We start from the raw sequence: 126617 nt of genomic DNA, 5'->3' as shown, positions 1-126617 counted from the left end.
ATATAGTAAAACCTGGAGTCGGTAGGGTGTTTTGCACTTGTCTTCAATTACGAGTTAAATACCTTGATCTCAGTTTTGTGGCTATGATAAGAACACCAGCAGTTAGTTCTGAAGACACATTAACTTTTGTGATTTCATAGAATACTTTACAAACCCACAACCTTCCATAAATAAAAATGTGCATTTTTATGCACAGGGCTGTGTTACTTTACTCTTGAAAAACACCAAACAAGGTGGCAGAAAGATCTGTTCTGGTTTTATTCTCTGCTCATTATGTGATGCTGCAAATGGGAATATTTTTATTGGGGTTCTGGATCCAATCTAGATTAATGTTGCTTAAGGTCATTATTACTTTATATCCTTTATATCCTCCTCATCACTAGCATATGAGTAATGCCTGCTCAGTCCTGTTCCAGCTCCGTATTTCAGCCATACAAGACCATGCAAGTTTGAAATAACATTGCTTCTAGCCTCCAGTGCTCCCTGGCAAACCCTGCTCCCATCCCATTTTCAGAAACACCCGATCCAAAGGCAGGTTGCCACATTTTCATGGGCAAATGCTCGTGGACTATGTCACATGCCCTCCTTGGCAGTGCCTAAAGCCCTTGGAGTTGCACCAAAATCCTGCCTAATGCACTTAGACCTTTATCTGTGAGGCAAAGAAGGAGGGAAGGGACAATTGAGGCAGGTAGGGTTTGTACTGACTTTCAACAACATGAGTCAAAGACTGTAAGTCTGAACAGAAAAGCTGCCCGTTGCAGTGAGCAATGTGTGTAGCTGAACCTCTGCTCACATGGGTGTGCAGCTCGTCCATGGAAAATACAAGTCTGAACAGAAGTGGTTACCGAAAGGAGTCAGAATAACAAAGTGACTGTCTTAGTATGGCTGTTGTACAGGTGCTGAGGAATTAAAATCATTTATGTGGAGGGAAAAAAACCCTAAGTATAATCTGCTTCCCTCTCCTGTTCCTCTAAACTCCTGAAGTTAGTGCCCTGGAACTCAGAGGGGCCTTGGGGTTTCAAAGGATGTACAAACAGGGCAGTGCAACTTGAGCTGTTGGTCCTTTGCTTTGAAGAGTTCTGCAAAAGTACTGACCAAGAAGCATCGTCAGAGACACAGCCTGAGAAGATGCATGGTGATGAAAGACACCTCTGGTGTTGACCAAAAGCTGAATGTCCTTGAAGTCAAAGTGGGAAAGAACAATCAGCAATTCCCAAACCAACTTCCAAGTTATCTTTTTTTTCTGCATGTTTCTCATTCTGTGTATTTTAGAGCTCTGTATGAGGAAGCTAAATACAAATGCCTAGGAACCAAAACTGTCAGAAAGAAAATCAAACATGGTTACACATGAAATCAACTCTGGCATTTGTTTCAGTTCCATACATGGATGCTTTAATCTGCAGTCTGACATTAAAATGTCATGAAGTGTAGCAGTCTTCATCATTCTGTATTTTGGTGTCCAAGTGCTCGACTTTGCAAAGTAACTGCTTTGTCAGCAGGGGTTTAATTTTAATTTACTGTAATTAACCAAAAAACACAAAACCTGTACGCTCCATGGAAGCCACATCTGCCTTATGGATGGATCATCACCTTCTCAATGCAGAAAACCAAACTAACCACTTCAGTGAATGTCCTAATTATTAGCAATGAGTGTCTGTGTGCTGCGCATGGCATTTTCTGCAGGTTACCAAGTCAAAGGTGGCTGCTGCAGAACTACTTGCAGCACACTTTTATTAACATCAAAACAGGTGTAGCAGACCAATGATGCTTGACAGGAATACATCACTAAAGTTAACTAGTTTTCTTAAGAGGCCCAGAGTACCTGTCCTAAAACCAACCTGCATTCTCTTGTACCAGTCTCACCCTTTCTAAAATGTGGATGATCATGAGCTAGTCTGAGGGATGAGACTAGATTTTCTTCTTTTGCATCCTGAAGATCAGAACTTCCCCAGTATGAGAATGATCTGCTAATTACTCTTAAAGCTTCATAGTGAACTTGGGTATCCTGCTCTCTTTCCAATGAAACTGGATTGGTATCACAGAAGAGGATGTTATGAAGACCGCCCTACTGAAATTGTATCACACCTTCAGTGTAATAAACCAGCCTGGGTTTGGACTAAATGATTACCCACAGAGAGCTGCAGAAAGCAGCCATGCAGGTCAAACCCCATAAAAATAATGAGATTATAAAGCTTGTGGAGAAAACCTAGTCCAGGGTTTATTTAGTCATCAACCTGGCCTATTTGACCAAAATAGGTACTTCTAGTTGTCATATTTAAATCTGTTACCATGCTTTGTGTGACTGTGAAGAGAAATGATCTCTGACTCCAAACCCCACTGTTCTGTGAGTCCTGGCTTCCTAATTTCCCAGTGGTTGATGGCAAGATGACTGCTCTGCTGAAATGGCCAGAATATACTCAGTAGGCATATAACACTGTGAGGAGTGAAAACAAAACCCTGCAGGTACTAGTGGTTATTTTGGAAATAGCTGATGAATGCACATTTGAAGTTTTAGTTTCTCAAAAGTTCTGTGTCTTATGATTTGGCCCCCATCTGGTTACAACTGTGAAAGCTGGCAGAGAGATGTCTGCAATCACACTGAGTTAAGAGTTTTTTTGAGATGCGGTGGAACGAGTGTTGGAAATAATCGTGTGTGGGTGTTGAGCAGCCGGGAGTACATGGAATGCTCTTTAGACAGGTCCAGGATGCTGGAGTATTTTCCTCATGTAAAGTGGCTCACTATCTGGAAAACACATTATTTTACTGGCTGGAAGTCAAGAAGGGGCCTCTTCATATGCAGAGGAAACAAGCATACTAAAGAAGACTGCAGACTTATTTGTGCTACCTGTAATGATCAGCCAGTCTTTCAGGGAGATTAATAATGTGGTATCTGAGCAGATTGATTCCAGCCTTCACAAACAGCCTTCAGATGTTGTTGTCCTTTTTGTGTTGCAATCACTTAAAATTCCTATTCATATCTGTTGGTGCATTCAGGTTTTTTTTTTCTTTTGACTATAGAACTGAGCTGCAAAATTCCTAACTACTCAAGAATGGTTGATGTACCACTGTATTGCTATGTGCTTGCCTGGGTGATTTTGTTTGTTGGGTTTTGTTGGTTTTGTTTCCATGTGGTCACTTCCCAGACCAATTCTTTCTCAAAGTGTTAAAAGTTATTGTTAAAATTGGATTGATTGTTTAAGATAGTCCTCTCTGGGTCAAAAATACTAGAGAATCAACTGAGAGCTATGAAGATGCTGAGAGGACAGAAGCATCTCTTTTACAAGGAGAGGCTGAGAGACCTGGGGCTATTTAGCCTTCAGAAAAGAAGACTGAAAGGGAATCTTATCAGTGCTTATGTACAGTACTTACGTACAATACTTACGTATCAATATTTAAGTATGGGTGTCAAGAGGATGAGGCCAGCCTCTTTTCAGTGGTGCCCAGTGACAGGACAAGGGGCAGTGGGCACAAACAGGAAGTTCTGTCTAAACATAAGAATAAACTACTTTACTTTGAGAGTGAGAGCACTGGAACAGGCTGCCCAGAGAGGCTGTAGAGTCTCTATCCCTGCAGATATTCAAAATAGGCCTGGATGTGTTCCTGCACAATCTGCCGTAGGTGCATTTGCTTTAGCAGGAGGTTTGGACTAGATGATTTCCAAAGGTCCTTTCTAGATCTTCTGTGAGAAGTTATGAGCAGTAAGTGAATATTCTCCTTTTCTACTCAGTACCTCTGTCCTTCGACATGTGTCTAAAAGCACTGAAACCTCTCAACCCAAAGGTTCAGCTATTTGTTGCCTCGAATTCCTTCCTTTGTAAAGCAGGATAAAGTGGCTTTGTGAGGTCAGGATCTGATCTCTTTACTCCAAGGAGCTTTCTTGTAGCCTCACAAAAAGCTGAAGAATTGTTAGAAAGGAGCTCAAAACTGTGATGAAAAGCCTGCTGTTCTCATCACCTACTATTAAACATTGTCTTTCATTATACTGAAGGCTACAGCTTAGTATCTGCAATTCCAAATTCTAATCTGCCCTGTATTAAAGTAGCTGCATTACTTTGCTGTAATTTGAAGAAATCTGTAAACCTAAATCAGCAGTTCTGGAGGGCTGTAATGAGCAAAAGTATCAAATGGTTTTTCCCCCATCATTGTAACAAAACGGTATCTGAATGTGTGTTGTCAGATAGCTGAGCCTGATTGGACAAAAAATCGTAGGTGCATGTTGTGGTGTGTAGACTTACTCAAAGATGCTCCAAAATTTCTCTCTGCAAGAGATTTCCTCAGTGGAGAAACTATAGGACATGTACAGAGCATCCACCCTAACCATGTTTGACAAGGGTTTTTACACTGCTGAGTCTGAAACAGGAGTTGTGAGGCAGCAGAGAGAGGTAGGACTCGTTTTTCTGAGTTGAGGCTAATGATTTTGCTTGGCATTAAGCAACTCACTGAGTTTTAATAGCAACAACATACCCCGTGCACATAGCTCCTAAGTGAGTGTTGGTCACACTGGCACACTGAAGTGAGCAGAACACTTCAAAACATCCTGGTCAAGTAGAAGTTTCCAGCTGTGTTATGTTAAAGTACTTCTATAGGAATGTGTTTGTTCTTGTGTGAATGTGTGTGGGTCTGGTTGGCTGAAAACAGACTTAAACTCAACTCTTCTTATTGAGCACATAGGACGACGTCACACAATGTTTTGTCACAGAAACTGCATGTATCCATTCTCTGAGCTTTTTTTTTCAGGAAATGTGAAGTCTCAGAATTAAAACAAAACTTTGAGTTCCAAGAAGTAATTAAGTGGTGGCATAGCTGTCTGCATTCTTACCTCTGATATTAACGGTTTCATTGTAGTACAGCAAGCAAGAAGGAGCCTCACTTGAAGCCTCTGGGCTTGAAGAGCTACATTTATTCATAAAAATGTGAGCTACATTTATTCATAAAAATGTTAAAGTAGCAGATAAGCTATCAAATCAGGAAGAAAAAATAGTAGAGTCTGCTTCAAAACAAAGTGCAGTAAGAAATCTATGATAATCAATGGAAAATAAAGCAAATCCAAACTAGGCACTAAAACACATCTGGAAACTTTGTAGAAGGAATTAAGGAGGCCTTTCACTTCAAACCTGTGTGTTGAGGAATGATTTACAGAATGAGATCACCTTTTTTATTGGAGTAGCACCACATATGTACAGAAGAGCAAGGACCAGAAAACAGGAAAGCCCAAGAAATATTTGGCAAGTTTAGAAACTGTCACCAGCAGCAAGGGACAAGTTAAGTAAAAGCTTCAAAAAATCAAGTGAAAACAGACATTTGGATTTGAAATCTAGTTCTCCTGGAGAACACTGTAGGGCCAAACACTGACAATGGTTTTAGTTTCCCCTGCTAAAGAAAGCAGTGCTCTGTGATCACTGTCCATCCATCAGTCTGCCAACCTGCCTTCATAATTTGAACCTTCTGGCCAACTTGAAGAAGATTTGACAGACGGGTTGAGTCAAAATATGTGTAGCTCAGGTCAGGCACATGTTGTGCTGCCTCTTTCTTAGTCAACAGACATGAGAGGTGGACAGAAAAGGGGAAAATGGAGCTGAGGGCAGAAAGTGTGTGAGCCCATATAGAAGACACACAGACGAATGCACTAAGTCAAACCAAAGCTGCTCTGCTAGTAGTCAACATGGTGCGTCAAAGAAAGGCTGCGACTAGAAGTCGTGTATGTTGCAACAGTTCAACACAACACTCTCCCTTTCCTCAAAAATCTGATTTTCCTAGCTCAAAATGTAACTCTTGCCATTCAAAAGAAAAGCAAACAAACAACCCCACACCCACAGTATTTTACAGGAATCTCCTTGGTTCACTGCAGCATCGTCAAGAGTAACAAGGACTTTAAAAAAAAATTGGCAACAGAGCAACTTGCAACTGGGGTTTGGACCTCACATTGAAACCTATGAAAGGATGCCAACATTTTTCTAAGGGTTTGTGGACTTCACATTATTTCCTTGCAATTTTATCCAACAGAAGAGGAAGCACCTGGTAACATGGAAGACAAAAACAATCTCCATAAGCCACATTTTTGTGTGCCAAAAATGTATGTTGAAACAAGCAGAATTGCATTTGCTCTTGATTTTTTTTGCATAATTAAAAAAAAACTAAGGCTGGCCTTCAAAAGAAAAAAGTCAGCAATATGAAAATTAATGGAAGCATTTTTATTTATTGGGACAAAAAAAAAAAAAGCCATAAAAGGGGGTTCTGTGATTATAAGGCTGGTCAGGAAGGAAACTCAAATGCCATGGGAAGATCCTATGTCAGAAGATCAGGACACAGTGGAGATAGAATAAAGTCTGGATGTAGAAAAGTTAGTCTGCAGACTTTTTGATTCTGGACAGTTCAATGCTCAAGTTTCTGTTAATGTTTAACATAACATATAACACAGGGCCTACAGGCATTCACTACATATGCTAAGAGATTAAATTACATTTGTCTTGTGTGGCAATGATGCTAAGCAGTATAAAAAAACTATTACTAGTTACTTGTTTTGAAAGGTATTTTGGCTAGTGGATCAAATTGGTGTCAGACAAAAGTACTGTACAAACTTGATTTGCAAAAATTCCCTCTGTAGTTTGGCTGAAATAGGTGATTTCCCAGCAGCTGGTCTGCAGAGATCATTACTGTCCACTGTGGACAGGAATACCCTTACCAGCTACAATCTGTGCTCACTTTTAGGAAAAGAAAAGCGGGGAAGATAATCTAGAGGGGTCAGGACAATGTTCTATATAACATATATCCCAATGCTTCTCACGCTGGAGCATGAGGGGGACCTGGGACAGGTCTTTAGTCAATTCTACAGAAAGAACAACCATCTTGATCTTACAAAAAATTTACATTTTCAACTAGAAAAAGCTGACCTTTACAAATTGTGCTAGTTTGAAGCTAGCTAGAATGTTTTAGTGAGAAGAATTAAATTACAGGCTGCAGAAGGAAAACTATGGTGATGTCTACTTCCTTCATAGGCTTGCTGAGATGTATAGAAACAAGAATCAAAACATAGATAAGGTGCTTCTGCTGCTGGTGAGTTTGGAGCTGCATCTCTTTTCTAACCTCACCCTCCATTTCTTTAATTAATCCACTTTGCTTCCTAACACCCCTGGCCGAACCTCCATTCTTCCTTGGGACTGGGGTAATGTTGAGAGGGGTAGGGGGAAGCTGAAGGGGTGGTTGGAAGCCCCTCCTGGGGACTCAGGTTTCTGGGAGGGCTGTTATGCTTCTGTATTACCTTTTATCTTGCATATTTCTGTAAAGTAATGTATATACTATAAATATCTGCTTGTATATTGTGCTAGCTGTAAATAATAAGCTTCATTCAATTTCTAGAGCTGGCTGAGTCTGGTCTGGGTGATTTCCAAAGGGGGGGGGGGGGGGGGGGGGGGCAGGGAACACCCAAACGAAAATTTGAGGCATCAGCTAAGAGAAATGTACTCTACAATACAAGGAAGTCTCTTTTCAGCTCTACAGAGGAGGAGTGACAACATGTTAAGTGTGAAGACACTTCAGGAACTGTAGACAATGCAGACTTAGATAATGAAGTGGTACACAGCTGGCTCCCCAGACTGAGTTATAACCATCTGAGCTGGTATCAAGGCTCTGGAAGCTAGATATGACTGCACTTATTCTTGGGAAGGTTACAAAATGACATCAAGTCTTGCCAACAAAGCAGGTAGAAACAGAAAATTCCTATTTATTTAACAGTACACAGGTCTCTCAACTCCTATTGAAGTAGGGAGATGCAAAATAGCTGAAGTGCTTTTTTTTCTGACAGCACTATTACCAAAAATATTTGTAATGAGTAAATTCGGCTTGGCTCTGCGCACGTAGCATTCTTCTGTCAGAAGCAAGGTAACACAACCAGACGCCGTTACACAACTCCTCACACAAAACACACCTCACAGGCTGCGCTCGGCTTTTATCAGGATTTTGCTCGGTGAAAACCGCCGTTTGTGAGAAAACGATCGAAAAGCAGAAAAACCGAGGCGGCTCAAAGGTCCGTCAGTCTAGGAAAGGGCAGGTACAGTGCCCACCGCCCAGCTCCACTCCCCACAGTCACGGGCCTGGGTCGCCCAGCCGGCAAGGTGCCTTCAGGGCGCTCCTCCCTTGCGGAGCCCACGACCGCCATTTCCCCTACTCCGCGGGGAAACCGCTGGCCGTTACCCCGCAGACGACCCTTTGAGTCACGTCGACCAGTGGCATCGGCCCCATAAGGCTTTCCCAGCCTGACTGCGAACACCCGCCGCCCGTCTCTCCCACAGCCTCAGAGTTGAGCACCCCTCCCCCCGCGCCGCGACTGACCCTCCCCCGGAAATTGGCGCGGCCTGCCTCTTACGAATGGCCAATCGGCGTCACGCCGCTTCCGGCCGCCTGGCTCGCTTCTCCCAATCGCTGGGAGCCGCTGGGCGGACGCCTCAGCCTCACCGAGGCAACGGGCGCCCGCGCGTTTCCGGGTGTGCGCCAGGCTGACGGCAGTGGAGGGTGAGTGTTCCGTGCCTGGTTCCGCCCTGCCCCGCCTTAGCCCTCCGGTCGCCGCCTATCCCTGCTCCGTCCTCTCCCATTTCCCCGCATTTGCTTAGTTTCCCCATCGGGGCTCCGTGGGCTGCCGCGGGGCGTAACGGTCTCGCGGCGAGGCGGCCACGCGGGCTCTGGCGCTCCGCGCACCGCCCGTGGGGGGGCTCCCCGGAGTGACGTCACCCCCGCCGCTGCGGCGCCTCTGGACGGGAGGGAGGCTCTGCTCCCGCTCGTTGTCGGGGCTGTGCCGGGGCCCGGGGGTAGCCTCCTGGGCAGCGACCGCCGCCGTGGTTTCTCTGAGGGGGTGCCGGGGCTGAGAGTGTGCCGGCCTGTGCCTCTCTGCCGCCGTGCAGCGGCTCTGGTTTCCTCCGCGGGACAGGCGTGCGCGCCTGCCCCCACGTGGGGTAGTCGCGGCAGGTCTCGCCGAGGGTCTTTTCTACAAATAAAAGTTTCTTTTCCACTTGTTTTGTGGCTGCTGGTTGCTCATTTCCTCGTTAGCTTCTCGGTTGCTGCTGTTCCCTTTTCGTTATGGAAGCGTTCACTTGTTGGGGCTCAGCTACTCGCTTTGGGGGGGTTAAGTGCTTTCCTCTCTCCCTAGTGTTCCTCGTCTTTGCTCCCCATCAGGCCTTTCACTGCAGATCTCAAAGGCTCTTAGATCTTTCCACGTTGCTACTGTCGAGACGTAGACTTAGGCGTGTACTTCCCTCCATCTCTCCGCCGCGTGTGTAAAAGCGTTTGCTTTACAAGGCTGCTTTCTGTCTAGCAGCAACTCGGAGAGGGGCTTGTGGGTGCTGGTTGGCAGTAAATATGAGTCAGCAGTATGCTTAGGTGGTCAAGAAAGCCAGTAGTAGCCTGCCTTGTATTAAAAGCTCAGCGGCCGGCAGGACCCGGGAGGCATTCTCCTGTACTCAGCGCTGGTGAGGCTGCATGTCGACTACTGTGTTCAGTTCCGGGAACCTCGTTACAAGAGGGATATTGAGATGCTGGTGTGTGTTCGGAGTAGGGCAACGAGGCTGGTGGAGGGCCTGGAGCACCTGGTCTACGAGGAGCGTCTGAGGGAGTTGGGATTGCTCAGTCTGGAGAAGAGGAGGCTGAAGGGAGGCCACACTGCACTCTACAACTACCCGAAGGGGGGTTAGAGCAAGGAGGGGCCCAACCTCTTCTCGGTGACAAGTGACAGGGCTAGAGGAAATGGCTTCAAGCTGCGCTGGGAGAGTGTTAGGCTGGATGTTAGGAAACATTTCTTCACAAAGAGGGTTATCAAACTTTGGAATGGTCTGCCCAGGGCAGTGCTGAAGTCGCCATCCCTGGAGATCTTTAAGCAGCGTGTGCACCTGGCTCTTAAGAGCACTGTTCAATGTTGACCCTTCAGTTCTGGGTCGAGGGTTAAACTGGGTGATCTTTTAGATCTTGTCCAGCTGGATGTTTTCTGTGATTCTGTGAGCATTAGGTAGAGATTTGACTCTTGTGGGGAGTGCTGAGGGTCACCTCTTGGCTGCTGGAATAGCCATTGTGTCTATGGCAAAGATGGCAGAAAGACTGAGCCACTCTTTCTGTGTTGGGTGTGACCATGGAGTTACCCTGACACACGGAAAGATGCAAGTAAGATTCAGTGTTGCTTGTTCAGTGTAATAAGTGCTTTTGGCGACTTTGTTACAAGCTCTGGTTCCTATTCCCTGTCTGGGGAGGGGGACGGAACTGGATGGTCTTTGAGGTCCCTTCCAACCTAAGCCATTCTATGGTTCTATTCCTTAGCTCTCAAGCTGGAGTATATCCTGCACCATTTCTGTAGCTGAACAGATGTAGAACAGTGAACTGTGTAGCAGGAAGGGATGAGATTAAAGCAATGTATGGTAGACAGGAAAGAGAACAGATAAACTCTAGAACAAGCTTGAAAGGGAAAGGTGGGGTCCAACAAGAGCTTACAAAGTGAAAGCAGTAGGTTTATCAATGAAAATTGGAAGGACTTGGAGAACAATTTGAGATGAGAGTAGTTAGGCAAAATTGACTTAATGTGGAGGAAATGTTATGAACTGAAAAAAAAATTACTGAGGTGATCTGACTGTGTATTGTCTGGTAAAAATAAACTTGTCTTCAGACCCAAGTGTATGTGAAGTCCTAATTAAGGTTTTCAGTGTGGAGTTATGCTATTAGCTAGTCTTAAGTGGCATCTGTAACTTCAAAAGCAATTTAACCACTGTCATTATTACTTTCTCTCCCACCACACTATTACCATTTTTGCAAGAATATAAGTTGCTTATTTGCTTCTCCTGAAGCATTTGCCATATGCCTATTGCTGTCATGACATTGTGTGGCACAGAGAGATGCATCAAAGAGGAGTTTTTAGGAAACAAGACTGTATTTCATCTTGACACCTGTACCAATGGCTGATGGAGCTTTCTTCACTGTTATTGGTGAAAATGAGTTAAATGCAGTGGTTAGGAGTTTAGTTTTATCTCTGAAGTTTCTCTAGGAGATCATTACAGTCTGATGTAGTCCATGAAATGCATTCCCCCCCCTCCTCTCTGTAGAGTGTATGTGACTTCATATAAATATGACTATACATTCATATTTAATTTTACATTCTAAATTTAGAAATACAAGAAGATACCTTCATCTGCTTAGCATGTAAGAAAAAGTGAGTAGAAATATATACTTTCCCAGAAAGCTGTCCAAATTTTTGTTATTGAGACAGCTGAAGTAAGCCAGCATGTTTATCTGTTCTGTGCCAGTGCTTAGTCTTGCTGAACATAATTTGCACTAATTTTTATGGTTTTAATGGAGTGTCATTTAATTGCTGGAGTAAGCCATGAAGCATTTATAAAATCTGTGGTTTAAATACTATGTATTAAATATATTTTTCTCCAATTTTATTTATTTTCTAGTGTTCATGAGTTACATGTAGTCCTTTTCAAGGTGGTAAGAGTGATAGACATCATGTTGAAACGTATTATAGAGGGTTTCTCTATTCATACATTAATGCTCTCTGCTTTTTCACTCCTTGAGTTAATTCAGCATGTTGAATGTCGCTGCTTTTAATTTTACCTGCTGGACTAGAGGAGCTGTTTTGTGTTGGGATGAATTGTGAATAAAAGGAGCACTGAAGTTTAATTTCAGATTCCTGAAAAACACATTTCTGAAAATACTTGAACTAGGGAGCTTTTTTGTTTTGTATGCTAGAAACTACTGACAATTTCACCATTAGCTTTCTATAAACATCTTAAGGGTTAAGACCAAAATCAAATAATGTTACTACATTGTGTGAGATCAACTTAAGCATGCTGTGGTTCACTAGTAATCAGGGTTGGTATACTTATGCTAATCTAGACAAAATTTCTTTCTCTGTTTTAAGCTTGTGTGGCATTTTATTTGAAATACTTTGTCATTTAAAAAAAAGTTTGTTTTTTTTTTCTTACCAAATTAGTGATTACTAAGGGCAAAGACTGAAGAGATGTGAGAGAGTAAGAATTAATTATGGGATCTTAAATAATTGTTTCCTGCAAAAGAAAGGAAAATTTAAGACATTTTAAAGTGCCAGTCCTGTGCTACAATTCTCTAGAACACTTCTTAGACAATTACTGAATGTGTGTTAATGCACAGATTCTACATCCCCTGTTTAAAATGCAGACGTGAGGTCACTCGGGCAGGTGCCAGTATGTGATCTGAGGGCAGGAGATCTGCTCTACAGTAGCCGTGCATACTGTCTGTCAGTTTGGCCAGCATTGCAACAGTGATGATAGGACTTTCCACACAAGAATGACACTTGTAAAATGTCAAGGTTGTGACTATGTGGCATTATCATGTCTTCAGGCACAATGACTGGAAAAAGATGTGTCTTGGGTTCGAATTCAAATTCCCAGAGACTCTAATAAATTTGATAGACCAAATAATTTGTAGAGTGTCCTCCCCTCTTCCCCTTCTTTCCCAAAGGAAGGGATTAGATATAGGGAGAGAGGGAGGTAAACACACCCGAATAAATCAATCTCACTCGATTTGGAAGTTAAAAGGAAAAGTTTAACAATAGCTTAGAAAGGTATTGGAGGTACAGAAGTTTACAAAGGATAGGGAAGGGAAAATAGCAAAATACAAAAGGGATAAATACAACCCGGGTTTGTGATGGTGGCTTTGTCTGCCTCCTGTCTGCCACGTGGTGTGCTGGTATGCAGGCAGAGATGTGTAAAGTGAGGTGTGTGGCCAGAGAGAGAACAGGAAGCCCCTCTCCTTTATAGGCCAGGAAGTGGGGGGAGTGAGCTAACCATCACCTGGTGGTGTGACTCACCCCTCAGGAGGGGCCAAGACCCCTAGGGTCAGGTTCAGGGTTACTCCTCCTGGAGTGTTAACCCTATACAAGATGTTTTACTGTTGAATCAAAGGAGACTATGGAAAGCAGCTTTCTCTCAGGTATGGGCAAGCTTTGTGTCAACGGTTCCCCACAGTGGCTGGAAAGATTATTAGATTCAAGTTAAATTGTAATGAAAAGGCTGTTTTCAACCTGCAGCATGAACTTTGATTATTGTAAGTCTGATTAATGCTGTTAGCTAAGAAAGAGCCTGTTTTTCAAGAGGCATCCTCTCCTTGTTTCAAACTTCTCTTCCAAAATTCTTTCTGAATTTATTTATATAAAATCTGTAGAATACTTTGTGTTGGAAGGGACCTCTAGAGATCATCTAGTCCAATCCCTCGTGCAGTGAGCAGGGAAATCCAACTTGATTAGGTTGTTTGGAGCCCCCGTCTGACTTGATCTTGAATGTTTCCAGGGATGGAGCTTCTACCACCTCTCTGAGCAACCTGTGTCAGTGTTTCCCCTCCCTCTCAGTGTAAAAATAGTCTCCCTTATTTCTATTCTGGATTTCACAGTATCACAGTATCACCAAGGTTGGAAGAGACCTCACAGATCATCAAGTCCAACCCTTGACCACAGAGCTCAAGGCTAGACCATGGCACCAAGTGCCACATCCAACCTTGCCTTGAAGTGCCTCAGGGACGGCGACTCCACCACCTCCCCGGGCAGCCCATTCCAGTGTCCAATGACTCTCTCAGTGAAGAACTTTCTCCTCACCTCAAGCCTAAATTTCCCCTGGCGCAGCCTGAGGCTGATTTCCCCTCATTTTAGTTTAAAACCATTACCCCTTGTCCTGTCACAACAAACCCTGCTAAAAAAAGTTTGTCCCCAGTTTTCTTAGAGGCCTTTAAGTACTGGAAGGTTGCAGTAAGATCTCCCTGGAGTCTTCAGGTTGAACAACCCCAGTTTGGGGTTACTGTAGCACTTTAATCTTTTCTGTGGTGTCCTCTGGATCCACTGTAACAGGTTTTTCTTGTATTGGAACTCCAGAGCTGGACACAGTAGTCCAGGTGAGGTGTCACTGGAGCAGAGCAACAGAATCACCTCCCTTGATCTGCTGGACAGCGCTGCTTTTGATGTAGCCTAGGATACAGTTGGCTTCTGGGCTGTGAGCACAAATTGACAGCTCACATCCAGCTTTTCATTCACCAATACTGTTAAGTCCTTCTCCACAGGGCTGCTTTCGATCCTTTCATTCCCTGCTCTGTATTGATACCAAGGACTGCCCCTTCCCAGGTGCAGGACCTTGAAATCAGTGTTTTGAAATCAGTATCTAATGTACACATGTGATTTGCTTTTAGGATGATTCCTCTCCAGAGTTTATTTTTGAATGGAAGGATGCTCTTTTCCAGTAGAAGATGGTGATCCTAATGTATGATCATGGAGAAGGGGTTAAGTTCAGTAGAAGTATTACCTTCCAAATCATCTCAGGTTACAGCTGTAAAAGTGGTGGTCCAAGAACCTGAAACAAAGCAAACCCAAAGAGGGAAACGAGTGGGATTTGTGCTTGTTCATGCAGGTAAGATGCAGAAGCATCACAAAGTGGAAATAGTGCACGTGCAGACTAAATATCAAGTAAAATGTTATGTTGGCTTTGTACTATATGTTGATGAAGTGACATTAAGTTTGAGTGTTAATCTGGGAGTGGAGACTTTGACTGGGAGTTACATTGGCTGGAAGATCTTGGAAATCATTAATATAACAGTGTAGGGGTTTGGGTGTTCTGGATGTTCTTAGTTTTGTTTGTTTTGCTGTTGATTTTTTTTTTCTCCTTGACAAAGAAAACATCAAACAAAAAGCTTAATTTAAATAGTTACAAAATATCTAAATCTGCAGTCATCTTCTGAACTTGGGAAAAAGACTGGAAGATCTCTTGCATTTTGTACATTTCTTTACCCTACAGAAACATCACACAGCTGTTAGATTACTGGCAGTTTTTTGTCTAGCTTGCCCTAAAGACAGTCTAGTTAAGAGTTTTTTAAACCTCCTTGGGCTGTTTGTTGCAGAACTTCACTTTTTTCACCCTTTTAGAAAGCTTTCCTCTAAGTCTGTTTTTTAAAAAAGATACTAATTTGTTTGCATTTCAGTGACTTACTGTTCATTTTTTCCACATGTAATGAACAGGTCATCTACTTAGTTGTGATACAATGATGTCTCTTATTCATAAATTCTTTCCAAATAGTTTTTTTCTTACATATTGTTGACCTTGCAGATACTAATGGTGCTTATGTCTGGCTTATATATTCATTTTTATCATGTATGTGATAACACAAATTGGAGTTAGCTAACCTCATGGCTTTTTATGAGGACATAACTAGGTGAATTGATGATGGTAGAGCAGTGGCTGTGGTTTATTTTGATTTCAGTAAAGCATTTGACACTGTCTCCCACAGCATCCTTCTGGCTAAACTGAGGCAGTGTGGTCTAGATGATCAGGTAGTGAGGTAGATTGGGAATTGGTTGAAGGAAAAAAGCCAGAGAGTTGTGGTCAATGGGATGGAGTCCAGTTGGAGGCCTGTAACTAGTGAGGTCCCACAGGGGTCAGTATTGGGACCTGTTCTGTTCAATATATTCATCAGTGACCTGGATGAGGGCACAGAATGCACTGTCAGCAAGTTTGCTGATGACACCAAAGTGGGTGGAGTGGCTGCCACACCAGAAGGTTGTGCTGCCATTCAGTGAGACTTGGACAGGCTGAAGGGTTGGGCAGGAAGAAATGGAATGAAATTCAACAAGCACAAGTGTAGAGTCTTGCACCTGGGAAAGAACAACCCCAGGCATCAGTATAGGTTGGGGACTGACCTGTTGGAAGGCAGCAAAGGAGAAAGGGACCTGGGGGTCCTGGCTGATGGGAGATTGACCATAACCCAGCAATGTGCTTTTGTGGCCAGGAGGGGCAATGTCATTCTGGGGTGTATTAAAAGAGGTGTGACTAGTAGGTTGAGAGAGGTTCTCCTGCTCCTCTGCTCTGTCTTGGTGAGGCCACATCTGGAGTATTGTGTCCAGTTCTGGGCCCCCCAGTACAAGAGGGACATAGAACTGCTTGAGAGAGTCCAGTGCAGAGCCACAAAGATAATGAAGGGAATGGAACATCTCTGTAATGAGGAGAGACTGAGGGAGCTGGGGCTGTGCTGCTTGGAGAAGAGGAGCCTGAGAGGTGACCTCATCAATGCTTATAAATATGTAATGGTGAATGCCAGGAGGATGGAGCCAGGCTCTGCTTGGTGACGGCCCATGACAGGACAGGGGGCAATGGGGGAAAGTTGAGGCATAGGAAGTTTCATTTAAACTTGAGGAGGAGTTTTTTCCCTGTGAGGGTGACAGAACACTGGAACAGGCTGCCCGGGCGTTGTGGAGTCTCCCTCTCTGGAGATACTCAAAACCCATCTGGACATGTTCCTGTGTGATGTGGCAAAATAGTCTGGTGGTATCTAAAATATTTGAAAAATCAACATGCTACTTAGTTAATAAAATATTTAAGGTAAAAAAACCCAAGCAAATAAACCTCCACAGACTAACAAAACCAAATGAACAACAACAACAACAAAACACCCCAAATCCTTGACAGACTTATTCTTGGTTGATATTTCATGGCCTCAGTATTCTATTTTGAGAACAGATAGAATTGTTCCATTTATTGCTCTTTACTGGGTTACTTTACTAGTGAGAGAAAAAGAATTTTAAACAGAGTAGTGTTAAAACCTATTAGAATTTTTTCAGAGGTAACATTTCTGAAGGTGAGGAAAGGGAAATAAATGCAAACATATGTTTCAAGGTCAAAAATGAAAAATAAATGGCAGGAGATGGAATTGAAATATTATGCAGATCTTGTCTGTTGTTTTTGTGATGGCTAGTGGACACTGATAATTTTTCAGGTACAGAAGTAGAGGGCTGTGGCTACAAAACAGGGCAGAATACCTAGATGCAGCAGGATAGACATCAAGATTTAGAATAATTAAAAAGTGAAAAAAAGCCCAACTCTGCATGATCATTATTTCCAAGAACTCTTCTATTTATGGAGGAGAATTAGTGAACTTTAAAAATATGAGGAACATGAGATGATGCACTGAATGAAAATTGCAAACATACAAGGGAAATTGATGTCTGACTTAAAACTGAGGGTTTTGCCCAATGGTGGACAATTAATAAAAAGGCTCCACTGGAAATCCTCCAAAAATGAGTGAAACTCCTGCTCCTGGAGAATGTTTAGAGGAACAGCGTGGGTGACACTGAAACTTTATACTTCTGCATAATTATCCTGTGTCCTGTATTTTACTGAGTATAGTTGCATTAGTTTTGGAGTGCACAACGCTGTCATTTGGTGATGCAAAAAGAAAAGGCCAGTGCAGCCTAGACTGTGGAAGGTTGTATCTGTCTGTACCTCAAATGCTTATATGAACTGTATGCTGCAGTTTCACAGGGACTATCATCTTCTTTCCGTTTGCCTCTGTTGTAGGTGCAGGTTACCATTCTGAATCCAAAGCTAAAGAATACAAGCATGTGTGCAAAAGAGCCTGTCAGAAGGTATGTCTTACCAGCTCCGCTGTCTTGCAGTGTATGCACAAGGCATGTGTGTGGTAACTCTTGTCTTCTCAGTATAACTGATTGTATCTGAGTTTAGCTACTCAGGCTGCATGCATTTCTAGGGGAAAAATGGGGCAGCAACAGTTAATATGATGCAGAATCAGCAGAGTGTGTGGCCATAAGGAGCAGCAACATTTTTATCAGCGATGGCAAATGTCAGACACCAAAGGAACATTGAGGGAACAGCGGAAAGTTCACAGTGGTACCTACACAGAATGTTGCTACAGCTTCCTGTGCTAGTCTCAAGTTTCTGGAGCTAAATATAATGTTTGGTTTATTTTCACAGTGTCCACTCTGTTTGGAGTTTAACTCTAGTGTCTGGATTGCTTTGTGCATGTGGGGGATTTCTAGAGTTCTTTTCTTGATAGCTCTTAACTTCTTAATAGGAGGGGAGGTAAAACCAGAAGAAATAAAACAAGAAATCAGAATTCTTTTCCCAGAGCTGGAAAAGAAGCAACATCAAGAATCTAATTTCCATTGAAATTTCATTTTATGTTTTTTGTCTCCTCCAAGGATTTAGCTTTGGAACTGACAAATCCTGTCTAGTACTAAAGTTTTGAACAAGAAGCTTGAAGACCTGTCTTCAAAGTTTCTAATGCCTTTTGCTTTCTTCCAGGAGAAGAGTCTCAGAGTTGGCCTCTGAGTTTTCACTTCATTTTATGGTTCTGTTGTTCAATCCTAATACCAATTCAGTTTTGTAGTGAGATGCCTCAAAATATCATTCATACTTAACTTCTTTAAAGTTGTGCTGTAGCCCTGATGATATTAATTTACAGCTAATTATGTGTTGAATTTCAATCTTAAATCAAGGTTCTGTTTGATTGCTTCAACTAGGTAACCAACATAACTAACCTGTGTGAAGAGCAAACACTTGCAAATTTATTTTGCATCAGAAGATGTTGTTGGGTTCCCTGAGAGAACTTGACTCTACGTTCTCATCCAGTATGGATCTAAGAAATAATATTGGGCTCTGGAATTTCTTTTTTGTATGCATATATAATTTGGAGATAACATTGCCTTACTTGGTTTGTTTTCTTATGTTGGCTTTCAGATAAGCTTACTTGTAGGCTCTGTTTAATTCATAACAGTTGCCAGGTATGTTACCACGAATTTTTGTTGAGTCTTTGAAGGAAAATTACAAAGCTTTGACTGAAACATTAAGTGTTTGAGGACATGAAGTATGAGATCTTTTTTGCTACAAATTCAGCAGTGCAGGAATCTTCTACTAAATGCAGTGTCACTGTGTTTGAAGTAGTAAAATCACTTTGTCATATGTGCCCCTTGCATGGTGCATAGTGGACTATTTCCAAGGCCTCTTGGGTTTTTACACTTCAGTTTGGTAAAGGTTTTGTTTTGTGCAGGACTAGGAAGGTCTTAGTTACAGAACATTAGAATTTCCTAATTGTCAACTAAAACTTTTGTTTTACAGGCAATTGAAAAGCTACAGGCTGGTGCTCTTGCAACAGATGCAGTGACTGCAGCACTTATAGAATTAGAGGTATGAATTTATGACTAGTAGTAGTTATATCTTTTGGGCACATTGCCAGAATTTTCTGTGGGAAGTTATTAATTTGAGTGGAAAACACACTAAAATGTATGTGTTTTCTGGCTCTGCTGCTTAGATGGACAAAACAATATGTGACCGGTAGCATGATAGTAATTCAAAATTCTAAGATAAGTCCTCATTTCTTTTGTTTGCTTTATTCCACACTGACTTCTTTCACTTCTTGAAATTATGATCCAAAGGAATTACATGTAGTTTGTCTTTAGTAGTACTGTTAAACTTCTCATGTAATAATTATAATGAGTGCCTGAGTATGCTTTCTTGCGTTGCCTTATTCATGCTTTTTTCGTATCTTTAAGATCATTCTATAAAAGCAGTTGTGTAACTTTAATGCTGCTTGTGTCTGCATCTAGCTAAAGGACTGTGTGAAAATGAAGTAGGAGTTCTAAGTTCTTGTTTGTCCCACAATGTATTTTGGCCATGCACTTAAATAAATGCAGTCTTAAAAGCTTTTTGTACAGTTTTTACTTTGTGTCTGTATGGTCTCCAATAGGATAAAAGACTAGAAAGGAGTTGCAGGGAGATATGTGACTTCAGTGTAAGCTAATGCCTTTTCCCCTAGTATTTATGACAGAATACGTGTGGAAGAATAGCACAGGTAATACTTCCATTTCAAAATGGCACTTGTTAAAGATAGTCTTGATTACCATAGAGATGAGCAGCTGATTGTGAGGTTTTTTGGAAAAGTGTGGTTTTGGAGTGGTGAGATTTTTATAACATCTGACTTTAGTGCTGGGTCTCTATGAAACAACACAGAAGACAGTGAAGGTAAAAGAATTTGTGGGTTGCGAATGAAGCAGGTTGATTACTGTCCCAGGTTGTAATACCTGATGGCAATAATGATTGAAAGAAGTATCTTGTCCTCTAAGGTCTGGGTATAGACTAAGTATTAGGAAAAACTTTTTCCCAGGAAGAGTAGTCAGGCACTGGAATGAGCACCCAGGGAGGTGGTTGAGTCACCAACCCTGGATACCTTTAAAGGTCTTTTGGATGTGGTGCTTGGGGATGTGATTTAGGGTGCACCTTGTAGAGTAGGGTTATGGGTTGGACTTGGAGATAATGAGAGGCTTTTCCAACCAAAATGTTTCTGCGATTTCTCTTCAGCTTTGCTACCAAAGCAGGAAAGCAAGTTAAGTGTAGTGCTGTAAAAACAATTTCCTGGGTTTGGAATTTATGGCAGGATTCTGAGAGGATTAGCAGTGGATTTCCTTACATGTATGTTGGGAAAGTGTTGATTAACATACTTGGTAGAGTTAGTATAAGGCAGGAAGTACATGCTTGAGTGTGTGTTAGATGTGCTGGCTAGGAGCCAAGACTTCAGCCATGCTTTTAATTTGGCAATCTTCTTGGCAATAAACAGCACATTTGGTCTCTACTAAACTCTTCAATTATGCTTTTATGTGTTATCTTACACATTAGAACATAGCTAGGTGAAAACAAAAGATATATTTCTGATACTTTTCTAGCAGAAGGTGTCTTTCTACTAGAATTATGCATTTCCATGTACTGAGACTGTTACTCCACAAGATTTTGTGTCAGTTCCTCTTTGGTGGAAAAAGAAAAAAAAAGCTGCTCTGTGCTGTGATTTTTATCACATTCCTGACTTACAGAGAAGAAAATATATTTTAAGAGGCTTAACAGTTACAGATCTCTTTGCAGCTGTGCTTTGGATATATATTTTATCTGTTTTGTTATCCCCCAGAGGCTTTTCTTATTTTGGTGGATTTAAGTACTCTGAAGTGACATTTTGTGAGAACTTACAGCTTTAAAGATGTAATCACAACCTTTTAATGAAATGACTCCAATCAGCAATATTTTTCTTCTCCTGTGTCTTGGTAGTATTGTGACAATGCCTGCCATCATTCCACTTTCTGGTTTTATAATTGCCTTACTTGTATATGTACTGTTGCACAAAACCTTTTTCCTTTTTCCTGTTTTTAAGGAGATATTTTGTTCAGGTTTTACTGCTGTCATTAATTATTGGCTTTCATTTATTCTTTAGTGATTTATATAATCTCTTAATTGTTGTTCTTTCTGTTTTTGGAATAAAGAATATTGGGTTGTGGATGTGGGTTTCTTTGAAAGTAAGTAGCTACTCAGTTACACTGAGGAAAAATGAAATACATACTCAACAGAGAATGGTGTGATTTGTCGTGGTAGTGTTTTTGGGTCTGGTATGATAAATTCTAAAGTGTAGACTGTCAGCCTTGAAAATGTTAAAGGAATGTATCTACTCATATCTCATTCTGAGCCCCAGCTCAAGACATCTCTGTCATTTCTGGAGCTTCATCTTCTGTTTTCATTTTCACATTTTTCCTGTTGCTCTTATTGAAACCAGAAATTACATGTGGCAAATCAATAAAGCAAAAGCAGAATGGCTTTTCTGCTCAATTAAAAAATCTTGTGAGTAAAAGTGTGGGTTTGCTCCATGATTGTCTTTTGAGCTATCATCATGCTCTTGTTTATGCAGGAAAATATAGTGTAAATAGCTTTGTCATTTTAAGTTGGTAAGTACATAATGAAAAATGTGTATGAAAACAATATTTGTTTACATGTGTCACTGCAGTACAAAAGAGTGCAAAAGTTTCTACAAAATGGGGTAACAGATGTGGTGGAGTGCTCTTTGTACCTTCTTGGGATTTTGATTGCTGTAGGAACACATTGCCATGAGTTTATCAGAAATATTTCATCATTTCTGCAGCTCTTTGGCACTTCTAATGCTGTATCCCCAAACTCTGTAATCTTTGCAAAGCACTAATATATTTTTGTGGAAATGTCACAAAAGATGATTCTATATTTTTTCCTCAGTGAAGCTCAAGTTACACAACTCCTATTATACAGAATTTTGGCTAATCCAAGAGGTGTCACATCAAAGGCTTGCCAAGGTGCAAGACGTGCTCTTGATCTTTTATGAGCAAGCTGACAGTTTGCTTGTGGTATGCTGTCCTTTTTCATTTTTGCAGGCTCTAGGTGGAAGAAAGAACAGCCTTCCTTTGATGGACAATATGAATCTCAAATGAAACCATCTTCTGATAATAATGCTAATAATTAACTAAAGAAATGTGTGACAGTTTCGGTGTTCCCTGCCCCCCCCCACTTTAGAAATCACGCAGACTAGACTCAGACGGCTCTGGAAATATGAATGAAGCTTATATTTACAGCTAGCACAATATGCAAGCAGGTATTTACAGTATTACAGTTATATACAGAAATATACAAGATAAAAGGTAATACAGAAACACAGCTCCCCTCCCAGAAACCTGAGTCCCCAGGAGGGGCTCTCAACCACCCCTTCAGCTTCCCCCTACCCCTCTCAACCTTACCCCAGTCCCAAGGAAGAATAGAGGTTCTGCCAGAGGTTTAAGAAGCAAAGTGAGTTAGCCCAAAATGGAGGGTGAGGTTAGAGAGTAAGATGTAGCTCAGACGGCAGCCCAAGAGTGAAAATGGTGCCGAGTGTGTGTTATCAAATGTTTTTGTTTCTTGTTCCCATACATCTCAGCAAGACTGTGAGCGAAGTAGACATCACCATTGTTTTCTTTTTACAGCCTGTAATCTAGTTCTTCTCACCAAAACATTCTAACTAGCTTCAAACTAGCACAAAAAGGTAGACTTTTCTTGCAAACAAGAGCAGCTGATCCAGAATATGGTTTAAATAACTGTGCTGGTCTTCATAAGTGTAAGTTAATTAAATGCAGTGGTTTTCCAGTTTGTGAACTCTGTCATTGCAGGGAGAAAAATGGATGTGTTGTATCTTTCAGATTTTGGTAATAAAGTGAGTCTTGACAAAGTGCTTCATAAACTTACTTCAGTTGTGTGCTTGTACAAAGACATTATTGCAGTACCAGTTCTTTTTTTAGATTCTTGCTGTTGGCCACCATATGAAGTCTGAGTTTCTCCTGAAACATGAAGGCATTTGGTCAACTTTTTTGAGAGGCTGAGGATGTGTCCCTCATACACCTGTTTAAAATTTGTAGTCTTCAACAAAACCACATGATCATTTATGGCTGGCTGTGAGACCAATGTGCAATTTCAGACTTTGACTATAGAGCACTTCACAAGGTCTACTGTTCAGGTATTGGGGCAGTGTAGTAGTTTGTTTGTTGTGAAGAAGGACGATTTCAAAGTTTAGATGAAGTTTAGTAATACTGTACATATATCACTTGCTGGTTTAACTCCAGGAGGCTCTTTTTCATGAATGTCATTTAAATTGGAATTGAATATGACTGATGTCATATTTTGAGTTTTGAAGCTGCTCTCAGTTTATATAGCATTTTGTTGCTGTGAATCAATGCAAAAGATATTTTAATTCTGTGTAGTCAAGCACTGCATTTTCATGGCTGTCAGAGAATTTTTTTTAGCAAAACCATGGGTTTGTGGAAGTGTTTTTTCTTTGTTTCCATTATTGGTTGTACTTATAGTAATTAAGAGGTTTGAATATACAATCTTAGTCCCAGGAACTTCTCTTTCAAGATGAATGGCAGTCACAATAGGTGAACTTTTAATGGGTAATAAACTGAAAGTTGTTAGTGGTCATTAAAAAATATCCTATGATATTTTTCAGCAAAGTGGCCAACAGTAATCTGTGACAAGTGGTTATTTTGGGAACACTTGAGCTGGTTTAATTGAGCATGACTCCTCCATATAGACTATTACTTCTTGTCACTATCTTACTACAGAAAGATGAAATTTAATTTATAGTTATTAAAAAGAAATGCCTGTGGGCTTGTTCAAAAGCTGCAAATAGACCATACCAGAAGCATATCTAAGATGAATTTAATGTGCTTTAATGCATGATGAAAATAGAGCATTTTAACTATTTGATTAAATGTAATTCAGGGCTATTATTGTTACAGTGTTCAGTGACTTCTTCAAGCATCCTAACTTTTGACTGCAGCTTGAAACTTCAGCATGCCTGTGCTTGCTGCTAGGAGATTTTAAAGTATATCTTAAACTCAAAAGGATTATCAAAATGCCCTCTGTAGCTTGAGTGTTTTTACAAGATGGCTGTTTTGGGAAATGAAACTCTTGCTTTGCATGCTAAAGCTTTGTATTATCTCCTTTGCTACAAGTTTGCATTGTTAAGTTAGAGATACTTCAGTGGTGGAGTAATTGCCAGGTGGTCTAGTATTTTTCACTTAATTGCAAGTTAGTGTTTTGTTACAATGCTTTGAATTGCCATTTGTTTGTATTTTCTCTCTCATTTTCTTTCACTTTGCTGTGCTAGTAGCGCTTCTAACACACAAAACTCATGTTTGGTTAGTCTTCTCTCTTGAGTTTTCCTAGAAATGTAAAGGCACATCTCTCTTTTTTAAAGTATATTGCTGAAGATACCTTTGGTATTGTAAATCTTGTTCTCTTTTCCCTTCTTCCCTCTTCCTGGATACACGCTTTGGTTGGGTTCTTCCCCATGCTATGGTAGTTATACAGTTTTCACTGTACTGCGTTTTTCAGTACAAGGGTATGAAGAGGCAGCTTCAGTTAGCTCTGCTTATTTTCTTCCCCCTTTGAAAGCCTGAACACTTTTATTACTATAATATTTCTGCATTCCTTGAAGGTTATAATTTTCATTTCAAAATACACCTTAATTTTCACATGAGTTGTATTTCTCTATTTGTATTATCAGTCTTGAAATATTTTGGTCAGACTTTGCAGACATTGATGTTTTCAAAAACCTGTGTGTTTGTATGGTGTATTTCATGTGCCTGCCTGCTCAATAGAAGTAGGGGTGAATATATGTTAGCACTTTAATTAAAGGTTTTTTCCTTGCCTTATTTCAAAGGCTTTACATCTCATCTTATCTCCAAGACACTCAGGCAGGTATCAAAAATTCCATGTGTTCATGCCCAGTTTCTGCACAGTCTACAGTTGTTAACAGATCACCTTTCAGATCTGTGAAGTTAGAGTAGACTAAATTCCTCTTGGCAGTTTTGAGACCATCATCTTAGATGAGGGAAGTCTGATTGTAAAGCTAAGTAAAACTCCACAGAAGTTTTGAACAGCTTGGAATTTAATCTTTATTTTTTCACTGGAGAAGTTCCTCATGATGTGACTGACTGCACTGGTAATATTTCTTCTGAGTCCTAGAATGAATAGTTATGCAACCAAAAAATGTGTCTGCAGTTTTGCTGGTTTAGACTTCTTATCTATCCAGCGATCTGTAGTATTCTTATACATATTCTGTAAGGATGAACAGGGATGGCATTCCCTTAGTCTTGAAATCCTCTGAGTAAGTTGCCTTTTGGAAGGTGCTGTGTCAAAGTATCTGGCACATCTGGAATTTAGAAACAAAGTTAACTATTTTTTTTTTTTTCTGCCCTCATATTTACCAGATGGTAGAGAGCTTTGTGTCTTGACTACAGAAGCATTCTAGACAGTATTACTAGGACTTCTGATAGGCTCTTTTTACTTCCTTTACTTGACTGTGACATGCTCTTAGTATAAGGGTTGTCTTTGCTTTGTGGCAGTGACAAATCTGTAAAACACAAAATTCTTCTTCTTTGCTGATGCTTTTGAGTATAATGCAATGAGCAAATAGTTTTGGAACAAAAATTTACAAGTTTATCTTCAGACTTGCAGTTGTATGCACTCTGATTACCCGTGGACAGGGAACTTGGACAGCACCGAGAGTAAACATTACTCATTGTAATGCATCCCTGTTATTTCTCACTACTTCAAAGAATGTACTCTTTGCCTTCAGATTCCTTCCGTTGTCTTTCTGCTCTTTTTGTTCTGACTCCACTGACTTGATTCCCTTTAATACTTTATAGAGCCTGTGGAGCAATGAGGTCAGTGAAGACAGTGCAACCACTGTCTGTTCTGAAGTATTCCGTCTTTCCAAGCCCATCATCTTGGTAGCCTTTTCAAACTCAATTCCTCCCATCTTTCTAGGGAGTTATTCCCTGTGAACTAAATCATAAATGTTTCATTACTCTAAAATATTTTCAAATTTGCTTCTTTGCCATAAGATATAGCTGTCAAAATGAACAACATGTTGAAATATACGCAGTGCATTTGAAGATCTGTTCTGGTGTGGGATAAAATGGGGTAAAATATTTTCCTTCTTCTTTTATGCAGAAGGAAAAGGCAGAAAATAAAGGTGAGTAGCATAAAATTAACAGAGATTACAGTCTTGTTTCATGATTGTGTATTAATCATGGATTCTGTATGCATGATTCTTCAGGAAGATGGTGTCTTAGTGACTCAAACACGAACACTTGAAATATCTCTGAATTAAAATCAACATCTTGCAGAGCAGGTTTTAAACTTACTCACTACTTGCGCCTTTCAAAGTTAACAGAAGCTGAGTGACTGTCATTTCCATGATTTCTCTCCCTTTTCCTTTATTCATTACAAATTAATTGAGATGTCCTGCTCAAATTGCTGGCTTTTCTGTGACGGATGAAACTACTAGAGTAAGAAAGTGAACCATACCAAGAGTGGTGTCATCAGATCAGTTGTACGATAGTGCTGGGCTAGTGTGTGACGGATGTGGCCTTACAGTGTTTTATTCTTATTTCTAGGATTCTCCTTTTACAAATGCAGGATTGGGGTCTAACCTAAACCTTCTGGGTGAGATAGAATGTGATGCCAGTATAATGGATGGAAAATCATTAAATTTTGGAGCAGTTGGAGCACTGAGTGGTATGTTAACTACACATTCTTAAGCTAACTACTGATTTAAGTGCAAAGATCAATTAATTTTTTTGGAAGGACACACACACATTGTAAATAATGTCCTGTTTAAAAAAGGGGGAGACATTACTGCTCCCTGAAGTAGTGTTTTGTCTTAATTTGCTTTCTGTAACATATTGTCTTACTAGTTCTCTGATAATTGTTTCATAACTATTCTATGATAGAAAACAATATTCACAGTGGGAGTGAGTTTGCTCACATAAATTAGTAAAATGAAAGCTTTAAAATGCAACAATTAAAACATGACAAACATTTAAATTAGGCTTTATTTGTTTCCTCAAAGAACTTATCAATTTACCTTATGATTGAATTCTGTAATATTTTTGTTTCTTAGCTAAATTGGCCAAATTAGGATTCCAGGGGTCCGAAGTTTCCTATGTAGTGTCAGAAGGCTTTGTAAGTCCCAATCTCCACACTGAAGCCTGTCATGTGTTCTTGGGAGTGGGCAGAGCTGCTCATCTGTTGAGCTGTTTGCTTGGGTTATAAAATGTCTTGTACAGCAGATTTTTTTTCCCATTGTAGTTTCTCTTACATGCTCAGTTACATTTCCTCTTCTGTGTGTTACAGTTATAAAGTTACATGCATTTGTCTATGGGATTTAACTTAATCTGAAAACTAATTTGCTTCTCCTTTTTTCTGTCTAGTTTTAGCTTTCAGTACCAAACACATATAGGTATACAGTTCCAAATAGGGATTGTTCTTTTGTTATAACTTTCATTATAAGTACATTGGACAACTTTTTTACTTTTGAGTAGCTCTTCTTACAGCATGTCAAGCTTTGCACTTTATCTTAAAATACTATTAACAGCTAGACAGCTAGAATGGGGGATATATAAGGAAGCTGCCCAAGCAGCTAGAGGTCTGGTTAGGAAAGCCAAGTCACAGTTTGAATAGAAATTAGCCAGGGAGGTCAAAGGGAACATCAAGAATTTCTACAGGTATATTAACAGTAAAAAGAAGACTAGGAAAGGTGTGGGCCCCCTCAGAGAGGAGACAGGTGAAATGGTCACAAGTGACATGGAAAAGGCTGAGGTCCTCAATGACTTCTTTACCTCAGTCTCCACTGCAAAGGCCTCCAGCCACATTCCTGTAGTCATGGAAGGTAATGGCAGGGACTGGAAGGAAAAACTGCCCATCATAAGTGAAGATCAGGTTCATGATCACCTGAAGAACCTGAAAGTGTTCAAGTCCGTGGGACCCGATGTGATACACCCACGGGTACTGAGAGAACTGGCAGATGAGGTTGCTAAGCCCCTCTCTATCATATTCCAAAAGTCCTCACTGACTGGAAAAGGGGAAACATAACTCCCATTTTCAAAAAAGGTAGGAAGGAGGAGCTGGGGAACTACAAGCCAGTCAGTCTCACCTCTGTTCCCAGTAAGATCATAGAATCAACCAGGTTGGAAGACTCCTCCAAGACCATCCAGTCCAATCTGCCACCCAGCCCTATCCAATCAACTAGACTATGGCACTAAGTGCCCCATGCAGTATTTTTTTTAACACCTCCAGGGATGGTGACTCCACCACCTCCTTGGGCAGCCCATTCCAATGGCAAATCACTCTATCTGTGAAGATCATGGAGCAGATCCTCCTGGAGGCACTACTGAGACAGGAGAATAGTGAAGAGGTGATTTGGTACAATCAGCATGGCTTCACCAAGGGCAAATCCTGCCTGGCAAACCTGGTGGCCTTTTATGAACAGGTCACAACATTAATAAATGAAGGGCGAGCAACTGATGTCATTTACCTGGACCTGAGCAAGGCCTCTGACACTGTCCCACACCACATCCTGGTCTCCAAGCTGGTGACACATGGGTTTGATGGGTGGACCATGAGATGGACAAAGAACTGGCTTGATGGCCACACCCAAAGAGTGGCTGTCAATGGGTCCATGTCCAGGAGGAGGCTGGTGACAAATGGAGTCCCTCAGGGATCAGTCCTGGGACCAGTCTTGTTCAACATCTTTGTCAGTGACATGGACAGAGGCACTGAGTGCACCCTCAGCAAGTTTGCTGATGGCACCAAGCTGTGTGGTGCAGCAGACATACAGGAGGGAAGGGCTGCCATCCAGAGGGACCTGGACAGGCTGGAGAGGTGGGCACAAGCCAACGTCATGAGGTTCAACAAGAGCAAATGCAAAGTCCTGCATCTGGGTCAAGACAACCCCAAGCACGAGTCCAGGCTGGGCAGTGACTGGCTGGAGAGCAGCCCTGAGGAGAGGGACTTGGGGGTGCTGGTGGACGAGAGGCTCAGTATGAGCCAGCAGTGTGCACTTGCAGCCTAGAGGGCCAACCAGATCCTGGCTGCATCAGGAGAAGTGTGGCCAGCAGGTCAAGGGAGGTGATTCTCCCTCTCTGCTCCACTCTGGTGGGACCCCACCTGGAGTACTGCATCCAGTTCTGCAGCCCCCATTACAGGAGGGATGTGGAGATGCTGGAGCATGTCCAGAGAAGGGGCACTGGGATGATCAGAGGGCTGGAGCACCTCTGCTATGAGGCCAGAATGAAAGAGTTGGGGCTGTTCAGTCTGGAGAAGAGGAGGCTCCAAGGTGACCTTATTGTGGCCTTTCAGTACCTGAACGAGGCCTATAAAAGAGCTGGGGAGGGACTTTTGAGACTATCAGGGAGTGACAGGACTAGGGGGAATGGAGCAAAGCTGGCAATGGGTAGGTTCAGGCTGGACATGAGGAGGAAGTTCTTCACCATGAGAGAGGTGAGAGTCTGGAATGGGTTGCCCAGGGAGGTGGTTGAGGTCCCATCCCTGGAGGGGTTTAAGGCCAGGCTGGATGAGGCTTTGACCAGCCTGATCTAGAGTGGGGTGTCCTTGCCCATGGCAGGGAGGTTGGAACTAGATTATCCTTGTGGTCCCTTCCAACCCTGACTGATTCTATGATTCTAACTCACGATAATACATTCCTCATGTAAATATTTGATTTTACTATTTAATTTAAATTTATATTTCAAGGCCTGTTTGTTACAAATGTTTGTTACAATGAGAGCCAATGGCATCCTGGCCTGCATCAGGAACAGTGTGGCCAGCAGGACAAGGGAGGATATTCTTCCTCTGTACTCAGCACTGGTCAGGCCACACCTTGAGTCCTGTGTCCAGTTCTGGGCCTCTCAATTCAAGAGAGATGTTGAGGTGCTGGAACATGTCCAGAGAAGGGCAACAAAGCTGGTGAAGGGCCTGGAACACAAACCCTATGAGGAGAGGCTGAGGGGGCTGGAGTTGTTTAGCCTAGAGAAGAGGAGGCTCAGGGGTGACCTCATTGCTGTCTGAAGGGACATTGTAGCCAGGTGGGGGGTGGCCTCTTCTCCCAGGCAACCAGCAATAGAACAAGGGGACACAGTCTCAGGTTGTGCCAGGGAAGGTATAGGCTGGATGTTAGGAAGAAGTTCTTCCCAGAGAGAGTGATTTGCCATTGGAATGGGCTGCCCAGGGAGGTGGTGGAGTCACCGTCCCTGGAGGTGTTCCAGAGAAGACTGGGTGAGGCACTTAGTGCCATGGTCTAGTTGACTGGATAGGGCTGGGTGCTAGGTTGGACTGGATGATCTTGGAGGTCTCTTCCAACCTGGTTGATTCTATGAAAATATATTCTTCCAACCATGGGGAAGGAGGAAATATGGGAGTGAGAGAAAGGTAAGCCTGAATGATATAATCCCTGTTATGTTCAGATAGATCCAAATGAAAGCTCTTTCCATCTTGAAAAATCAATGTTCATAAAATATCTGTGGCCTGTAGAATGCCATAGATGTATTTGGAGATTTCTGTGGTAGATCACTCTGAATATTTCAGTATGACCTTTTATTTTTAAAACAGAGAGAGGGAAGGGATTGGGTTGATTAGAAGGTCTTGTCACTGCTGGTAGGACCTGCAAAGGAAAAGCTGCTGAAGCTGTTACTAAATTGAGATATAAAGTGTTCCTTAAGGACTTTACAAAGCCTTGGAAATGCCAAAATGAACACTTACAACCCTATGTGGAAAGATATTTTTTAATGCTTTGTTCCCATTTTTTGCTAATATTTCTTTTCAGGAATCAAGAATCCAGTTTCGGTGGCAAATAGGTTGTTGTGTGAAGGACAGAAGGGAAAACTTTCTGCTGGCAGAATTCCACCCTGGTAATTGCTTTGTTATGCTTGACTTTACTTTAGTCTTTCATCTATACTGCATGCTTTATCTGAACGTTATAGCTTATCCCAAGAAGGCTGCTGCTGGTTCAAATACCAGTGATAGTGTGCATTTAAAAAGAAGATAAGCTTTGTTCTCTGATCTTGAAATGTTGTCTGCACTTCCTGAAGCTGAGAGTAGAATGAAGTGTAGATGGCAACACCATTTTGTAATATTTTCTGTCTGTGTGTTTTTTGACTACTTCATACTGAATTCTTACATTTGTTACTCAAACGTTTTGACAAATCCCTTAAACCAAGATTAAAATGAAATTTTGCTGCCTTCACCTCACCTACCTTTAAAAAAGGCAACGTAGTTTTTAACAAGTAGACAAAAGAATCCTACTTTCCTGCATTCTTTGTTTTGCAGCTGTAGTGTGAAGATGTTTAGTAACTTTCTCTTGTTCTAGCTGGGGAAGTTATTTTAAAGATAGATTTAATGATATTTATAATAATGAAAGCATGAACTCCTTTACTGAGATAGTAATTACCTTTTCCATTTCAGTTATTATACTAAGTGTGTAACAACCCTAAATATTATTGGATCATATTGGGAAGAATCCAAGAAATGTGTCAGAATTGTTTACTCCTAAAGGCATCTTCTGTTCCTTAGCAGCTTGAATTATCAAGAAGAGAACTCGAATGATTCATTCATATTAATTGACTGCTATTATCAGTTATCATACCTACTGCAGAGTTTTGCTACCACTTGTTAACTACTGGACCACAATATTTGTAGATGCAGTAAAGCAGCATTTATGTAGTTTAAAATATGTGTGTCTATATAGGTTGCTAAATTTCACTTTCTTTAGTATCTTATTATTCTTCTGTAAAATTAGGCAAATGGTCTGTAGCTAGATGGTGTAGTATTCTAGTTTAAACAATGAGGAAAAGCATTTTTTCTCTGTTCTGTTGTGTAGCAAAGGCAGTTCAAAGACCAAAAAAGCCATCTTGAAACCAAGCTATCAGTAAGCAGATTTTACATTTAACGCTTTTAAATGATGAAAGGAGTAGCTGTAATTAGTGAGAGAACCTCTTTCTTTTTGCAGGAGTTTACAAAGGAATAGGAACATGAGGTTCAGTTACTTTTTGGAAGAAGCTCATTTCTTCCAATGTCAGGATAGAGCAGGGTTTAGCTGAGTTACATTAGAGGGTCAAATGAGGTAGGGTTTTTTGGTGTTCCAGAACTAGTACTGAAGTCAGCTGCAGAACCAAGCATTTGTGGTTTATTTTGTCTGTACTGTCATAGTGTTTTCTCAGATTGTTGCAAGGAAGAGCACCTGGGCATTTTAGCATCTTTGCTGTCACTGCATGACTTAGTTTATGCTGCTGTTATTTTAAAAAAGAACTGGATGGAAAAGAAAGGATATCTTCTTGCCCTCAAAGGACAAGACTGAACCTTTCAAAGCCTGTGCAAGGTCCTGGCTAACAGGTGTTTTTGAAGACAAGGAGCTTAAATTTTCAAGGCAAGAGGTGAACTGCCTTTGGAGACAACACATGCACTTTACTATGCAAGTGTTGTGGGCCTGAGGTACCCAATATATGCTTTCATTTCCTTTTCCTCTTTCTGGATTTTGAACACACATTTCTTTTGGAGCAAATTAGTTACCCTGGGAACAATTTATACTAGTGGGATGTGATGGGTTGTGCTTTAGACTTGCCCTGGCAGATGCTCCTCTTCATATGGGATATCCCAAGTTCAGAATGATAGAGCTCCTGTTCATTGTAGGTGATGATGGTTTCATGCCTTGCCTTTCTGGCAGGTTTCAGCATGATGTTGTTCCGGGACTGAAATGTATCCTTGCACAAGCAGGGAATATATATAATCAAATAACAAGAGAGCAGCTGCACTTTGGCATTCCTACCAAGTGTCATGATTTTAGTGTCTGCTTTTTATTTGTAAAGGTATGCAAGTTTCCTCTTGATTCTCCTGGACAAATAGTGTGTCAGGACATCATCCAGACAGTGTTTAGCCTAACAACCTGTCCTGTTAATGAAACCTAATGGTAGAAACTATTTCTATAGAATGATCTGTTTCTGCAGAATGATCTAAGCTAGCTTAATGTTTTCTGCCCAGAGCATTTGACCACACAAGAGAAAAATCAGGAGCTGTGAGATTAGTAAAAGTGGCATTATGGACATTCTTGTCTGTCAAAGACCAGACAGAGGCAACTAGTTTGGCCTGTTTACCCATTTTAAGCAATCGGTTTTGTGGTGGCAATTCAAAATCCCTTCAAGTGGTACATTTCAATTTTTTAGTAGCAGAAATTGTAATGATTATGCATTCATTTATTCAGAGACGGTGAGCTTATTTGGATGGAGTGATCAAATATCCTAATTGATGTGTCAACTTTAAAGTGCTCTGTAGAGTATGTCGTTCTGGACCAATACCTTGTTATCTTCTTTAATATGCAGAATCCTACCATCCAAATTAAATTAGAAAAGTTTAAAATAGGGAATCCCTGAATGCATGATGCATCTGTTGAAACTTCTAAGGTCCTTCAATCACTGTGTTCTGTCTTATTCAGCCTGATATTATTAGTCTTTTTTTTTCTGCCTGTGTATTCAGGAACAGAAAACACTGAACTTGAAAATATTACATATTATTATATAAGATATTCCCATTTGTTGTATAGCTTTACCCAATGAAAGCACAACTGCATACTGGGTGGATCTTTGGAAGTGGTATTTGGTCACAGCTTAATGGATTAGATGTTTTGGAGTAATAGGTTTGAAGATTTTCCAATTTCTTATACTGAAGCCTTGACCTCCCCAAGAGAAAAGGCTTAATTGCAACTCTTTATTAGATAGGTAACAATTGCACTTAAATATCTCATTTATTAGAACTTCAAAGAACTGATACTAAAGTTCATATCTGCATCCTTTTCTCAGTAGCCCTGCTTAGGTTTTTTTTTCTCCCCACTTTGGGTATGCAGGGATATGTAATTGTTTCACTGTTTACAGTGCTGTACATAATGTGTAGTCAAGAAAGTGTCTGTAGTGAACATTTATGTCTCTTCTCTATTTCTTCAGAGTGATTTCTTGAAACAACTTCAAGGTGATTGCTGCATTTTATTATAAATCTTGGAAAGTGCATTTGTCACATTGGGATTGCCTTGACCATCTTTAATGAATGTAATCTTCTGGTGCTTCTGTTTGGCTTGATGTGGCCTTGTCTCCCTACAGCCCAAATGAAATGGTCCTGTTTGGAGGAGATAGCACCAGTATAACTATGTTCTTGGATAAAATTACCCGAAAAGACTTTGTGAGAGACTTTTACTTGCATTTCCCATTAATATGGTCCAGTTTGGTTGTAACTAGAGAGTGCATCCAACACTAGCTCCTTGCTGGAAGGATGTTTTCATCTTCTGTGTTTTCTGAGCCTGTAACAACTACAGAGTACTCTGCTTGATGTATTTGCAAGAAAGTTCTTTTTATCTTGTGTTTGTAGAACCAATTTTGAGAGTAGCAGAGCAGAAACTCATTCATCCTTTGTTTTGTTGTTCACCCCCTCCCTTTGGAAATTTGTGTTTTCAATTACCATAAAGGCCTCTGAAACTTGGTGAGTTTTTGACTATTTTCTGTAGCCCACTGACTTTATTTCCCCTTTTTCCCTGTCCCCCAATAAATCAAGCTTGGTGGTAGCTGTTTAGAGAGAATTTTGAGTTTGTCATCTTAAAGTAGTGCCTTGTTCATTGTTGTCTGCTATAGCCTTTCTGTATGGTTACATGGATGATTCTCACAGTAACTACAGTAGATACGTAGTGGTATACTTCTGTTTCCTACTCACCTGCCAACTTGTCATCTGTGGCTGGTACAGTGGTGTGTGGAGCTGTGTGCTGAACAGGAACAGTCAAGAAGCGGTGTGAAGAGTGTTAAATCTTAGTTAGATTGCATGTATTTGGATACCTGCAGAACTGGGTTCATCCTCTGTGTCCTTTAGGAGTGTCTTGCCAACTAATTCCCTATCATTTTATATGAGATGCCATATACGTAGTACAGACAACAAAGCACTGAGATGCTGGGTTTTGATTTGTTTCTGTTGTGTTTGTTTGGGCTTTTTTGGTCAACTGTTAATTCTAACTCTTCTCTGATTGTGCTGTCCTTTCAAGATATCCAAACTGAAAAGTGTAGAGATCCCAGTGGTATTATGAGACCTTAATTGGATGCTTGTTTCAAGTAATCTAATTATTCTGTAGAAGCAGAATAATGGTTTTCCAGAACTGAAAAACTTTTTTTTGGCCTATGTTAGACAGAGAGAGGAACCTAGGAATCAAGGACACAACTATGAGCAAAGTGAAAATCATATCACTTAAGTTTTGAGGTTCGTGGGTGCTTCATAAATACTAGTAACTGTTTCTGTGGTTTTAAGTGTTAAAAGTTCAATTGTGAGATTCCTTGCAAAATGCAGTGTTTCTGACTGACCTGTGCTATTCAGGTTATTACATGGAAAAACAAAATTTGAGCTTGATAGGTTGTCCATCTATTCCTCCTATTTGTGTAAATTCTTTTATTGAGCAGGAAGTACATATGTACTTCCTCAGAATGTATTACTGAGAGAAAACTTCTGTTTTAAATCCCAAACCTTTTTTTTTTCCTTTCAATAAGTGGAGAGTGTTACTCAAGTTCAGTTGTGATTTGCATTTTTCTTTAGTTAGTGAAAGTGACAGGTTGTCAATTAAGCACTAGCTTAATTAATAAAGGATGCTTGAGTTCTCCTAAAGTACCTGGTAACTAATTCTGCAGCATAAGTAGTATTTATCTGAAGCTGCACTAGTCACAGTAAGAAATATGTTTAACAATTCAAATTCTCATCTAGATAAACCTGTCATCACAGTATCACCAAGGTTGGAAGAGACCTCATAGATCATCAAGTCCAACCCTTTACCACAGAGCTCAAGGCTAGACCATGGCACCAAGTGCCACGTCCAATCTTGCCTTGAACAGCTCCAGGGACGGCGACTCCACCACCTCCCCGGGCAGCCCATTCCAGTGTCCAATGACTCTCTCAGTGAAGAACTTTCTCCTCACCTCCAGCCTAAATTTCCCCTGGTGTAGCTTGAGGCTGTGTCCTCTTGTTCTGGTGCTGGCCACCTGGGAGAAGAGAGCAACCTCCTCCTGGCCACAGCCTCCCCTCAGGTAGTTGTAGACAGCAATAAGGTCACCCCTGAGCCTCCTCTTCTCCAGGCTAAACAATCCCAGCTCCCTCAGCCTCTCCTCATAGGGCTTGTGCTCAAGGCCTCTCACCAGCCTTGTCACCCTTCTCTGGACACGCTCAAGCATCTTAATGTCCCTCCTAAACTGGGGTGCCCAGAACTGAACTCAGTACTCAAGGTGTGGTCTAACCAGTGCAGAGTACTGTTACAAAAGTCTTGTTGAGACTTTTGTAGGAAAAGACTGGACACATCTATTGCTAAAGTCACAGAGAAGACAGAACGTACCAGCTCTAAATACTGCATACTGAAAGCTGCCAGTATCAGCTATTGCACTGTCAAGAAAACTTAGATCAGCATTAGTGCCAACAAATTTACTGTATCTATAATCTTCTCAGAAATAATTGTACTGTGTGGCCCAAGGGACTACTTCATAGCTGAAATAACTTCTTCAGCCTCCTTTTCATAAATCTGTTGTTTCTGTAATGCTTTTTGAAATTGCTGTAAATACTCAGTCATTACTTCTGGTGCCCATGAGACAATTTTGTTACTCCTATTTCAGAAGAGGGATGCAAAGATAAGATTGTCCTTTCTGTTACTGTTTTTGGTATTGCTGCTCAGCAGCTCTCTGGAATTGTATAGTGTGCAACTACTACATTTCCTTTTTTCAGGGAATCAGATAATTGATTTAATTGAGGCATGTTTTTGTTTTTTCTCTCTTTAGAAGTTCCAAGTCTGTGTCTTTTTTTTTGCCGTCGTTCACTGTCACAGCAGTGTGTAGTCTCTCAGTAAAGTGTTTGGTATTGACTAGTAAATGACTTCACAGCTTGCTGGTTTTTTTTGTTTTTTTTTTGCAAGGTTATTAAAAATTCAGTAGACTACTCTCATTTGCAAATGCTTGGTAAAGCTCTGTGAGCTTTTCTCAGTAAAGCTTATTTTTAGCTTGTGTTGTACTTCTGAAAATACTTCTTAATATTCCTGTAGCATTGCCTGAGTATAGTGGAAATTCCTTAGAATTCTCACCTCATTTCATCCCGTGTTGTTGGTCTTCAGCATCTTACTAAGTTGTTAGAGAACAAGAGTCTAGACAATTCTGTCCTGTTTTAGCTGCAATTAAAAGCTAGTGCTATTTGGTAGTTACTTTCAAATCTAATAGCACTTGTTTTTATCCAATACTAAAGGTCAGAGCTGCATAGTCTTTTAGTGAAACTACACAGATTGCCGGATTTAATTCTAGCTGACATTGCTGTGAAATGTAGACAGCTTACAAGTTTAAAATGACCAAATTAAATAGAAAAACTAATTGCAAGAAAAGGGGGATGTGTTACATGGCTTTGTTTAAACTCCCTCTTCTGTGTCTCCTAGCTTTTTAGTTGGTGAAGGAGCTTACAGATGGGCAGTTGATCACGGGATACCAGCATGTCCTCCAGGTATCATGGCTACAAGTGAGTAAACTGGTGGGGTCAGTAGGAAGAACAGGAAAGAGTCACTTTAAATGATGCCTCATATTTTGAGGTGTGCAACACTTCACTGTTCTTAACATTCAACTAGTTTATGGGGTAATGGTATATAAGGATGGTTTAAGTTTACTAATTTTCTATTAAATATCTAACTAGAAAGAATTATAAACCATTACTTCAGGTGCACCTTAGCAACATCAAATAATTTGTAATTGTAGGATTAACCATAATGAAAGACTTCTTTTTTTTCACTAAAGTGTAGGCTCTTTAACAGCTTAGTCCTACAAATTTCCAGTTGTGGTCCATCTTGGAATTATATCAGCTATGAGATGGTAGTTTGACTCTCAGATTCTACAGTTATACTCATCTCTGATTGGTGCAGAATTGCTCTGATCTAAACAGGCTGTTAAATTAATTTGTCTTCTTTTTTTTCTACCTGGGTAGGCTTCGTGCCTACTAATATAGTGGAATAACCCCACCCAGAAAATGGACTTAAATTATACTGTATATTAGCAGTAGTCAGGTCTCTTACAAAAACAGATTTTCTAAAAGTAACAGAAGTGATGGTATTGTATTGATATGCTGCTTGTAAACTAGGCTAAAAGTTTCCATGGAAAAGTGGATGTGGTTCCTTTTCCTTCTCTTCCCTTTTGGAAAATGCAGTGCTACTGCAGTTTGTAGTTTGCTGTAGGTGAGAACATGCCCTTGGCTTCCGGTTGAAGTTTGGCAGGAAAGAAATCAGAGAACATTATCCAAAGAAAAAGGAGAACGTAGAATACTACAGAACATTTTTGTTTTACAGTAAACAGCATTACCACATAAAATACATATGACAAGTCCCTAAGCCAAAGACTGAAACCCTGGGCTCCCATTTAAGGGTTTTATTCAGTCTAATTCTAAATGTAGATAAACGTCCAGAAATTGCAGTTTGAAGTTGCTAATACTCAGTGCCTACATATAACCCCTGAAATGGTGGCTACATCATACTTGGTCATGCCAGTTTTCATATGTGCTCATGACACATTTCATTTTCAACAGGAAGTGTTGATTTCTAGTTCTGTGTAACTGAGGCTTTTGCCCTCTCAATCTGCTGTCCAGAACAGCATGTGCAGAACAATTTTTTGGCTCAGTTAAGCAGAACACACCTTTATTTCTGTGACTAGACAGTGTAAAAACATTTAAAGGTTTGTTTGGCTTGTCATTGGTTTATTTTTAAGTTGTTACTTCAGTGTAGGAGATAATCCAGAAGGAAGGTTTCTTGAGTAATTCTGGTTGTGTGCACAAAAGTTTCCATTGTTTTTAGTACCAGTGTGTTTCTGTTGTGACATGGATGATTTGGTTGTAACATTAATTGCCCCATGATGCCTAATTAGCTAAAATGTACCCTAGTCAGAGCAAATCTAGATGTTATGGCTTAAAAGTAAGGATGACTACTGCTAGCTTGATGTACCTAACCCAGACTATGAATTTACGCTGAAGAAATGCCACAAGAACAATCCTTGCCAGTATATTTTCGCAAGACTCCTCCAAAACACTAGTGCTTTCTTTTTGTCTTCTCAGTGCACTCAGCATACTTGTGTTTAGCAAAAGAATTTGCATTAAAACAGTTATCAGGATTGTTAATCCTGTTGTGCAGTCCATGCAGAAAGGCTATTTGCTGTTCCCATGTCCATTAAAAAAAAACCTGATATTGAAGTTGCCAACCCCACTCTGCTTCTCACCTCCCCACCTTCACTTCAAGGCAGGTTTTACAGACTGAAATACATTGTAAAGGTTTGAGGCAAATTGGAATATTTTAATGAGAGAAATTAGATTATAGGCTGTGAAAAGGAAAGAGTGGTGATGTCTACTTCACTCACAGGCTTGCTGAGATGTATAAAAGTAAGGACACAAACATGGATAAGAGAGTGTCTCTGTCCATCATAGTCAGTGTCTGTGATTTTCTCCCTGGGCTTATGCTGTGTAACCCAACTAATCGTACTGCTTATAACCCCCCTTGCTGATCCTCACAACTCACCTTGCACATAAGGCAGACTCTTGGATAAGATAGAGGGGTGGAAAGAAGGTGGAAGATTGGATGGGAGCCCCTCCTGGGGACTCTGATTTCTGGGAGGGGTACTGTGTTTCTGTATAACTTTTAACTTGTATATTCCTGTAAATATTTGTGTATATTGTGTATATATATGCTTGTGTATTGTGCTAAGCTGTAAATTTAGCTTAATTCCTTAACATCCACCTGGCTGAGTCCAGTCTGGGTGATTTTTTTATAAGGAGGAATGGGTAACTCCCAAACCATCACACACATGCCTACATGAATATTTTCATGAGCCATTCCACAGGGTAGACCTGCTCTAGAAATGAAATGTTGCTCTGAAGCAGGCTGTGACTATGAAAAATGTAGTGCAAACTATGTGTTTTCCTGGAAGAATGATTTCAGAGTAGGATAATTGAAGGATATGCTGAAAAGAAAACAGTGGTAGAGACTGAGATACAATCAGACACACCTTTTAAGGCTGAGCAAACGATATAAAACTGAATTCACAGAATTGTGGAATGTTAGGGGTTGAAAGGGACTTCCAGAGATTGAGTCCAAACTCCCTGCCAAAGCAGGATCACCTAGGGCAGGCTACACAAACACATCTAGGTGTTTTGAAAGCCTTCAGAGAAGGAGACTCCAACCTCTCTGGGCAAGCATGTTCCAGTGGTCTATCACTCTCACTGTAAAGTAGTGTGTTCTCATGTTGAGGTGGAACCTCTTGTGTTCTAGCTTGTACCCATTATTCCTTGTCCTATCTGTAGGCACCACCAAAAAGAGACCATCACCTTCATTTTGACGCTCACCCCTCAGATGTTTATAGATGTTAATAAGATTCCCTGTCAATCCCTTTCAAGACTAAACAGATCCAGTTCTCTCAGACTTTCTTCATAGCAGAGATTTTCAGGTCCCCCAGTCATCCTCATAGCTCTCCGTTGTACTCTCTCCAGAAGACCCTTGTCTCTCGAACTAGGGAGCCCAAAACTGGACACAGGTGTGGTCTCACCAGAGCAGAGGTGAGGAGGATGAAAACCTCGCTAGACCTGCTGAACGCACTTTTGTTAATGCATCCCAGGATGTTGGCCCTCATGACCACAAGGGCACATTGCTGTCTCATGGGTAACATCTTCACAGATGTTCTGTAGTGCTGTCACTTGACCTTAGCATAAATGATATGTCTATATTCACCTGAACTTACAAAAAAGAGATGTTTGACTGTTAGAGTCTTGTGATTCAGTTTCCCTCTCAAAAAAGGATAGGATAGTGGTGTCTGCTATTTCAGTGCCTAAAATGGATACCTAGGAAAACACAACTAGCTTACATAAAGACTGTATTATTGGCCATACTAAAAGACATCTGGGGAAAGATTGCCTGAGCAGCTGAAACTCTCATTTTTCCTAACATTTCAGTGAACTCAATTTTGCAGAATAATTATTAATGTTAGTATGTCAGATTTTATTGTTTGTTTTCTTTAAAACAAAGCTACAACAACAGTAAAGAATAAACAAAAACCTGAAAAATCAGTTACAGAAAGTGATATTCTTTTCATTTCATACCAGCTCTTAGCAAAGCTAATCTTTTAATGCATAGACTTCTGGTCAGTAAGGCTGGAAGGTAATGATTTATACTGTGTGTGATAGCACAGGACTGGTTCAGCTGAAAAGAAATTGTGTACTGTCTTACAGTTAACATGTAAGAAAGCCAAAATTGTTTTTTTCCCAGTGTTAGTGGGGGAGAGAAAGTTGGTCTTCAGAAATTGCAATTAAAGAGAAATGTTGTTTCCAGGCAACTACAGAGGATCTCATCTGAAATGAGACATTGCACTGAATAATGTAACAAACTTGAAAAAGCAGGAGATTTTTTTCATCATGCTTGCTCCAGTTTCTATGATAGAGCTGGCATAGAGATTGCTTGAGATAACAGGCTTGTTAAATAGCTTTAGAGAATGAAGTAATTGCTAAACATGAGGAAAATGTTTAGTAATTTAATTACAAAACCCAAACCCAACCCCGTAAAACTACCTGACCCAAACACTGAACATGTACTTGCAGTAAGTATTAGCAGGGAGACTTAGGTGCATATGCTTTGGCTTCTCTGTACTGCAGGTGGAAAATGTATTCTCAATGCTGTCTTGTTGCTTTTTTTTCCCTGTGCTGGGAAGGGTCATGTTAAAGATGCTGTAAGGCTGTGGGATTGTGGGGCTGGTTTTGCATGGAAGGAGTTCTCTGTTCAGTTACAAAGAGAGCTGCACGTTGAGCTTTGTGGTCACACTCCATAATTCTCTGAAAACTATTGAAGTATCTGAGCACCAAAATGAAATGATGTTTTAAACCATGTTGCTTATTAAACTACATCAAGATTATGTCAAGGCTCACCTGCTTTGTCTTCTTCAGTTTGCCAAGTGTGTGAGGAAATGGGATTTCTACTGTTCATAGAAATGTGGTGACTTTCCAGTGTAGTGAGTAGGTGGATTTTTTTTTTAATGAAATATGATCTGACTGTGTTGCCTACAGTTTGCAAGAAAATTTAATTTATTAATTCCTGCCCACACTAGAGTTTCATTCTTGCCCAGACTACGTTATACTAGAGCTTTGTTATGCTGTCCTAGAGAGACTGCTTTGTAAGTGATCAGTGTTGCGTGTAATTATAGCTTAGAAATTCTAATTTACTGAATCATACAACCTCTGATAAATGTTAAAAGTGTATAAATTCATTATATATATGAGCTTTTCTGTGTATATAGTAATTATATCTGATTTTTTTCTGTCCAACCTATAGTAGATGCAAAATAACTGATTTCACAAAAATAACATGGTGTAAGACAGCATCTTGGAGTTGCTTCCAGTATTGTCTTCAAAGGGAAAGAGAAAGAAGCAAGCCTGTAACTGTAACAATGTGGAAGTGAACCTAAGTACTTCAGTAAGTTATACTACAATAGAACAAAAGTAGCTGCACTGGATTCAAAAATCTTGATAACTGGAATCCAAGAATAGTCACAAATGATGCTAAAGTAAGAATATAAGAACAGAGCAAATATCTATTTCCCTTTCCCTACCCTATTGCTGTCCCAGATTCTACATTCCTGAGTCATGACTGGCTCCTTCATACAAGGAGGTTTTCGGTGCCATTTTCTGCCTTGAAATTGTTCTTTCATCTTCAGCCCATACTAATTTCTAGCATTTGCAGAAAACTTTACCACTTAACTATGAAGTGTATGGAAAACCTACACTTTCATTGTTTAGAGGCTGCTGAATATCATCCATTGTTTTATTGTCAGATCACTATTCCGAATTCTTTGTTACTCAGGTGTTCTTACTGCCTAGAGTAACAGTGTCAACAGTAAAATCCCATCTTGTTGAGCTGAGGAAGTGCTACTATAAGATACTGTGGCATTTCGCTTGTAGCAAGATATTTATTTACTCCCAAGGTGGTTTCTAGTTTTTAAGCAGTTTTGTCAGTTGAAGGATGTTGCCTTCCACTTTATGGCTTCTTTAACCAGCAAGAGCCTTTTTCTACATAAGTGTCATGCAGACTGTCATTCTTTTAGTGACATTATATGCCTCCCTGTCCACCAGTATTGCCTGCCCGGTCTGCCTCTCCTCTAAACTCCTAAACCTCATCGTGTTCCCAAGTTCTCTCCTCCACTATTACTGCATTAAGGAAAATATCTGCCATGTTGCTGGAACTATGCTGTGAGGTTCAGTCAGTGACTCAGGGTAGTGCCTCAGACCATGTTTTGTTTCTTTGTTTCTAGAGTGAGAAAGATCAGAAGAGAAACTCAAGGGTTTGGGGGAAGGCATATCTGATTTTAGGAAACTAAGAGGTTTCTCTCAGATAGAAGATGCTTGTCTTCTAACAATGAAAATTGTCACTTCTGTTCCATAATACACAAAGTAAACGAGTTATGGTAAGTGCATATGTTTCACTGGTAATTAAAAAAAGGAAAAAAAAGAGTCAGAAATTATTTAAATCCTGCTTGGAACTGAACACAGGATTGTAGGTACACTTGCAGTTGTAAAATCTGAACAGCTACGTGCAGCCAACAGAGCAGCTGTAAGTTAGCCAGGGAAAAAGCTGGGCCGAAGTACCCAGGAGATGCTTTTGAATTAAAATCTCCCAAGGAGCAAGAAAGGCTGCTTGTTGGAATAAAGAGATTTTATGTTTGGGTTTTTTTTTTTTTTATCCTTTCTTTATTTCTAGGAAGTAGTAAGAAGTATTATGTCCAGTAACAGTTTACCCTGAATTCTTGTTATGGTAGTGCTCTGGGAAAGAGAAGTTACCTTTTTTAACGTGCTTTTGACACACAGTGCAAGGGTATTTCTGCTCCCCATTCCTGTTGCTGTCTCTATTCAAGTACAGCAACATGGAAAGTAGCTCTGGTAGTCTTTGGACTCAACACAAGCATAAGCGGTGTTAATTTGTCATTTAAAGTCGCTTTGTTAAAAGGAAATTTGTTCTTGTCTCTTTTCATTTGTGCCATTTGTTTGAGTAACAGCTCAACAGAATTCTTCACTGGATCGTTTCAATGTCTGTGGGTTAACCAATTTGTTACTGTATTCCTTTTTAATTTGCTTCTGTCCAATAGTTGTGTTCTCTTTTATTACAGAATAACAAGATAAAATACAGAAACTTATCCTTTCTGTTTTTCTCAACTGACTACAAGAAATGTCTGCCAGGGGGTGCTATGTGATTGGTCAGAGTTCTTTCTGTACTTCAAACATTTTAAAGTATTCTTAGACTTTACAGTTAACAGTTTGCTTTTAAATAATGACTGCTGAACCCTCATACATTGCATAATGTTTTGTTGCATAATAATCTGTTATGCAGCTAATAGAAACATTGGAGTTTGTCTCTCCAGATTGCTATTCCACCACTGTAAATTGTAAGGTTTGGGGATTGTTCTGAATTTCATTTGCAGTTTAGTGGTGGTGGAAATCTGTATTTGTTTTCTGAAATTTTAACTCGCCCTGAAAAGATGTAGGGGAATAGATGTGGCTTAGGAAAGCGTAGAAATTGTAAGGAAGCCTGGGCTTTTTACTACAGTTTGCATTAACTTTGGCCAAGAAATGTTAGTCTGGTGTAATAAGCAACCTTTCAGCTACAGGCCTATTTAAAGTATACGGTATGGGAACTGACATGTAGATATGTGTTGATTTTATTACTGTTTAAAAAAGTGTCCCTTATTCTTGCATTTTATTCTGTATTTGCAATTCAGTAGTTTCAGAAACTCCACAAATCAAACAGTCTTAATTTTCTCTCTAATTTTACCTCTGTTTTCTGAATAATTTTTAAGAGCCAACTAGGAAGAATTTCTGAAGGGCTATGTAAACTGTGGGCTACAGCTGTCTTTCATTTCCTTAGTCACCTTATCATGATCCAATAAAACTGTCAACATTTTTGGCTAAATTTTTGCTCGTACATAGTATAATGGTAAAGGGAATGATCAGACTGCCAGAGTGCCAACAAGAGCAGTACAAGAGACAGGTAATGATGTGGAAATTTTATGAGATACAAGTGGTACACAGATGGCATTTCTGAGCAGATTCAGAGACCAGTCATCTTTCTTTTTCTTCCTCTGACCTGCTTGCTGGAAAAAAAAAGTATTTTCTCATCTCTTTGTGGTGGCAGGGATGTGCAAAAAGCTGCATTTATTGTCTAGCCATGCTGATACAGGAGACAGACCTTGTGTTAATGCGTTAAGACCACAAGACCTTTAATATGTTTCTCAGCAGGGTAGCTGGTAACACTGGAACCTTTTGAAAATTGGGAAGTCTGTAACAGGCTTAACTTTGGGCAGCACGTGTCTGTGAGAGCTGTCTTCTGCATTTATAAAGAAGTCATATTATCAAGCATGCATTGTGACTCCACATCCACTAATCCAAACCTCTCAGGCAGTGTTGAGTAGGAGCTACTTCCAACTGCTCTTTCCTCAGCCACTGGGCCTTCTCTGCAGCTACCCCATACTTTCCTCAACCTCCAACCACTCTGCTGTCACCACAACATGTGTTCCACCCTGTGCTTCTGCTGCCTGACACAGACTCCAAATGCAATGCATTTAAGTACAGAGCATATGTGGGTAGATCCTGTTGGTACCTTGCAGGATTGAAGAGAACAAGTTTTCGAGTCCTTAAGGATTACTTGTTCTTAAGGTGACAGACAGCCCATGCTTTATTGCAGGGACATGTGAGCAAATGTGAGATTGTACTGTGAATGGGAGACTAAAATTTTAACAATATTCTAATTCTGATCTGCTTCTGTTATCAGTTGCTTCATGTCTTTAGTCTGGATGAGGCTTGAGCATGGCATTTAAATACTATTAGATGGGTATTTTGTAGAGCTGGGAGGAGGTTTTCTTGCTCTTTTCTTTGTGTTTTTAGGTTTTTTTAATCTTTCTCAGAATCTCTGAAGTAGTTTTATTTATGACAGTACATATGTGAACAAGAAAGGAAAAGAGAATTGCTGGTTGTACTTTGACTCCTGAGGCTCAATTCTTTTAAAAATTAGTTTCAGCATAGGTGCTGTTTACTCTGTAGGGAAGTAATTGTCAGGGACTTTTATCTGAAAGCACGTATTTGATTTTCATGTAAACTTTTACATTCTGGAGTAAAATCCAAGGATGTTGTACTGAATATATTTCCACAAATTCCAACAACATTACATATGGGCTGTGATACAATTTTTTTTCAAATTAAAATGTAATTTACTCCCTTACAGCCATTTATTTTTATTACTTTTAGTTTCCTCCCCAGCCAGTAAGATCTACATCTCTTGCTTCCATTTCTTCTTGGCCTAGGCATGTCAGGCTGGTGTAGCTATATATTGCATTTGTTTTAGGAAATCATGCTTCTTTTCAACACTCTTGTGTCCTTTTCCTCTTCTCAACCTTGGAAAAAGCTGTCTTATTGGAGAAGGTGAGAGTGTTTTTTATACTGTCATTTCGGACAAATGAAATTTCTTAGCATTTTTACATCACAAAGTTGAGTTTTTGTTTTAGATTTAATGAGAGTTATGAACTTAATCTGTCTGTAGACAGTTTCCCTTTGAATGTAGCACTTATTTTCAAAATAACTTTTCAGTGAGTTATTTTTCCATGTTATTTATGCATCATTAACAATGCACATTTGAATCCTGGATTAACTTTTCAGTTCATGAAATGTTTTATTGAACTTTAAATCCCATAATACGCTATTTGTCGAGGACCAGATTTACTGGATGTTTTCAGAAAGCCTTAAATTTGCCTTTCATTCTTCCAGTATGAAGCTCACTTGTGTGTTCTACTTTCTTTTGTCACTAGTACAACAAGACAAAGCAACCAGCACATTAGCCAATTTAATGGCATTTATAGTGGTTTTCAACAGACAGAACATAGCAAAGGCAGGAATAAACGGAGGGCAGACCTCACTTGCTATTAGTCCATATTTCCTTACTTTGGGTCATATTTCCTTACTTCCTGGTCAGATGTAAGATTTAAGACATTGTGGGTTTATGTCTGACTTCAGATGATTGATTAAGTCAATGTCAGAGGTAAAAAGGTAAATTGATAGGTTATGTTTTACAAGCTGGCATTCTTTGGTTATTTTTATTTTGCCAAGAGGAATTGATAAGCACTAATGATAATCACCTTCCATAAATAAAGGCAATTGTTCACCAGTCCTTGATAAAATAAAACCTTCAGTTTTCAGATGAAAGTTAGTCATAATAATTATTCTAAAGTTGAATGTAGCCTGAGTGCAAGAATGCCCACTCTAGGGGAAGTGTCAATAGACTCTTTTGCTCACAGTATGGAAAGATGACATTCTATGCTAAAATGAATAAAAGTGATTGAATTAATACATTTATTCATATAAGTAACTTTGTGATGGGACACATGATACTGAGTAATTACCCTTCTCCACCTCTGAAAAAGAATTTCACTAAGGAAATCTCCTCCTCACCCCGCACATAAGACCCTGAGGTGTTTCTCATAGAATCATGAAATGTTGGGGATTGATAGGGACTTCGAGAGACTGAGTCCAGTCCCACTGCAGAGCAGGACCACCTAGGGCAGGTATCATAGCAGTGTGTCCAGGCAGGTTTTGAAGATCTCTAGAGAACTCCACAACCTCTCTGGGCAGCGTGATCCAGTGCTCAGTCACTCCTGCAGTAAGGAAGTTTTTCATCATTTTGAGATGGAATTTCCTGGGATTGACTTGAAGTCCATTGCCCTCCTCCTATGACTGGGTATCACTGAAAAGAGACTGACTCCATCCTCATGACAGCCACCCTTCAGATATTTGTAGAAATTAGTGAGGTGCCCTCTCAGCCTTCTCTTTTTATGCACTAAACAGCCCCAGGTCTCAGTCTTTCCTTGTAAGAGAGATGCTCCAGTACCCTGGAAGTACAAAGTGGCACTAAAATTTCTTTCTAATGTAACAGTATGAAATTTCCAATGTGAAAAATGTTACATTAGCTGTCACAATACAAGCTGGTGATTAAATTTTTGTAGATATCTATGTGGAGGAAGCTAGGAAGTTTATCTGTTTTAACAGGGAAACGTGATAGCTTCCTTAACCTAGGCTGTTCTGTTTGAGCATTTAAGTGTTGCATTACCTGGGTAGGGTCATGCCTAATGCATGGGGATAGGGTGAGAGAGCACTAACAGAAATTACAATGTAAGTTTGGTTTTTTTTTAAGTCAAGCTGGGCAAGTGTTGGAGTAGGGGCCTAGAGGAGTTGTGAAATCTCCATTGTCAAAGGTTTTCAAAACTTGACAAGTTCTTATGCAGCCCTTTTAAATTGGACTTGCTTTTTCTAGGAGATTGGACTACACGATCCCCTAAGAACCTTTCTTATCTACATCATTCCACATTACTGGACAACTTTCTTCATCTGTCTGATATAAGTTTAAAAAATGCATGCCACAACATCTCTGGATAACTAATCATCCAGTAAAGAAGTCCTTGATGCACTCTACCACCTGCCCCACATATGATACTAGCAAAGCAAGAAAGGCAAGAAAGACAATAGAGAAAACACATGGCAAGCCTTTACCTCAGTGTCAGGTGAGGTACACAGCAACTTAAGATATTTGTGACACTTGGGGACTAAGTATAGATTTTGATAGCCAAAATTATTGCTTTGTAGGGTAGAGTTATCCATTCTGTAAACGTGGGCATGGTGGTATGCTGCTAGCTGAATTCAGTGTTTCTTACCACCTAGTAAAATGTGTACAACTTTGTCAGCAATGACTTGTTTTCTGCCCTGTGTTTCTTAGCTTACTGATGCTACTTTGGTTTAACAATGCATATAAGAAGTTACTGTGAGCAGTTGGATCCTTCAAAGCAAATCTTCAGTGTTTTTCTTATTTTGGAAAGACAAACTGAAACTTAAAGCACACAGTAAAAGGTGAAGACTCTTTAGTGGCTTAGCTAGAAACTGAGGCCTTTGGTGAATGAAACATCTCTCTTAAATTTAGTGAATTTCATGTGTTGTGGAAAAAATGGCAGGGTAAGTAGCAACCAAGGTATAGTTAGATTGCTGCTGAGAAGCCCTATAGCAGCAGTCTGCGTAACTGGCACAGCAGCTTGGGCCTTGCCCATGTGCCCTATAGTTCCAGTGTGACATTTGTGCATTTATTTCAACTGCTGAACATACAAATGTTGTAAAAGGTTTCATGGCACCACTAGCATTATATTCTGGAGTACAAGGAAAACTTGTGCTCTGGTTTTCATGTGTGGGCTCCTGCACTGTCATATTAGCCTTGCCTCCCTAGGTACACAGCTTTTGTCTGAACTGGCAGGGGACAACAGCATGTTCAGACTTAGGCATGTTTATCCCCATGTAATACATACTTCACATGAGTACCAAGGCCAGCCACCATTCCAGCTCACCCGTATGGTGGCTCTGCCTATAGGTATATGCTGTGTTTATTGTACTCATGTCAACTCACACTTTTTCTTGCTTAAAAGTTTTATTAAAAACAATTGCTGACTTTTTATTCATTTTGGGACAGTTATGTTTAAGTCTATCCTTTTGAGGTTTTTCTGTTTGTTCCTCCCAACTCCTAATTAGTACTAGTACTGAAATTAGTACTAGACTGAAATCATTCTTTGCTTAATTCCCCCTTGTTGAGTGTTTGTTTTTGACGTCTTGGACCTCATTTCCACGTGGCACCTTTCTTGGTGTTGGCAGATTAATATGTGTTTACAGTTTGAAGAAACTGGTATTCATTAGGCTTTTTGGAGAGAAATGCTGACTTTCTCATTACTTTTAGCTTATATACTTGATTAACTGTGGTAGTTTAAGGTCCAATTTTATGTACTTAAAACCAAGTTTGACGGAGAGCTCACTAGGTGATTTTGGCACCTGTGTGGAGAAGTTTCGAAGAAGTAGAACGCTCACTGTCTGTGTTCTTTGTGGGAACTGTAAATGAAAGCTTTGTGTTCTGTTGGCTCTGCAATATTGACTTTATTCATAGACTGTTCCTGCAGCTGTTCCAGTCTTCTGAATAAAAGTGATGTAGCTATATTCAGAATTTCATTTACAATATCTTTTTTTTTTCCTTTTTAAGTCTTGTAGATTAAAAAGGAAACCTGTGCTTTTTAACTTCCACTGAATTTGTGATAACCTATGTATACCTCTGCTGCTCTAATAGCTTCAATTTGCATGACTAACAAGTGACAAAACCATGGTTGTTTTTTATTCTTCCCCCATACCTTTCCTCTACATGTCAAAGAGAATGTTAAACCAAACCGTGGGTAATACGAAGTAATTGAAGTATGGCAATATCTGCATTTTTCCTCTGAAACTTCTGAAATGGGAAGATGTCATTTTGGTCTCTTCAGCATAACAGATTTTTATTTTTATTGTGGTTTTACTCCACTTCAGAGAACATTTCCTTTCTGAATGTGGAATTTTAGATGTGGAAAATACATGCTTGTTTTTTCAGGACTTAGGTGGTCTTTGGAGTGTGTTGCGTTATGGAACATAAAAACATTTTTAGGCTGTCGTATGGCTTTAAATCTGTGGGTAAACATATATAGTCATGCAATTAAGGTAGTACAATAGTCGTCCAGTTTCATGGATATCAGAAGGAGCTCACATGGTAGCTATTTACTTGTCAGCAGTCAAAACCACTGATTTTAACACAAGCTACTTAATCTGTTCTCTTCTGTGCGGTGCTGCTTCTTAGCCAAGCAGAAAGGTGTTTAGACCAACATAGCTAGCATGTGTTCAGCAACTTCTTTCTACCTGATATTTTTCTCATCACTGTTACTGAAAAGGAATATATTTTTTTTTTCACTTAGGAAAAGATGTAAAAAAAAGCTGTTGTATTGAAACTTGAAGACTTAGTTTGGGTTTTTTTTTATTTTATTTTTTTTTAATTGATACTTTTAGCATCATTGAAAATGAGGGGAATGAGACCTCAAAAATGTCAACTTATCAACATTTGTTTAGATTAAGTAAATTATACTTAGTTAAATGCTTTTGAACTATTTTTATAGGGTTTAGCTTAGCAGCTTTTAGGAGGAACAAGAGGAAGCTGGAGTTGGCTGAAAAGGTGGAAACAGATCTCATTCAACTGAAGAAAAGAAGACAATCACATGAAAAGGTTAGTTCCTGTTAAAAACTTCTTGTCATCCTATACTTACAGCTTGTTGCTCATAAACTTCACATCCTATATGATGAGCCTAATGTAGTGTCAGAAATCACTTATGCTTGAGCATATTAATGTTTAGCTGATATAATGATAACTTAGTGCAGTTAAAGCTTTCTGCCTTGCTATTTGTCACTTTATCTTGTTTGTTCCATGAAAAATATTGTGCTGATTTTGAGCTAGAAATACGCCAAATGTAAACACAAAGAGAATTTTTTACTGAAATATTTTCTTTATCTTGGGATCTGTCACTGTTTCCCACATTTTAATGTTTCCTGAGCACACTGCATTATGGAGCTCGAATTGGTGAAATTTGAAATGTCAGGTAGGTAAACGTGTGCATTTGTGCGTGCATCTGGCATTGACCTGACCCATATTACTTGTACTACAGAGCTGTTAGAATCCCCTCTGTTCCACTCACTCTTAATTTGCATTTAGAGCTACTTTGACCATTTGACAATGTCAATTACAGTTGGTTTTTTTTTTGTTAACTGTTGAGTATTGAAGTATAGCTCATTGAATTAGCTGTCTGTGCTTTGTTTGGGGCCTGTGGGCTTTTGGATGGACCATTTCTCTTTGCTTTGGTAAGAGATGGCTGACCACTGTCTTATGTAGTTCCATGTTTTGATATAAATAATGTATCAGTCCCAGAGAATGGGCAAAAAAAGTTTATTCTGTGTAGTCTGTGCAAATGCAAACCAGTGATTAAGTAGATATTTTCTTTGGTGTTCTTTGATAAGCAGTTTTCCTTAGCAGGGTGCTAATTTTCCTGTTTTCAAGGAGAAGTCCTGTGCAGAAAGTAAGAATAGGAGGGGGAAGGAGTTATTAGTTCTGAAACTTTTTCTGCTTGCAAGACTTCAAATACTTCCCTGTGAAACTAAGGGTGTTAAAATGTAAATGAGGGAGGAGGGTTCTCTACATAATATTGGCTGTTCATGTAATAAGGGGCAAGTCAATGCTTGAGACCTGTGCCAATGCATGAGCTTACCGACCTGCAATTTGAAATTTCAAGGGCTCCAGAGTCATGTGCAGCACTTGTGGGAGACCCCAAAGGCCAGGGATGGTAGGTAAAGGATGTGATCAAATAGAGCTCTACTTGCTGGTAAGTAAATCCAGTAACATAATCATCCAGTTTTGTCATCATTCTGGGCACATCCTGTCCTATGAAGGGCGGATGAAAACCAAACCACGTTAACAATGTGGACTGCTTGTGTTATCCACAGAATGTAAGATAATTGCAGCCTTACAGGAAGTTTAGTTTTCCAAAATGAAAGAGGAGCTGAACAATTATCTCTAAACTATTAGAAAAAGAGACATTTGCCAAGGATGAGGCACATCATCTGTCATCTCAAAACTCACACCGTCAAAAATGAGCTCTCATAAAAGTTTTGGAAATAATTCTTGGAAAGCCATATACATAGCTGAGGAATTAAAAGTTAATGCTCTCATCAGAGTTAAGCTTTAATTGAGAAATACTCAGTGAATTTTGTTATTTTCTGTGCTTCTTTGGAACTGCAAACCTGTCCCTTTTTTACATACCAAACGACTATTAAACTGGAAAGGCTAGACATGGAGCTTTGTGTGAGTAGACTGTAACTGCTCCTTTCCAAACATGTGAACGTTGGCACAGTCGTGCCATCAGGATCAGATTGCTGTGAGAGTGTCATGCTATGCTGGCAGTTGCTCTAAAGCAAAACAGTTCTTGACATTGCTGTGTATGAATTGGTCTCAGTGCTTTCAAGACAGTGGCATTTCCCCTTGACTTAGATGAATTTGTAAGTATTTCTTTAAATAATTTAATAAATAAAAAGATGCTTGAAAGATTGCCTCTCACCTTCTTAAATATTGCTGTAATCAACAGAAGTGCTCCATCCAGAGCCTTAAATCTGAGATTTTTTAAAGACTAAAACATCAATTGTTGATGTTTTATTTTCTGAATAGCACAATCCATGATTGTGCTCCTGCCTGTTTCTGCTTCTTCTGTAGAGGGCAAACATGGGATGTACTAGAAGATTTATATGTTGTCCTGTTCTGTTTCAAGTAGGAGGATACTGTACTAAAGCATCTTTTTAGTGTGGATAGTTGGATAAATAGCACAGAGATAGCAACTGCTTCAATCTGACTGTCAATCCCTTCCTAAAGGGGTTGTGACTATTTGTAGGGGGATTTTGTGCAAAAGGAAAGAATGAGATTTCTAAAATATTTGATAGAAGTTTGCAAAGGAAGATTAATTTTGGGAAGAGCTTTGTCTAGTCTGATTTTGTAAACCTCTCTGGATGAGAGTCTGCAACTCCATTGAGCTCTGCTCTGCTGCTTAAGATTTTTTCAATCTGCTGAATACTATTGTTCTAACTAGATTAATAATACCTGAATGAGATTCTGACTGGCAGTCCTGGGAGATGTTAAGGAAGAGTTCCCTAATTTTCTTTCAGCTTCATGACCTGGGAAGCAACTCCTAAGCAATGTCATATATCATAGGAAATTTTGATAGGTGATGAAAACTTGATAATTTGAAGTTGAAGAAGTAGGTGTCAAATTGATGAATGTCTTCCTTCTTCTGGATCTTAGTCCAGAAAATATGCATTTATGGTTTAATAATTTGATAGCCTTGGATATTATTTTTCTGGCTAATGCAGGTAAGTTTTTATACAATAAAGACTGATCAGCTGAAGGCTTGAGGGCTTGTGCAGCATTCATGTTTGGTGTATGTGATGGATGATATATCGAGTTTTGGTTATTTGTTGTATTTTGTGTACACTGCATTCTGTGTCTCATCAGATGTGTATGACTGGGCATGAAGTCCAAGTGCCCCAGCCTGGGGCTTGCAGAGAAGAGAACCTATGGCAAGCCTAGGCAGAGAAAAGACAGCTGCTCATAGAGTGACTGAATGTGATGTATGAAAGTGGAGGAAGGGTGGAAAGATACAGGGTGAGACTGCACAAGTGTCTGTGAGACTACGGGCAGAGAACTTACATCAAGAACAGATGCTGAAAGACCTTTGCTCTTAGGGCAGCAGAACCAATGAATGTAAGGATGCTTTTCTAGTGACCCAGAGGGGACAAAGGGTAGTTTGCTTCAACGAGGAAAGCACTAAACATTGCTGAACTGAGCATAGGTGTGGGAGAAAAAAAATCTGTCCTGCAGGAGATTTGTTCTCTAGACTTATAGAGAGGTATCAGAGTATTTGGTTTTACCTTTCAAATGATATATCTTTAAAGTTCAGAGTTTCTGAAAATATCATCCTGAAGCTTCTGGGAAAGGCTTTTTCATATGGCATCTTTGGGATGAGTTGCTGGATCATTTCTGAGGCAGCACAATTGGTAGAATATGCATGCATAGCCAATCTGTATTATTCATTGGCCTGCTGATTGCTTTTGTGCACATTAGTTTGCACATTGCTAAGAAGTGTAATTTGAGTTTAGTAAGCTGGTTTTAGTAGTTGTTTCTGTTTGTGTGTCCTGTAGGAGAATGACTCGGGAACGCTGGATACAGTTGGTGCAGTTGTTGTTGACCAAGAAGGAAATGTTGCTGCTGCTGTCTCCAGTGGAGGTTTAGCACTAAAGCATCCTGGAAGAGTTGGTCAGGTGATTATACTTTTTTCCTGGGTAATGATTGTTCAGGAAACGTGACACTAAGCAAGATCTGTGATAGCAAACTGATGTTCTGCCTTCTTGTTAAACGCTGAAGGCATTATCATTGCATTGGAATGCAAGTTATGTTTTTCGTGTCCAACATCAATATTATAAAACATTAATAGGTAAGAAGTTGTTCTGTAGTTATCCTTCACCACAGCTATTAATAAGCTGATTTCTTAGGGGTAAGTACTTCCTGAATACCACCAAAAATCTATTAAAAGCTTAGATTGTTTTAAAATACTATTTTCATCAATGTTTAGGGTAGTTGTCTTAATTTTTTGGATGACTTTGTGAGTTGGGAGAATTGATAAAGTTAACAAAAGAACACATCAGATATGTTCCTTATTACAGTATCACAGTATCACCAAGGTTGGAAGAGACCTCATAGATCATCAAGTCCAACCCTTTACCACAGAGCTCAAGGCTAGACCATGGCACCAAGTGCCACGTCCAATCCTGCCTTGAACAGCTCCAGGGACAGCGACTCCACCACCTCCCCAGGCAGCCCATTCCTGTATCCAATGTCTCTCTCAGTGAAGAACTTTCTCCTCACCTCGAGCCTAAATTTCCCCTGGCGTAGCTTGAGGCTGTGTCCTCTTGTTCTGGTGCTGGCCACCTGAGAGAAGAGAGCAACCTCCTTCTGGCCACAACCACCCCTCAGGTAGTTGTAGACAGCAATAAGGTCACCCCTGAGCCTCCTCTTGAGGCGTATCAGAAGTGTCACACTCCATTGCTGTACAGCTGGATTACTGGTTGATTTTTGCCACTGCCCTAGAAGCAGCTGCCTTTTGAAATGTGTTTTAAGATTTATTTTTATTTTCTTACAACATCAGAGTGAAAGGAACTTCATATCAATAGTGAACAGCTAGAATTATTTTTGCATTTTGATATCTGTGCCTTCATTTTCTGTCAAGGTAGGTTAGAGTACTGTACATCTATGGTAATCATTTGGTGCTGAAGAGCAGGGGGATTGGAGTGAAGGGGAGATGGGTAGGTTCAGAGTGGACGTGAGGAGGAAGTTCTTGAGCATGAGAGTGGTGAGATCCTGGAATGGGCTGCTCAGGGAAGCAGTTGAGGCCCCATCCCTGGAGGTGTTTAAGGCCAGGCTGGGTGAGGCTCTGGCCAGCCTGATCTAGGGTAGAGTGCCCCTGCCCATGGCAGGGGGGTTGGAAGTAGATGATCCTTGTGGTCCCTTCCAACCCTGACCGATTCTATGATTCTAACAGTAAAAATGGATTGGAATTGCAATTTTGACTGTTAGGATTTTCCTATTTACCTTTGGTTTCATCTTTTTGCTGCTTTAGAGGTTGTTTTTTAAGTGTTGCTTTGACTGCCTTTTTGAAGAGAAAGGAACAAACCCATGTATGGTTGAATTTATGAAAGACACACTTTTTTCCCTAGGCAGCTCTTTATGGTTGTGGCTGCTGGGCTGAAAATACAGGAGCTCGTACCCCTTATTCCACTGCTGTGAGTACTTCAGGTATTTACTACTTTTATAAATATTTCCAAAAATTGCTATCATTCTCTGCATTTACTTGACAAATTCCAAATAAGGAATTTCTATGGATGGTGAATTAAAGTATAGTTTCCAGCATTCTACATGTTTATCATGTATTTTCACGTATATATATTGATATGTCAGTACTGTCTTCAAATACATAAATTAATCTCTGTTGGTTGCTTATATTGATCTCTTCTACTTATTTAACAACCAGGTGAATTTTTATCCTGTTTCCAAAGTTCTGTATTGCACTGAAAGCATGTACTGTATTTATTTATGCATTAAGGAACCTGTCTTCCTGGAAAGAGGTGATGTTGCAAGCCTAACAGTGTGTTAAACACAGAATGCCTCAGTGACTGGAAGTTACCTCTAAAGAATAACAATTATTAGAGGGCTCTGTAACCAGAGAGGTTCCCTTGGATTCAAAAATGGTACAAGAAGCATTTTTCCCACAAAAATATTTAGTTACTTTAGTTATTTTAAGTGAATAGTTAAAATTTGTTCTTCATCAATTTGTTCTTTGCTTCTTTCAAAACAAAGAGGAATAGGCAAAATCAAATTCTTAGAATAAATATCTTAGAAAATGTTCTTTCAGAAATCATTGAAGTGATGTAAGAATTAGGGTGGCTTCTCTTTCTTCTTTAAAAATCTCAGGGTTCTGGTTGCACAAAAGTGTTTTGTTCATTTGATTCCTATCAGCCAGCTATCGCATACAGCTGTTTGGTCAGTTTGAGTCCTGAGCACTGGAGATGGCAACAGTGAGAACAAGTTTGTCAACAGACCTAGTAAATGCAAGAGGAATGAAGTAGTAACAACTGGAGGGGAAAAATCCCAACCACCACAACAAAACAGAACACCCCAATCCAACCAATCAATAGCAACAACAACAACACAACCAAAATAACCAAAAACCAAACCAATAACAAAAAAAACCCACAAAAGAAAATAGAAGATGAAAATAGGAGGATCTCTCACGGTGCAATGTAAGATTTGAGGATGTAAACCAAGACGTTTTTAACTTGTTGGGGACAGGACTTAAAAAGATACGTGCACAATATTGGGGAAATATTGTGGAACACTAAAGCTTTAAGGTGAAGTTATGCAGGAGTTGCTTTTCTCTGGCAACTCTCACATAAAAGCAGTTGACAGGACTGCATTTCTTCTTCCTCTTTTTTTTTTAATGTTGTTTTCCCCTGTTTGTATGAACAGTCTCAAACAGAAAAACTGTAAATGCTTATCTCAGGGTGCATTGTATGGTTTAGACTGCTACTTAATTGGCAGTTATTTGCATCAGAAATATCCTGTGTTGCTCTTGAAGTCACATATCTTTCTAATTGCCTTTCTAATGAAGTTTTTCTTGCACCATTGAAAATTTGTGTAGTTCAATGTTAGAAACAACAAGTGTCCCTTTTAGGGCTTATGAAAAGGTTCTCCTGAATGCAGCAGTGTCAGAAAAATCTTTTGACATAATATATTTTAGTTTAGTAAGTACTTACCTATCTATTTATTTAAATATTTAAAGGCTGCAGTATTTGTCTTGTAATCTTCAATGGCTGAAGAGACATTGTAGCCAGGTGGGGGGTGGCCTCTTCTCCCAGGCAACCAGCAATAGAACAAGGGGGGACAGTCTCAAGTTGTGCTGGGTAAAGTATAGGCTGGATGTTAGGAGGAAGTTCTTCCCAGAGAGAGTGATTGGCATTGGAATGGGCTGCCCGGGGAGGTGGTGGAGGCACCATCCCTGGAGGTGTTCAAGAAAAGCCTGGATGAGGCACTTAGTGCCATGGTCTAGTTGACTGGCTAGGGCTGGGTGCTAGGTTGGACTGGATGATCTTGGAGGTCTCTTCCAACCTGGTTGATTCTATGATTCTATGAAAAAGCTGCTTGTCAAAAAGCTAAGGAGAACATGTTTAATTCGGGTTTGAAGTGTGTGCAAGTACCAGAAAGCATCATGAGACACTTTAAGGAGATGTCTGGCTTTAATGATGGCCTTAAATAGAACCCTCCTATTTTTTACTGGTACTAATTTTATATAGTGGTAAATACTTTACTGTTATGCTATTTATAGCCATTGAGCACACACACTCACATATATACAGATATATAAATAAATGTTTCTTTGGTTCAAATCTTCCAACTTCCATGCCATTATGTTAATGTGAATCCAGCTAATTGAAATGGACTGCTGGTGGTCTTGTGAAGCGTGGCCATCTGTTTATTCAGTGATTTGAAATTCAGACTAGTGGTGTTTAATTAAATTCTTGTTTCTGGTTTTCCTTTGGAGTGTGTATGTGTGCGAGAGAGGGAGACAGAAGTGTTTACAGGAAGTGAGAACTCTTCTGCAATCAATACCATTCTTTTTGTCTGTTTTCAGGGGCCCATAATGTTCTGTTTTATCATGTCATTTATGTTTAGTGCAGTTTTCAAATATATTTATGCCTGACTCTTAAAGTATGAGCATCCAACAATGTGAACCATGGAGTTAAGGGGTAGAGGGATGGAAAAATGAAGTTATAGGAAAGACTTAAAGAATTGAAATTAAATTTGACCAAATCACAACAGGATCATAGACATCTGGGCTCATAAACATCTATGACTCTTCAAAAGGTGAAATTGCCAAGGCTGTGCAAGAAAATACTGTTAACATACATAGTTATTGCATGGATCTTTTAGAAAAAAAAGGTGCTGTCTAAACTCTCTGTAGAAGATGCCTTAATTTTAGGAAAAGGAGCTTTCTAAAAGAAAGAAGTTGTCACTTGGTTTGCTTAAAATCAGACTGTTGGATTTGTAATGCTGATTACACCGCTGTCTTGTAGGTTTCTACTTTGGTTTTGTGTGGACATGCATATGAAAACCAGCCACAAACAAAACTTGCATGTTTCTAAAAACAAAAGCTGCATGTGCATGCACATTCCTGTTTCATTTTACATACAGACTTACACACTTGTATGTAAAAGCAGTTAAAAATATCTACCTAAAATTACTCAAATGTACAATCAGGTAATATTTCTGTGGTTTTCACTCTTAAGCCATGAGAGTTTGCTTTGTCAGGGTCCGTATTCAGTCTTGAAAATGGATATCCTTTGGCATTAATTTCTACAATCAATTTTTAAGGGCCAGGTTATAAACTGTTGTATTGTAAACTGTTTTAATTCTGTACTTGTGAAATTGCTGAAGTCTTTGGTTTTTGGAGGCTGTGATCAGTAAGAGAGTGAACAGGTTGAGAAAAAGCCCTAGTGTGGGGGAATGAGGGTCTGGAATCTTAATTCAAAGTATACCGAATATAAGGTCTTGGAAACTGTAATCCATGTGGAATAAGCACATTGGGTCACAACAGAACTCCAGACAGTTTAGGGTCCTGTTTCAGATAGATTGTTTGCAGGTATCAGATGAAAAGTATAGGACTGGGAAAAGCACCTCCACTGTGTTCTCCAAGCTTCTAGCAATTTATGAGATTAGAACTTTGCAAGCTGGAGATATCTTTGTTTTTAATAGGTCAGGATGCCTTCCTCAGGAGTTCTCATTTCTTTTTTACTTAGAAGATCAGTTATTTAAATTTTGCTGGAAATGTTTTTTTTGGAGGTTTTTTTCTGTTCTGTGACAGATTACCTTTGTGGAAGCTTTCTTGGAAAAAAGAAAAGTGTTAGGTCAAATGGGACAGTAACACTGTAGGGTTTTATTCATGATTTTTTTATTAACTTTGTTCTAAAATCCTTCTATTGAAGTTTCAGTTTCAAACACATCTTTCAATACCTTCTTCATACAAAATAAGCAGGGAAGTTAAGACATCACCCCAAAAGTACTTCCAAATTCATATAGCTCTTTCAGTGCTCAGAGCATTTGAAGACCTGCTTTTACATCTTGATCTTCTGTTGGCCCTCTGAATGCTGGCAGGCTTCCTAATTCTGTGTGTTCAGAGAGGATTCAGTATTAGTACTTACGCCTTTAGCAAATTGTTACTTAAATATTTTTGGCCATTTTTGTCATGATTTTATGTTGGAAAATGCCAAAGGTGGTGGCTCTGAACTTGTTTGGGCATGACTTCAACGTTTTAAATAGTATTTTCTTACCTCTAACAGTCTCCTGGCATTGTTTTTTAGCCACACTGTCTTTTGGTTTTATTTTTTTTTGGCTTTTCAGAAGTTACTTCATGGTTTATAAAACACGGGATATTGTAAAACTCATATTTTTATGGATGTAGTTTAACAGGGGTTGGAACAACTGAAATCAAAAGATGAAGACAGGATGGGAAGATGGTGGAACTTGGGAATGGCTGAATATCCAGGGCATTCAACTCAAGGTTTATTCTGAAACTCCAAAGTTCAGTTTCTGTGTAAACAAGTAAAACCATTCTGATCCTTTTCATAATAGTTTCTGGAGACATTTCAATGGATGAAGTCTAAAATTATTGTATTTTTCTTAATTAAAGAAAAAAAAACCCAAATCCACAAAAAGCCACCAAAAAGCCAACCACCCGAAAATGCCCCAATTGTGGGACTTAACTGACAACTGAAAGACAAACATTACAGAAATTCTGTGAGTATCTCCAAACCAGTATTAAAATTCAAGAAATTCAGAGGATGTTGCAGTTGCAGGCATGCCTAAGATACCTGGACAACCTTAACTGTGACATCTAACACTATTCTTCAAGTGTCATTCATGCAAGAATGGTGGTGGAGACTGAGTGAAAGCATGTTAAATGTAGGTGGCCAGTGGCCTTCATTTGCTATAAATGTCAGTAACAGCTAAACTGGATCAGCATAACAGAAGCCAAATCTTTAGTCTTTAACATCTTGTGCATGCATGTGTGCACGCATTTGCCCAGTCAAACACAGACACAAACAATGCATCTTTAAGTACCTCCTCCACCTCCCAAAAAAGAAAAGGCCAAAACCAGACTCATAAGGCCACTTGGAACTCTTTAGTGGATGGCTTTTGTTGGTATATGAATGTAAACACAGGAAGATGGGTATTATTTAGAGGGAAAACATTTGTGAACAAAACCAAACCACAGGAGGAACAATAGTCTGTTTCTTGGCTGTACTTTAAGAAAACAATTCCTATTTTTTCCTGGACATAATAGGAATCAAATACTTTGTGTATATTCTTCTAGTTCAAAATAATATTAAATGTGACATCGAATCTGCTCCCTAGTTGGAATATCCATGATAATTGTGAATATTTGGTTTATTAACTGTGCCAGAAGTGATACTGCTAGGGTCAAAGGTAGGGCGTGTTTTTTTCCTATGAGGCAGGTTGGAGCGTATTTATTCTCCTTGGATATGCAGGGCTTTAAGTACAATACATAAATATAGAATTGAAAGTAACAGCTTCTGAAGGAGCCTTTGAAAGTGTAACTACAAATGGAATTTCTGAGTAGAAATGTGAAATCTGAGAAGAACCTGCTGCATTCCTTTTTACAGCTTTACAGGAGTGTCTTACCCATTCTTCATGCATGGGTGGTGTGCTTTGTGTATGAGTATCAGCTACTGAAGCCAGGAAGCCTTTTTGTATGTTATTTCTGAAGGCAGACAGAAGGCCTTGCATTATTTACAAAATGCTGAGGCTCTGTAACACTAAACAAGGGGACACAGTCTCAGTTGTGCCGGGGGAAGTACAGTCTGGATGTTAGGAGGAAGTTGTTGGCAGAGAGAGTGATTGGCATTGGAATGGGCTGCCCAGGGAGGTGGTGGAGGCACCGTCCATGGAGGTGTTCAACAAAAGAACTGGATGAGGCACTTAGTGCCATGGCCTAGTTGACTGGCTAGGGCTGGGTGCTAGGTTGGACTGGATGATCTTGGAGGTCTCTTCCAGCCTGGTTGATTCTATGATTCTCCAGCTTTAATTCATTTGAAGAGAACATTTGATACAATAAAGTTACAGTGATGTCATGTCCCAGAGAGAATATAAATGGGAGCTAATTATGGTTTATAATCCTGAAGAAAAAAGGAGTAGACTTGTTAAATATATTGAGCATGTTAGCAAATAACATTGGACTCAGTCCTGAAGCAGAGTTATGTGCTTTGTTGAGAAAGTAGCAGGGGTATCAGATTTACAGACCAAAACTGAGGTGTCGTTGAGTGTCAAGTCCTGGGGAAGTCTTTTGATGACGTCTTGCTCTTCCTACTCAGAGCCTGCTCCTGTCTGAATGAAAATCAGATGCAGATAACAGCTGTGTTTTTGAAGGCATGCACAGACTTTGTGTTCTGTATAAAGAAGCAGAATGTGGCTGTTTTCAAAATCCTTGTCAATAAAGAATGAAGTGCATTCTTTCTTCCTTGATCAAACTTTCACTCTTTTGTTCATATCTGTTGTTCTTTCCAGTCCATTGTGTGCCTCATGGATGCTTTTGCTGGCAAAATGGAACTGGTAACATGGGATAAAAAAATTACACTTCTGAAGAGATGGCCTGTGCTTGTTAAGCTGGTTGTTGAGCTATGCCCTCAGCCAGCATTTCTGTCTCCTTCTAGAAGCCACTGAACTGCAGATGCTTATTTTAAAACTAGTTTTCCACAGGAACTGCAGTGATGTGCAAATCTGTGGAGTGAAATAATTTTTAAGAAGAAGCTTCAATGGTGAATTGACATGTTGCTTAGGGCTTTGGCTTTCTGACCCCCATGTGTTGAGAGCTGTACTGGGATCCAGTGACTGCTGATGTGTGGTCAAGTGCCACTTGTCTGCCTGGCCTGCTTACTTTTGTGTTCGTGCTCCAACCTTGCAGAGGAATTTCATGTGCAAATTTTATATCCTGTATGGACTGCTAGAGTTAAACTGTGTGAGATAGATTGTATGATACAGTGACTACTTCTGTCAAAATATTAATTATCTCCCCAAATCAGTCTAGTCCTGTGAGATTCAGGGTAGGGGGGAATATATCATAGAATCATGGAATCATAGAATCAAGCAGGTTGGAAGAGACCTCCAAGATCATCCAGTCCAACCTATCACCCTGCCCTATCCAGTCAACTAGACCATGGCACTAAGTGCCTCATCCAGTCTTTTCTTGAACACCTCCAGGGACGGTGCCTCCACCACCTCCCTGGACAGCCCATTCCAATGGGAAATCACTCTCTCTGTGAAGAACTTCTTCCCAATATCCAGCCTATACCTACCCTGGCACAACAAATATCATTTAATGCATCACAGGTGAAGCATCTCCATGTGGTAAAAAGTTATATCATTGCTGCAGTGGACCAAAAGGTAGAAGAAGAAAAGTCTATCTCCAGGAAGATCAGTATTTGCCTCAGAAATTATTGTTTCCTTCAAGAGTTTAGGCTCTATGTCCAGATGCTGTTTGGAGGCTTCAGTGCCATAGCATGTGGTGTCTGAACTAACTCCCACCACAAGGCTATGTGAAGAGGGAGGAAACAGCAGGCAAAGATGGTTTGTGAGAATGGTGACATTAAGAAGCAATCAATTAAGAGCAGTACCAGAGTGTTCAAAGCTGAGAGGTTTGTCTGCAAAACAATTAGAATGGTTGGTTGCATTACCTCCAGAAAGTTTTTTTTTGAAGCAGAACTGGATGGGTGCAACAATCAAAGAGTGATTGTTGCCTCTTGAAATTGTAATTAGACTTAATGTAGTAATATATTACTGCTGCACAGACTTCTTAAAAGTGGTGGTCTCCTGAAGAAAGCTTACTGCTACTCACAGAGCATTGTGTTCTTCAGGTGGATCAGCAGCCAGCCATGCATCTCAGTCTCTCCTGGATGCTCTTAGTCTTGTGCCTTTTTGCCATGACTTGCTCAAGTGGATTGAAATAGGTGCAAAGATGCAAAATGAAATGAAAACAGCAGCATCCTGAACTCTCTTTTTATGTCTTAAGCAATTTTCTGTGATCAGGAGAATTCAGGTAGATAAGCTGCCATCTTATATCTTTTGCTGTAAGTTTATACAACAAATGTGACCTAGTTTGAAAAGGTGAGATATTTTTACAAGGAGATTCATAGCATCACAGCTTCTGATGAAGGCTTAGGTAAAAAAGTTTGCATTGTCCTTTGCATTTTAACTGAAACGAATCTTTCAAAATACACTTAATATAAAGAATATGAAGTAGATATCCTCTTGAATGGAACTGTATTTTTTTTTCTTCATTCTAATTTCTCTTGGATATGTTTGAAATTCTTCTTGTTCATGGTAATGAAACAAACATGTATTTTTTAATAGGTAAATCTGTCTGACATTTGCATCTATTTAGAAGTGAAGGATTCGTGTGTTTGGCGTATTTTAACTCTTTGGCCTTTTTCTTATCTGTATAATTGTGGAAACAATGGATGAGTTGTTCTTCAGAGGAATTTTATTTTGCCCATATAGAAAACATAGAAATACAGAAATACAGAAAGTATTTTCCCACTTCTCCTTAGAGATGCAGTTTAGAGACTGCTTTAAATTTGTCTGGATGTTGAATTTGACTTTTGTTATCTTTGAAACCTGCCCAAATGTACTGAAGTTGCAGCCTTTTGGAAAGTTTCCATTTGCATATTCTTAGTAGGTGTTCTGGAGTTCAGAAGTTTAATCATCTGAGAATTTTCTGTCTACAGTAAGAGTGTGTTTCACATATCACACTAGTATCAATGCTTTAGAAACTGGACAGAACTTTATTTCATAGTATCACAGTATTATCAGGGTTGGAAGAGACCTCACAGATCATCAAGTCCAACCCTTTACCACAGAGCTCAAGGCTAGACCATGGCACCAAGTGCCACGTCCAATCTTGCCTTGAACAGCTCCAGGGACGGCGACTCCACCACCTCCCCGGGCAGCCCATTCCAGTGTCTAATGACTCTCTCAGTGAAGAGAGTCAGTGTTCTTTGTGGTAGCAGGTCAGGAGGTTAAAAATTTCCCCTGCTAGTATGAGGGCAAGATGCAGCCCCAAAGCTAAAAGATCATAGACTCAACCAGGTTGGAAGAGACCTCCAAGATCATCCAGTCCAACCTAGCACCCAGCCCTATCCAATCAACTAGACCATGGCACTAAGTGCCCCTTCCATTCTTGAACACCTCCAGGGACGGTGACTCCACCACCTCCCTGGGCAGCCCATTCCAGTGGCAAATCACTCTCTCTGGGAAGAACTTCCTTCTGACATCCAGCCTATACCTCCCCCAGCACAACTTGAGACTCTGTCCCCTTGTTCTGTTGCTGGTTGCCTGGGAGAAGAGACCAACCCCCACCTGGCTACAGTCTCCCTTCAGGTAGTTGTAGAAAGCAAAGAGGTTCTGCTACTTAAATTTAGTACTCTACTGCATTATGCTAGACTGCATTTTATGTCTTTTCAGACTTAAACTTAATTATTTTATTTTAGTATGCAAATAATTGTATCAGTATCTCACCAGCCAAATAGTTTCTTTGTAGTAGGTTTTTTGTTTGTTTGTTGATTGGTTGTTTTTTTTTTTCAAGTACATTTCAGTTGTCATTATTAGCATGTCTAGAAAATGCTAACCAGAGCTTACTAAAATCCAGGTTTCACTGTGTTTCCATTAGACAGATCTAGAAATTATTCATAGATCGGTTTAGTTTGGAAGAGACCTTAAAGATCATTTACTTCCAACCCTCCTGCCATGGGCAGGCATGACTTCCACTAGACCAAGTTGCACAGGGTCTCATGCAACCTGGATTTGAACAACTCTGTATATTCACAACCTCCCTGGGCAACCCGTTCCAGTGTCTCATCACCCTCAAGATAATTAATTTCTTTCTAATACCTAATCTAATTCTTCCATCTTACAGCTCCAGTCCATTCCCTCTCGTCCTATCACTACAAGCCCTTCTAAAAAGTCCCTTCCCAGCTTTCTCACAGGCTCCCTTCAGGTACTGGAAGGCCATTATAAGATCTGCCTGGTGCTTTCTTTCCAGACTAAGTAGTCCCAACTCTTGCAGCTTGTCCCCATAGGGGAGGTGCTTCAGCCCTCTGATCATCTTTGTGGCCCTCCTCTGGACCCACTCCAGCAGTTCCATGTCCCTCTTATGCTGTGGGCACCAAAACTGGGTGCAGTGCTCCAGGTGGGGTCTGGTAAGAGTGAAGTAGAGGGGGAGAATCACCTCACTTATCCTTCTGGTGACACTTGTTTAGATGCAGCCCAGGTTGGCCTTCTGGTCTGCAAGCTGACATTGACAGCTCATGATTAGTTTTTCATCAACTGATGCAATTCAGGAAATGAAGCAGAAATAATAGTTTAACTTGCTACCTGATACTTCTAGGCTCCAGTATTTAACTTAAAGTAACACCATCAAAGTTGAAACAATTTACCAGTAGTTGGTTCAGATGCTGCTTTATGGAATAGGTAATAAAATACAGATAACCTGTAGTTTCTATCTTTAGCTTCTGAAAAGAGAAGAGTCATACTTTGGCAGTGGAGTAAACTAGATTAATTTTTCCATTCTCAAATGAATGTCAGTAATGCGAGTTTCCATTTTGTATTCCTTTAAAACAAGTTCCAACACTGTTGAGGTACTGTATGCTCAATAGCTAGACAGGCTCCAGCAGCTTGTCAGAGCTCCACAAGCTCTACTTATGGCTTGCAGAAAGCAAGCTAGATTTCCATTTCTCCTTCCATTCAACAGGAGTCTCTTTCATGTTTGAAAATTGAAAACATATGCTGTTCAGTGTGGTACATGGATGTGTGTGCGCCCTCTGGCACACCTGTTTCTAATTTCCTGACTTGAAAGCATCTCCCATCAAAAGAAGCAGAAAAACAATTTCTTTCTGACATGCTGCTTGGAGGCCCTTGCTTTGCAGAAGGCTTTCCTTTCCTTTGCCATCTTGGTTCCATTGGTAGAACATTATAAGATGCAGAGCACGCATTGTATGGGATGTTGGGCTTACATTGTGCTGGGTTCCTTCCCCTCTTGTTGTGGTTATTTCAAGCATTAGAAACCTACTTGAGAAGTCTGTAATTTAATCCGTAATTTCTTCAATGGAACACAAAGTAAGGAGCACAGTTTATAAGTTAAAGTTCATATAACCTATGAATTACGTAATTAGTTACTGTTTGGTACAGAAAGATTACAATTAAAATACTATAACTGAGATTTCATGCCTTTTCTTCAAAAAGTGCAACATTTTATATAAGATGCTAATAGGACAAGAGGAAACTGCTCCAATTTTTGCCAGGCAGGGCATGTTTCAGATGGATATTAGAAAAAAAAATCTTTACAGAAAGGGTTGTGAAGTCTTGGAACAGGCTGCCCAGGGAAGTGGCGGAGTCACCATCCCTGGAGGTATTTAAAACACGTGTAGATGTGTCGCTGAGAGACATGGTTCAGTGGCAGCCTGGAAGTGCTGGGTTAGCAGTTAGACTTGATGATCTTAAAGGTTTCTTCCAACCAAAATGATTCTGTAGTTCAGTAAAAATAAAGATATTAACTATCTTAACAACAACCACAAAACCCAACTAACCAAAAAAAAACAAAACCAACCCACATAAAAAACCCAACCCAAACCAAAACCTCACAGTATCACCAAGGTTGGAAGAGACCTCATAGATAATCGAGTCCAACCCTGTAACTCAAATAAAAATACAACCAACTAACTAAAAAAAAACAAACCCAAACAAACCAGTCCAACAGAAAACACACCAAAAAATGGCCCCAAAACTAAACCTGTGAAAAACTCCTGGTAACTTGGTTGTGAAACTTGTGCAAAGTCTAACTAGCAAATTACTACAGGGGAAAGCTATTAGCTAGTAAAGATCACTTAGTAAGGAAAAATGCAAAGTTACAAGCTCAGTCATAAATGCTAGGGACTCATCTCTTTTCTCACTTCAGCAGATGATGCTTTCACAAACAGCATAAGGACCGTCTCCGTAGCAGTGGCACTGCAGAATGTGCCTATCCAGTGGTATGCTGTAGGATTTATGCCTGTTCTGTTTAATGATGAGTTAAACAGAACTAAACTTTCAAAAATACTTGGAGCTTAAAAACTGTTATTTGTATACAGCTAAACAGTACCTAAGATGTAAAGACTGAGCCTGGCTCTTCAGCGTAATGGGTGGTGGTTTATATGCTCCGAAAACTTGTCTTTGCCAAGCTTGGTTCATTGCTGATCTGATCAAATATATGCAAGAGATGCTCTGAGTGTGAAGCACAGTAAGTACTTCTCGTGTAACTTGATGGGTTGCTTTAGATACTGTGCTAGTTTGAAGCAGGCTAGAATGTTTTGGTGAGAAAAAGTAGATAATTAGCTGTGAAAAGGAAAACACTGGTGATGTCAGCTTCCCTCACAGTCTCGCTGAGAGGTATGGGAACAAGAAAGTAAACATTAGATAACACTTTCGCCATTTTGACTTCACTTTCTGGCTGGGCTCTGGCTGAGCTGCATCTTCCTAACCTCACTGCCACTAACCTTGCTTCTTAACCTCTTGGCTGAACCTCTTTTCTTCCTAGGACTGGGGTAAGGTTGAGAGGGGCAGAGGGAAGGTGCAGGGGTGGTTGAGAACCCCTCCTGGGGACTCAGGTTTCTGGGAGGGCAGTTGTGTTTCTGTATTACTTTTTACCTTGTATATTTCTGTCTATAACTGTATATACTGTAAATATCTGCTTGTATATTGTGCTAGCTGTAAATAAATAGCTTCTTTTATATTCCCAGAGTCCAGCTGAGTTAGCTGGGGTACGTTCTTAAAGTGTGGGGGGGCGGATAACAGCTGAACCACCACAGGTACCTATCTTGTCTTGTGCACATATCGATGTTCATGTACCAGAGAGTTTATTTCTGCCCACTTTATCTGGCTGCTACTGAAATTGTGACTGATAGTGCAAAACTGATTGGTATTTGTCAGGTTTGCATGGATGATTCCTGTCTTCTTCGTATGCAAAAAGACAAGTATCTCACTTGGTGTTCAGCACTGTACAGTGTACACTCTACAGGTACTTCTGATTTATCTGGTCTGGTTCACTTATAAGCAGTGTCTGATGTAGGCAGCATGGAATGCAGAAATGACGCTATGCTCAAAACTAATTCCTACCGGGAGCTGTGTGCTTTTCTGTACTATTTGGCTGAAGGAGTACTCTGAGGAGAATACTGATAGGTATATAACTGTTAAGTTATAGAAGAGTGACAGAAGAGAAGAGGCTATGGAAAGTAAAGAGATTACAGATTGCTGTAGTAGCAATCTTGCATGAGTCAGTGAGGAGTGAATACCACTTTGCCACTGAATAGGCAAAGTGGTATTACTTGCAGAAAGCACACATTCAGGTATCCACAGGAGAAGGAAGACACATTTCAGTGTTACTCAGTTTTCCACTTTGACAGAAACTCTACAGTAAAAGATGTACTATGATATGATCCCAAGAAGATAGGTCTCTCTGGATATCAGCTCTGATATCCAGAGCTGAGGGAGCTGGGGGTGTTTAGCCTGGAGAAGAGGAGGCTCAGGGGGGACCTCACTGCTGTCTACAACTACCTGAAGGGAGGTTGTAGCCAGGTGGGGGTCAGTCTCTTCTCCCAGGCAACCAGCAACAGAAAAAGGGGACACAGTCTCAAGTTGTGCTGGGGGAAGTATAAGCTGGATGTCAGGAGGAAGTTCTTCCCAGAGAGAGTGATTGGCATTGGAATGGGCTGCCCGGGGAGGTGATGGAGGCACCGTCCCTGGAGGTGTTCAAGAAAAGATTGGATGAGGCACTTAGTGCCATGGTCTAGTTGATTGGACGGGGCTGGGTGCTAGGTTGGACTGGATGATCTTGGAGGTCTCTTCCAACCTGGTTGATTCTATGATTCCATCATTGGTGAAAATATCATGAAGGGTTTTCTGTATGATCTCTAAGCTGTTTTCAGGCAGGGTTAGAAGTTTCTGGTTTAAGACAGGTGTTCTGGGTGGGAGTTTTGTTAGGGTTTGTTTTTTGTTGTTTGGTTGTGGGGCTTTTTTGAGATTCAGATTTTGAGGGTATTGGTTTGAGCACAAACCAGATGTGTTATTTCTACTGAACCTTATCCCCCTTCGCCTCCCTTTTCACGGGAGCCTGTTGCTGCCCTAGAGCCTTTAGGAATGTGTTTCTAAACTTTTTTCCATAACCATAATGCTTGGAATTTGTATCAAGATATCTGTCTTTGCATTTTTCTATGTATTTATCTATCAAAGTGGACTATACATTTTCTGTATAAACATCGCTTGCTTCAGCCAGTGGTGATCCTGGAGAAGGGTAATTTACTGGGCTCACCTCTGCAAACATGGACAGCAGTGGTTTTGTTAGTAGAGGGGTCATGAGTAGGCAATGTAGTGCTTACAGTTTCACTGTTAGGAAAAAATATTCTTTAATGCATGAAAGAATTCAGAGAGAAGCACTAACCTAATCCAGACACTTTTCTAGATAGTGGTCGAGTCACTGTTGTGTGAAGGCTTATGGAAGCTCTGGTCAGTCAGTGAGAAGTGTTTTTTTTTCTCTGAGATGTGATGAGCTGCAGATTATTCAAGAAGTTATCATCCTAACTGGGAAAAGGTAATCAAATTATTTAAACTGTGTTTACAGGAAAGTTTCTAAAACCAGTGCCTTTGAGACTTCAATGTAGAATTGAAATATTCTTATGAGGAGTCCCATTTGGTTTGCTTTCAGTATTATTCAGTGAAAATCCACACAGTCTAATAGTGCATGCAGTTAAATGTAGCACTGTAAAGGGTTAGCCCTCCTGGGGAGCAGATTTGAATCTGATCCCAGGACCCTCCTGCCTCCTCGCTGGGGGGTGGATCTGTACCTGACCTCAGGTGTAGTGGTTAGCCCACTCCCACTTCTTGTCTAGGGCCACTATAAAAACAGAGGAACTTCCTATTTCTTTCTTTTTTTTGCCCTGCCTGCCTGCTAGCACCACCCTTGTTCCTGTTGCTGTTCCTGTTTTTACCACGGGGCCTTCTTTCCACATGGTGGACAATCCCTTCCTGATACTACCTCCATCTATTGCCATCAGTCTGGTTGTTATATATATATATTGTATCTCATTTTCCCTTCCCTATACCTCTTTGTAACTCCCCTACCTTAAATACCTGTTATTTATAGTTAAAGTTTTTTCTTTTAACTTCCAAATCAAAGTTTTTTCTTTTAACTTCCAAATCAAAGAAGGACTATTTGGGTGTTTTACCCTTTTCCTTTCTACATCTGATTGTTTTTTCTTTCCCAAGCAAGCATCCTATTATTGTATTGGTTCTGTTAGCTATATTTTGAGTCTCTGGGAAAATTTAAACTAGAACCAAGACAAGCATAATGTGAGATAATTAAGTAAATGAACTAGATTTGCGTTTTCATCAGCTTCTGTCTGATTTGAAATGCATTGAAGTAGCTTTGACTGGAGCTGCTGTCTTGAGTCATGTTAATAAAACATTTTTGGAAGTTGGCTGATGTTGGTGGTTAGATTACACGTGAATAGAACTGCAAATTTGAACCCACAACTTTAATGTTGTAAGGTATAAATTAGATTTCAGTTGCTGTGACTCTGTATACATTTGGTTTGTGTCGAGCCCCACCATAATCTGTGGTGTTTTACCAGTTTGAAACTGTGGAGACTTATACGACTGTTAAACCTGCAAGACAGTTCACACTTCAGTGTTTGGTTTTGACTTGAGAAAATAAGAATGGCAATTCTATTGGAAAAAATTAGGACAGTTCTTTTCTTCAGACATTATCTGGTCAAAATATGTGAAATGCTGCCTAGTTATTTGTTTTGTTCAAAAATAGATGTTCCTACAGCCAAAACTGGGGTAGCACATTTTTCTTTTTGAAATTAGGGGATTGTTTTCCTTAGTTATCTCTGCCTACAGGTTGTTGGCATGTGATGTGTTGCAAGATTTTTACTTAGATTGCCAGCAGCAGTCTGTAAGTTTGCTGCCTTGTAAGTTGACATAAATGTGACAAAAAGAAATGACTTTGTCTGCGGGGATGTAGAGATGTGTGATGTGTTAGTAGAATTACAAGGCAGCTTTCCTTGTGGTTGATCCTGGATCACAGCAGTGAGCTGCAGCTGTTCTGAACCCATATTAAGTTTTCTGTCTCTTTTTATTTTTTTTTTTCTTTGTACCAAAAGTTATGGGAACTCTTCAGTAAAATAATTCTTGTAGGGAAAAATAACTTCATACATAATGCTAAAAAATGGGTATTGTCTTTTGATGCCAATTTAGTATTAAAAATTCTGAAGTAGTAACATCTGGTTTTATTACCAGATGCATAGGATATGTGTAAGCTCACTTGGATTTTTTGTCTCATTTGCTTAACTCCCATGCAAACTCCCATGCTTCTTACCTCACATAGGGTATAAATGCTATATTTAAAGGTCTTAACACGTTCTTTTCAAGAAAAAAACTGTACTTAATGTGTTTTGGTTTTTTTTGCTGGAGTATATGCTCATTTAGTTTAATTCATAATGCAAATTCATAATGATTAAATTTTCTTAGTATAAAAATAGAAGTGGTAGCCATGTTGTGATCTATGAGTAAAATGTGTCTTGTAGTTTTCACATATCCTTTATATGTTCTCTTGAGTAAAAGTATTAGATAACTCTCAGTTCTAGTCTAGACAAAAGCTTTTGAACATGGAAATTGAGGCAATGAATGGACAGATCTGCTCATAAGCAGCTGTTGAGGATGCTATTGTGTGAGCCTCTTGACCTGGTTAAGATCTATCTTCCTTTTTCTCAGTAACTGGGGAGCTTGGCAGTTTCAGTGAAAAGTCTGTTATTCTTGTGCTCTCGAGAACTGCTTCCTTTTGTTGTGTAATTGTTGTAGTATTTCAGCTCTTTCATTTTCCTCTAAATTTATATGGGCTTTTTTATATACAATCTAGTATACAAAGAATTACTTTTCTTTCTGTTGTGTTGTTTATATGTAGATTGAGTGCCAAAGTAGTCCACTTCAAACATTTCAATTTAACCCAGTGGTGTTAATCAGGAGACACTTTAAACGAGTACATAACTGAACACTAAGGTGTAATTCTGATGATTGAAGATACCAATGTTTTAGAATTTCTGTACATGATTTTTCTGCATTTTGGTCGCTGATCTTATTCTCTGAGAGCTAATGTATGTATAATGTATCACAGTGGGCTTTTGGTGGGTTTTTTTAATCTTGGAAACAAAGGGCATGGGATCTTTTTTTTTGTGGGGGGGGCTGTCTAAGTCTGTGAAGAACAATGTTGTTGTCCTTCCCCTTAAAGTGAAAGTAAGTTTATAATTGTGTGACAAGTAAGGAGAAAGAGAAATTCTTGGACTAAGTTGCTGTGTTAATTAGGGCTTCAAAGTAATGGCAAGAACAAGAAGCCAGTCTGTGAGTAACTCCAAGATGCACCGCTGGACCTGCTGATGTGTGTTCGTTCAGTGTTGTGCCCAAACGCATCAGTGCTCCAAGTTCAGCGTATTGGGAAACAGAGGGGAGAGGCGCTGAGCGGGCTGCACTGGAGCCACTTTGGGTTGAGCTTATTTATTAGTTCTTTCTTTGTGCCAGATCTAGGCTGGCTTCAGCCAGAATTGCTCAATTTTGTCGGCTCTGGGCTTATTAATGCTTCCAGTAAAGTGAATATTGTCCAAGGAGACTGAGCTGCCTTTGTCTGAAGCCAGTTTAGGACTGGTGTTTTACCAGCTCCAACCCTCTGCCATGTGAAAGCATCCAGATTACTTCCAGCCATAAGTTGTATCTGTAAGGTGTGTTCTGCACCTGAACTAAAATAGTCCAACTGGATTATAGCAGGGTGAAGTTTTTTTTTGCCCTATGGAGCCAGCACAGTAATTGCATTTTGTTATCATTAAATGATAAATTTGCTAGAAATAGGTAATTGGGACCTAACTTTAGAATCATACAATCATAAAATTGTTGCTAGAAGGGACCTCAAGGATCACGTAGTTCCAATCTCCCTGCCGTGGACATGGACACCTGTATTTGAAAGAAATAATCCTTTATGAATTATGAATATTAATTTCTGTATGAATATTAATTTTATTATTAATTGCCTGACATTCCTTGGATTTTCAGTCAACGGGAAGTAGTTGCACAGAGGCTATTTACAAACACAGAAAGAACAGTTTAAACAATCAGAACGTGGAGAACAGGAATGCGAAGGCAGGAGAATTCTAGCTATGCTTATGGAATCTTAGCACTATCTCCAGCATGTGTACTCACAACGCTTCGGTCCCTGAGTAAGTCTCCTGTACAAGTGTCACTTGAACTATACAAGTGAGCCTTTGCGTATTTTCCCCTAATCCTCTCAAACTGCCTTCCGTGACAAATGACGCTTGCAAAACTCACGATAGTGATCCTGAGGTGAAATACAAAATGTCCCAGGCAGAAGGAGGGAGGGAGGGAAGAACTGAGATGCTGCTGCTGAGCTGCAGCCCTGTGATTCCCGGTTAATGAGCCGCATTATGAGGCGCTGCGCCAGGTGGAGGGTCAGGGCAGAAAGGCCCAGTTTCCAAATCACTCCCTGTTAAATACGTGCTTTTGAAAGTGAATCTGGCCAATCGGCAGCAGCACCATTGTTCTGGCCAATGAAGTCAAAGCTTGTGCCTCACTTGTCCACCCAGGCACGTTGAGGGGCAGCACAAGACACCTGACACGTGGTGCTAAGCCCCTGGCCCTCGCGGCTTTGCTGGGAACAAGCCCTCGTTGTTTGCTCATCTAACTCCACTCCCAGCCCACAACAACCACAGGAGAGCAAGGGTTAAGCCGGCCTGGCAGGATTTAGGCCCTACCAGGATAACATCTCACACTATATCAGCTTGCTTAGAGCCTCATCCAGCCTGGCCTTAATCTCCAGAGATGGGGCTTCTACCACCTCCCTGGGCAACCTGCTTCAGTGTCTCGCTGCTACCAGACATCCTGACAAGTCCCCCATGAGTTTTCTTGTAGCCCCCCTTCAGATATTGGAAGGCCACATATTGGAAAGCCGCAATAAAGTCTCCTGCTAGCCTTCTCCCCTCTAGGCTGAACAACCCCAGCACTCAGTCTGTCTCCATAGGAGGGGTGCTCCAGCTCTTGGTGTTTCACTTCTCAATACGTATTTTGCTGTCTAGTGTAGTTTCAGGTCCTGATATACTCTGAAGCTACAAGTTTAATCAAACTGTAATTGCCTAAATTTAGGTGATTTGAAATAATTGTTACATTGCAGCTGTAAATTAGTTGTTTTTCCTTTTTTCTAACTGGATGACACATTGCAGCTTAACCGTTCCTTGGTTAGACCTCTTCTAGGTGCTTCATCTGCTTCCTTGTCATTGAGGAAATACGTAACCGAAAGGGAGGTGTAACAGAAGAATGGCTTTTGTATACATTAGCCTGGAAAAGAGGAGGCTCAGGGGAGACCTTATTGCTGTCTACAACTACCTGAGGGGACGTTGTAGCCAGGAGGAGGTTGCTCTCTTCTCTCAGGTGGCCAGCACCAGAACGAGAGGACACAGCCTCAAGCTACGCCAGGGGAAATTAAGGCTGGAGGTGAGGAGAAAGTTCTTCACTGAGAGAGTCATTGGACACTGGAATGGGCTGCCCGGGGAGGTGGTGGAGTCGCCGTCCCTGGGGCTGTTCAAAGCAGGATTGGACGTGGCACTTGGTGCCATGGTCTAGCCTTGAGCTCTGTGGTAAAGGGTTGGACTTGATGATCTATGAGGTCTCTTCCAACCTTGGTGATACTGTGATACATGCAGAAGGTATCCCCAGTGTCTTTCCTGTCCAGGAAAACATTGATTCAGTGAACACACACTTGTACCATTTGACTGTAGCTCTGTGTCCCAAAGCATAGTGTAGGAATGGACTAGAACATGGGAGAAAACCAGCAGGTGTGAAAGTGTTCCTGCAGATTGAGTAGCACTCGTGACCTGTTTCTTGACTAGCTTCAGGGAATAGTTACAGGAAGCGCTGAAGCAGTAACTGGTGGTTTAATGGAGCTTTTTTGTTTCTTGAGGACAAAACTTAAAACTACAGGAATTTGTGTTAGGAGTCCAATGAGCAGCCACTGTGTCTAAAAAAGCAGAGGATAATAGACTGTATTCCATTGCTGACAAAAGGCTAAATCAGATGGAACAAACAGAAGATTATGTCATGCAAAGGAGGTACTGTGGCATCCACTAAAGGTGTTTGTGGTTTGAAGGAAGTTGTATCAAAGGATCAGCCCTGTGAAAATGATTAGTAAGTGAGCTCTTTGAGAGAGAATTGTGGGTTCTGGATGAAGATGACAAGTCAGAAACAGTCTCAGCTTTTCTTCTCACTGTTTCTTCTTTCTGTACTTAGCTCTTTTTAGTTTACTGTTCTGTGTGGTAGAAATTTCAGGGAAGCTGAGAAACTGCTGGCATTGCAGACTTCTCATGTGACCTTTCTCTTAGAGAAAGAAACCTGTCATATGCATCATGGTGGTGTTTCTTTCTTTGATGTTTTTTTTGTTCAGTTGGTTGGCTTTGTTGGGGTTTTTTTATGATGTAAGATCATGACAGAGTTTCTTCACAGAGATATCTATATTTTGACCATTCCCAATCTTAATATTTGATGGTTTTTTGTTCAGTTGGTTGGTTTTGTTTTTTTTTTTTAATGATGTAAAATCATGACAGAGTTTCTTCACAGAGATATCTGTATTTTGACCATTCCCAATCTTAATATTTGATTTTTTTTTTTGTTCAGTTGTTTGGCTTTGTTTGGGTTTTTTTATGATGTAAGATCATGACAGAGTTTCTTCACAGAGATATCTATATTTTGACCATTCCCAATCTCAATATTTGTTTAGGTTGTGGAGAGCATCTTGTCCGAACGATCCTGGCCAGAGAATGTTCATGTGCTTTGCAAACGGAAGATGCCCACCAAGCTCTCCTAGAGACTATGCAAAACAAGTTTATTGGTAAGTGCATGGTGCTAATTACCTAAACTCTGCGTGATGCAAGATACTTATTTTTGTGATTTCTTTTGAAGCCTTACGTTACAGTTGGCCTCAAATTTAGTGTTGTGTTACATCGCTGATGTATTAGTGATGGACAAAACCAGCAGCGCAGGGATATGTGGACATCAAAGTAGCTGAAGCCATTTATTGGCACAGCAGCAGTCTTTTCATATGCCACTCTACAAATTGTGGTAACTCTACAAGTTATGAAATACAATGACCAGAAAAAAATATAGTTTTTAACATTCTTATTGGGTAACAGTGAGGTGTTGGCTACCTTGGCATTTGTACTTTGCTTCTGTACAAATACTACACAAGGCAGGCATACCAGTTTACTCTGTTTCTATACAAGCGTTACACAGATGTGAGTATACAAATTTACTGTGTTTCCAACCTTAATCTTCCTGCATCAGTGGTACACAGGGATGTGCTCTAGCTGACTCCCTTTCTCACTTCCCATGTTACATCTTAAAAATGTTAAACCCCTTCTCTGGAGATGTTCAAAACCTGCCCGAATACATTCCTGCAGGTGATCCTGCTCTGGCGTGGGGGTTGGATTAGATGATCTTTTGATGTCCCTTCCGACCCCTACTGTTCTATGATTCTCTGTGATAGAATAATAGTTTAGGAAGCCTAAAGGAAAACTCTTGGAACATCTTAATTATTATGTGAGTCATCAAGAGTTTTGAAGAAATGATTTCCTGCCTGAATCATTGGCTGTGGTACACAATGGCATGTTTTAGAATTGATGGTTTAGGAGCATTATTAAAAAAATCATTCATGGTGTTAACCCTTTCATAGTGGACCTCAGAACCACTGCATGTTCTAATTAAATTCTTTGGGCAGACAGATTCAGATTTGCTATTTACATGATGAAATCAATTTCATCATGAAAATGTGAGGCAGACTTCACTCTGTAAAGTAAAATCTTTTTATTTTCCCCATGATTTGAGAGCACTACACATGACTACCTGTACATGATTACTTTCTTGTGAATCTTGTTTTCCTTCTTCAGGTCATAACCAGAAAGTGAATGTGGAATTTTAACACGTCTATATAAGCTTGAACTTTTGAAGATAGCATAGATTCCAGTGAGGCTTTGGGCATATATATTGACTTGCACTGTCCTTAATTTTTTGGAAGCTTTAGAATTCACAGACAGTTTTGACCTTGGAAATTTCTTGTGTGCAATGTATTTCTTGTAGAATGTTGCTAAAGTTTCCATTTCAGGGCATTTAAATTAGAAGTAGAAGAGGAACTATGTATATCTTTTGGGCATGCAGGAATCATTGCCTTTGGTCCTGACAAGCAATGCATTGCAATTCATTTCCATTTATAATCACAGAATTTCACTGGAAAAGACCTTCAAGATCGAGTCCAATCATTAGTTTCACACTGACAAGTCCTTGACTAAACCAAATCTCTCAGCACAACATCTAATCACTATGAATTGCTTTTTAAACACCTCTAGGGATAGTTACTCCACCACCTCCCTGGGCAGACCATTCCAGTGCCTGACCACCTACTCAGTAAAGAACTTCCTCTGAACATCCACCCTAAACCTCCCCTGATGCAACTTGAGGCCATTTCCTCTTGTCCTGTCATTAGTAATTTAGGAGAAGAGACCAATTCCAGCCTCTCTGCAACCTCCTTTTAGGTAGTTGTAGAGGACAATAAGGTACCCTCTTAGCCTCCTCTTCTCCAGCCTGAACAACCCTAGTTTCCTCAGCCACTCCTCATAGGTCATGTTTTCCAGACCTCTCAACAGCTTCATCACTCTTCTCTGCACCTCAGTGTCCCTTCTATACTGTGGTGACCAAAACTAGACACAGTACCGTAGGTGTGGTCTCACAAGTGCTGAATACAGGGGCATGATCACCTCCCTGTTCCTTCTGGTCACACCATTTATAATGTTGAATCTGTCTAAAACTCCGCTTCTGAGATTGCTAGATTCAGCTGTTTGAGGGGAACTCACCTTTGCATTGGAAGGCTGCACCTGATAATCTGCTGCAGTATTCCAGTAATTTCTAGGTGGTATAGGCATGCAGAACAAAGTAATCCCACTATATTCCCCAAAGAGATTGTCACCCGAGCATTGCAAATGCAACTTTTTCTATTGAACCACTTGTTCCAGTGCATAGTGGCACAAAATTAGGGCTATATTTACCCAAAGGGGGAGTCTTAAGGAAAGATGCTTGTGATAGCTTTGCTAATTTGTAATGCTGCCCTGAAGGTGTTGTATGGAAGTGGCCCAACTTCAGGAAAGTCAGATCTATAGTACACACTCTTCAAACTTATTGTGCTGGTTGCGATAGAAACACTAAAAGCAGTCTCAAGTTTTGCATATCGTTATGTGAGTTCACATCAGTGCATGCACACACACAGAAAGAACAACCAACCAAGAAAATGTCTTATCAAAAGTTAATATATGTTACTTGTATTAGAGGGGTGAACAGCTGATTTTGGCAATTGCCATCAGATTGGTGCTTCCTGTTTACAGAACTCTCTGAGTCTCCATAGCACCCTGGGAAGTCTTCCAGCTAGGGAATGCCTGGCACAAACAATGAGTGCTGTTTAAACAGCAGGTGATGAGCAAATTAGTGGCAGATGTGCTTCTCCCATTCTTTCTCAGAACCAACTTGCTACAGAGAATGCACAGCTGATGGCTGAATTGGAGGTGAGAGAAAGACTTGATAGCCTTAGTTGAAGAGCACGAAAGGCTTCGCACACAATTGAAGAATGGTGTTCTGTAAACACAAATACCTTCCAAACAGGAGAGTATTTTGTTACTCACCATTACTTTCAAACATGGCCAAGTTTGTGGCATGCAGGCTTAGAGTAAATGTTTGTGTCATCTCACTGGCAGGAAATCTGGGCTTTTAAGAACAGCAGTGTTACAAGCTGTGCTTTAATGCTTCTTATAAAGTATTGGAAAATAATGAGCTGAAGGACATAGTTGGAATCTGATACTTTTTCTTTCCCTGGCGGAAATATGTCTGTCTGTTCTTGGGGTTTTTTTTGGTTGGTTGGTTGGTTTGGTTTGGTTTTCAATTGTGCTTCAGTTCAGAGATGAGCCATGTCTGCAGGAAGGGAATAAGCAGAGATATAAGACTGACACTTCATCTTTTAGGAATTTCATGTCAAATACCTCTCTTGAAAGCAGGAGTTTGGACAGTTAATATTCAGAGAATAAGAATTTCCCAGTTATCTGTTATGCTTGTGGGGGAAGCAACCTAAACAGCTAAAAGCTGCCAGTGACTGTCATTGTATAGTATTATTTTTACTTTATATTTTGGTGCTACATCACTCTAAGCTTTGCAGCATTCTTTGTGGTTTCGGAACGGAAGAAGCACGTTATGGGAACATAATAATGTTTTTTCCATGACACAGAGGAAAAGATTTGAGAAGAGAGTGAAGTGATTTTGAAGTTCCATGTAACCTATTCTATTCACTGCATGTTTATGATTTCACAAGTGTGTATGGTAGACAGAACTGAATAGGGCTCTTTGCGATCTGTGCGATAAAATTGGCTGAAAACTGATGCAATGTGGTGATGTTACAGAGAGGTTTGTCTAGGTCCTGCCTGTGCTTCTTGTTTTCAAAAACACTGGGATTTTATTGGTTAGCAGTAGCCTCAGCTGTTTAATTTCTTGAAGTCTTACCTGTAAACTTTGAAGTTACAGGTGGTTTTCATTGCAGCTTTTTGGAAAATTCTAAACAGCTGTTTTAATTTACTGTGAAATTTAACAATTTTAATATTTAACATTTAATATTTCACAAATAATGGTGCATGAAATTAAAATCAGGCTTTATTTAGTGCTTATATATATATATATCCCTCTAATCATTGTTTAAATTCTTACCTTGAAGTTTAGTGGGATACATAGCAGAAGCAGAGTGGCAAACAGCTTCACATTAAACACATTCCTATATACAAGCTGTCAAAGTGCAGTGGCACAGAGGATCTGTAGATACTGAATAAAGTCTGAAGTTGACTCGCATCATAACACAGGAAGGTTTAGAACTGTTTAGTTGCACTTGGTTAAAGCTGAGGGATGCTGAAGCACTTATTTGGTTACACCATGCTACAGTCAGCATTAGACCAAAGTTCTGAAGGCTTTCAAAACTAGTGTAAACAATGAAGCTGATAATGCTTTCTTTGCTATGGAAGAGTGTGAATCTGAAACATCTGATAAGCTGGTTAGTCCTTCAGCTGGGTAAGTGTAAATAAAATGCTTCTTTTACAGTCTAATATCAAATCTGTGCTAGAATGGATCCATCCAGTAGCTACAAATAGGAAAGCAAGCACAGGATCACAGAATCAGGATGGTTTGGGTTGGAAGGGACCTTAGAGATCATCTAGTCCCAAACACGTTGCCATGGGCAAGGACACTTTCCACTAGGCAAGGCTGCTCAAGGCCTCGTCCATCCTGGCCTTGAACACCTGCAGGGAGGTGGCCATGACCTCCCTGGGTAACCTGTTCCAGTGCCTCACTGCCCTCACTGTGAAGAATTTCTAATAGCTATTCTGCATCTACCCTCTTCAAGTTTAAATAGATTCCCTCTTGTCCTATCACAAGCCCTTGTAAAAAGTCACTTCCAGGTTTTTTGTAGGCCCCCTTTAAGTACTGGAAGTGAACAGAAGTCAGCAAAATTTAACAACTTGTGCTCTGTAGGAAGCTATCTTTGGCATGGGAGCAGTTTCATTTACAGGAGCTGTAGAAGGAAAAAAACGTTCTTCACTTATAGCTGCAGTTCCTCCAGAGCAAGGCTGAATATTGAGACCCGTATTTGCCTTATCACCTGTGAAATCTGAGTGCTCTGTCTACAGTCTGAGGCTAAACCTGGGTCTTGATGTTCAGTTGTGGGTGCTCTCAAAGATCTTGATAGGATCAGTGAATGTGGAGTTACTAATATGACCTATTTGCAGCCTTTTCTTAAACACACCATTACTGCAGATTAATAATGTCCAAAATATATAAATAAAAACTATATATTGTTCTCTGCATGCCAGTGTGGCAATTACAGGGTTAACACTCTAAGCCACCTGAGGTGCTCTGGTAATTTTATTTGGGAGTAATTTCAAACCCACTACAGCCAGAGAGTAGTAACAAAATAGTTAGGGTTTAAAGCAAGGAAATGTGTTTTGCAAAATTAAATTTTGTGACTGGGAGAAGCTGAGGATTAAATCAAAACTGTTGAGTGATGGGGGGGTTCTGTTAGATTTTCATTACCCTTCTTTTGGGTGTGGCCAGTGATAACATTGTTAGTCAATGGTGTAGTTGAAGTTTTGCCTTGGATTTTTCATGATTTGTCAGCATAACTGGAATGGAACGAGTGTCATGAGACTTCAAATGATACTAAAAAACCCCCAGGGTTTCATAGTTTTGTCATTAGCAGCCTATTAGATCAAAGACTTGTCCAGCAGTTCTGTTTTTATCACAGTGGAGAAGATAATGTGGCTCATAGAGATAGTTTTAACTACATTTTTCATGTTACAGTAACATCAGTCAGTCTTAAGAGGAGAGCACAAAAATGGTATAGCTTTCTGGGAGCCATTTCTTATTTTTTCCTTCTCTACTGTGAAACCATTATGACTCCAATGTAGTGGCAATATATTGGTTACACCCTTTCTCTTCCTGTTTAAATGCTAATTAAATACAATGAATATGAGGAAAAATTCCATTACCTATAATAGTGCAAAAAATAATAGTATTTCTTTTTCTCAATGACTTGGCTGTAACAAAAGGATTTTTAGAACCAAATGAATGAACTCCATTCCTAACCTTTTAATTTAGTGTTTTGAGAACACTCAAATGAGTTTCTGTGTACAGTGCACAGTTTATGTTTAGAAATAAAGTATAATGCTACTTTTGTACCATTATTTTTACAGATGTAATGATGACTCTGTAATGTTCAGCTCTCTAGAATCTTGCTTAACAGACCTTTCATTTGCACTGTGTTGCTGTGTGGAAAGACACCCTTTAGCATAGTTCTGATCCTTAGTAATGCATCTGCATATCCAGAAATACATTTGATTGAAAAAAAAAATTAGTATTTCTGGATCCCCCTTTTTATGTTGAAATTGCTTTATTTGGAAAATAAAATCCATTCTCTATTTTAAAGTTTGTGCTGTTCAGTGCATGTTTAATTTGGCTTAAGGTCTAGTTTTTAAGGGAGGAGAAACTGCATGTCTGAATTTACTGTATTATAGAATACTGTGGTGTTACTGCTGTAGGCAACTGTTTTTCACTGCCACTATTTAGAGGTTGATTCTCCACAACTTAGCCAGTGCAGGGACTTGGAGACACATAGCATATTATTGTTAATTTCACACTGAGATGGTTTAGCTGAAATTGCTGATGAAAGCAATTGGAATGGATGAGAGTGTATCACACAGTTTGCTTTTGATGACTTTTCAGCAGAAATTGGGAAATACATGGCCTATGAAAGTGAGTGACATAGGTGGGAAGATTGGGAACTACTGCAGGGTTTTTTAATGTGTTTGCTTTCATTTGCTGGTTGTGTTTAGAGGTGAAAAGAAAGGATACATTCTTGTTCCAGCCTTTTTCTTCTTTCCAGAAAAACATTTCATTCTGCAGCTGATGATAGAACTGTGTAGAAGACTAAAAGTTCACTCTGAATTTTCTTTAAAAGTTAAAAAAAGTCCTCAATAGTCCAGCTGACAATGCAAAAATCTCAGTGATTTCTTGAGATGCAGATGGATTTTGGCTCTATTTCTGTGGCTCTCGACAATGGCTGACTGCAACGAGAAAGCGGATGTGATCCTATCATTTTTGCCATATGTGGTAGTAAAATGGTCAAGATGCTACAGATGAGGATAGTCTATAGGTTCTGGATTTTGTTGTTCTGTCCCACTGGGCAAAATAACTCTGTTTCCATCTACAAGAGAGAGATGATGGTCCCATCCTTTTTCACACAAGCTTTTAAAAGGCATTTCCTGGTTTAGTCTGTTGAAATAGCCTACTACGAGCCACTCTAAGCCATTTTACTCATCTCTGTATCACTCCAGTACTATTGTTATGGTCAATTCTTACAGAATTAGTGCAGTGAGTACCAGTCTCTGTTGTTATAACCAACATTTGTTCTTTCTCTAAGGGTCCATCTTGTGGTGTTCTTAAAGAAGTCAGCTTCTTGCTTATCTGGTGCGTTTTAGGAGTCATGATGTTAAAAATGTAGTTTATCATGATTTTATTATCACTCTTTTATCATGCACAGTGGTTTTTGTGTTTTCTAGCTGAAATAATAGTAATGGGTAATGTATGTCAGCAAAGGCTGAATTATTGTGGTCAGTTTCCCAGCTTTGCAGTGTTAGGCATCCCCTTCAAAACCTTTGAATTTACAGATTGGTAATAAAGTTTCCATGGTGCACAATCACTGTAGGAAGTAACTTGATTCAGAAAACAATTTAGGCAATACAATAGGCACCATGTTCAAAGTCACACTGACAGAACTGTGGTTCTCATGAGAACAGTTGGCTGTGCATAGGTAGAGTGTTTCTTTAGATGGAATTGTGTGGTTTAAAGTTTGTCTCACGTGCTTGAAGCCCAAGTTACAAGGTTTTTTAGAAACTCCTTTTGAAAAGAAAGTCACACTGCTTATTAAAAAAACAAACTATGACTTTTCACCAGAGCATAGCCTGGATAATTTATGCAACTGAGTTTACGATTTGGTCTGCAGACTGAGTTCAAGTTCCCTTGGAAGTACCTGAGTTTCTGAAGTAAAAATTCAAGGAAGCATGCCCATTATGAAGAAAGCCATTCGTTTGTTTTTTTTTGTTCACTTGTGTGCAGAAATACTGCATACTTCACCAGCACCTGTTTAAGGCAGTGAGCGTAGAAGAGATATACTGAACATCTTGGAGAGGATGAAGTAAAAGATTTTGATTTAGGTGATAAAACTCTTTACAACTTGCCATGCCTTGCATTTCTATTTTAATCATCATACTTTCCTGTCTTATTATATATTATGTCAGGCTTGGTTGGGTTCTTGGTTTGCAGGGGTTTGGTCACAGCCAAGGAGTAATACAGTAGGTGTAGTTGGTACCTACTTAGTGATAGTTCTTGTACAAAGCAAGTGGCACTTTGCAGACAGTATCTATTCATATAACATCAAATAAGATAGTGCTGTTTGCTTAAGCATGCAGATTCACAGATTGCATTGGGTCAACCCCCCCTTCAGTGATCAGGGATGCCTCCAACTATGGCCCAGAGCCATATTATGATCTTCATTGTCTCCAGGGACAGGGCCGTAACCACATCCCTGAGCAACCTGTTCCAGCGTTTTACTGCTCTAATCATAAAGAATTTCCTCCTTATGTTCTTGGACAGCCTTCTACCACTTTTGAACATGGTTGCTCCTGTGCTGAGCAAAAACATTACAAAGCTTTTAGTTTTCCTTGCAGTAATGCTTGAAATTGGTTCTTCTTGTTGTTTGGGTTTGGAGTTTTTCTGCATGTGTTTTTTTTTGGGTTGTTATTTGCGTTAAATGAGTAATTTCAATCATATGAATAGCTGTGGGCCAATTGAAGGAGGCTGATGGATAGATCTGCTCTAAAGTTCTTGTGGCCAGCAAGTTCTTTTACAGTGTCTGTACACTAGACATAGCATATTAATTTATTGAGAAGGAAATAGTTGAAAAGAAACATGTGAAATGCCTGTTGCTATTTTGTGTTCTCTTTTAAGTCAGTGTATTGCAAATGTGTGACTAGTGTGTGAAGGTGGTTAATTTTGTGGCTTAAGATGTTTTAAGTCACATGTAAATCATACCATTGCTTTCACATGTAAAACTATAGAAATCTCCTTGCAAATTATACACCAGAATAAGAATACTTAGACTTGATTCAGCTAACTTTAAAGCTTTTCCAGCTTCTGATAGAAGACCTTTTTTTATAGCACATGTCTTAAATTTTAAAAAGCCACTGTAAAAAGTAGGATGTGTTTTGGCATTTCTGCTAACATTCATAAACCAGCAAGGAAGGGAGTTATAGCAGTTTGGTGTCTCACTGTAAGTGACCCAAATTTGCTGCCTTTTTGTGTACGACCATCTTTATATGAATTATACCATGGAAAAAAACTAAGTATTGAGACATAGAGTTTCTTTCAGCTTGACGGTCCGCTTTTCATTATTACATCTCTCTTGATCCATGAGCAATTTGTTTTGCACTCCCAAATGTAATTTCCAATGTGCTTCTTTATTCCATGTACATCCTTTTCCTTTCTGGATTACTGGTAGATTATTGTTCAGGAAGTTACTCCTTAAAATCTGTTTTTTGTTATGAAGGGGCTAGTTGAAATCTGAGTTTGGGGTGAAATGCAATGAGGCTGTGTGATGGTTTGGGTATTACCCGCCCCCCCCCCCCACTTTTAGAAGTACCCAACTAGACTCAGCTGGTTCTGGGAATATAAATGAAGCTATTTATTTACAGCTAGCACAATATACAAGCAGATATTTACAATATATACAGTTATATACAGAAATATACAAGGTAAAAAGTAATACAGAAACACAACTCCTCTCCCAGAAACCTGAGTCCCCAGGAGGGGCTCTCAACCACCCCTGCACCTTCCCCCTGCCCCTCTCAACCTTACCCCAGTCCTAAGGAAGAATAGAGATTCAGCCAAGAGGTTAAGAAGCAAAGGTTAGTGGCAGGTGAGGTTAGGGAGATGCAGCTCAGCCAGAGCCCAGCCAGAGAGTGACACAAAAATGGTGAAAGTGTTATCTAATGTTTTCCTTTCTTGTTCCCATACATCTCAGCGAGACTGTGAGGGGAGTAGACATCACCATTGTTTTCCTTTCATAGCCTATGATCTGCTTTTTCTCACCAAAACATTCTACCCTGCTTCAAACTAGCACAGGCCAATTCAAAAGTTATTAAATAATTTATTCATATATTCAAAGATAATTCCCCCAAACTTATTTACAGCTCTCCACACAAGTTCTTGGATGCGGTTAGCAGAACTATTTTACAGAAGGTCTCTATACAATGGAATTTTGAAAGGTTTTAGAGATGTCTTTGATAGAGGGTCTGGAGGCTTAATTCACCGCCTGTGAGGTTAATCAAATTCCTTTAGCAACTTGAATACAGAATTCAGAATACTCACTAGTCCTCAGTCTTAATGTCTGTGGCCCAAAACGTACACGGGAAAATATTCAATAGAGGTCCTGTGGTGAATGCCACATGGGCTGTGATGTGGAATCGGCTGCTGGCTGAGGTGGCAGGCCAGCGGGCAGGTGAACGAGGAACCACTGAGCACCCAAGCACCTTATTCACCTGTTTACCCCCTTTTATAGGACAATGGCCGAGGCTAATGGTCTCATTGGCCACACTATCACCCAATCACCTTTGACAATCACCCAAATATACCCAAAAAAGGAAAAACCCAGAGGCTGTTCTCCTCCAAAGATGGGGGCCACATATGCCTTGCACGGGACAGGGGTGTGTGCTTTATGAAACCCCTCTTATGTGACTGGACTATACCAGACTAGGTTGTCTGGGTCTCTTTTGTCTTGTTTTCCCGCCTCTGGCTGCAATGCAGACAGGCAGGTAAATATGTCTGGACAAGACAGGACATGCTGAAGCCCATTTTGTGACCCTTGCAACTCTCCACCACAGTTTTGTAAAAGCACTAAAGCCCTGATTGACTCAGCAGTCTTTTCAACCTTTAGTGACAATGTTAAAAGTCGAAGATAGGAAACTTTTCGTTTCCCAGAAAAAAACCAAACAAACCCTGAAACCAAAACAAAAAAACTCAAAAATAAATAATATCAAATAGCAAAAAAAAAAATCTCTTTCTGCTACAAGTAATTCTCCCCAATGATTTTACCCAGGCTCACCTTTTCTAGCCAATGAAGATGGCGTTCTTGGAGGTGTGATAGTTCTTCGGTCTTGCAGGTGTTCGGCAGAGCCTGAGTCATCACAGGAAAAGCCAACTTTATTAGGTAAGAATTTCTTCCTTATTTTCACTTGAGCTAGGTGCTAACTCCAAGCAAAAGATGAAATAAAAGCTGTCTGTGCATGGTTACTGTTGTTCAAAGGAAGAAGAGAGGAACAGCAGAGGAAACAAAGGAACTGAAATTGTTTGATATGGTAAAACTCTAGGAAGTGTTAGCTTTGTTCTCTAAAACTGCGGAAAAGAGCATTCTTTCAGACTTCTATTTCTGAGCAGAACTGTGACTCAGAGGGGTGTGTGGAATCCCTCTAAAACCATGGCATAGAAATAATGGTTGCTTGTGGTGAGGCAGCATAGCTCTGCATACAAAGAATGGTGGTTTTAGCAAAGGGTAAATGCGTATGACTATTTCTGCTTCTCACTAGTTTATACACTAAAAACTCCACCGGTTCCTATTTGTTCCTTCTTTTTTGCAGCTGAAAATGTGACTCTTTGGAGGGAAGGGAAGTTTCTTTACTGTTAGCAATTTTTTTTGTTACATACAAACAAAATCTTTTTTGGATGAGTCACAGTTACTACTTGCATATGCAGACAATAGGAGTACTTGCTGTTGTATTGAGATCAGCAGAACTATATACTTAGTCTCCAACAGTAGACTGGTTCAGAAGGCTCTGAGCTTTACAACATCTCAGACCTGTTCAAATCCTAGAAACAAGATCCTTATCTGTCTTGCTGCTTCACAGCAGAGTAAGTGCTACTATCATGCAGTTTGTTGAAGAGAAACAACTAGGAAACTGAGCACTGTAGAGGTGGGTGAAAATAAAACCCAGAGATAATAGAGCCTGTGTTCCTCTTTGAAGGCACAGATTTGGAACAGCATGAAACTTATGCCATCTTTCCTGTGGTGCTCCTCAGATGTGGGCATATGTCTGGTCATGCTACGTGCCTATGTATTAGGTCCTGTGGATCTGCCAAATACCAATTTATGTTATGCTACCAGAATTAAAGTTGTTTTGTTTTTTTTCCTCCTTTGTATAATCCCCTGCTTTATTATTGTTTCATAAGTTGCTGTTGGTAGATTAGAGTTTTGAAGCTTTCAAGTCCTTTAAGATCTGACATGATAAACCAAATCACTTAATTTAACTTTGTGTATTAAGACAAATTATATCATCTCACCTGGAAATAATTGAATTCCATAATTTTATAATCTATAGGCTTGTTTAGAATGACACCTTACCTTTGTTCTGAGACATTACTACTTTTGTCCTGCTAAATTCTGATATTGTGTCACCAGAGTTTGCCTGCTTACAACCAGCCTGGAGTTGCAAGCAGAGCAACTGTGCTGGTTGGTAAAGGTGAGCCAGCAGGTAAATCCTTGATGATGGCTTAATGCACACAAACTCTATTACTTCCTGCTGTTTGTTCAGTGACTTTCAGGATGCTAGGATCAAGTTATTTTACAGTTGCGCAAAATGAGGTGATCTTTCAGTTTTGTTCTCACATTACACCTTGCTGGTTTTCTGATTACAAAGATCTTTAAAATACTGTTGTCTGTGTTGGTTGTGACTCTGATTTGTACTTTCCCTCCAGTCATTCACATTAAGTAATTATACATGTAATTTTGCTCAAGAAAGTTACTAGCATTCATGTTCCTCCACCCAACATTGGAGTTCGTGTGTGTGTTTTTTATGTCTCTGAGCAACATCTGATCTTATCTATCAGAGTTTCATGTACATTTGTTTTGCTGTTACAAAGAAGCAGAGATCTGATTCCAACAAAAGAATTGAAAGGGCTTGAATAAGAAAAGGTTTAAGAAGTAGCTTTTATGTACATTTGAATTATTACTTGAATAGCTTGTCTTTTTGAGAAACTACCAAATAGATCTTAACAATCATATTCTTGTCTTTCAACTATTTGAAAACCAAGGCTGTCTAATCCTGACTCCAGAATTAGGGCATGGATTGCTAAATCTATAGAGAATGTTGTAAGTTAGATCTACACTTTTCAGATGTAAGAATGATATAACTGTGAAATTGCTCATCTAGTGGAAAAGCATCCTACAGCATAAAGCCTACCTCTTAGGAAAGAGTTAAGAAATGGAAATACAAAACTGATTAAATAATAATGAGATAAGCTTAACCTTAAATGTCTGATGTTTGTGAGAGAGATATATTTAATCATTTAATGTTTGTCATTCATGTATGAAAACAAGTTACTGTTAAGGGAAATTAGATATTTTTTTTTTTTTTGTTGTTTCATCAACATCTAACACAGTAAAGACTCTTTCTTCCTTGATTTTTGGTGCTTGTTTTTTTCTTTCCACTCAGTTAAGGCTCATATACACAGCTTATCGGGGTGATATTTTTATCTGCACCACAGAAAATTCCTGGCTTATAGTGTATAATTATAATGTATAATTAAACACACTTAGTGTTTTTGTTGTTTGAACTGAAAATGTTGTGTAATACCAGAGAACTCAATGTATAGAATAGGGAAATCTCATGCCTGTTGCAGGGATATTTTTCTGTCTCTTTATGTAGTGAAACAAATTGCAAGACACATGTTGAATGGTTGAAAGTATGTGAAATGTCTTCAGATAAGTGTGTAATACTTGTAGTTCTACTGTTAGTAATAGCTTGCAGTACTCAGATTTCATACTAGTACCTGTTACCCTTGGTGGGCAATGTGGAAGGGGAAAAATTGTTAAAAGTTTGAAAGAATACACCTAGTGATGAAAGGTGAAGAAATGATTTGGGGGTATTTGGCCTAAACTGTTGTCCAACTTTTCCAAAGCAAAAGATGAGATTAAATTTGTCTCCAAAAAAATGCTTTCACTGACAGTTGAACCTTTAGGGTGTTAAGCAGAGGTTGACCTCATTGAGCACATTTACATCACGCTGAATAGGTTTCTCTGTCTGAAAGCTTTTGAGTAACCTTTGGCAATATCAGCTGTGACTCTATTATGGGGGGGGAAAAGTTCGTATCTAAATGAAGTTCAGTTTTTCTTTTATGATGCTATCTACATACCTGTCAAAATCTTCAAGTCTTGCTTGTTTTCTCTAAACTTTGATCTTCTACTCTTAGTTAATTGCTATGCAAGGATAAATGGTTCAAAGGATAAGCATGCTCAGTGTGCTGTGACTTTCATCAAGCATATTAAAGGAATGTGAGGAATAGGAATGAGTAAGAGTTTAAAAGTCATCTAATGATGCTTTGTGCAGTATTCAGAAGTATTTTTCTCAAGAAACACCTGGAAATATTTTTTCATGGCATCTTATTTAATTCCTGTAAGACTTCTGTAATCCAAAAGACAAATTTGTATGAAAGTGCAATTTTTACGCCTTTTAGAGTACTCTATGAAATACTTTAAATTCTGATCGGCTACTCTTTCTTTTTCCTCCTTCCAGATTACGTACTTAATGAACAGAAAGCAGAATGGCTGCCACATACAGCAGAAAGAATACACTGAGGGAGTTTATAAGGCTCTATTGTATGCTAAACATAGAAATGATGTGCTGTTCGTCTGAATTTTGTGTTGCAGCTGAGTAGGAGAGTGTGTTTGTGTAGTGAAGGTATCCATATATGTATTGGGGAACTAAAGATCACTGTTGAAACAACTGATGAATTGGGCTACTTTAAAACTTCAGAACAACAGTTTAGTGGATTAACATGCATTAACAGCCCATGTTAGCAGAGATTAATTTTCCTATTATCACTACAAACACAACAGTTAGTCTTTAACACCTTTATATCCTAAATTAGCTGTGAGTACAGAATACCAAAGAGCTGATACTGCATACCTAGTGCTAGGGGTCAAGTTGATCAGACTTGAGATTGCTTTGATAGGAAAGGCGAAATCAAAACGGGCTCATTTCTTCTCCATCTTTTTTTCTCTTACTTTTGGGACTTACACTCTTCGAAGAGGATAGTTGCATAGGCTTTTGACACAATTCAGCTTATTTTGGGGACCAAGTCTTGCTTTAATTTTCCCAGACATCTTTCTTTTGACACAATTCAGCTTATTCTGCAGTGTAACTCTGCTTCCATTGGACACCTCTCCTGTTTTTTCTACAGAACTATTTTGTTTTCACCAGGTGTTCTTCCTGCCTGCTCTGTTTCTTCAGTTCTCATCTTGCAGACTTTACTACTTCCCCATGTTTTCCTGTATCTCACATGTGCAGTGAAGTAACAAATCTTCATGTATCCACTGGTAGTCATATATATGTATGTATTTATTCTCAGTACTGTGAAGAAATGTTCGTTGCTGGCTACTCTGTCAATAGAGTTAGAATTTACAGAATCCTTGGATGCTGTCTAGGTTTATGCACTGTCATGTGCTTATGTCTGAGCTGAAGGCAAGGAAATGCAAATTATATCTTTTACTGCTTTAAAATTGGTCTTATTTTTTAACTGTAGTTACACTTGATGTGTTTCTTGTCTTGGAGGTTCTATATCATTCAAGCAACATTCTCATTCTGGGTATTGGTTTTTCAGTGCTTACATGCAGATAGTGCTGGAAAATCTTATTTGTTCGGTAGCTGTTTCTTTTGAGATTCAGCTATTATGGAAAGCAATGTTTGGTTTTAAGTTTGGTTGTTATTTTTGTCCTTTCCCAATCTGTGTTTTAAGCTGTATTTGTTTTTTAGGATTCCAGTCTTACTAAATTACATCTTATATTTTAAACCAACGCACTCTTTGTGACTTCTTGCATTTTCCTTTGTAGTGGAATTTCTGTGGAGCCATACAACAGAGAGCATGTGTGTAGGATATATGTCTGCACAGGATGGCAAAGCTAAGGTAAGCCATGAAGAATAGGTTGTAAGATAGTGCAGAAGCTAGGGAGAATCTGATGTGATGATAATGAAATATATAAAAAAATTCTGTCTTTGAGAGAGCAGTGAAGTATGTCTATTGATTGGGCAGTTCTAATTCTTCTTTAATTGCACTTAACAAATCTATGCTAACATGTGTATTATGCCAGGATAAGGTGCCATGAAAACATATCCATTTATTTTGCTGTGTATTAATACAATATTGTATTCAGTTATGCTCTCTATTTTGGCTAGTGTGGTATTTGCACCAAGGAAGAATGGAGGGGATCTAAAAGTTCAAGGTAGATTACAGAATAGCCTCCACAGTAAGCAATTTGGGTAATAGTACCTGTGGTTCTTCTGGTTTCTTGGAGTCTAATTATCATTTTCTTTTCTTTAACGAAATAAAGAGTGTGTTAAAACTAAGTTCAGCAATGAAAAAATGCTTACCATAAAATCCTAGGGATGAGAGGCACCTACACTTAGGAATACAGCATGGAATGGAGGAAATTGTAGGGAAAGACAGGTTTTGTGATGCATTTTGGAGGGGTGTGTGGATAACATGAACTAAATGGGAGAAGCTGAAAGCAGAGAGAAAATTGTCATTTCTGCAGACCTTCAGCCATTCAGTGACTAATTGGAAATGGTTCAGGGAAGTGAAATTCTTGGAGAAAGAGAGACAATACAAAGACATTTGCCTGATACAGTTAAACTAATGAGAGAGGCAGGGCTTTACTGGATTATTTGTGGATGTTAGAGGAGATGGTGGCCAGGAAGTTTGTGTCAGCAGATAACAGCAAGAAAGACTTACAGAATTTTGACAGTAGAATTTAAAGAAGGATTAATTCTAAATCCTAGAGAAGGAAGAATTTGAAGACCTGAGTTTGTTTGCTTTCTGCAGAAATGGCTGCTTGTGGATTGGCTGAGGAAGAAAGGTTTCTCTCTTTTATTTCTCCCTGTGTTTAATGTGAGAGAAACACAAAGGAGGATGTGAGTGAGGTAATAACAGAAGGAAATCGACATCACGTATTTTAAACAACAAGAATCATTGCTGAAGTATTGGGAACAATCATCCTCAAGGAGTAAAATATATATTGAAAAAAAAAAAAGGCAAGAATGCCCCAGAAGCAGGAGAAAGATTAAAAAACAACTGGTGAAGAAAGTGCTGGTAGAGCTGTTATTGAGGTACTCACTTTGGTGGCTTATGTAGCGTTCTTTCCAGTTGATTATCTGTGGAATAGGGTGTGGTCTTACTTGTTTTCTTAATATTTATTTTAGATTTGTTAGAGATGAACCCAAAATCAAGCTAAAAGCTCAGACTGAAGAGAGTGAAGCTAAAGCAAGCTCAGCTGCAGATGTTCCAGCTATTTGCTAATTACTTTAGAAGTAATGGTGCTGTGTTCACAGTGAAGTAAGGATTATTAGAGTGTGCAGAGTTAAATTATCAGTATGCACACCTGCCTTTGGCTTACACTACAAGTTCAAAAGCTGTTTCTAAGGAGATATTACTGCTTTTTCCTGGTAGTTTTTGTCTAATTAATAAATAAATGCTAGATATGAAAACTGTCTGGTAATGAGTACTAACATGACAGTGCCGTGCCCAGAGATGTTTTCCTATTCACAGTTGCAACATTTGACATCTGGTGTGCATTGTTTTCATACTGTTGGTAAATTCTCCAGCTGGTAATCTTGATTGTGCTGACAGACACAGCTGCTCTTCTTGGTTCACTTTTAAATTATGTTTTTGACCTTTATTGAAGAGTTAATCCTCCCCCCTTTCTTCCTTCTTTGAGTCTGTGGCCACAAATGCTTTCCAGAGAAAAACCACAAATGCTTTTGCTGCTGACTTCTATTGATCAAAAAAAGTCTTCTGTCATAAAAGCTGGAATTTTATTCTGCTACAGCTAGGAGTAAGTTATAGATGGAAAATGGGGCTTGAAATAGAACAGAATGTATGGCAAGTGAAAAAAAAGCCATCCTGTACTAACTGTTTTGGTACAATTAATCTAGAGTGCTTGCCATTCAAAAAATAATGGTATAAGAATTCAGTAAAGTATAAGATGTCACTTGTTTATGAGTGCCATAGGAAAATGATCAGGCAGCAGCTTGCAGGAAAACATCTTTCTTTCTTCTTGTTCTAGGGTGATAAAGACGTCCAGTTTTTATTTCTTTCATCAGTCTAGGACTTGAGTTTTCTTCTTAAACCAGGGTGTTGTCACAGTGGCTGGCTTTGGGCTGGTTAATGAACATGAAGACATATTTTTATAGCAAGATGTTTAGAAAGTGAGAAGGTTTTTAAATGTATACTGGTATGAATTCAACTAATATTGGAATAATAACTACATAAAGGGGTACATAGTAAGGAGTAAAAGGATTCTGCTGTCTAATTTTAGTATGAGTCTTTGTGCATTGAAGGTTAATGTATTTCATAACAGGGCCTAGCGATTGGAGATCCCAAACTCCTCACAAAGGTTGTGGAGGTGTAGGAGGCCTTTTTCTTACAAGGCACTTAGACACTCACAAGCTAGATACCAGCTCACCTGCACACGCTGGTATGCTCAAGAGATGGCAGCATACTCGACTGACAAGCTCTCAGAAACCCCTTAAAGGAACAGTGGGACAGGAATGTGGAATTGGAGGATCGAAGTACATCCTGATCTGACGGTGCTTCTGGCTGTTAGCACCATGAGCTTTCCAAATACTGATTTGGAAGTAGCCTTGCAACAGGGGTTTATTCCCTCCCAGCTTAGAAAAGACTGGGTTCTGCAGCCAGCCACTTGCCTGCAGACTAAAATACCTGAATGCTAACTCACCAGTGTAGAGCAGCTGAGCCTGCAAGAGCTGTGGAACAATTTTGCAGTGTGACTAATAACTATTTGATTTAAAGCATACTTTCTGGAAAGGTGTCCAGTCTGGTTTTGGAAAACCAGTTGCTTGGAAAAGTCACTGTTTCCTGTTGAACGTTGGTTTACAATGTTTGTTTGAACTTTAAAAATACTGTGGAGGCTTGCCAGATGAACTAAGTTCACACCTTATTGCTGACACAGTCATCTCTGGTTGCATGTCCTATTACTTGCCTTTAGCTCTCTGAATGCTGGAAGTATTTCAGCTCTTCCACCAATGCTAGCACTGGCAGTATCATCTTTACTGCCTGCGTGGTCACTAGACTGGATATTAGAAGGAAATTCTTTGTGATGAAGGTGGTGAGACACTGAACAGGTTGCCCAGGGAGGTTGTGGATGCCCCTTCCTGGAGGTGTTCAAGGCCAGATTGGATGAGACTTTGAGCAACCTGATCTAGTGGAAGGTGTTCCTGCCTCCACAGCAGGAGGGTTAGACCTAGATGATCTCTAAGGTCCCTTCCACCTCAAACCATCCTCTGATTCTATGATATGTGATTGCCTTTCCTCTGATCTTTGTGTCCCTGAACCTTTATATCACTTCTACAAACAGCTGGTTCAACTGCACTCCATTTCTTATCTTTCCTCTTGACATAAGCAGTTCCATAATCACTTGGTGCCAGTGTTTGTCAATGTGATGCCCATGCACAAGAAGGGCCAGAAGTATGAACCAGTAAATTACAGACCTGTCAGTCTGACCTCAGTGCCAGGCAAGGTCACATAACAAGTCACAGTATCACAGTATCATCAGGGTTGGAAGAGACCTCATAGATCTTCAAGTCCAACCCTTTACCACAGAGCACAAGGCTAGACCATGGCACCAAGTGCCACGTCCAATCTTGCCTTGAACAGCTCCAGGGATGGCGACTCCATCACCTCCCCGGGCAGCCCATTCCAGTGTCCAATGACTCTCTCAGTGAAGAACTTTCTCCTCACCTCGAGCCTAAATTTCCCCTGGCACAGCCTGAGGCTGTGTCCTCTCGTTCTGGTGCTGGCCACCTGAGAGAAGAGAGCAACCTCCTCCTGGCCACAACCTCCCCTCAGGTAGGTGTAGACAGCAATAAGGTCTCCCCTGAGCCTCCTCTTCTTCAGGCTATACAACCCCAGCTCCCTCAGCCTCTCCTCGTAGGGCTGTTCTCGAGGCCTCTCACCAGCCTCGTCGCCCTTCTCTGGACACGCTCAAGCATCTCAATGTCCCTCCTAAACTGGGGGGCCCAGAACTGAACACAGTACTCAAGGTGTGGTCTAACCAGTGCAGAGTACAGGGGCAGAATGACCTCCCTGCTCCTGCTGACCACACCATTCCTGATGCAGGCCAGGATGCCACTGGCTCTCTTGGCCACCTGGGCACACTGCTGGCTCATGTTCAGGCGGGTGTCAATCAGCACCCCCAGATCCCTCTCTGTCTGGCTGCTCTCCAGCCACTCCGACCCCAGCCTGTATCTCTGCATGGGGTTGTTGTGGCCAAAGTGCAGCACCCTGCACTTGGAGCTATTGAACGCCATCCCATTGGACTCTGCCCATCTGTCCAGGCGGTCAAGGTCCCGCTGCAGAGCCCTTCTGCCCTCCAACCCAGCCACATCTGCCCCCAGCTTAGTGTCATCTGCAAACTTGCTGATGACTGACTCCATGCCCTCATCCAGATCATCTATGAAGATGTTAAAGAGGATGGGGCCCAGCACTGATCCCTGAGGGACACCACTAGTGACTGGCTGCCAGCTGGATGTGGCACCATTCACCACCACTCTCTGGGTCCAGCCCTTCAGCCAGTTCCTAACCCAGCACAGAGTGTTGCCATCCAAGCTGCGGGCTGACAGCTTAGCCAGCAGTTTGCTGTGGGAGACCGTGTCAAAGGCCTTGCTGAAGTCCAGATAGACCACATCCACAGGCCTCCCCACATCCACCATGCGGCTCACCTGATCATAGAAGGAGATCAGGTTGGAGAGGCAGGATCTGCCCTTCCTAAATCCATGCTGGCTGGACCTGAGCCCTTGGCCATTCCTCAGGTGCGCAGTTGTTGCCCCCAGGATAACCTGCTCCATCAGTTTCCCTGGCACTGAGGTCAGGCTGACAGGTCTGTAGTTCCCAGGTTCTTCCATCCGACCCTTCTTGTGGATCGGGACCACGTTGGCCATTTTCCAGTCTCCTGGGACCTCTCCGGTGAGCCAGGACTGCTGGAAAATGATGGAGAGTGGCTTGGCCAGCTCAGCTGCCATCTCTCTCAGCACACCTCAGTCATCTTGAGAGCCATCACAAAGCACCTACAGGATGGCCAAGAGATCAGGCCCAGCCAGCATGGGTTTAGGAAGGGCAGTTCCTGCCTCACCCAACCTAATCTCCTTTTATGATCAGGTTATCCACCTGGTGAATGTGGGGAAGGCTGTGGATGTAGTCTGCCTGGACTTCAGCAAGGCCTTTGACACTGTCTGCCACAACAAGCTCCTGGCCAAGCCATCAGCTCGTGGCTTAGACAGATTCACTCTGATATGGGTCAAGAACTGGCTGGAGAGCCAGGCCCAGAGTGGTGGTGAAAGGTGCTACATCCAGTTGGCAGCTGTCACTAGTGATGATCCCCCCAGGGATCAGTGCTGGGCCCAGTCCTGTTCAATATCTTTATTGATGATCTGGACAAGGGCATTGACTTCATCATCAGTAAGTTTGCAGATGACACCAAGTGTGCTGGTTTGAAGCACAGGCTAGGTGTTGGTGGATAGGAGAGCCTTACAGAGGACCTGGACAGGCTGGTTGGGCAGAGGCCAATGGGATAAGATTTAACAAGATCAAGTGCAGGGTTCTACACTTTGGCCACGACAACCCTAAGCAACACTACAGGCTGGGGACAGAGTGGTTGGAGAGCAGCCAGGCAAAAAGGGACCTGGGAGTACTGGTAGATGGTAGGTTGAACATGAGCCAGTAGTGTACCCAGGTGGCCAGGAGAGCCAATGGCATCCTGGCCTGTATCAGGAACAGTGTGGCCAGTAGGACAAGGGAGGTTATTCTTCCCCTGTACTCAGCAATGGGCAGGCCACACCTTGAGTCCTGTGTCCAGTTCTGGGCTCCTCAATTCAGGAGAGATGTTCAGATACTGGAACTTGTCCAGAGAAGGGTGATGAAGCTGGGGAGGGGCCTGGAGCACAGCCCTGTGAGGAGAGGCTGAGGAAGCTGGGGTTGTTTAGCCTGGAGAAGATGAGGCTCAGGGGTGACCTCCTTGCTGTCTACAACTACCTGAAGGGAGGTTGTAGCCATGTGTGGGTTGGTCTCTTCTGCCAGGCAAGCAGCAACAGAAAAAGGGGACACAGTCTCAAGTTGTGCCGAGAGAGGTATAGGCTGGATGTTAGGAGGAAGTTCTTGACAGAGAGAGTGATTGGCATTGGAATGGGCTGCCCAGGGAGGTGGTGGAGTTGCTGTCCCTGGACGTGTTCAAGAAAAGACTGGATGGGGCACTTAGTGCTGTGGTGTAGTTGATTGGATGGGGTGGGGTGATAGGTTGGACTGGATTGGACTGGATTGTCTTGGGGGTCTCTCCCAACCTGGTTGATTCTATGATTCTATGATATTGGATATGGAAAGAAACAAACTTTTCATCTGAATGACTTCGACTCTTGCTTGAAATTAATCTATACCACCTTTCCCTACAACTTACCCTGACTCATTCCTGGGTGCCTCAGCTATGATGGGCTTAAGGGACAGATAAGAGTTTCCAGTCTCAAACTTCCCTCCTGAAGTAGCACCATGACATTGTTTCAACATTGGGCCCGTTCTTTGGGAAGATGAATGGACTTCCCAAGGTCTCCTGAAGCAAGTTCCTGCATTGCCATCTGTATGATGGTAGAATAAGCTGACACTCAGCTATTTCTAGTTGTCAGTGAACCTCTTAGAATATTCTAGGCTCATGTTGAAAGCTGCCATGAGAATAGCTAGGAAATACTCTTTGTACTAGGGCAGTAAATACTGTCTGAACTTCCTCTGCACTTAACCAATTCCTTTCGTAGCAGTAATTGCTGCATCAGCAAAGGTTAAGATTTCTAGATTGAAGGTCTGGGAGATGAAATGTCCTTGTGGTCTGAGGAGGTACATTTATTCCTTTTCATTTTTGTGATGCTGACTCATTAATTACTTGATGTGAATTCAGGATCTTTGATAAGCTGTTATCTCTTTTGGAATTCTCTATCTCATTTTAGAGGCACTAGTCTTCAGAATAACTTTCCAGAGTCTTCTAATACATCTCTGATGGATCCAAGAGCTGATCACAGCATCAGCTATGAACACCACTGTCTTACTTGAGCTGTGACCTCTTTAAAGATACTCTGGCAGCTTTCAGTTGATCACTTCCAGTTTTGCTGAACTGATTAGTTTACATTCTGAGAGCTTGACCAATTGTGCTTTCACTACTGGGAAGACAGACATATTCTGACACCCTGTCTGTACTATTGCGGGAGATGTGCAATGATTGGAGTCTTAATGGTTAGAGTAGCATCTGATAAAGCAATTTATGTGTCAGTTTGCATGGAGGCTTTTGAGACCTTCTGCTACAAAACTTAGGAGGAAGTGAAATAACTAATTGAACTCTCACATAATGTGATTTTATGTGGAAATGTGGAGTGGGAAGGAGATTGGTGCATAGGTTACACAGTCTTCATATCTTTGTGTTCCTTGTCTGCTTGCCCAGCAGAGACTTCTGTGCAGGAAAAGTTTTTCAATTTCAAATGACAGTGCAGTGTATGCCTGCAGTGTGAATTCACATACCAGCTGCATCACTTGAAGATTCTGCTAGGCAGACTTTCTTCGATCCAGTACTATGTATCAGTACATAATGAATCAGAAGTCCATTTATCTCAGGGTCTGTAGAGTTTCTTCACTCATAGCCTGTGGTTCTCTGTATGCAGAAAGTATAAGTGGGCAGTGTTGTGGATGCCCTGTAGGCCCAAAAGCAGGCATAAATATGCCTGCTCTGCCTGGAGTCCAGGCCTGTGGGTTTTACCCAGTGTGGTAGGGTTCGGCTGACTGCCAACCTGATTGGCTCATTTGAGTGGCCAATGAGACCATCAACACTCGTCCCACAGTTGATAAATAGGGGTGCACGGGCCCACGTGGAGGCCTTCTTCACATTACTTGCAGCTCTGCCACATGCTTGCCTGCCTGCCTTTGTATGAGTGCCTGGTGTGCACACTGCCGTGGGTTGCCGGGAGCAGACCCACTTGCCTGCGTTCAATCGGCCTGAGAAGCCAGCCTGGACCCGTGCTCGGACTGCACGGAATCCTGCCTCTGCACCTGGAGGTCGAGAGCAGCCAGCAGAATCCAGCAGCAGTAAGGAGCAGAGCCTGCCATTTCCCATGACACCGGAGGATTCCAGCCTCAAAGTCCACAGACAGAGATCCTGAAGAATTGGACACTTGCAATAGGCTGACACAGCCCCGGAGGGTGATTAATAATTGATAAGAATTGTGAGTAGATGCCTCTGTAATTTCTATTATCTCTGCCATAAAGCAGTTTTCAGCTCAGCTTTGCTGGGCAAACAGTACAAAACCTCAGGTGGCATTGAGCCACAGGGAAACAATCTCTCTGTTCATAGTTGAATGTTTGAATGTTTGCTAGTTATTAATAAGTTTTCTGTAGATTTATATCCTATAATGTCTCCATAACAGTGTAAGAACCCTGCAATATCAAAGTTCAGTGTTTGGGGGTGGCGAGAGTTGAAATATTGGAAGTTAATAAATACTTTTATAAATATCCTCTCGAATTAATTATTTTCTCCCCTCCACCAAATCGGGCATCGGCACTGAGAAACCCATCCATGACAGGCAGATATGCCACAGAAATTGTTTTCTCCTGGATCTCCCAAGTTTCTTACTGTTTTAGTGATTGATAGTAGTTGGGGAGGGTGATGTTTTTGCTTGAAGAGTGGTACTTCCTCACTGTGTCTTCAGTAAGTGTTTGAAGTCAGAGTGCTTTCTTTCCAGTGAGATTTCAGTAGCAGCAATGTGCAATTTTTTTTTGTCCTGATTTAGGTGTAGGTATTTGAAATAATCTACCAGCTCACTATGGTTCCTCATATGTATATATTTGCTATATGATGTGTGTGTAAGTGTTGTTAACTGGTACAGTTATGATAAATGTTGCAATACTTTTGATCATAGAATCAACCAGGTTGGAAGAGACCTCCAAGATCATTCAGTCCAACCTAGCACCCAGCCTTGTCCAGGCAACTAGACCATGGCACTAAGTGCCTCATCCAGTCTTTTTTTGAACACCTTCAGGGACAGCAACTCCACCACCTCCCTGGGCAGCCTATTCCAGTGGCAAATCACTCTCTGTGTGAAGAACTTCCTCCTAACGTCCAGCCTATACCTCCCCCAGCACAACTTGAGACTGTGTCCCCTTTTTCTGTTGCTGGCTGCCTGGGAGAAGGGACTGACCCCAGCTGGCTACAGCCTCACTTCAGGTAGTTGTAGACAGCAATGAGGTCACCTCTGAGCCTTCTCTTCTCCAGGCTAAACAACCCTAGTTCCTTCAGCCTCTCCTTAAAGGGCTTGTGTCGATATATCCTTGTAGTACAGCTTCATAGGTTTTAGATTTTGTAACAGCTAGATGACCTAGACAACAAACCTCTAAATATCTAGTTGCTATATTTGATATAATCCAATTCAGTTGCCACTTTGTCTGCCAAAGAAAGATTGAGTTTTTTATAATGTGAATTACTGATCTTTATGCTACGGCAAGTTACTGCGAAGCTATATATGCCATTTTTCTATTTCCTAATAAACCATACTCAAGTTCCTTTTCAACATATGAGGTGAACAGTAATGGAGAGTGTTGCATATTGTGTTTGAAAACATCCATCAACTGCTGTCAAATGTTATGGCTGCAATATGCAAACAAACCGCATCTAACAGTTTGTTTCAGTTTTTCAGTATGAGGAGGCATATTAGGCAGGGAGATCATTTCCAGTTCATTTTTCTTGTTGAGCTGTTAGTAAAGGTGAATAAATGTGATTATGACATCTAACACTGAAATGTAGCAGGATTACTTCCCTCTATTTGAAGCAATACCCATGACAAACACGATACATATGACAAACTGCATATGACTGTATTGACTGTTGTTGCTTTTCTAATGGAGGGCTGCTGTATTTTACTTTGTGACTAACAGGTCTGTGAAAGCCCTTTCTCAGGAGAAGGACAGTCATCCAGTGCTCACAGGGTGAAGATATGCATCTTGGAAGAACCCTAATTCTAATTTGAAAATTAGTGGAAAAATTTACCAAGCCTGTTTTATTTAAGAGGAATACTAAGTCAAATAATGCAGTCATTCATTTCAGACTACAGAGACAGTCTTTTAACTTCATGAGACAGGAAAAGTATATGTCACTGTTGTAACTTATTTTTTTTAATCTGCACTCTTGTCTGGAGACTGAGGAATCAGAAATTTTCACTTGAAAAGGGCTCTCTTAAAAACCAAACAAAAAAAAAGCCAACAACAGCAAAAACCCACCCACAACAACAAAACCCCTCCAAGCTCTGCTAGTTCTCTCATAAAAAAATAAGGTACTTATATACTTAGCACCTTTTAGTGCTAAGATGCCAGTTAAAATATTTGGCTTGTAGAATTGAACGGAAATTATGGGCTCTGAGATGGGATGATAAGTTCAGGTTTTTGGGTTGAGTTCTTGCTAGTGCCAGTAGTTCTAGAACTTTCCTCATATTTGTCTGACATTTTAGAATGGAGCAAAGAAGATAGAATTGTATATGCAGGTATGCAAATACAAATGACCTTAGATTGTCTAAATATAGATGTGTATATACATAATGCTCTAGTTTTACACTTCCTTAAAATTGGATAGTTTTTTCTTCCTTATACATTAATATTTTTAGGTACATAAATAGTATATATTAATATACTTAACTCACAGAAAACATTTGATTTTAGAAAACCATTGGCTTTCTAAGCAAGCTTGCATGTACTTTTGGTGCCTGAGAGCCAGGAGTACTCTATCAGTGTGTCTGTCTTTCTGCCATTTTGGTGCCTGAGAGCCAGGAGTACACACTCTATCAGTGTGTCTGTCTTTCTGCCATTTGCCCCACAAGGACAATAATTTTTACTTTAAGATTTCACCAAACAAGTTGTGCATGGGATATTCTGATAGCAGCAGTCATAACTATTTTGCAGGACGTCTTTTGCTGTCATATGTAAGGTGTGCATTCAAACCACGTTGGAGGAGGGCTTCCCAGGAGACAGAGCAGCAGAGGTTGGCTATTGCTGCCAGAATGGGCTATTACTGCTTGGGAAATAAATATGGAGAAGAGTGGGCCAGATGATTCTCATGATGGAAACATCTACCCAGCTGGAAAGCTTGTAGACCTCTGAGTGAGTCTGAGTTTCTGAATAACTAATGGCTTTGGTGGTACTTTTTTTTTTGAGTAAGCAGTAGAAAGCTATTTCATTGTGTGTGATGCCCTTGGTCTTTCATTATATTTCATCTCAATAGGGTAATGAATGGAAAAGAGTTTGTTTTATAAATTATTTTGTCCAAAGTACATCCTGAGTTTGTAATAAGAAAGCTAAACACATGGAGTACTCCCTAGATTTGCTTAAGAACTGAGTGTGCTGCCATCTGGTAGTTGTACTCTGTCCTCTTGGCAGTATTTGATTCACTTCTGTTTTCTCATGCAGCAATATCTATGTGGCTTCAACTTTATGTTCATTTTGCATTGTATATGTGCTTTTAATGAAAAAAAAAGGTGAAGCTGTTGTGACAAACTAGTACTTTTATGTATTAGTATAAAAAGAGAGTAGCTCCTTAAAGGCTAAAAAAAAGTTATTTTAAGTTAGTTGGTCTCGAGGTTGTTTCAGAATCTTTGTCTGTGAGATGTGAAGTAAAGTCTTGGCACAACTTGTTTGTTCGTTTTGATTTAAAAAAGGCATACTAAAAATGTCTAACTTTGAGTAGATCAAACATTCTTGACAAAAAAGATGCAATTGTTTATTGTCCCTGTAGCAGTTAACACTTTTTCTGGGACAGAAAGACCTTCTAGTTTAGGACTTGAAGAGTTGTGGCAAACTTACCACTGTGCATCAAAAGGACTGGGGAGATAGTAATGTTCCATGTATCTACAGAACTGGAGTTGGTGGTTGTGTGGTTTTGGTTTGATTAGGAGGAAAAAGAGGCAAGTATATGGAACAACAATTAGTTTCTGAAGGTGGGTTAGATGGATTGTGCTTTATGGAAAGATGGGAAGCAAAATTAAGTAGTTTGTGTAATACTCTTTTCAATCTGTGGATTCCTTTAAGCTGCAGACAAAGATCTGTGGTAACTAACTGGTCTCCTAGCTGTCAGGACCCCTGTTCTTACTAGGCCCTCAGCAACCTTATCTTTTTCTCCAGGTAAGCAAATAAATTAGATTATTCTAAGGACAGTAAAATTGCTTTTCGTGGAGCTGAAGATGTGGATAGCCCCCTCAGTCTTGATCTACCTTTCCTTGGCATGTTGTTTCCTCAAGCAGAGGATTCCAAGAAGCTGAATGGAAAATTAATTCAGTAACACATGGGATTTTTCCTGGTTTTGTTCTTCCAGGCACAATTTCCTCCAGATGTGAGTCCATTCAACTTGTAAAGTTGACAGACTAATCGAATTCAATTAAAAGCTTTCCAGTGTTGTTCTTTTTTGTTTGCTTTTTATTTTTCTGTTATAAAAATCTAAACCTAATCTACTCTACAATCTGGACTTCATGTAAAATATGATGTTGGGATCTAAAAACGTAACAAACTCTACAAATAAGTTCTGTGGTTGCATTTAAAAATATTACATGTCCTTTGATCTTTTTATTACTAGAGATTGTTCTTATTGCTGAAAACAAGGGAGATACAAGAATTTACTTGGGAGTTTGTCTGAAGTTTTCTCAACAAGGCAACGTTATCCTTTCACATGACTTGTTAGGTAACATTTTAAACATTAAAGCATTTAAACGTTTAAGCAGTTATCATCTTAGATCTGCCTCAATTTTGTTCTATATAAGGCAGCCACTGGTGATGGTAATAAGTAGTAGTCAGTGGAAAGCAGCATCTGTACTTGCTCCAAATAAACAGGATGCAAGTGAAGACTTTAAGAAAAGTCTTGTTAGGTTTGGGTGTTTCTGTAAATGGATGTGTGCTGGTATTTAGTGGTTTAGGGTCTTTGGTATTTGAAATGTGTTTTTCTGCTTATAGGAAATGCATTTTGGACAGCAATTTAAGCCTGGCTACTTCATCATGTATTGATAGATCTGGACTATCTGCTTATCCTTGCTCACGTACTATTTTTTTTTAAATAACAGGACCTATACATTTCATGTAGATTCAATGAAGCCTCGCATTTTACTCCTGCAGTTATGTAGCAGTTTATTAGGCATTTAATTTTGGGTTGTGGGATGAGTCAACCCTATGCAAAATGTTAATTCGTGTCTTGGCTCAGAGAACTAATCTACATAAATTTGGTCTGTTGTAACAAAAAAGAATTGGCTATCAAACTCATAATCATTATAGTTCTATTTCTTCTATTTGGGTGACAGGCTAATGCTTCTTGGCAGCATTCTTGGGCCTCTGCTTTTTTAATTGTATTGCTACAGTGATCTGTTAGTAATTCTCACTGGATGAGCACTCTCATGTACAAATGATGCCTGCCTTAGAGTGGACTACTGGTTTGCTTTGATTGTCACTTTTTAGTGAGATACTGCACTGTTCCACTGAAGAAACTCACTACTGTGGTTGTCAATGTTGTTTTGATGTTGTCATCCCAGCCCACTTTCCATTTGGAGATTTTCATAGACCTGGAAAAATGTCTCTGGTCTGTCACTCAAAAAAACAAATACCATTTTTCACTTGTTTGTCTTCATTTCTCTTTCTTTTTACCTTTTATTTAAGCTTATGAAATAACATGTCCAAAAACTGGCAGTTACATTATTGAGGGAAACTAGCATCTGGAAAGAGCTTTTTGCTGATCAGGTATATATTAAGGATCTTTAATGGATTTGTAGTGTCACTGAGTTACAATAGAGTTAAAAGCTTAAGTTTTGTGTACACACACTTTCTGGCTGAAGTATTACGGAGTCATCTCAAAGGCCTACTCTACTTGTAAAACTTCTCCATGGGAAAGATGTCTGTTGACAGAAACAATTGGTCTTTGGGTCTGTATATTTGACATTTGGCAATAAATGTTTTAGAGGGAGCCACTGGGGTTTTTTTAGGTATATGAGAGGGTTTTTTTGCAGAGAAATTTCATTGCATCCATGTCATCACAGTTGTCTCATACTCCGAAGTGTTAGACACGAACTGTTTGACTGAGATAAATTAAAACTTCTGTAAGGTATGTTTCTGTATGCCCAACTAAACTTTCTTGAATCTCCCTAAGAAACAGTCTTATGAACCATGAAATACCACAGCTACTTTTCTTTTGTGTTTCCACTGGATAGTCTTTTCTTCTACTTTCAGTGCACTAAGTCAGTTTACCTTTTCTACACATCTGTCATGGTCCTTCTCTTCATGTGTTAAACATTAATGCAAACAAAATAAAAAGAAAAATCCCATTTCTTTACAGCTTTTCAAGTTGCTTTGTAGTTCACCCTCAGATTTAGTGATGGAACAGCTTAATTGTTCAACACATACAGGCTTGCTTTGTGTCCTGAATAATTTTACCTCTTTTTCTCATTCAGTAATACTCTTTTCCACAGACTCACATTTCAAGGCTTCCCCCTGGAGCTGTGGCAGGACAGTCGGTGGCCATTGAAGGAGGAGTTTGCCGGCTGGAGAGTCCAGAAAGCTGAACGTCTGATTCCTCACTTCATTGCAAAGAATGTGAATTACTTTTTGTACAATAAGTTTTTTTGTGATTTAACAGATGTTGGAAATTCTACTCTTGTTTTATACCCTGTATTGCAACCATGTGCACCATAACGAGACAAGTGCTGCTGTAGTTTATGTTATCACTCTATGAATGGGGGTGCGTGCATGTTCATTTTCCCCCCTAATAATGGAATAGGAACTCTTCCCAGTTGTGTGAAGATGGTGTGTGATTAATGATCTCATTTTCATTGTTTTATGTTTGAAAGATAAATGAAAGTTAAGGTATTAATTTGAAGATAATGGTCACAATTGTCATTCATGCTCTGAATTCAAAAGTAGCAAGTCTTTGAAGTGGCTGTATAATTATGCAAAAATGATCATGGTTTTGAAGTTCCCCATTGATTTAAGGGTATCCAGAGGTGGTTTCAACATGGGTTGTGTTTTTTCCTCCCCAGTAAGGGGGATTTAATTATTTTTCTTTGGCAAACAATGGTTTCAGTGAAACAAACTAGAGCAAAATTAAGGCTAGAATTATTTACTAAATAGCCTTATAGGTTGTTTCTCTGTTCCCAAACTAAGATGTTAATAGCTTTGAGCTGTATGTATTACAAAAAGCTATATGAAGATGATGTATCTTAATGCAGTCTTTATGTATAATGAAATATAACAATGTAAATAAGAAAACAAAGTTTATGGAAAGATTCGCTATTATTCTTCACTTCTGTTTTAAGTCTATTTTTAAGAGAGGTACAGAAATGAACATATTACTGGATGCAAAGTGCAATGTGTATTAAATGGATGTTGGGAAGTCTGATATTAGCTTCTTATTGATAAAGCAGCTTCCTAAAGTCCAGCTACAGCATGGGTATTTATATAACTGTATGTAATATGTATGTACTGTGCATAAATTTGCCATATTCCTTTTTTATACCTTCAACAAAATTGCATTCTAAAACAATGTAAGCCTTGTCTGCCTTGTGAAGCACTGGCAGCTGAATCGTCATTTATCACCTCTTCCAATATGTTAGCCAGATCACCCAAGTCCTAAAAGTGAATTCTGACACACAAACTTTCATTCAGTTTTGGTTTGGTGGGGTTTTTTTTTTTTTTGGGTTTTATTTTTGTCCTTCACAGCATTGGCAGCAATAGAAGACTTTTGTAATTAATCCAGTGTTCTGGTAAGTATGCCAAAGAGAAACTAAAATAGTTCATCTTTTTCCCTGCTGGGTATTTGATAATTCTGTTTTCAGAACTAGTGAACAAATAGATATTCAGACTGTATTTGCTTAATTGGGCATCGTACTTGCCTGTTTTGTAATGTTGTGCCTGCCTATAAAAGACATACTTGACTGATTAAATGGTTACATTGATTGTAGTACCAATCCTTTGTGGGGGAAAAAAAGTCTTAATAAATTTTTTTTTCAGTAGCCTGAGTTAATTTTCACTGTTATGTTGTGGTGTACATTGTGATATGGTCATCTTTATAGGTGGGGGTTTTGTGGCATCGGTCTAGTCCTGACGTTGAAGATATTTCTATACAGTTCTATGAATAACATTAAACAGGGGCTTGCCTGGTGTCATGGTTTGGGTGTTACCTGCTCCCCCTCATTTTGGAAGTCCCCCAGAATAGACTCAGCTGGCTCTGGACATTTGAATGAAGCTTATTATTTACAGTTTAGCACAATAGACAAGCAGATATTTATAGTATATATACAGTTATATACAGAAATATACAAGGTAAGAGGTAATACAGAAACACAACTCCCCTCCCAGAAACCTGAGTCCCCAGGAGGGACTCCCAACCTCCCTTCCACCTTCTTCCACTCCCCCTACCTTACCCCAGATGTTACCCTGTGCCCCAAGGAAGAATGGAGGGTCGGCTGGGGTGGGGGTAGGGGGGTTAGGAAGCAAGGGGATTAATCAGAGGGACGGAGGGTGAGGTTAGAGAGAAATGCAGCCTACAGCCCGGACAAAGAGCAACTCCCTTATCTGTGTTTATACTCCTGTTCTTATACATCTCAGCAAGCCTATGAGTGAAGTAGACCTCACCCTTGTTTCTGTTTCACAGCCTGTGATCCCATCTTTCTCACCAGAGCATTCTAGCTAGCTTCAAACTAGCACACCAGGTTGCAGAAACAAAAATGTGGAATGCAGTAAGAGAAAAAAGAAAAGGGGAGTGGAGGGGGGCAGGGACTGGAGCTTGAGGAAGGTAGATTTAGATTGGGTCTTAGGAAGAATGTTTTTTATAGCGAAGGTGGTGAGACGCTGGAGCAGGCTCTCCAGGGAGGGTGTGCAAGGTCGGGTTGGAAGAGGCCTTGAGCAGCCTGGTGTCTGAAAGGTGCTCCTGCCCGTGGCACAGTGTGGGCAGAAGCAGATGATCTTTAGGGTCACTTCCAAGCCAAATGATCCTGTGACCTGTCTTGACAGGGTTTGTGCTGTCAGACGGCATGGCTCACAGGCTCACTGCGGCAGCCTGAGGAGTGGCAGGTTCCTTTAAGGAAACAAGAGAGGTGAAGTCCCCTCCCGGGGGGCGGACCTGCCCCTGCAAGGGTCCTGCAACGTTGTTACTCTGTGCCGCTTGGCTGTATTACAGCTTGTAAGGCAGTGCCCGGGGGATGCCGCTCTCTTTCCCTCTCTGCCTTTTGTCTCCTCACCTCTCTTTCCTGGGAAGAGCACAGGGCCCTGCTTCTCTCACGGCTTGTGGGGGGAAAGGCTTCTGGCTGGCAGGGAAGTTTGAGCTGCATCGTGCGGCCTGCTGAGGCCCTGTAGGCCTGAGCTGGAGAGCGCAGCTCTCTCGGGCCTGCTGCGGGCGGAAAGGGTGGAGGGTTCTAGGCGGCTTTAGCCTGATAGACCTGGCTTAGCTGGTGGAGATATCCCTTCTACCTGATTGCCTTTCGTGTCTATGCGCCAGTAAGTAGAATCTCCCTCTAGACTTCCAACCAGGGTGCGCTTTAGCCTGGAGAAGAGGAGGCTCAGGGGTGACCTCATTGCTGTCTACAACTACCTGAGGGGTGGTTGTGGCCAGGAGGAGGTTGCTCTCTTCTCTCAGGTGGCCAGCGCCAGAACGAGAGGACACAGCCTCAGGCTGCGCCAGGGGAGATTTAGGCTTGAGGTGAGGAGAAAGTTCTTCACTGAGAGAGTCATTGGACACTGGAATGGGCTGCCCGGGGAGGTGGTGGAGTCGCCGTCCCTGGAGCTGTTCAAGGCAAGGTTGGACGTGGCACTTGGTGCCATGGTCTAGCCTTGAGCTCTGTGGTAAAGGGTTGGACTTGAAGATCTATGAGGTCTCTTCCAACCCTGATGATACTGTGATACTGTGTGATACTGTGGTATCTTGATCTTAAAGGCCAAAACAATTCAGTGGTTCTATGAAGCCAGGTGCACAGAGCTGGCTTTCTGCTGAAGGCACTGCTGAGGAGAGGAACAGCTCTCCTAGCACAGAGGAGCTGCTGGAGCAGAAACCATGAAGACTGGGGGGAACAGAATTTCCTACTATCCAACTCCTACTTAAGCCAATGAAGCATCTTAGAGTACTTTAATTGCTATTCTGATTCTTCTGCAAGTTCTATTTTGTACTGAAAAGGGTCTTATGAAATGCAAATGGCGTGGACAGGCAGACTGCAGTGCTGTCGGCTGTAAACTCATGTATGTGGTGAGTAACCATTGCCAGTGACATAAGCAAATGCAGTCCAAGAGGAAATTACACAGCTGACAGCAAGAGCTGGCTGAAATTGTAAAGGGCAACCAGATGCAGTGTGTATAAATACAAATAATTTGAATACTGTTGACTTTGTACTTCAACACACAGTTACGTGTCCTGGAGTATTTTGTAGCAGACAGGTTGGTGCCTGAGTAGTCAGTCTGCTGCCATGAGAAATTTCACTGTGAGAAGCTTGTCGCGGTTTAAATTAATCCTAACATACAGCCCATTTATTGTCTTCTTTTGCTTCTGCACCTTAACAGTGTGGGGCTGCAATGAGTGACTTCAGCAGGCTGCAGCTGAGCAAGTCACAGGAAAGGGGCCTTTTACACTAAGAAATAAGTTTAGAGGTGATCTGAGTTCCATTTTGTGTGCTTAAGTATGAGGAGAATGCCTTTCTGCTTGTGAATTAGCCTCAGGAAGTGTTGTGAAATAGGGAATTGGACTGAGGAGCAAGAGAAGACCTGATTCAGGAAACCTGCAGCCACTCACCTGTTAAGGGAAGTATAGAAGATGCTGTGAAAAGAGAAGGAAGCCTGAGAGGAAGCAAAGCTGGTAACAGAGGAGTATTAGCAAGGCTGTGGAAAGCTATTGTTGTTTATAGTGCAAATTGACTGTAGAGTCTAGAAAAAGAAGCAAAAACTAATTGGTATTGTGGCATTGCAAGTGCAACATCTCACAGTAGCATGTGGTAATGATGCAGCTGGACAGTTTTTGTAGCTGTTTTGAGAAGAATGGTGTCAAATTAGGTAGAAGTTCTAGGATATGTATCTACACATTTAAAAAATGAAAATTTGGAGTTCCAATGTAACTTATCACAGAGTAACAGGATGGTAGGGGTTGGAAGTGACCTCTGAAGATCATATAGTCCAACCTCTGTGCCAGAGCAAGATCACTTAAAGCATAGGAACATATCCAGGCAGGCTCTAAAAGTCTCTAGAGATGGAGACTCCACAACCTCTCTGGACAGCCTTTTGCTGTGCTCTGTCACCTTCAAAGTTCCTTCTCATGTTTAGATGGAACTTCCTATGGTCAAGTTTATACCCTTTACCTCTTGTCCTGTTACTTAGAAGAGTCTGGCCTGATCTTACTGACACCCACCCCTTAGGTACTTGTAAGCATTCATAAGATCTTCTGTCATCATTCCCTTTTCCAAGCTAAACAGGCCCAACTCTCTCAGCCTGTCCTCATGTGACAGATGTTCCAGTTCCCTAATATCTTTGTGACCCTGCGCTGGATGGACTCTCTCCGGTATTTCATTGGCCTGCTTGAGCTGGGGTGCTTCGAACTGGACGCAGTACTCCAGGTTAGTAATTTACTTCAAGTGAACCAAGTATACTCAGACTTCTAGTCATTCAGTGTTAGCAGGATTCGTGTGTTCAAAGACACTGACTTGCATGGGAAGTTTTTATAGTGTTATGTTTGCAAATAACTCACCACCATCTGCAGTCTATGTGCAGCCCTGTTTCAGAAGCAGCTCCTCTTTCTCTAAAGGTATTCAACTGTGACAGCATTTGAACATATGCAATTCTATGTGGCTGCATTCCTGTCCTTGCAGGTTAAAATGTAACTTAGGAAAAAAATTTGGGTTTCAGATTGGCTTAATTGGCAGGAGAAGGCTTAGAAGAGAACTGGACAGTTGAAAGGAGCGTTTAGGATGCAGCTAGGTGAGGAAATAAAGGCTTCTGCTAGAAGGCAGAGTATGCAGACATTAATGGGTGAAGAGGTGACTCTAAACTGAAAGACAGGGGATTCCATTTCATATACATCATGTTCAGTATAGAAATGAGAGATCACAAGGGTTAAACTCTCTTCAGTTGGTTGCATCCAAGAAATACTCTATCCACTCTGCCTTTGATCCTGATTGCTGCATTCCTGAATCCAGTTCCAGAATTCAGCTCCCACAAGTCTATGGGGCCAGAAGAGACCTACTCCAGAGCGCTGAGGGAGCTGGTGGAGGAGCTTACCAAGCTACTTTCCATCATTTAGCATCAGTCCTGGATGATGTGAGGCCTGCCAATGTGACACCCATCTGCAAGAAGAGTGGGAAGGATTATCTGGGTGACTCTAGGCCTGTCAATCTGACCTCAGTACCATGGAAGATTATGGAACAGTTCACCTTGGGGGAGCTCATACAGCAAATATAGTACAACCAGGGGCTCGGGCCTAGCCAACAGAGGTTTATGAAGGGCAAGTCCTATTTGACCAACTTCATCTATGACTGGATGACCCACCTAGTTAATAACAGGAAGTATGTGGATGTTGAGGGTAGCAAATGTAATGCCTATCTACAAGAAGGGCAGAAAGGAAGATCCAGGAAACTACAGACTACTCAGTCTGACCTTGGTACCAGGGATGGTCATGGAGCAGGTCATCTCAAATGTCGTCATATAGCAACAACCAGGGGATCACGCCAAGTCAGCCTGAGTTTATGAGGGGCAGGTCCTGCCTGACAAGATAACTCAGCTACTGGATCAGGGAAAGGCTGTCCATGTTGTATTCCTAGACTTTTGAAAAGCCTTTGATACTGTTCCCCACAAAATTCTTGTAGACAAATTGGCTACACATGGCTTGGATGAGCACACTGTCTCCTGGATAAAGCACTAGCTGGACAGGAGGGCCCAGAGAGTAGCGGTCAGTGGAGTTAAATCCAGTTGGTAGCCTATCACTTGTGGTGTTCCTGTGAGATCTGTGGTGGGACCACTTCTTTTTGACATCTTTATTAACAACCTTGATTCAGGCATAGAGGGTGCCATCAGTAAGTTTGAAGATGACCACACCAAGTTAGGTGGCAGTGTTGATTTGAATGAGGGTAGAGAGGCTCTTCAGAGGCACTCTGATAGGCAAGATCAATGGACCAACTTTAATGGGATGAGTTTCAACAAGGCCAAATGGCAGGTCCTTCACTTGGGTCACAACAACCCAAAGCAACACTACAGGCTTGGGGCAGTGTGACAGGAGAGCTACCTGCCAGAAAGGGATCTGGGGGTCTTAATAGGCAGCTGAATATGAGCCAGCAGTGTGCCCAGGTGGCCAAGAAGGCCAATGGCATCCTGGCTTGTATTAAAAATGCCATGGACAGCAGGAGTAGGGAGGTGATTGTCCCCTTGTACTTGGCTTTGGTGAGGCCACACCTCAAGTATTGTGTTCAGTTTTGGGCACTGCAATACAAGAGAGATGTGGAGGAGCTGGAGTGGGTCCAGAGGAGGACAATGAAGCTGGTGAAGGGCCTAGAGGATAAATCTTATGAGGAGCGACTGAGGGAGCTGGGGATGGTTAGTGTGAAAAAGAGGAGGCTGAGGGGAAACCTCATTGCTGTCTACAACTACATGAAGGGAAGTTGTGGAGAGGTTGGTGCTGGTCTCTTCTCACAGGTAACTGGAGACAGAACAAAGGGAATGGCCTCAAGCCGAGACTGGGCAGGTTTAGATTGGACATTAGGAAAAAGTTTTTCACACAGAGAGAGTGTTCAGGCTGTGGAATGAACTGCCCAGGGGGGTGGTGTAGTCACCAACCCTGGATGTGTTTAAGGGTCATTTGTATGTGGTGCTTAAGGATGTGGTTTGAGGTGAATCTTGTAGAGTGGAGTTGTGGGTTGGACTTGGTGGCACTGAGGATCTTTTCCAACCTGTATGTTTCTGTGACTGTATACCTGGACTTTAGTAAAGTGTTTGATGCAGTCTCCTACAGCATTTTGCTAGAAAAGCTCATGGCTTAGGTGTGCTCCTCACTGGCTACACAGCTGCCTGGAAGGCTAGGCCCAGAGAGTTGTGGTACATGGAGTTAAATTTAGTTGGTGGCTATTCACAAGTGGTGTTCCCCAAGGCTCAGTGCTTAGGCTGGTCCTGTTTAATATCTTTATGGATGATTTAGATGAGGTAATTAAGTCCACCCTCATTAAGTTTGCAGATGACCAGAAATTAAGCAGGAGTATTGATCTGCTTGAGGGTAGGAAGGTGGTGCAGAGAGATCTAGACAGGCTGCTTCAATGGGATGAGGTCAGTTGTATGAGGTCTGGCTAGGAAGAGCGCCAGGTCTGGCACTTTGGTTGCCACAACTGCATGCAAAGCTCCAGTCTCTGGGCTGGAAAGCTGCCTGGCGGAAAGGGACCTGGGGGTGCTGTTTGACAGCTGCCTGCACATGAGCTAGCAGTGTACCCAGGTGGCCAAGAAAGCCAACAGTGTCCTGGCCTGTGTCAGGAACAGTGCAGCTAATAGGAGTAGGGAAGTGATTGTTGTCTTGTTCCAATCTCAGAACTGTAATCTGCCTCACTCCTCAGGCAAAAGAATGAGTAGATGGATCAAAAAAGCATGATTCTGACTGTCTTCTTTGCACATCAGAAAGATATTTACTCCCAGGTGAGTTTCAAGAATCTTGACCAACATAAGGGAGGTACCTAAATTCAAAAAAAGGGAGGCTCTTAGTTATAAATGATGAACAGAAACCCAGGATAATATTTGTTGTTTAAAACAATATTGCAGTGGCAGAAAGCAACTAAAGGTGTTCAAGAAGCATGTAGATGTGGCACTTCGGGGTGTAATTTAGTGATCATGGTAGCTGGATTATAGTTGGACTCAGCACTCTTAAAAAAGTCTTTTACAACTTTAATGATTCTATGAATTTTGTTGTCCAAAATGTGACTGAGAGCTCAGGTATGAGCTAAGGCTGTTTTCTTCCTCCAGTACTTTTCTGTTTTATTTGTTTTCAATTTTCAAACAAAACCACCTTCTTTTTTTTATGCTTTGCTAAAGTAAAAGTATTTTCACTTAAAGTATCTGTAAAGCCACATAAACTTATTTAAAACAACGATGCTTTTACTTCTGTGGAGATGGCAAGGCCACCCAGATAAGGTAGCTGGGAGAGACTGACCCTGCAGAGAACTGGCCCCCAAAAGCATTCAGGTCTCTGAAGAAATGGGGTAGGTTTTCAATACTCTCCAGTTCTTTGTCTTCAACAGAGTTCAAATTCTAGTGCTTCATCTCTTTAACCACAATAGAATGAGCCACAGACATGTTAAGACTCTCATAAATGACACAAGCAAAGAGGTAAAAGGCTTCTTTTTATTCCTCCTGGAGAGGTAATGAAGAAAACAAGACTTGCTGAATTGTTTTCCCGCAAACTGAACTGTACCACTCATCTTGCCTGAACCCCTTTTCTAAGGGTGTGTGAGCATTCCTCAGGATGCTTTCTGAATACTACAGCATGATGATGTGCAGTCGCAGTACTAAAGCCTTTTTCTTCCAGTCTGATGTTTGTTGCCCCTTCTAGCAAGGGTCAATAGAATAATTTGGTGCCTGAGAAAGCCCTGGAAACTCTTATTTTAAATAAGTCAGAAAATGTTCTCCATAAACTATATTTTAGTGTTTTGGAGTAATAGTGGTATCCAGACTGGCTGAGAAATGTGACTACCTATTCATCCGGAAATCCTAGGTCTGGGTTTTTCAAGTGTGATCATATCAATAAGGTTTATATGTGTATGTGCTGTCTGTATGTATGTTCATCTTTATGTCCTGTTATCTTCACTCTGCTCCTTTTTCTTCTCCCTTCCCTCAACAGCATCTCTTGTCTCAGTTCAATACCACTAACAGAGGATAAACAATTATATTTTCCCAGTTTAATTGACGTACATGGCTAGAAAGAATAAAGAACTACAGTAAGTTCCTGAATTGAGAGGAAACTGATGAGTCCTTTGAGGGTCCATGAAGGAGAAAAACACTTTTTTCCCAGCTTGTGCTAAAATGTGGGTAACTGTGAGCTTCATTTGGCATAAGTTTGGAAGACACCAGGCATATTTATTGCAGTGATTACAGAACAGCTTATAGGTTGGTGCAGAAGTGTTTGGGGTTTTTTTTGTCTCATGATCATAATTTTTTTGCCTTTTCTATTTCTCAGAATTTTCATGACTGGTCAAAGTCACCTGTACACAGTGCCAGGCTTACACTGAATATCAGCTGAAGAAACAGTGCATCCCTGCTGGCAATAGTGGAGCTGATGAAAGTGACAAAGGATCTTTTATCTCCTTTCTGCACTGACGCTGTTTATTTTTCTGGCCTGCAATTTGACCATCAAAGATGTCCCTCTGTTAGTGCACCTGCAGCTCTTTTCTGAAGAATAAAGCAATGCTCAGGTAATTTCGCCATCAGAAATCCTATACCATTTTATAGAAGTAGAGTGGCTTTTTGGAACAAGGCTTATACAGACAAACCATGTAATCTTTTGTTTCTTCTTTTCTGGTATCTTTCATGAGGCTGGAAAGAAGACACATGCCTTTTCTCCCTGCCTAGTAACTAATCAATTCTTCTTACCCACAAATAACCAAAAAAGCAAAAATCTTTCAAATGAGAGATGATATCTCATCCCCCTCTTAAATTTTATAATTATTTCTAATTATGTCACTGGCAGGCAAGCTGCAAGACCTTGCTGTTTGTAAGTCATGTGCCAAGAAGAATACCAAATATATTTTGCTCTGACCTGTCTTGTGTCGTGGTAGGCCTGGATAGGCCAAAATAGGCTTATACATGTCCTGGCTTGACCAGACATCTTTTTTCCTGCTCTCTCTCCTTCTGCTATGGGGAGAAGCAACTGCAGAAAAGAGGACAAAGGACCTGGAGCCACTGAGTCTGAGAACTCTGGGTTGCCCACACATGTTATCCTGCTCCCCCTCCTTCTGTGCTGGTGGAAGCAACCTAATGGCACCTCATATGGTCAAGCTTGGCAAAGTGCCATTCTGATTTGCTATTCTGTGTCCAAAGGCCCTTTAGTCTTGGGCTGTATTGATAAAAAGAGATGAGCTGGCAAGAGTTTTGCTGGCAAGATTTAATGTTAATAAGCTGTGTTCATAGTTATTAACAATCTTTGCCTGGACATAAAAATTTATATCTATTATTAATTTTGCATAATTCATAACATTTTGGCTGGAAACAGAATGCAACAACACTTCCCACTCCCAGTTTGCTCCTCAATTAAATGATTCATCTCTCTCATTCCCTGTCCCTGCACAAGAAGGGTCACCTATTGTTTGCTCTTTCCTCTTTCCTGTCCTCCTGTAACACATCCATGGTTGCTGATGAGCTGTAGAGACTTTATGCTGTGCTTGTGGCCTCAGTTCAGGGAAAGGAGTTGAGGACTTTGGTCTGACTGCAAAGATATGGGGTGAAGCTCTGTGACATGCTGATGTATCCTGACTTTGAAGTCTGAGATTAAGCTGGGGGGAAGAAGAAATCCTGCATGATGCATCCTTTTGATTTGAAGCTCTGATGAGTGATGATGTGAGTTCAAGAAAGAACTGTAAGTCTCCAACCCTCTGCAGAAGGGGTGTGATGAGCCTTTCCTCTGTCCTCTGAGACAGAACATCCTCGCATGCAGAGATGGAGAAATCTTGGGATTCACCCAGTCTGGGACATAGCTTTGTTGACAGACTTATTTTTCACTTTAGCATAGTAAATAGATTTTGTTTCCTGCTTGAAGATGATTCATCTCTCATTATGTTTAATGATTAGAATTCTATGCTGGTCTCCTGCTTCCTTCTTGTGAGCAGTCTCTTCCCTGAACAGCTCCATCTGTTGGCATCCCGCTCACATACATTAAAAAAAAAAAAGGCTAACCTCCCTCCCCGCCCCCCCCCCCCCCCCACCTCCCAAACCCCAGTAGCAACAAGAACCACCTTTCCACAGGGACTGTGAAAAGAATTGATGGACATGAGGCCTGCTGTACCAGCTGCCTGCCTCTAAAACTTATAGCGTAAAATCCCTGTGTCTCCAGCATTCTCCCATATCAGGAGTGCTGTGTCTCTGCTGGCACACTGCAGATGTGGGCAGAGATGAGGAGGAAAACCCTCTGCACCTTGTGTCCTCACAGTCTCCTTTTGTTCCCCAGCCCAGACTTGCCGTGCTGAGTGCAGCCAGCAGCAACCAGACACGGGCTGACAGGGGCTGTGCTTGCGAGAAACAGAGGAGGTGGAGGTGCGCGGTGGCCGTGGGGGCTCGTGGGTCCTGCTCGCTGCACACAGGCAGGTGGAAGGGAGCTACGGGAACGGCGGCCTATGAGATGTGGAAAAGAGGCAGGAGCCATGCCTATAGAGCCGCCCAGACGGGAAGTGTGGGACTGGCAGCTCCAGTCCAGCGAGAAGTAGAAGCAGGGGCTGCAAGACGCTGTGCTGGGGCAGGATTGGCCGGGAGAGCTCTGTGCTCACCTGAGCTGTGCACAGAAACCGGGGCGGCGCGGGAGCAGCTAGGGGGGAAGCAGTGCTGTGGGCGAAAGCCTGGGGTGCTGGCGAGCGGGCTGCAGAAGCAGGGCGAGTGGCCCGGTGGCCGGCGTGAATGGCGAGTGCACGGCACCGCAAGGAGCGGCGCAGGTGACTTGGAGCTTGCTATATCAGACCTGGCCACAGGGGGGTACCACAGGCAGGGACACGGCTTCAGCAGCTGCACCAACGCGGAGTGACGCGGCAAGGGTGCGTGAGAGCGGTGCTGTGAGCAGGGATACTGCATCCGCATCAGCACCCCGCCTCTCTCGGGGGCTGTTGGGAGCGTGTCTTCATCATCAAGGCTGGCACGCCAGCTGTGGAGGGCAAGGCTGCTTCCCAGCCCAGCTGCATCAAATGCTGGAAGTAGAGTGGTCTTTGCGAAAACTGTGTTGCATGGCAAGACTGGAATTCAACACAAGCCTCTCTCTGCTTTTAAGGACCTAGAGCCCAATGCTGAGTGCCAGTAAATTCGGTCATCTCCCTGGTAGCTTCAAACATGCTGGGCTCGACTCTGGCTGTGTTTGAGCAGCTGCATCACTCACATTAGGCATGAATAAGGCTGGCATCAACAAGGGCAGCTACAGTTGCCTATAATTGTCCAAAACTGGAGACATTTTTAGAAAATGAAGCCTTCAAGCATGCTCGCAAGCAAATAATTTCCCCTTGCACTGTCTACATGAATTTCTGTGTTTAAAAAAGTATTATTTGCCCTCTTGAACATGTTGTCTTCTTCCAGCTTCTTGTGGTGTAGATATGAACAAGCTTACAGAGCATCCCGTGCTTGACATCAAATATCGGATGTTTTCAGTATTTATTTCAGTATGTATTCACCTTTTAAGTATGACCCAATCCTAAAGTACGTGTAAACCTTTATTCATAGCACATGCTTATTATTTTTTTTTAAATGTATCTTCTTGTTTAAGGGATATCAGATGTTCAGAATATCAAAAAGCATGTTCTTTATGATAACAGTAAATACTCTGATTTTTTTTGGCTGAGGATTTTTTTTAAGGTCTCCTTAAAAGGCAAAAGAGATCTGCTAGCTAGATCAATACAAATATTTTGTTTCTCATGTAACATGATCCAGCCTCGTTTTTGCAGGAACAGTTTTAGTTACAGAGATGAAAAATTACACTTAAAAGGCAAAACCAAACAAAACTGTGTAGCTTGTTTGCTGATCTTTGGTTGTGATTGTCCTTCGGGAGCTGAAGCCTGGCCCAGAGTTGACATAGACAGATTGCTTCCATGGACTTCAGCAGGAGTTTGGATTGGGCTATGTGATGTTGCAAAACTCATAAATGCCTCTCAGAAGACCATGAGTATAACTTACTTATGATGGAAGAAGTGGGGTATGAATACTGCAGTCACTGTTCAGATTCCCATGTTTCTCTGCCTCTAAAGATTTCTCTGCAGATTCATGCTGAAGATGACCACTCCAGTAAGAGGATAGGCAAGCAAAATTTGAAGTTTCCCCACAAAGAACAACACCTATGGCTGCATTATTACTGCCTTCTGGCATGGTTTGAATTGCTTTGACTTGGATGCATCAATGACCTTCCTGGGAGGAGTGTAAGCACTCAGCAGAAATCCTCCCTGCACTGGTCAAGGCATGGATGTTTAACAGACACAGGACTGCTGTGGGCATTGGATGCTCATGCACAGGCAAGGACCTAGCCTGCAGCCTCAGCAACACACTAATCTTGTAGTTGGGAGTTTAGAGAAGAGTAGTGCACCCTCTTTGACAGATGGGAGGCAGAGATTCTGTTTGCTTAGCGAAAATCAGACAAAGAAGATTCAACAGAAGTTAGTTGGATGCCTCAAGAGCAACTTTCTTTTTCTTATACCTCTCATTGTGTCATGGGACAGTGTTGGGTCTGACGCTACAAACCAGCAGCTTGTCAGCATTAAGCACAACAGTTTGGTCTCCCTGCTATAGAAGCAGACTTTCTTTCTGGAAACTAAAGCAGAAGAAAGGAATAAGAAAGATGCTCCATGCTGGGAGGCACGCTGTTCTGATGGGTTTTGACTGCAGTAGCTTTGCTGGGCAATGTCACAGCAGCCTGATGTTGACATGTAATTTTCAGCCTCCTGCTGTTGCTCTATATTTCTGCTGCCTGAGAGGGCTGTGGTGATACGTTTCACGATTCACTCTTCCTGGAAAGCTAGGTTATGAAGAGGCAAATGCCAGTCATATCTGGAGGTGCTTCTGGAAGGTGCTTGGATGGCATTGTCTTGGGAGCTTGGGAAGAACAAGGAGTGGAGTACCTTGTAGATAAGATAAACCCAGGAAAACTAACACTGAGCTACTGTCTTTCACTTCAGAAGCTTTGGGGTTGTCTTTTTAACAAAAGTGAAGTTCAGATCAGAGAAATCAGACAGGTGTTCAAAACTGCCTTTCTTCCTCTTTGCTGAGGTACCCTAACCAGTTAGCAGCAGCCTTGAGATGTCTTCAATTTGAAGAAAATCTGTTATTAGAGCTTGGGAGATGTGAGTGAATCTGATTTTGGTTATGGAAAAGCTTGCTGGTAAATCATTTACAAGAAAATATCTTGCTCAGCATGGGATTTCAATGAGGGGGTCATATTTAACGACCTGCTTCAAATGTTATTGTAAGTCATTACTTCCTCACCAGTTAAATCATGGCTGCCTAATGCTCTCCTGTAGATATACCACTAGCTTGTGAAGATGTTGAAGTTTGGAGCCACAGGGCTCCGTGGGATGGAAGGAAACATGAGAGGCTGTCAGGTGTCTTGAGGGTGATGCCTATCCCTTACCTGGTTATGCAGATCCTGTGTTTTCATAGCACCCTCTGCCTTCTGCTGACCATTGGCAGCTTTTTGACAGGACACTTAACTGAGTAACCTCAATGAAAGCCTGTTGCTGGTGCAGAAGCAAGAACAGTTTTCAGGAGGACAAAGAAAGCAAGCTTTTGCCTTTGTCTGGCCGATTCCTCTGAGTTATACAGGGAAGCTTCTTCCAAGTTGCCTAAAAGACCTCATGCCCACCTGGGAACTCACACTCACCTGGGAGGGTCAGCAGAGGTTCTCAGTATACTTCTCCACAGCTATTCCAGGCAAAACTTCACGATGCACAACAATTAGAGGTGCAGGAGTGCTGGCAGCCCATGACTGTGTGGCTGCATGGCCAGAGGGATGTGGGAAAAAACTCCTTCCCTTTGGAAAGAAGCATGTCACTTCCAAAAGGCAACAGCCACTGCAAACACGAGGCAGTGCAGGTCCCACATCCATTTCTTGACTGAGGATCCACTTTGTGCTGGAAGGAGGCTATGAGCTGCTTTTGCCTATTTATTTTGCACAAAGAAGGAGGGGAGAAAAACCTCAGAGTGGTCTATGTGGGGAGGCAGTAACTCCTTAGAAAAATATACAGCAGTGGGGATGCTAGCAGAGAACTGGTAACTCTTTCTCTTTTTTCCTACCTTTAAATCATGACTTAAAAAACACTTCCCATGTGTTGCATGTCGTTGTCCTTGTTGCCTGTGCAAGAGTCACAGTCAGCAGTTCTGTAGGCCATGTAGACACATTTAATGGTAGCCGTATGCAAATGGAAGAAGTATGTCTTTTGACGGATAAGTTTAGTGCAAGAGCACTTTCAGACTTTAAAAAACAAGAAGAGAGCTTTAATATTAAGCTCTTCAGTTCCTAGTAAGCATGAAAACAAAGTCAAAGTGGATTTAAGGCCTTACTTCTTCTTTATGCTTAAGATACCTTAAGCAAGGAGAGGAAGTAGAGCTTGTGATCTGCCTTCAAACTAAATGCACAGTTTTGTATTTGGGGTCAAAAGTGGAGTAAGGAGGCAGGGAAGACTCTGTGAATGGGGAAATGAAATCAACAGAATCACAACTACTACAAACAACTATAAGCAGCCCCATAGGCCAGCCAACAAGAAACTTCACCTGGGCTGTCCTATGGTCCACACAGAAACCAAGACTGCTGTTTGCCAAGTCTGTGTACATTGTAGTGTGTTTTCCTCAGCCTCTGGTGGGGTTTTGCTTTGGTTTGCTTGTTTTCTTTTCATTTTTTTTTTGACCTTTAACTGTGAGTAAGATACCAAATTTAGAAGAAATTCTGGTAGACTTTTGTGGGCAGTTTGCAGGAGGGGAGCTGAAGGGTGATGGTATTTTTGTTTCTGCAGACAAGTGCAGGAAAGTTTGTCTGAGCTGAGCTGGCAAGGCTACCATCAGACAGGTGTGACAAGCTTGGTTTGCATTTAACTTCTCAGAGGTTTATTGAGAAGAGAATATTTGAAGTCACTGTGCATAGGCAGGCACAGAGCTCCTAACAGTCATACAGGTTTGTCTGTATGTGGATTATACACTGCACACTAGCACAATTCACCCAGCTTTGTCTAACTGCACCTCTTTCTCCACACCACACTGAACCTGTTTGCATGCTTGTCAAAGCCACAAAGTGGCTTTGCAGCTCCAGGTCTCTTCCCTCATATATGGTTGGACAGGAGGGTGTCTAGGTCCAGCTGCTGTTGTGATCATAGAACCATAAAATCAGCCAGGTTGGAAGAGACCTCCAAGATCATCCAGTCCAACCTATCACCCAGCCCTAGCCAGTCAACTAGACCATGGCACTAAGTGCCTCATCCAGGCTTTTCTTGAACACCTCCAGGGACAGTGCCTCCACCGCCTCCCTGGGCAGCCCATTCCAAAGGCAAATCACTCTCTGGGAAGAACTTCCTCCTAACATCCAGCCTGTACTTTCCCCGGCACAAGTGGAGACTGTGTCCCCTTGTTCTGTTGCTGGTTGCCTGGGAGAAGAGGCCACCCCCCACCTGGCTACAATGTCCCTTCAGGTAGTTGTAGACAGCAATGAGGTCACCCCTGAGCCTCCTCTTCTCTAGGCTAAACAACCCCAGCTCCCTCAGCCTCTCCTCATAGCGTTTGTGTTCCAGGCCCCTCACCAGCTTTGTCTCCCTTCTCTGGACATGTTCCAGCACCTCAACATCTCTCTTGAATTGAGAGGCCCAGAACTGGACACAGGACTCAAGGTGTGGTCTGACCAGCGCTGAGTACAGGGGAAGAATAACCTCCCTTGTCCTACTGGCCACACTGTTCCTGATGCAGGCCAGGATGCCATTGGCTCTACTGGCCACCTGGGCACACTGCTGGCTCATCTTCAGCCTACTATCTACCAGTACTCCCAGGTCCCTTTCTTTCTGGCTGCTCTCCAGCCACTCTGTCCCCAGCCTGTAGCGCTGCTTGGGGTTGTTGTGGCCAAAGTGCAGAACCCTGCACTTGGCCTTGTTAAATCTCATCCCATTAGCCTCTGCCCACCCATCCAGCCTGTCTGGGTCCCTCTGCAGGGCTCTCCTGCCCTCCAACAGATCAACACCTGCTCCTAGCTTGGTGTCATCTGCAAACTTACTGATGCTGGACTCAATCCCCTCGTCCAGATCATCAATAAAGATATTGAACAGGACTGATGTGACTCCAAGTGAGCAAAACACATTAAAACCAGGTTGTATAAACAACTCTGCTTATACATTTTGCAGCTCTGGGTGGGCCAGCATCAACTTGGGTTGTAGACAAATCTCGCTACTGTCCAGAGTAAATAATCCAGAGACTGAACTTCCTTCATGTTGTGCTCACTTGATACTACTGCAAGGGTCTCATCTAAGAGTGAGATGATCTTCCAGTGGTTTAGCCACAATGGAACAGGTAACAGAACTGATATCACCAGCCCAGACTCAAGGCACCCAGACCAATGTCTGCTGCAAAAGCAGTGAGAAAACAGCTCAGGGTTTATTTAGACTCCTACTCCACTGACCAATGCTGGAGTCCAAAAGAGACCCCTGTCCTTCCCCTCTGTTTGTTTGTTTATTCAGCACTCATGCACTGCTGTTTACTTACTGATATGAGAGCCAGTGGCTCATTTGGCAGTCTCTAATGACAGCTTAAGGCTCATCTCCCTGTACTAATTCTATGGTGTTAAAAATATACCTTTTTTCTAAATGAGGAATGGCAGTAAGTGACTGCAGGGAATTGCTCTTTTCTAATTCACAGCCTGGTGGCTTTGTCCCACACTTCTGTTTTGGGAGTTGTTTTTATAGAAAATTAGTAACAAGCTGAGTAAGTCTAACTCAGCTCTTTCTATGTTTCCTGGGGGTTATCATGTTGGCTGAAAAACAGGCAACTTCTCACAACCGACAATGTAAACTGAAAATGAGGTCAAGAACCACTGATTACGAGATGAACAGAGGCCTATCAATTAAGCTTGCCCACATCACTGTAGGATGGTTATTGCTGGTCCAGCACTTCCTGAAATGCTCATCAAGTCCCATAGAGTGGTGTCAAGAGCTAAAATTACAAACATTTCACTGTGGTTTTAAAAAGCAATTCTTATTTTGTTCCATCAGCTACATCAGGTCAATCTTTTTCCCTACCTTGGTGAGGGGAAATAACATGAAGACTGGTAAATGAAACAGACGTTTGTAGAGATGTACTGGAATGCACACATCTGCTTCTGAGGTTCTGGTCATCAACAAAACCATGAGCAATTAGAGGATGAAATTACTGACAAAAGCTGGAAAATGGTAGACTTAGACTAGATATTAGGAAGAAATTCTTTACAGTGAGGGTGATGAGACACTGGAACAGGTTGTCCAGGGAGGTTGTGGATGCACCCTGCCTGGAGGTATTCAAGGCCAGGCTGGATGAGGACTGGAACAACCTGATCTAGTAGAAGGTGTCCTTGCCCATGGCAGAGAGATTGGAACTAGGTGATCTTTCAGGTCTCTTCCAACTCAAACCATCCTGTGATTCTGTGAAAATGTCTCTGTGCTTGATTTTTTATACTTCTGCTGTTAATTATTTGACCTAACACTGTTTCAGCTTCTGGCCCTCAGAGGTGTTTGTGCTGGTAAGACTTCTTGTGGCTGTTCTTGCCTGGCTGCTGAGTGGATGGAGAGGTCCTGTGTGACACACTGAATAACAGCCATTTGTGGGGAGCATTCACTACGTCCTCTCAGAAGGTAAAGCTCTTTGGTTTTAACGGAAGGTTTTGTGAACCGCTCCCTTTAATCCACTAGCAGTTGAACAGTATGCAGTACACATTTGCTGTGAACCTGTAAGATGGAGAAGGT

At 40.9% G+C, this 126617-nt stretch overlaps 1 protein-coding gene across 6 annotated transcripts; it reads left to right on the top strand.

Annotated features, from left to right (window-relative positions):
• Nucleotides 1-8412: 8412 nt before the first annotated feature.
• On the top strand, nucleotides 8413-109000 carry TASP1 (taspase 1). Of its 6 annotated transcripts, none has more exons than XM_064146147.1 (15): nucleotides 8415-8508; nucleotides 14185-14402; nucleotides 17340-17407; nucleotides 18897-18965; nucleotides 26552-26672; nucleotides 30757-30841; nucleotides 37408-37487; nucleotides 51020-51126; nucleotides 52184-52273; nucleotides 54636-54755; nucleotides 56208-56286; nucleotides 76976-77086; nucleotides 87977-88087; nucleotides 92762-92835; nucleotides 103915-104062. In XM_064146147.1, exons 2-15 carry the CDS (start codon nucleotides 14258-14260, stop codon nucleotides 103936-103938), a joined length of 1284 nt encoding a protein of 427 aa, XP_064002217.1. In that variant the 5' UTR covers nucleotides 8415-8508; nucleotides 14185-14257; the 3' UTR covers nucleotides 103939-104062. The 6 variants fall into 6 exon arrangements, with proteins under 6 accessions (XP_064002219.1, XP_064002217.1, XP_064002216.1 ...); XM_064146146.1 differs by lacking the exon at nucleotides 103915-104062 and adding an exon at nucleotides 107451-109000 and having other exon boundaries at nucleotides 8417-8508; nucleotides 37408-37472; XM_064146144.1 differs by lacking the exon at nucleotides 103915-104062 and adding an exon at nucleotides 107451-109000 and having other exon boundaries at nucleotides 8418-8508.
• The last annotated feature ends 17617 nt before the right edge of the window (nucleotides 109001-126617 follow it).

Source organism: Pogoniulus pusillus, chromosome 7 (assembly GCF_015220805.1).
Source record: "Pogoniulus pusillus isolate bPogPus1 chromosome 7, bPogPus1.pri, whole genome shotgun sequence".
Lineage (NCBI taxonomy): Eukaryota > Metazoa > Chordata > Aves > Piciformes > Lybiidae > Pogoniulus > Pogoniulus pusillus.
The sequence above is the reverse complement of the archived record's forward strand: the minus strand, read 5'-3'. Positions and strand labels throughout refer to the sequence as shown.

Bases quoted from the DNA above. Each gene is read 5' to 3' on its own strand.
- TASP1 (XM_064146144.1), top strand. From the start codon at position 14,258: ATGATCATGGAGAAGGGGTTAAGTTCAGTAGAAGTATTACCTTCCAAA. The intron at 17,408-18,896 runs GTATGTCTTACC...TTTGTTTTACAG, and splicing joins GCAAAAGAGCCTGTCAGAAG to GCAATTGAAAAGCTACAGGC. The intron at 37,488-51,019 runs GTGAGTAAACTG...CTATTTTTATAG, and splicing joins TCCAGGTATCATGGCTACAA to GGTTTAGCTTAGCAGCTTTT.